The sequence below is a fragment of the Oreochromis niloticus genome, linkage group LG1, assembly GCF_001858045.2.
Source record: "Oreochromis niloticus isolate F11D_XX linkage group LG1, O_niloticus_UMD_NMBU, whole genome shotgun sequence".
Taxonomy (NCBI): domain Eukaryota; kingdom Metazoa; phylum Chordata; class Actinopteri; order Cichliformes; family Cichlidae; genus Oreochromis; species Oreochromis niloticus.
Genome location: NC_031965.2, coordinates 17,157,820 through 17,301,852, shown reverse-complemented (window position 1 = coordinate 17,301,852; position 144,033 = coordinate 17,157,820). Strand labels below are relative to the sequence as shown.

The following is a 144,033-nucleotide window of genomic DNA, read 5'->3' as shown; positions in this document are numbered from 1 at the left end:
CTGAATCCACCTTCTTTCCATTCTGCGGTTAACAAGGATGACCACCTTGGTTCAGAGGACATACGCAGACACCAGAAAGCTTGTAAATCTGTAACGTCGCAGTGTTTAGAAAATATTCTCCACTCAGCTGCTGGCTAAAATGAAAATACAAACAGCACACACACACTCAGACAGATATTAAAAAATGAAGCAACAACACACATTTCCTGCAGGAGGAACAAAGCTGTCAGAATTGCAGAAACTGTTGGCAGGTCTGTGTCTGAGTCTGAACTGCTGCTGTTATTTTCTTGGAAGTGCAGGCGTGTGTCACAAAGCGGGCTGCATGGCCAGGACAACAAGGGAGGCACGCACACACAAATACCAATTAAGAAAATGTTTATTTAGGAATTAGGAAATCATAATAGCTTAAACAATGGTGAGTGTAGTCAGCGGTGTAAGCGAGTGAATTTGTAAAGAGATGGCAGATGCAGTTTTGTGCTGGTCAAGGGGAGAACCACATAGTAACTGAGTGGCTAAGGCTTTTATAGGGCCCAGGTGGTCCTAGCCTCTCTGATTGTGGACAAACCCCATTAGTACCTGCAGAAAGAAGCTGCCACCCAGTCAAGCTGAAGGAAACCAAGATGGAGGGAGCTGATGATGTAAGAGTTGTGTTAAAAACTCCTGCACAGTTTAGTCTGTTTGAAGTGACTTTTTAAATTCCCTTTCAGTGGTAGAGAATGGGAGTTGACATTAGAAGACAAGCACCACTGTCTCCAAGCCTTATTTGCTTTTGACATAAGTCCTCACAGAATTTTTCAAGTTTCTGTCTAAACACCCATACTCAATATGAAAGTTGGATGTTGTCAAAGTAATGCAAAACCAAGTCCAAATGTTTGCAGACTCGACCAGAAACTAAAGTTTTTCTGTCTAAGAGATTTGTTTAATAACCAGGAAGAGCAGTAATGATCAAATTAACACACAGTTTCTCTGTTTATTCCTGCTATTGCTCTACGGCACTGTCCTACTCTGAATTAACACAGTTTTAGTCTCGCCAGAAGTAATCTCATATCTGCTGTCATATACCCCTTTAGTGTTATTGTTGCATTTTGCAGTGATGTATTACCTGGGAGGACTTTTCTTGTGGCACAAGTGAAAAGTAGATGCTATTTCATGAAAGATTTGTAGCTTCTCATCACCCTGTGATTGCTCAGATCAGAAGAAAAAGGTGTATTGGCAGTAAACACAGACAATAATATACAAAAAGTCATATATTCCAACCTTTCTGAACATAACGGAGTGACAAAATAAGCTCTTGCAAAGGCAGTTGTGTGTGGAAGCATCAAATATATAAGGCCGGTGCTTCCGAGCAACCCTCCGAGACACCGTCAAAGATATGATTGCTGAAATAGCGTTGCACCGGTTTCATCCGACTACACCGTGTGGCCATAGACACAAGCATTATTTGAGTGCATTTATATGGCTATTTATACTGGCCGCCCTACTTCTGCTCCACTTTTGAGTGTCTTCGAAAAATAGCTCCAGTCTGTGATATGAGTGAATCATTACGCTACCATAACATCAGCACAACTTAAAAGTGGTGAGATGTGGAGATGAAGTGGGGCTTCATTAGGGTTAACCATATTGCTGACCTTTGTGTGAACCCTGGTTTGTTGACGTTCCCCATATTGCAGTGTTTCCTCAAGGGGAGAATCTCTAAGCAGCTTTTCCTCCACTTCAAAGGGAGAGAATGTAGGCCTGCTTTGCATAATCAGGTGGGGAACAGCTTTTTGCCAGAGAGGCAGGAATTAATTTGTGGCACCGCCAGATATAATCATTAAAACCCTAGTCATTGACAATAAGGAGAGAGGAGGAGGGAAAATTAGAGGAGGAACTGTAGAACAGTAGATAGAATGAAGGAGAGAGAGATGTGGAGCATAGGATAGTCCCGAATGCCAGAGGACACTATAGCGAAGCAGACTAATCTGGTCTGAGCTCTGTAAAGCTAGAAAACCATTTTTTTTTTTCAGTCTAGCTACACTCAGTTCTGTCACTCTGTGTTTGGACATGGTGGCATGAAGTTAATCCTTACTTCCCTTAACCCTTTTATTTTATTTTTTACAATTTTTATGTATGTCATCATTTTAAAGTGATGGAAACATGATGAAAAATGGATTTGAAATTCCAGCTATAGCATGCAAATCAAACTGAAAGCTATTCAGCAGCACGCTGTATGTGTAAGCTATAAAGCTACAACCACAATCTATAAATTTACCTCATGGTTCAGTCTCATTGCTGCCATTAACCCAGTTTCTTGGTGCAGCAAGCAGTTTTCAGCAAACAACCTCTGAAACCCACTCAATCAAGCAAAGGAAGTCAGCAGCTAATTTATTTTTTTGCTTAGAACATTTTAATATGATATTCTTTATATTACAGCACCGACTTGAACAGGCCAATTCATTATTTGTGTAGCTAAAATCCAATTAGGTTGTGACCAGAAGAAACACCCTGTAAAACAAATAAATGTCTAACTTAAGGATTTGACGATGAACGTGTCGGACAGCTAACAAGTGGGTCTATAGATTCAGTGCCGTTTGGGGTATCCATCATTCATTTCAAACATCATCATCTGCCGATACTCCATCAGTGGAAGGGAGAGCAGGATTGCTGCTTTTGATTGATTGTTTCGCGACTAATCTCTGAGGAGCGACGTCTGAACAGAATGAAAAATTGAGGTCAGTCACTGATTGGTTTTTGTTAATCTGCATTAAAAACACATGTTTTCTTAATCAGGCTCTATTACAGAACACAAAAAACATGCACACACACTCCTGCCAGGAAATTAGCAAACTGCCCCCCCCCCTAAAAAGACAAACACTGGCAGACTTGAGCCTACGATGTAGTACACACACACAGTGAGAGATAAAAAAAGAAAGAAAGAAAGAAAATGTCAAAACTTCATCAACTTATTGTGTAATCCAAATGCAGTACATTTCCGAAAATGTTATGTTTTATTTGAAGACTAACTGCATATAGAGTAAAATTCGTCCCTTTGTACTTTATGGCTTGGAGAAACACAAGGTATCATCACTGTCAGCACAGACAGACAGTGCCAGAGGAAAATTAATGGGACAGAAGTGAAAGTGAAAGCAACAGAAACAACTTCCAGATAAAAGAAGGAAGCACAGATATTCCCACGCTTTTATCTACAAGCGTCTGTCATACACACAGACTCCAAAGGCAAAAGAAACTATAAGACAAACAAAAGTAAAAGTGTTTTGCTCTTAGAGGCTGACCAGTGAAGGTTGCAGCGGAGCTCACTGTTTTTTAACTTTTCTTACCATTCTTTCTACATCTTCCTTGTTGTTCCTCTGCTTCTGGTCTCTATGGCAGCCCCTAGAGCCATATCTTTAAAAGTTTTGACATTTGCACACTGCATTGGTAGAGCCGTTTTTTTACCATGTTTTGTGTCTCTCAAATACTTAAGCGCCATCAATAGATCAAAGCTGGAAAAGGTTTAAACTTAAGGCTGGTTTTTCTAAAAATGAGGTACCATTGGATACCTTGCAAAGACTCTGATGAATCCTATGATGTCCTAAAAAAAGGTTTAAACACAGCTTTCCCTGGCATCATCTAGTCCAAACCTGACATAGATGATCCTTGCATTCACAATCCCCACAGTGCCACCAAACAGGAAGTCAGGTGACACTGTGGAAAAAGCAATACTTTCTTTAACTAAGGCCAAACTTGGTACAGTACATAGTCTCGAGTGCCGATTTGGCTGGTGGATTTGACTGAGAAAATGAAGAATGCTGCATGCCGTAAAGCATATCCTGTTTTATCATCTTCATCAGGACTGTAAAAGGTATAAAGGGTCTTACTTTAGCTCAGTGGTCTAAGGAGCTTGGAAAGAAAAGCGTCTGGACTTCTTTAGGTTGCTTGAAGACGTTTCACCTCGCATCCGAGAAGCTTCTTCAGTTCTAAGGGTCAAATGGCGGAGAGTCCCAGATTTAAACCCCGTGGGAGTATCCCCCCAAAGAGGGACAAAAGGACCCCCTGATGATCCTCTACCTAATCACATGAGCCAAGGTGAGCGAGGAATGCCAGTGCACAGTGTAGCGAGGAATGCCCAGACCTTTACATTGGAGAGACCAAACAGCCACTTCACAAGTGCATGACACAACATAGAAGAACCACCTCCACGGGACAAGACTCAGTGGAGAATGAGAAGATCCAGCTTTATTTCATATTCTAAGCAATTGTAGGCGATAATAGTAATATTCAAATGGACTGTAAAAATCAGCGTCCTGGCGGAGAGCTAAATTTGTTTATAGATACAGTAGTTTAAGTAATACTTGAACAAAATGTAAAATCTTGCAAAGCAAGATGTTTATTTCATACCTGACCTAACTTTTTAAAAACTTTTCCACAGTTTTAGTTTAACTGGAAAAGAAAAAATGAATTCACAGCAGAGCACCGCAACACTGACTGACTATACCAACAAAAGGTGTGGGTTTTTTTTTTTTTTTGTTGATCCTTCCCCAGACCTCTCATGAACCTCAGCAGCCGTGAGGAAGGAGAGACATCCATAACAGCTGCGCATGAAGACAAAGCACAGGCTTAACAGGCTGAAGGCAGGACAGATTACCCTGGCCTAGACACTCATTTATCCAAAGAAAAGACAGAATTGATCTGGAGATATAAAACTAAAGCCTTCGACAGTCTTTCAGCAAAGTGGCATTTGAAAGAAAACTACCAAGTCTTTTCTGTTTTAAGTAATGAGTCATCACTTATCCACAAATTCTATGCAAATTGGAAAGCAGGTCAGAACTGGGCACAAATGTATGCCATTTTCAGATGTGAATTGATACCACTGACTACTTAAACATTACTAAGAATGGTTCACAATCACTTTTGAACCCTCTGTCAGGCTACAGAAACAGAATGGTGAGCAGTACCAAAAAATAAAAAAGCCACATTCCTCAAGTTTTCCTGTTTCAGCATATGTATTAAAAGGACTAGGTCTAACACAGGTCCAAGGGAATTATCTGTGCCAATTCATTAAGGCATTCTAGTTTTCTAATTCAGCACTTAAGAAACATGCTCCCTGCCTTGTAGAGAAATAGTACACTTAATGGATTTATTTTAATACCTGTCCATATTCTGAAATGCTGACTTTGTGGCACCTTTATTATACCCACAAAAAATGGTTAACTATTTAAGTGACATTTAAAAAAAACATGTTAGTGTGTGCTGTTTTTATATACAAATGCTGCCTAAATTTATTGTGCCCACTCAAGATGTGGTAATTAACCACACTCTTTATTCTCATGCTAATCACATCTGTTGTTTCAATCCATCTGTATTTACCTTTGAGATCACCTTTGAGTACCCCGTCTTCCGCCTTTTGCCCTGTGTCAGCTGGGATTGGCTACAGCCCCCTCACTAGCAGCCCCAAGCTGGGTAAGCAGTTAAGTAAATGGATGCATGGATGAATCCGTTTTGGAACACATACCTAAGATCTGACTGTTCATCTGGTAAAGGTGTCCTAGATTGAGATGCCTCGTCTCGTTTTTACTTCACTTCTGTTCAACTTTCCAACTTCAAACCTTGTTGGAGTGGACACGCTTTGAGTGAAGGAAAAGCATGAATAATAGATTCTTCACCCAAAGGGGAATGGAAGTCAGATGGGAGAAGTATGAAGCAGCTGATTAAAAACTGATATTCTTCATACCAATGATTTTAAAAGTTCATAAAAAAAACCATTGGGGGGTGGGGGTGAGGGTATTTAAAGGATCGAATAGGTGACACTGACATAAAGAACATATTTTTGCAGAGTAGTTTGAGGTAATTCAGGAATAATGGAGCCTTCCTGGAGCCTACCTTTAAAACGCTTAGATTGGATATTCAATAGTCTATTCATCATATTTTATGTTAGCACTTAAGCACTTACACATAATGTATTTATTATTCATATTCAGCCAGTCACACTGAAATGTGTGCTGCAGTGTGTAGTATCTCTTCCTTGTCTATTTTTCTCTTATTTCTATTTTGATAAAAGTTGGGCAGTTAGGAGTTACCACTGATTAAATTAGTACTGCATCCTAGTGCTGCAGCAATAAATTGATTGTATTATGTCGTCTACTTTGATTTGCTTCAGTGTTCTGTTTTCTTTTTCTTCTACAAAAAGATCTTTGATTAGTTTCAAACTAACTAGAGTTTCCCTGTACAGTTTTGTGAAGTTAAACATCTTCGACTTGTTGTCTATATGTTGTCAGTTTTGGTTAGTCAAATTCATGCAAATCCAGATGTCCTCAGTAGAGTCTATTAATTACTTAATGGGAACTTGGTGGAACAGCAATGTTTTCAGTTTCTAATCAGACATTATATATGTACGATTATGTGATTATAGAAAATACTAGTATTGTTTGTTTGGGGTGTTTACAGTTAGGTGCATGTACTGGTTTGAAATCAGGTGACATTTAATAATGTTTCATTTCTTTCCTTTGAAAAACTCTTGAGCTGCTTTTGAAATATGCTTTGGATCATTATCCATTTGCACTGTGAATCTCTGTGTGATCAGTTTTGCAGCATTTGTGTGAATCTGAGCAGAGACTGTGACCTCGTCACGATGTCACAATTCATCCTGCAACTTCTATCAGCAGTCAAATCACCATTAAACTTGTTTCACTTGTACATCACACCTTCCTGTTCTTGAGTTTAACCAACTGTTTTCACCTTATCATAAACCCGCAGCATTCACATTCATGAAGTGTCTCTTGACTGATATGAATGTTCCATATTTTTGATTTGGCCTCTCCTGAAATTTTTGCTATTTCTCTTATAGGTTCATATTTTTTCAGCCTAATCATGTCCTTAATTTTATCAGGAAATACCGAGGAAACAGGGCTCACCTGACAAGGAAGTGCTTGTCAGTAAATTATCCAGTTATATGTGAGCCTCGATATAATGGTCAATAGTTAATGGAATAGTTTTGTTAAAGCATTTAAGGTTGAAAGTTAAGATTGTACTTCAATTGTACTTTTTCCCCCTTTCTTCAGTTTTTATTGAAAAGAGGCAATGTACAATATTAACATAAATACTGACATTTGATCCATTGTACCAGAGCTAATTTACATCTGCAGTCCCCTGGCCTCTTATATACAGAAGATCACAAAAATGTCATGTAAAAAGTCAAGCACAAAACACACAATACATCCGCATACCTATAAGCCCCAAACAAGAAAAAACAGACATCAGTGTTTAAGTCTGGCTCTCTTTCACAAAATTTTCAGCCTGTTTTCAGAGATGGTGATAGAGACACAGTTCTTAATGATTTCAGACAGGGCGTTGGATTCAGCTGAGGCTTTCACATAGAAGGCTGATTGTTTTAAAGCGATTAAAAGATACAGTACAGTATTTGTTTGAAAATATCCTTGTACTGTAGATTCTCCTGCATGAAAGTTAATAAACTTGATTGTTTGATTTGTACACCACGGTGGTGGTACACAAAGGCAAAACTAAAATCCAAAATCTTATGGACCTAACTGTGTATGTATTCGTCATGGCTTTCTATTTGTAGATTACCCATATTAGGAAGCTTGAGTGTAATTACAGCGATCTATGGTTCTTTTGTTACTCACATCTTAACTGATGGCGTGAGATGTTAAATGGATGGTCTCATATATGTTTTTCCATCCCTGTAGAAATGTAGTCCTACATCATACTTTGAGGAAAACATGATCACTGCAGGCTTTTTTTTTTTCCAATTAGCACAACTCAGTAGTCAGTGTGCTGACCAGACAAGTTCAGTGCCCGTCTTGTTTCAAGGGTTTCACAAGACATACAGAAGGTGACATGGAGGCCAATGCGACGCATAACTGAAGTCAGCAATAAGGCAGGTGGCAGAAGGGAATGTCTTCTATTTATCCTCCCTGTCGATTTTTTCTTTACCTGCCTTCCTGTCCCTTCTGTGCTTTCAGAACTCCCTATTCTCTCTGTCTCCTTGTCACTGCATGACTTTTTCCTCTCCCTTCCTCTGTGTCTGTGTATTCTGGCTGTCTTTCTCTGCCCCCTCCTCTCTCTCTCAGAGTCAGCCTTTGATCTTGCCAGTCCTAGCACACAGGTAGACAGTGATGCTGCATGGCTTTTCTCAGCCTATTAATGTCCTAACTCTTGCTCTGTCTTTTGCAGGGGGTCTACTGAGACATCATCTCCCCACATCACACTGCCTAATAACAGGACCTGGACACCTGTAATCACAAGCATAGTTTGTGTGTTTGTGTGTGTGTGATAGAGAGGAATAAGGTAAATGTAAATGAGGCACAAAAAGGTCTGAAATTCACATCAGCTGAAATAAATGTGGTGACAGCAATAACACTTCATATCAACGTCCATATCAGCCGCAAACAAAACAAACTATAGCCTGTTGTTTGTTTCCACAGATAATACACAGCTCACACAGGCCGATTGTAATATGAAGCTAATAATGATTTTGCTGCATATTAGAGATGGATACGGATAAAAATCTGTGAAAATATAATGACGCTGAAATGGAAAAACTGTCAGGAACGTATGAAGATTGATTTTGTAATTGTCTATCTTGTAAGCAGATGTAAATCCGGATTGAAATCAGCCTAAACTTTGAATCATCGGGGCATCATTGCATCATTCTGTTGCCTTAGATTTTAAAATCGTTACTGTTGCAAGAGAAATGTGAAGATACACATTTCTCTGCGGCAGTAAACAGGTATAATTAAGATAAATATCGATGGTTGTGGGTGCTGAGATTGCTTTCCCAGTGTCACCCCCCAAAAAATAAAAAACAATGCAAAGAAGTTTGGAGAGCTGCAGGTTTGGAGAGCTGGCATTACAATGAAAGATGCCCAGCCAGGCTGACAGTTTTACCCTTGCAGTGACTGCATATAAACAAAAAAGTTAAACCTGACCAAAACAATAATACATTTAAATATGATGCTGCATACAAATGTGCTCAAAGTAGCAAGTGAATCCCTGTTAATTAAAAACCAGTACTCAATGATTCAGTGTTGGGCTATGATGGGGAGCTTTTTTTTAAAAGGATCAAATAAATTTAATATTCTGCGCACTTTTCTTTTTTGTCAAAACCTGGCACCTTCCTTACCCACTGACTGCTGGGATAAGGTATAAGTTGAGCTAAATTCACATGTATTCAGTCTGAATCTTCTTGTCCAGTGACATAAATCGCCACAGTTAATTTTGTGCACTCTTTTACTTTATGGTGTCAGAAACGGCAAGAGACACACTCACAAATTTTGCTCAAGTAAACAGACTGCTTGATGAAATGGAGAATGCACATCTGTAAAGGGTGTCCTCAGCTGATTGCAGGTGCTATTTATATAGGTTTAAGTTCTGCATGCATGTGTGCACATGCATCACATGACCTGATGTAAGCTGCATATAGTTCTTCACAGCCTTGTGTGAATCTGTACACTGTACTCTTTGATGCATTAAAAAGCAAAGCTGTTTTTGTGTGCTTCTCTTGTTTATTAAGTGGTCTCTATTTTGGTATCTTTAAGTTTGGATGGGAGAGCTGTGAGCGAAGGTTATTTATATGTTAATATTATAAGCTGAGAAACTAAGATGAAAGTTATTTTCAGTCAGGTTACATTTTTTTTTAGGAAAAACTACGGATTAAAATCTAGAGGACAAAATGATGTGACAGAAAAAAATAAATTCTGCATCTAAAATTGCTTTAAGATTACTCAAATATGCTGAACTAAATACAGCCACATGAAAAATCAAGTACACTCTATGATTCATTCATTCGATTCAATCCATTTTTATTCATACACCACCAAATCCCTACAATAGTTGCCTCAAGGCGTTTGATTATTTAGGATAAAGACCCTACGATAGGAGAGCGAAAACCTCAACAATCAGACGACCGAATATGAGCAAGCACTTGGCCAGAGTGCCTCACTTTTAACCTGATGGGATGAGTTCATTGAGGTTTGCGTCATTCATTTATTCATACTTGTTATTAATATCTGGCTCTCTTCCACAGCATGTCTTTAATCCTGTCTTCCTTCTCTCACCCCAACTGTTTGCGGCAGATAGCTGCACCTCCCTGAGACTGGTTCTGTTGGAGGTTTCTTCCTGTTAAAAGGGAGTTTTTCCTTCCCAGTATTGCTAAAGTGCTTGCTTCAGACATTTATAATATAAAGCGCCTTGAGGAGACTGTTGTTGTGATTTGGCACTGTATAAATAAAATTGAAATGAATTTATGCACAGCTCTCTGAAGGTCCTGCCACAAATTTAAGCCAGGTAGAGGTCTGGACTTTGACTGAACCAGTGCAACACTTTGATTCTTTTCTTTTTCAGTCATTCAGTTGTAGATTTGCTGCTGTACGTGGGATAATTGTCCTGTTGTGTGACTCAATTTAAATGTAAGTCAACCTGGCACCTTTGGTGCTATAGTGTAACTTGAGTGTTACACTATGGGTAAGGAAAGTGTCAGACAGACGACTTCACATGTGACTGTAGAATACTTTGATATATAGGAAAGTTCGTGGTCCACTCAGTGACTGCAGGGTGCCCAGGTCCTGTGGTATTAAAACAAGTCCAGATTATCAGCCTTTGCTGTGTTTGGTATGTGTCAAATATAGCACCGTGTATATGACCAAGCACCTCCATGCTCATCTGTCAAAAGGACATTGTTTTTGAAGTCTTGTTGTTTGTTTTAATGCATCATTGCAACCCTAATTTGTGCCGCCATGTTTGTTTTAGAGAGGAGAGGCTTTCTCCTGACAAACCTTCCAATTACAGTAACTAATTATAGTCTCTTAAAATCGAACATTTAACATGCTAACAGAGGCCTGTAGAGTCTGAGGACCTCTGTTGTCATAAAGGTGTTCACACTTGCTGATGATCTTTTATTTGAGATCATTTCAATTACCTGACTTGTAGTTCTACTATTAATTCCTATGGAAGGCTGTAAGGACATGCTTCACTTTTCACTGGATTATATAGAGTCCTGTGAAAACTTTCTTTTTCATGACTGTTATTATTCACAGCTGTATGTGAATCAGTATGAGCATATATACTGAACTCCTTGATGCATTATAATGCAAAATAGTTTTTACGTGTTTCTCTTGTTTGTAAAGCATTTTTCTTTTCTTTGTATTCTGGATTTTTATTATTGTGTCTCTTGGTTTGGAAAAGAGAGCTGTGAGTCAAGGTTATTTATATGTTAATATTATACCCTGACAAACTGTGATGAAACTTCTTTTTTATGCAGGGTTAGTCAAATTTAACAGGAAACAAACAAGGCGAAGAAGTGTGGATTAACATCAAGAGGACCAAAGTAATGTGCATGAGGTTGGGAAAAACAAACATTTTGGATCTAAGTGTGGCATCAGATGACTGAACTCTACAGAATGATAAAGATGCTGCTTTTGTTCTATTTTAAAAAACAGTCTCTAACAATTATTTTTCTCTAATGGATGAACTGTTTTAGCCTAAAAATATCCATAGAATTCCATCCATCCATCCATCCTCTCCCGCTTATCCTTTTCAGGGTCACAGGGGTACACCACCACCCACTCACATTCACACCTCTGGTTAATTTAGAATCAGTCTGTGGAAGGAAGCTGGAGAACCCGGAGAGAAGCCACGCACACAGGGAGAACATGCAGACTCCATACAGATTTTCTGAAAATCTCATGAAGGCAATAACTCAAAAAGTAAGTGACCTAGGATTCAAATTTATAACCTTTACTAAGCAAACAAACATTCATGTTTTCAAAATTTATCCTAAATATCATGTCCAACCCCTAAGCCTGAATTTAAGATTCTAAATAGATTTACTGACAGTAAGATTTTTTTTTTTATCCAAATAATACATAACCCTAAATTTGCCACTGTCTAACTGCCTAACCTTTGCACCACGCAAGCTTTCAAGAGAGTGAACACATAATGAAAAAAAAAAATTAGTTAGCAGGAAATTTGTTGCTAATTTTACAGGTTCAAATTAAGAAAATTTACAGAACATCAGTTTGATTCCTTTCATCTCTCTCCGTGAGACAGTTTTACTTCATGTCACTTTTTCTCCCTTCTCGCTCTCCCTCCCTGCTGTCTATTCATCTTTCTCTCTTTCATGGAGTGATGGCTCAATTACCATTCCTCACACTCAGGCTTCAAAAGTGAACAAAATGAATTAGGATTTCTTGACCATAAAAAAGAAAAAGAGAAAAGAGGAGAAAAAAGTCTTTTAATTTTCCCTTAATCCCCTTCTCTGGCTGTCAGAGTTCACTCAGCTCAGTAGTGAATTGTGACACCAGTAATTTAAGAGGTTTCTGGGTTGGAGCTGAGCTTTGGATCGATTCAGTGAACTCAGTGCTTAATGAAGGAGGAGGGTAAAAACGTCTGAATGAATGTATGAGGGAATCAATTAGTCATAAACTCTGCTTCCTATAAAAACTATTATGAACAATGTAATATCGTCTAATCTAGGCTTTGTATTAAAAGATCACCTGGTTTGAACAGTATGAAAGTCATGGTGGAAAGTCATTTGTCCAAAGCTTTTCATTCATCTATTTCCTAAGTGCACATCCTTCTGCTTCCCTTTATATCTTCATCTCCCTATTTCTGAAGTCCCTCCTTTACTCCAGCCTTAATCCTTTCTTTCCCTAAGTGCTAGCTCCCAGCCTCGAGCCTCGGGGATCCACACGACTTGATTGTGTTTTGATGTTCTTGTGAAACCTACAAGTGCACTCAGCACTCAAGACCTATAACATACATTTTGAAAACCGCTCACCCTGTGGAAAAGAGATGGAGGAGAAACCAAGAGTGTTTACCATTATTGTAGTGAGCACAACGTAAACACTAGCGGCTGCATAAATACTCACAAATCCCTATACATGCAAGAGGGAGAAAACATCCTGTAGTGATACCGATTCCTTTGTATCCTTCCTTTTTCATGTCATGAAATACAACCCCCACCCCTCCCCGCCTTTCTTTAATGTCAGGGAGCGATCTGCTTTAAAACCACGGAGAGGCCATGGTAACTTTAGATACACTTTTAATCATTGTAGTTAATTCAAAACCACAATCATTTCTTAACCTTTACCAAAGGGCTGCACAAAAATGAATTTTGTCAGCTTGTCCACTGTTTGAAATCCAAGCACACGGGTGGTTTGAATACTGAGGTGATTTTCACATTTATGCCATGTTCAATTCACAGTGGAATTACTTTAATTATAAGTTATTCTTCTTGAAAATAGTCACGAGGGCTTTAATAGTTATTATTAGACACTGGTTCGGGCATTGCTATGTGGAGTTTGCAAGTTCTCCCTGTTCTTGCGTGGGGTATCTTTGGGTTCTTCTGCATGTACGGTTAAGTCATGACTCTAAATTGGCCTGGTTTGAATGTGAGAGTGTGTGGTTTGTTAGTCAGACTTGTAACCTTCTGCCTGTGGCTGCACCCTGCCTCTTGGCCAACAACAACTGTTGTAGGCTCTATTTTACCTACTTTTCTATGAAAATGACTAACAATAATAAAAATAAGCAAATTAGATTACATCCTTTTAATGTCACCAAACTCTGTAGCAAGCCTGCTAACTGGTCGACCTCACAGATGCAAACAATAAGCACAGTGAGAACATCAGTGGACTACGGATGTATAGAGCCTTTAAACTTTAGCTGTATTAGTTCAACTGGTAACCATAAGCAATGACAATACTTTAAATGCAACAAACAAGTTGTAGGTTGTGATTGTATCAATGTAAAATAACTAAAAAAATTAAAATTATGAACTCATTTAATGTTGAGTCATAAAGGTTAGTGAAACTATAGGAGTTTTAGTAGATTTTTGTCTCATTACAATCAATGTAATGTAAATGGTGCACGTACCCCTGCAGATGTTTTGACTAGTCACAGCAGAAAAGCCTCCATTAAGCTGTACCTTGTGACAGCGAGCCAGCAAAAACGATACCAGAATAATTAAATGTAAGTAGGAAAATGGAATTTAGACATTGGTAATTGAATCATTCATAACTGTTCCTTTTGTGGCATATCAAATTAACCTCAGTGAAAAATCTCTTAGGTGACCATTTAGTAATCCCATTGCTGTAAAGCCTAATATGTTAAACCATAATATGAGTTTCCCAAGTTAATAGCAAGTACCAGTAACAAGTAGGTAGTGAAATATAAAGAAAAAACTCACATCCAAGTGATTGTCTTTTCTAATCCTCATCTAATATGCATATTCCCATGTGTAGCTCCGTCATTTGATTATTAGTCACAAAGACTGGTTGTTATATGAGGCACAAATATCACCATGTTCTGAATAACTAATATTTAAGTATAGCTGTTCTCCCAAATGTTATAATCACTGTAACATCCAGGAAACAGTAAGAAAGTGGATTTCTAAAGTGGAATGGACTTAACAATATCATTGTTTTTAATATATAAAGATTAATATGATCCATATTGTTCTATTGGATTGAACTCTGGTAACTATGAGCGCCATCTGATTGTCATAATCAATAAACCAGTTTAACATAATTTGAGTTTTGTGACTTGGTGCATTATTATGCCGCAAGCAGCCATCGGAAGATGGGTACACTGTGGTCATAAAGGGATGGACATGATCAACAACAATAGTCAGGTAGGCTGTGGTGTTGAAGTGATACTTATATTGTACTGAGAGGACCACAATGTGCCAAGAAAATATCCCCTCACCATGGCAGGATGGGGCCACGCTTTTATGTAGCTTAGTTAAATTCGGACTCTGCCATCTTAATGTTACAGCTGAAATCGAGACTCATCAGACCAGACAACATTTTTCCAGTCTCCTGCCTGCATGAATCATTGCTTCAGATTCCTTTTCTTAGCTAATAGGAGTCACTCCCACTTTGGTCTTCTACTGGTGTAACTTATCTGTTTCAACATGATATAAAGCAAAGACATCAGAATGTCATTTGGACTGGAGACGTGTAGTCGGATGGTAAGAAAGAAAGGGAAGGTAGTCATAACTGAGGGGATCGTGCTACCAGAAGGCAGGACTGTCTCAGGGACATGTTTACAGAGCCTGCACCAGGGGTCTTGCCTGGTGGAATAGACCCCAGCCTCTATGGATCTTGTACTTAGAGCTTGTTCCTGTGCTGTCATGATTAGTGTCTCTGTGCTGTCTTTCAGTCCAGCTTTATCCAGCCACTGGTAGGATTTCTATAACCCCCCATGCTAACCAAGCCTACATCGGGTATGAGCGAGAGACAGAAAAATGAAGCCATACCAATTCGGACGTCGCCTGGATTAACAAGGTCCACGTCAGGTGTTGAGGAACCAGGACAATATATATATATATATATATGTAGAGAGAGAGAGAGTACTTATTTGGGAGTGATGTCAGTCCAAAATCCAAAAAGCATTGGGCAAACCATTGCAGCACATTAAAACCTTGAGAGCCCCAGCCAACGCAGTAAAGGCTCGAATCCAAAAACAGCCCTGATATTTCCAAGGTAACCTGCCTGGCACCACTGTTCCTTTCATATTATGCATGGGGACTGTTTCCTTGTTAAAATAAAACACCATGAGACTCCAAGTAATTGGGCCAATAATGACAATCATAGCTGAACATTAGCTGAACTGCACTGTGCACCAGAAATTAATGTTCTTGCGTACAAAGAGGTAGAGAGAGAGCACATATCATGGACTGTGTACACCAATGTAGACGTGTTTTATTAAATTAGACATGTAACAAGCGTCTAATCAATAATCAAGAAGTTGTCACCCTTTTGAACTACTTCCTGAACTGGCACAATCAGAAATTTGATTATTTCTTAATTTATGTCAGCAGAAATGTGCCAACAAGCAACAAGAAGCGTAAGTGTGAAAGCCTTTCGGGAACTATCGGTCCAAGAGTGAAAACAGACACAGACAGCCTTTTCTGTTGTTGCTGCTTTGCCACATTCATTATGCACAGCAAGTTTAAATGAATAATGCAGGTGACTAAATGGTTCTACAGAAGTAGTTCAATTATCATCATGAATAATAAATTTATTATTAAAAGGTGCTTGGAGATTTTAGTCACACTGTGAAGCAGTGTATAATCACTTTCTTAGACTTGTGTGTCAAATTAGCTCCTCTCCAGCATGACCTACACCAATTACAAACCCTCAAAATATCTCCTTTAACGCAGAGGGCAACATTTTCAAAAGTAAGATATTTACCCCAAAAAAGAAAAATTACACTTTTAAAAAGGTGTCAGATGCATCACGATTGCTTTTACAGTCAGAAGCAGATTAGTTTAGCTCTGAAAGAAAAAAAATGTTACAAAATTGTGAAGCAACTGAGTCATCGGGATGTCTGAAGCAAAAACCAGGTTTATAGTTGTGAGAAATGGTCTTATTTCTTTTTCCTAGTTGTTCCTCCCCCAATTAAATGATAACATAAATCTTTTATCTTCTTCTACCATTTAAATTCACTTCAATCCTTTTTTCCTGGCCATGTTTTGTCCACTCCTTTGCCCATCAATAATCTGAAAATTAGAGGGATTAAATTATTAAAGAAGTTCCAGCTGTAGTTTTAATAGATACACGTTAGCGTTCCACATCACCCATCCATCATTTTTGCATACTGTACTCACTTAATGAACTCACTGTCAGAAATGCAATTCAGGTTTTCCCAGCATGCTTTTAGTAAGAGAATGGGAAATGTGAGTTAGACCTTGTCGTATCAAGCGTCTTGGTTAGAACTTCAGCACATTATCTTGGCCGTGTCTACTTGCCTAAATCCACTGAGTTGCAGGTGTACCTAATAAAGTGTCTCTTCAGTGTATATTGCTGAACCAGTATAAAGTTATTGTTTTGCTTTGCCAAAGGCAGCCTCGTCCAATTATTCAAATCCAACACATTTATTCTGATACACAAAATGTGTTGGATTTGCATTTTGCCCAATTAACACCTAATTAATGAGCATAATATAAAAATCTCAGTCTTCAACATAAAGTGAGGATGTATTGCAGTGCAGTGAAACATTTTTTTTCTCTGCTTTGTGGGATTTTTGTGCATATGTTTCACGAACATTACAAAAAAGTCCAGCTGGAGAAAGTAAATGGATATCACTGCAAATGTTATATTCTGAATCTTTACTCAGGCATGGCACACTATATGACACTTGTTAAAGACAAATTGCAGACAAGTAAGGTTAATCATGTTAACTAAAAGGTAATGAGGTGGAAGATAAAGTGGAAAAGAAATAGCTGGCAGGAAGCAAAAAGAGACAGCGGGTCAAAAGAGCTGCCAACCTTTATTGCGACCAGTGAGCCAAAAGATGAATGTAAGGAAGGTGAGAGGAGGGCAACCTCTCATATGTTAGACTATACAAGAAAAATTGAACAAGTATGATGAAAATGAAGGCATTTTTTAAACAACACTAAGAGCTGCTGATCTTTATGCACAAAGTACTCAGAACCACAATCGCAAAGCTCATGTTAATGCTGCATTACACGTTAGAAGATCAATAAACCCTGTATGAGTCATCTTCTGTGAGCCGTAATTGCCCATCCATAAAGTAGATGCTGGGATTCTTCTTAGGATAAATACGAAATTGCACCGCTTACTAGAAGAGTCAGAGGTTCATTAAATTCATTAAGGTTTATGCTATAAATTATGAATATCTGTCTAAAATTTCATAGCTATACACTCAATACTTGTTAGAGATTTGAACCAAAGTGGCAACCAAACAGCAGCAAACATCTGACATTTCTGTTAATTCAACTGCATCACTAGTAATATATCACATACAGCTGGTTGTTAACACAAATATCAACCTGCTGAAGTTCAACTCTGACTCTGAAAGTGACATGTTGTTAGTGACAGACTGGCTGGTGTGAGTATTCTAGTTCTGTTGATCTACTGATATTCTCGCACAAAACCATCTCTAGGGTTTACAGTGAATGGTCCGAAAATGAGAAAATATCCAGTGAGCAGCAGTTTTCAAGGTAAAAATCCCCTGTTGATGCCAGAGGATAATGGACAGACTGCTTCAAGTTGATTGTAAGGAACCAGTAACTCAAATTACCACTCGTTATAACCAAAGTCTGCAGACGGGTATCCAAAAAATTGAACCCTGAAGGGTATGGGTTACAGCAATGGAAGAGCACCTTTGGGATAGAATGGGAGATCCTCACAATGGATGTGCAACCCACAAATCTGCAGCAACTGTGTGATGCTGTCATGTCAATATGGACCAAAACCTCTGAGGAATGTTTCCAGCACCTTGTTGAATCTGTGCCATGAGGAAGACAGCTCCAAAGGCAAAAGGGGGTCCAACCCAGGCATTGTGTACCTACTAAAAATAACCGAGAACTCAGGAGAAGAGACAAAATCCATCCATCCATTTTCTAAACAGCTTATCCAGGCGGGTCATGGCGAGCCGAAGCCTTTGTGACAGTTCCCCAATTATGGAGTCGTAACATCACCTTCAAGTCCAAAAAATTAATTAGGGAGATTTGTCATATTAGGGAGATTTGTTTTGTTTTGATGCATTGCTATCCGTGCATAGGAAAAACAGTACTGTGTGAAATAAATTTAAAGGCCTTTGCTTGGGTACATGGAGGATCTGGCTTGCTGAGAGTTACTATGGTACTTTTCTCTCTGGTCAGCAAGAAGGCACAAGCCTGATGACACTTCTTTGCAGTATCCCCCCTGGAGGACTGATACATGGGTCCCACTGGCTCAAACAGGGCCTGAGCTTAATCCTAAAAGAGAGAGAAAGAGAGAATGAGCTGGCGAAGGAGCTTTTCATAGATGTCAAGCTATTAACAATTTATCCAATAGTGCTATTTGGGCTTGAATAAACAGACTTACAATGTTACACAGGAACATGCAAGCTGCAGGCCATCCTGGAAAATTGCTTTCAGTCTGACAAGTTTAACAGAGATGACTTCTGTTCAGAGTGCAGTTTTTGTGCTGTCTGCTATATTGAAGAATAGTGTGTGCAAACCTGTAGCTATCAAATACTTTTGAAGGGCATGAAGCCTTTCACATCCTTTAATCACTCAGAGGATTCTGCATCCCACTGGGCCTCTTAGACACAGCTTCAATCCAATTCCTAAACCACAAATCTGGGCTTCCCCTCCTGCCACCAACATCGATCGTGTAACAACAGGTGTTCGTAGGTGCTCAAATGTGGTCAAGCATCGACTAAAAGCCTTTTTGAGCTTAAGAACAAAGGAAATTAGCTCAGTAGGCAGCGAGAGGGGGAACATTGCAGTTTATGTGATGTCCTCTAGATGTTTGATATCTCACCTTCTCTTTACTCCTGAGATGCTGAGCTGAATACGTAACACGTATTTGAAAGGAAATTGAAAATTTAGTGAACTGTAAACCAAAGAAAGGCCTTATTTATTTTTTTAGTTGACAAATTTAAAAGTTTTCAGAGTATAAAATATAAAGATTGCATGCTGGATGCACTGTTCGAGATCTCAAAGTGGTCAAGTTAACATAGATGTTTTCATTAATTTAACTTAGTATTCATTTATCCTGTTTATTCAATTCAATTTTATTTATACGGTGCCAAATCACAACAGTTGCCTCAAGGTGCTTTACATTGTAAAGCAGACCCTACAATAACACATAGAGAGAAAAACCCAACAATCATATGACCCCCTATAAGCAAGCACTGATTGTTTATATAAAAAGAACCATAAATCTTTAGTTTTTACTTTATTAATATTTAGAGAGTTTAGGTAAGTGTTTAGTTTTACTCTACAATAGTATTGAGCCACCCTCAACTCTTCCAATACTGATTCATTCATCACTACATAAGACCTGTTGCCACTGATTTTCAGTCCAGTGCCTGTGTAATTTAGCATATCTCAGTCTTTTCTGCCTTTTTTCACCCTTCCATTAAGACCATTTCTGATGAGGCTTCAGTAAACAGTAGATGGATCTGATCTGGATTTGAAGGGACAGAACGATCTCTCAGGTCCTCTGTCAGGGCTTTGCTGAATTTTACCGCTCATCTGCTGTAGATAGTTTTTAGACCTGCCATGTCTCCTTTGTCCTGCATTTGTCCACGTTTTTTTAAAGGATATAATCTGTGTAGTACTGTAATTCTACCACTTCCACCCACATCTTTAATCAAAACTCTGAGCAACCCACACAAGACTAAGATGAAGCATTTCTTTCTGTTTTAACAAATTCTCTTAGATCTTTCAGGTGATTTGCTTGTTGAAGTTGATTTTCATTTAAGAGCTTTATGTTCGCTACCTGATACACAGCGCTCCATTTTCAGGGTTTTTTTCCTTGCCTATGCGGTTATATAAGATGCAATTTTGTTAAAAAATTATACAAGTGAAAACCAACAGAATTATAACCAAACCAGATATCGGTGTTACCCCAATTAATTTGTTTTATCCAGTGCTCAACCTGACAAATAATGAAGGCTTAGAAACTCTGATTTAAAAAAAACCAAAAAAAAAAAAAAAACCCAAAACAAAAATAGTAATTATATCCCCTAACCCAATAAAGATAAAGCCTCTGCTTCTACTGACTCTTAATGCTGTGACAGTGTTATTCAATATCTTAGAGAAGTTAAGGTCAGACTCAGTGTAGCCAACTTTATTAACACACGTCTGCTCAAACTTTGTGATATTTCTTCTGTGGCGATGTGGCGATGGTGACTGATGTGAAGAGTGTCCTGTTTTACATGTCTTTGAAAGGGCTGAATGTATGTTATCTGTACCGTATCTATTTATTTTCACAGTTATAATTATTTTTCCGGGATCACACAAACATGAACGAGATGTTAATTGTGACCTTTCTGCTTTTGACTAAAATGAAACTTCCCCCTTAGGGGAAGTGAGATTTATCAAACATTACAAGCCTGCAAAAGGGCAGAATGAGCCGAGAATGGAAATTAAACTTAACGTACACATGACTTTATTTTCATAACCCCCTTTCTTTCAGCACAGAGCTGTTTATTAGCAGTGGTAACTCGCTAAAATGTTGGTTAATAGTTATAGCAGTCCACTAAAGTGTAATGTTAAAAGTTGGATATGTCTGATGGTTTTATAACTTGTAAGTTCTTGTACTTGCCGGTGTAGATAATATTTTGAGTTTTGCAATACAGCCACTTCATAATAATTGCAATTTTCGAAAGGAATAAATGTTAATGGAAAATGTAACAGAAAGGGCTGTGATTCAAAATTAAGAACATTTTGTGCCGACATAATTAAATTCATGATCTAAAAAAGACTGAGATGCATTCAAAAGGGTGTAGAGAGGTGACACGGCCTTGGCGTGATCTGATGAAATAAAGAATACGTTTAAAAGAATAAATTAATAATAAAACAATCAAATCACTTTTTTGACATTTCGGTTTATGTACAGGTTACAGAAATGCAGAATTGAGTGATATTCCAGACTTTGTTTATTTTCCATCCTGGGATTAGCTGTTTCCTCCTGGTGCATGTTTTTATAATAACCTCCTGGCCACCTGCCTTCAAGCACCAACTTTAACTTTTACTAATTGAAAATAAGTGGACTCAGGGCCAATAACAATCTATTAGCAAATGGTCTGAGACACAGCTGTGCTACATTCAGCAGACCGGTGACCATGTTATTAGCACAACATGGTATCAGCTGAAGCTTAATTGTAACTGTTTGTCTGTAATGCTGTTGAATGGAAGAGTCTGGGATTAGCAAAGTTACTATACAATTCATTTTGTGGGGATCACAAATGCATGTGCAACTCAAATATCAGTCTGTTGACAGTTGTTGAAATCCGGAATAAAGTTACTGAACATCAACGTGAAGATGCATTTCCATCTATTTACTTTTTTCTTTTGGAATCGGAGGCTGAAATCTGGCCTGTAGGGAACCCATGGATTACCCATGGATGACCTAACTGTATTCATTTGGATTTAATGTGGGATTATTTCTTCAGTCTGCACACTGACTTCAGAGAAGTTTATGCATTGTAATTTCAGATCCAGTTAAGGGAAAATTCAATTTGTCTTTCTAAATCATATTTCCAGTACACAAAAATGGTTCATTTGTGTGATGAACAAGTAAGAAACTTAATCTTTAAAGCATTTACGCACACATTCACACCTGCACCACAATCAATTTCCGTGCAACTTTTTTTTCCCAATCATAGCCAATGAAAGAGTGTTGTCTCTCTGTTTCTGCGTCTGCTTCCCGTACATCAGGATATCTTGTCATTTCTCTTTGCTGAGTGCTCCTCCTCCTTCCCCTAGCTCCACTTCTTCTTCTTCCCCTGTCCTCACTCTTCTGCATGACCAGTTCCATGTCAGCCCTTAATTGTGTTTTGATGTTCTTCCAGACCTGCAATTGAGCTCCATTCTCGCCAGCCAAAACAGAACAGACATTTGTCAATGCGCAGCTAACGTGAGATTCCCCACTCTCTAACACGTTATCTGCTGCTTTTATCCATTTCATCCTCTTTTCCTCCTTTCTCCTGTCCCAGTGTTATCCAACTTCTGTCTGTCTGTCCGTCTATCTTTCTGTCTATCTTTCTATCTATCTAGCAACACTTCAGAGTTGTGCAATGAAGCAGTAAGATCAGAGAAGGATGAAACCAAAGACCTTCTTCCCCCTCTGGGGCCAATGTCACATGTAATCACTGTTACTTATAAGGCAAACACTCTCTCTCTCTCTTTCTCTCTCTCTCTCTCTCACACACACACACACACACGCCCACACACACACACACGCAGTGTTAGACTGTCCTAACACTCAACTAAGCTCGGCTTGAGGAGTAAATATTTGTGCTGTGCAAGCTCGAGACATAGGAAGGCTCCTCACCTCAGCACTGTGCCACCAAATCATAAAATATTCAGAGAGAGGAAGACGGGAGGAGGGGAGAGAGTGGGAGAGTGAGAGGAAAAGAGGGATAGAGAAAGAGCGAGAAAGAGAGAGGGAGAGAGAGAGGGAGAGAGAGGTCACACATAACAGAATGAGATGGACGGAGGGGAAGAAGTGCGGGCGTAGGTGGCTCGGTAAAACAGCACAAGATGTGAAGGGAAGGAGTGGGTTGTTTGTGGAAGGGAAGAGAAAGGGGAAAAACAGAGGAGATGGTGAGGGAGGCAGAGGGAATGAACAACAAGGCTGAAGGGAGAGAGAATAAAACACAGAGAGGAAAGGTTGAAGAGTGTGACAAGACAGAACGAAGGCTAAAGGAGGAGAGTTGGAGAGGAGGAATGGGTACTCTAAAAGTGGAAGACAAACAAAAATGTAGCCTGACAGGCAGACAACATTAGGAATAATCAGACAGCACAATGTGTGGTGTCCTACAGCAGAGGAGATGTGTAAGAGTAAATGGATTGCGGGAAATGATGCTCTAAAGCTCTTAATGGTCCCAGTCAGTCTGCAGCTGAAGAGTGATAATCCCTATCCAGGACTTAATGAGGGTTTATTCTTTCACAGGTCATTCTGTCCTGGGATCTTGAAAGACTTCTCACTGTTAAAGCTGCTCTATTCACAACCACTCTGCTCACTTTGTGACTTTGAGGAATCACTACACCACACTGCTAACCTTTTTGTGGTATTTCTTCCTGAGTAATGAGTAATGTCTACTTTGAATTAATCACAGTATTTTTACTAAAAAACAAACCAAGGACTTTTAGCCATTTTCAGCCTTTATTTCATAAAGTTTTATTTCCCCAACAAGGCTAGTCCCGAGGCAAAGGTGGTGTCAGTGCTGCTTGTTGTTATTGTGGACCCTCTAGTTGGCTGATATTCATGAAAATTAACAGACAGGTGGAGCATTGTCAAAACAAGAAGAACTAAAATTTCTGCAAAATTGCACTGGCCACACACTCGTGATTTACAGTTTTTAGCTATGCTGTCACAGCTATGGGTAATAAAGTCAGCCATTTAGATGGTAATACAGTATCTCAGCAATGATATGATGGATATGCATAACATTTTGCCAGTTATATCCCCATTAATTAAAATAGCAGGTGCTTTTTCCGCTGCTGTGACCCTCAATGGTTAAGCTACGAGGGTCCGTCGGCAGTAATCAAGAGACATGGGTTTGCTTGATTATAGTTATCATGACTTTTACTTTTAAAAATCACCTGCTGTACAGCAATAGCCAAGTAGTATTTCTTTCTATTCACACTTCTTCATTTGGCAGGTGCTTTAGTGTAAAGCCACAGCTGTGCTTTTGATTCAAGGTTGAATTGGTTGTGTGCTATTTTTAAAGTTAACACAAAAACCATGTGCGGCAGACAAAAGGTAAAGTTGAGAGGTGTTAATGATGCTGCTGTTACAAAAGGCAATAAACCAAAATAATTAAAAAAAAATAGAAAAGTGGAAAACCAAATAGTAAATCACAACAGTGACATTTGCTGAGATAATTTGCCTTTGCACACATTCATTTGGTATTTATACCATTTATGTATAATATAATAAATCTAAGAATTTTCCATATGTGTATGAATGTTGTTTGCACTTTATTCATATGATCAATGTGAACCTTGACAGGGTTGTTGCTAGATATCATCAAATGTAAAGGTATGAGGTGATGAAATAATAGTTTAAATAGTTCTGTAGGTTCTTAAAGCCCCATCCTTATATAAAGAGATTCCCTCTCTGCCCATCTCTTTTTAGCTGAAAACAAGTCACCAGTGGACACTGTCATCTGTCAGTCAACAATATCTACTCATCAACGTCGCTTCAGAAGCAGTTATTTCACCTGTCGTTGCTACATGTCTCCAAATTTCATTGACATATCAGGGTCTCTGGTGGCTACATCAGCGCTAGTCTATTCCTGTGCGTACTCCCCTTTATGCTTGATGTCTCACTCCTCCGGTGCCTGCATACCGATGTCAGACAACATAGTTTATAGATTAAACCTCCACTCACTGTGACATCTAACTTCGCAGTTGCAAACATGCCTGTAACAGTGACAACTGCACTAGTTAGGAAATATTGAATATCTGCATCAAATTTCTGGGAAATGGATGATTTTAATGAGGACTCATTCTTTGAGAAAAAAGTGTTTGTAGGAAAAATGCACTCACTCCGTTTGCTTATAGAGCAAAAATAGAATCATGAAAATATGGAAAGCAGTTACATTCAATTCCCTCTGCGGGAAGTAAATGGCTTAAAATTGACCGTTAGGATCAATAGCCACTAGTCTTTCAAACAGCAGTTCAAATGGAGGATACAAGAGAAAAACATAACGCTGAAAACAAGTGCAAATACTTTACTTTTTTTCTTTTTCTCTTTTTACTTTTTAAAAAAATATTGTAAAACATGGCCATTTTCAGGTATTTCAGGTATTTCAGGTACTGTCTGTGAGATTCAGGGGTGTTTCCAGGATTTTTATGTGTTTGTTTTCAAGAAGACTGACACGACTCCCAGAGACCTGCAGCAACATTATCAGAAGGCTTAAACTCTGTTGACTGACAGTGTCCATATTATGTACATTAGACTTTATAATGAACCGAGAAAAGCAAAAAAATAATAATTACAGAAGCAAACTGTTTTGCTGGCTGTTGTTTACACCACTGCTGCATCATTAGTGCTGAAACCAGGTGATGTTACACTAGGTAACCACGTGAGTCAGAGCCAAAGAACCAATGAGCACCAAGTCCTTCATTATAATGGACTGCAATCAGAAATACTTTATCAGAATATTTAAAATAACAGGTGGATATTCAAAATCAAGACTTTAACTTCTCTTCAATCTATATTTGTTATAAAAAAACAAAGTTGCAGTTAAAGAAAGGAAGGTTAAAAAAGTTAATTTGACAGTTAACATTTTTTTCTACTTAAAATTGGCTAAATTATCTAGAACTTTAATTAAAAGTAAATGCAGTCTCTTAAACAAGAAACCACTGACAGCAGATGTTCTCCATTCTGGTTTCATTTAGTTGCCCTTTTTCCTGATTAACAACCTGATTAAAAAAACCAAACACATAAAGCCTTGAAGTTGCTTTGGGTCATAACAGTTAGATTTACCCAAGTTAGTCTCAGTAATCATGGACAGGTTGTCGATCTATCGCAGGGCTAATATGAGAGACAGACAGACATTCACACTCACAGTCAGTTTAGAACTGCCAGTTAATCTAACAGCATGCATGTCTTTGGACTGTGATGGGAAGGTGGAGTACCCAGAAAAATGATACAGGGAGAATATGCAAACTCCACTAAAAGGTCCCAGATACAAGTACCTTTACTCTCCCTTAGCTGACCTGTAACTTTGGAGTCCATACGGTGATTATATCATCCCTCTGTCTGCAGACTCTAACAGTTGTTTCCACTATTGTGTTACAGCTTGAGGCTCACAGGCCATTAATCAGGATGGGTCTTTGGAATCGAGATTAAAGTCTTCTCAACACGTTTTATCCAACGCTTACAGTGTAACTGTAAATCATTAATTTGGTTCATTTCTAATAAGACACCCACTGCAAGATCTATGTGTGTGTCTGTTTGAGTGCACATTCAGCCCATCATACTCTGTATTAACTTAAACCATATCTGTCTGCTTTCCTTCCTCCCTGCCACCATAAATAGAAACTGCCCCCAGACACATTACTATTCCAACAACATAATCCAATGCAGGTATAACCTACATCACAGCACAGAATTGATACACTAGTCTATTAATGGCTTCATATTTCCCTCTATATCCCCCTAACGTCCCATGGAATCAATACCACAGCAGAAGCCGATGGAAATGACGCATTTTACATGATGCAAAGTGAGAAATGAGGTCACATATCACAAAGAACAAGTTATATTTGCTTGCAAGGACTTGGCAGCTGAATCTCTGGTTGTGGTACAAAAAATCAGCTCCTCAGCCTGCGCCAGAGCATCCCTCCTATCCTGAGAGGAGGGAGAGAGAGCGCGAGATACACGCAGTGATACAGAAACAAAACAGGGGATGCACCGGCTGCAAGTGAAGCGTCCGGGATTGTTCCTTTTTTCTTCTCTCGCTTGGGGATGAAAACACTGACTAACAAGCGCTGCCCACACACTTTGCCACACACACAGTCGTCGGGGAACTTCGCTTTTGGACACTTTTGTCGTTTTGTGCGCTTGCAAACGTTAACCTGTGCGTGTTTTGAGGTTCAAAGATCAATACTCATCGAATTAAGTAGTGTTATCATTTAAGTTACTGCAGCTTAAGTTGTCGGGGTTTTGCGCACAATGACTGGCGGTGTACATCGCTCGTCTGCCCGTGCTCACACGGAGATGTCCGGTATGCGTGCCTAAAAAAACAGAAAGAAAGGAAAAAGGAAAAAGAAAGAAAAAATAAGAACGAACTCCCGTGGATGCGACTGTGACCGCCTGAGTCTGGATACTGGGGCGGATTTCACTATCCTCCTTTATGATACAAACCTTACCTTTTCAGCGGGGAGATCTGTTTAGGAGTCTGTCCAACGTTTCACTTCTGAGCGCACTTGTCTGACTCAACGATGAGCTCCGGTGGGAAATACTGCGTGTTTTTGTTCTTGCTTAAAAGTATCCTGTCGGACCCGGGAACCTCAAATCAAGGTGAGTAAAGGGCGTCACAATGACCACACACTTAGAACAAGGGTGGATGCACCAAATTAGTCTCCTCAAACAAAAACACAACACGCACGCTCACACGCAAAACGCAAAGCTTCCAAGTACAGCCTTTTTCAACATTTGAGAACATGTGCATGATGAATATTTAACGAAACAAGTTAATAATTTGTTCACCCATTAAAGGCTGACGGTTTTGCTTTTTATTTGTGATTTGTCGAATTTTCTCTCTTAAGTCAGCTTCAGCATTTGTCAAACAATAACAACAACATTAGTGTTTGACAGATCTTAAAGTGCACTCTGCATTTGCAGCCTGAAAATGCATCTGAGATATTCATTTTGTCGGCTGGACCCATAGATGTCAGTCTTGGTTTCAGTACGTTTGTGTTTTGTCCTAATTAATGATCCTGTATTGCTTACAGCAAACATCATCCAAAGACAACATTAAGTCAGAAAGTTTTTCAGATCATTTGACTTAAAATGATACGATTGTTAATGTGAAATTTTATAAACACTCAAAAATACAGTCGTATCAGTGGAAAGGCACAGGTTTAAAAAAGAATCAGCACTGCACATGCATTTCAGTTTCATAATACACAACACACCAAAAGTCACAGAGTTCAGATGGAAAAAACAAAGAAACAGATTCACACCATAGAGGCTGTCTGCTGCTTGGTCTACAGGCTGAAGCTCCTTGAGCCAAAATGACATCTTATTCACCTCTAAAATCCAAGTGCACAGAAACATCACCACAGCTATAGGAACCACTCAGTGCTACTGTAAATGGCAGCCCCTTATATTGCGAAGAGGATTCCTCTAAGGCAGGTGAATCTTATTATGCTGGGCCAGTGGTTGACAGTAGCTTCATCAGAATAGCTCTCCATATTTCAGGATTCATTTTCAAGTCTTGCTGACATCAGTGTGCAGTTGCATATGTTTGAGAAAGACAGGAAATAATAGTGTTATTTCTCCTTCGTTGTGCTTGCAAGTCACATGGGTAAATGGTTGCCCTAATGCAATCTGTTCTTGACATCTTCCTCTTTGCACATTTGCAAAGAGGTCAGTTTAATATTCCTTCCTGAATGTTTAATGTGTAGGATACACGTTTTCAAAGATGACAGGAGCTTCACTAGCCAAATGTCAAAGTCTCCTTCACTACATTTTTCTGTCTTTTGTGGGAGTGTGTGTGTGTCTGTGTGTGTGTGGGCACACACTCATTTTTCCCCACAGGATGTCTGTCTGCCTGTGGTGGTGACAGGCTTAAAGAAGAGGGGATGCACACGGGGGAAACTTGAAAAAATGACATCGTGAGGTGCTTAAATGTAGTGTGAACAAGCTCATCTATGTTAGACGGTGCAATGTGTCTGAGTGAGTTTTCTGAATGTGAATCACATGTTTATGCAATCATAGAAAAAAAGAAAATGAGAGTCAGGAGATAGTGTCTGTGGGGGTTTTATTTGAGCCAAAAAATATATTTATTTTCTATAAAATATATTGAATATTGTTAAAGGGGGTGGTAAATTACCGTTTAAACTTAATTGTTCATAAATAATTTCAATCTGCTTATTTTGAAAAGAGAACCTTTTAAACGAGGCTCTTATACGGCATTTCTGTAAAGTCAGCGTTCTCACAAGAATAAGCGGTAATATAGAAGCAGCATTTTTACATTATAATATATAGGAGTGGGAATTCAGCACAGACATCCACACTGTGGTGCAAAACTACACAGCTGATGTGCTGGTCAAAACAAGGCTCTTTTGTAACATAATAGGTTAGGCTTGTTCTTAGCTAATGAGAGGCTCTCCAACTTGTGAGTAACCTTAAATAACTGTAGTTTGTAAGCAAGTGAGCCTGACATGTTTGTGTTTCCAGTAAAGTATCTAATTCATTCCTTGGAGTCTTTCTTTTGTCAGTTTCAGTTTAGAGTCTAGAGTCTTGCTTTTATTAGATTCCTGTGGACAGCAGTTCAGCCATGGAAGTGTTGAGAAGAAGTGGATCCCAGACTCGCATGTCGCCCGCTGACTTAAATTAAAATTGCTCATCTGGTACATGAAGTAGAATCAGTCTGCAGTCTTTCAGACTGCATGACACACTCACTTTACTACATGACATACTGCTAAACCTAAGCCCATATAGCCTGCTTATAGGCTCATTTCTACGACAAATGAATGCAGATGAACATGCAGAATCTCTAAAGGATAGGATTTTCACCAGAAGCTGTTTCTCTTTGTAGTCTGACTTCTACTGGCAAATTACATTTGTCAGGTAAACACTCCATGCAGAGAGTAAAAGATTTTATTGGGATTGTATTTGTCTGCTTTTATCTAACAAAAATCTAGATTTATTTATTTTTTAATATACATATCTACATTTGTAAAGAGCAACCTGTGGATGGAACAGGAACTCTTTGCCCAGGTATCCGCTGGGAAGACTGGAAGCTCCAAAAAAAGTGTCTGTTTCCCTGAGGTGGTTTGGTGAGGATTATACTAGGAGAGTTGCACATAACACAGACAAGTTGTCATTCCTGTTATACTTCATTGAGGTCCACATGAAGGGTCGATGGTGCACTGTTATGTAGTGTTATCACAGATAAGTCTTTATAGTCATGCTTGCTTTAATTAAAACATCAGAATAATTATTCTAATGACAACTAACAATAAAAAAAAGACCATCTGTGCCCTTTCCCACAAAGGGGTCCATAGAGCAGAGAAAAAATGGGTAAAGAGAATTGCAATGGTGTTGATGGTGGCTTATACAGATCCAGGTGTTCAGCTCTCTCCTGCTGTCACCCTCATATTTTAAGTTCTCTTAATCTATTGTTCATTAACAAAATAGCAGCCTTCATTACATATGACGTGTCAATTACCATCTTTCTACTATCTATCAGAGACTATGACATGGACCTTGTATTTGACGCAGTTTTTATCCTGCTGAAGATGTTGTGCACACCATTCTCCACAGGAATAACTGTCCCACTAATGAAGTGGCACGACCACGAAGAAAAGTGAGGGAAGTGGGCTAGGGTAACCGAGGGGTGGGAAATTAATTTTCCTCAAGGGGCCACATGAAAAACTGGGACTGTTTTGTAGGGCTGCACAAATAAGCTGAACTCAATTCTGCCCAATATTAATATTAATTTTATCTCTTTATAAACTGTTACTGATGAGAATAAATATTACAATTAGCCAATTAAAATATGAACTAGGCAGAGGCAAAAGACCCGCATTTGATCACTATTTAATCAACATGCACAACAAAAACAATTGTGCATGTTCTTGCTGAATTTCAAATATTTTTACCTTTATACAAAGTGTTACTCCTTTAATTAATTATGTCATCTTTCTCAGTCGTGTTTTCTTTGGTGAGACAAATTCAGTCTGTTTTGGGTATGAACAAGTGATTAAAGTCAGGTTCAATATCTGAGGTTAATATGGAAGCGCAATAACATCAAACCTGAGAATTTCAACTCTTTTTAGAAATTTGCCAAGGCTGAGCAAACTGATAGCTGTGTGGTAGCCTATGTCACCATGTGCATTCTCATACTCCTCCAAATGTGAAATAAATTATATATAATTCAGTGCGTTTGCATTGGGGAAGTTAACTAATTTAGTTAAACAACATGGTTAATTTTTAGCCCTGATGTATATTAAAATGCAAAATTATGAATTTTAGCTCTGGGATCATTTCAGACACTTTTATTTTGCACTTGCTTTAACAGTGCAGCATTGTTCCCAGTCAGACCCGGGACAAACTGGCAGGTGTTAAAACTGATGGCTGTCTATTTCATAACCAGCCTATCCAAGCATGATGTTGCATCCATTGAGAAATCAGTCCCTGCCATATACTCTTTAAAGAGGACATGAAATGCTACATGTTCAGAGGCTAATTTACACCAAGGAGCCCTGCTATCAAAAACTTACATAGATTTAAACTGTCTGTGAAGCTGAATTTAAGAAATAAATGTTGAATGTGAAAGTTTTTAGAACACATTTAGTACCATCTTGTGTCAGTACAGAAGTTGACATCACTGGGTTGGTTGTTTGGCTGCAATCAATAGACTTACATTAGTTTATGTTACCTAAATAATAACAGAAAATAATAACAGAACTAATAATTCAGGGAAAAACAAAGGGACTAAACTAGATAGCATTGTAAGAGGATCACTTTTGTACTGGATGTAACAATGAGCTTTATGTTAAGAAACTGTGGATATACTGCCCACTTTCACTGTCTCTCTTGTTGTTTGGCTAGCTGCACTGAAACACTTGTTTCCAACACCTGTTAGCTCTAATGTTTGGCTTGGTAAAGCACTTTATGAATGAGGACTGTGTGGAGGAGGGTCTGTTTGAGTCAGGTGACTCAAGTGGTTCACCGGACCGACAAGCTCAAGTCAGAAACTCTGATTTCTCCTCCTCTGGCCGGGCAATCAGCTGATGGGATCAGCACTATTTTATGAAATAAAATATTCTCTTTTTTCCCCAAACACATCCAAATGGTTTATAACATAACAGGTTACTACATGCACATCACACCACAGACATACTGTGTTTCTCACCAAAGCATTATCATGAATGGAATCAGCATATTAGCAGGAAAAATAGGTCGATGTGTGTGATGGACAAAAACATCCCCCCCAAAAAACAGAGGCTCTGAGGAAGAGATACCAAACGTTTTGGAGAAATTTTTTTTCCTCACATCATGTCACTGACTGGACGTAATATTAGAAGTGAGGAAAAGCAAAGTCCAAATTTAAGAAAAGGAGATTCCAATTTGGAGATTTTCTTTTTTGCCTGCAGACATACTGATGGATGTTTGGATTGGATCAGCTGTGATTGTGTCGCACTCCAGCTTATCAATCTAGTGACTCAAAAAGTCACTCCTCCACACCGTTCTCAATTATAAAGTGCTTTACAAACCCGAACATTACGGCTAACAGCTGGATTATCCATTCGAGTGCAGCTAGCCTTAACAACAAAGAACTACTTACTGCTAAAGAGACAGAGGGTCTACTTTAACTGTACCAGCTCCTTCATATTCTCAAACTCTTTCACTATCCCAAGTACAAAATTATGTGGGTTGTGTGTCGTAGATATTCAAGGTAAACTAAAGGCCATTACACACTCTTGCATAAAAGTGACAAGCAATTTAACATTTTTCAGATGCGAACTTGTTAGATGACGTATATACACACTGAACGTGTTGCATTTCTGTGGAAAATTCATCCTCAAACAAAACTTTATGAAAAAATTAAAGTCAACATCAGGCCATGATGAGCTGGTCCTGATGTTTCTAAACAAGAAAAGGGTGAAACAGAGATTTTGGGTTCATGCAGTTCTCAAGAGAAGGCAGCAGCAGGAAGAATTTCATGGTTTGATCCAGGAGTTTAAGCTGTACCCCGACTGCTTTCGTACATATTTCAGTATGTCTGTGGAGCAGATTTAGCTCTTGTTAACAGAGCTGGGACCACATTTGAGGAGTCAGAGAAATAGTTTTGGAGAGCCAATTGACCTGGAGCAGTGTCTAGCTATGTGTCTGAGGTAAAATAGTATTATTTTACTATTTCTATATGATTGTGTATTCAGTACTGGTGTGTCTTTGAGATACACTTTGAGCTACACTTGTCAAATGCAGTGGTTTGATTGGTAAGATCTGTTTATTCACATGCAAAAATATTTAACTTGGTTCAAAGAAATGAAAGGTGCATATTCATCCAGCAAAACTACACAGTCAGAGGGAACGGCTGAATTAAGAATAGTTGAGCCTGAAAAATATTTTTAATGAAGTATTAATGAAATATTCACACGGATATTACTTCTCCTGTGAGTAAAGGCCTTCAAACTCCCAAATTCCTGCAATGTCCTCTGTCCTTATTATTATTAGTAGTAGTATTATTATTGGTTCACCAGGGAAGAGCCATATTTTCGAATGCATCCTTTTTCAGCATAGTAATGCATCAGAATCTAACAAACACACTTTGAGAAACTCCCCAAGAGATGTTTTTTGGGGATTTTGTAGGAAATGACAAATCTGGACTTGACTGCTCCATCCCTAGATGTGTAAAGCTTAGTAAAAAGTTCTTGTTGCTTCTGCAGATTTGCTAAAAAAGATTGAGATTCCCACATTTCTCTGCGTGTTTAGTCTCTTAATGGTGATTCAAGCTGTAATCGTTAAACACAGCAATCTGGTGTTCACAAACTAACTAAGCACACAGCTTTACCTCTGTCTTCACGTGTAAGTCCATGTCTTGTTAAAATTCAACATTCTGTATCAAACTTTCTTCTTCTTGTTCTTCTTTTTTTCCCTTTTTTAATGTGAGCTGACATCTTTCAGGGACTAGCAATCTCACAACTTCTATAAACATCTGTTACAATGCATTTATACTGAAGCTGCATTTGCTTGCATAAACATATGTAAATTTCAAAAAATATCGCCTTCAGAACCAAAGCAATGAAGTGAGCAATTCTGTGAGGAGGAGTTTATCAAAGAGTGTTTGGTGGTTCAAATGGGACAAACTGTATGATTTATACTTATTTACATGTGAATCCTAATTTTCCATTGACCTCACATGGATGGTCAGGGACAACCAAAGGGCCAGATGTGCCGTGGGGGACATATAATGCCCATGATTGGGTGAACCTGTTTAAACTGGTGCTTCTGAGCCTGCTCCTTGTAGTTCCTGTTCTATTGTAAACAAGAATGAGATGCGAGTGAGAATAATGATGCACAGTGTGACAGTCATTACAGAAGTGGCGCAGCCATAGAGCTAGATGCTAGTTTTGTTTACAGAGCAGACCAGATGAGGGACTTGAGGAACAGTGAAAAACACAGCTGCCTGGACTGGGAGTTCTTATGTTCAGGTGCAGAACATTTTTTCTCTCGGATGAATTCATGACGGTGACAGCCATGGCAGTATTCCTCTGCATGCTAATGCTAAGCTAACACCGAAAAAGCTATATGATGGTACTAATGATGCTGGTCATCCACTGAAATGTCAACTTTCCAACAAAAGGGGACAAGACCCAAAGTCTATTCTACTCAAATAACATTAAAAGCGATGTCTTATTTACACCTAGACCACATTTCCCTAAGTCTGACTCCAGCTTAAAGATAATGAATCAACCCCCCCCCTTCCAAAAAAACCAGCTATCAGGACAGTACAAGTGCAGCCTGGGGAAGCCACCTCAGTGCTGCAACACGATTTTGATAACACAGAGTGGGATTTGTTTGCAGAAGAATCAGGCCTAGAGGTACATGCTGGTTAAGTCCCTAGTTACATAAACTTTTGCACAGAAAATGTGTTAACATAAAAACACCTCTTAGGTGTTTCCTATCCTGAGGCCATGGATAAACAGCAGTGTGAGGATACCACTCAGGGAGCGGGATGCAGATGTCAGATAAAGTGACAAACAAGCCTGAATCATGGGGAAAACTTCAAAGCGACATGAGCACATTGTGAACTACTTTAACAACAAACCGTCCCACAGCATATGGAAAGGTTTTAAGTATGAACTGATGGACAAAAAGACCACCCAGTGATGACTGCAAGCTGTCTGACACTTTTCAGTTCTTTCCCCATTTGACAGACCAGACCAGCAAGTCTCCTCAACTGAATACCCCACCCTATGAGGACCCAACATTGGTCTTAATGCCAGGTGAGGAACATCTCTTGAGACGCGTGCGCTGTCACAAATCAGAAGCATCTTCTACCACTAAGCTAGATACCCATAACTTTGCCTACCTCTCATCTCATCCTCAACTAAAAGATGAAACCCGTTATGTCAGTGGACTTCAGAGAGCTGCATCAAACACCATCATTCTTCAGAAACTGGTCAGCAAACTGCAAAAACCTGCATCATAAACTTTGTCTTTGACCAACCTCTTTCACTCTATTCTAAGTAAAGGGTACTTCACAGGGTTACATGGTGAGCCCAATGCTCTCCAAACTTTTGACCCATGACTGTAACCCCATTCGTGCCATTATAAAGTTAGTTGGAAACACAGTAATAGTGCTTATAGGGGAGACAGCCTACTGCCCTGAGCTGAACAATCTCACCGTCACAACCATTCTACCAGCTGTGCCACTGTGTAGTGTAACATTTGTCCAGCTGATGATCATAAGGAATTAGACAGACAGATCGTTAGGTGGTGATTCAACATGTTAAAAAAATGAAATAACTGAATCAGTTTCCAAGGCCAGCATTAAAATAACAAATAGAATAAAATGGAATAAATAGAATAACACAACAACAATAACTGCACAGTGAAGGTGAACCAGACCCCCCAGACATAAACACAGTTTGTGGCACTAAAAACATTCAACCCACTTCCTGTATGAGCCTCTGCTGTGTGGTGGATGAAGGGCAACACAAACCACCTAAAAGACTGAGGAGCCCCATGCCTCCATCACACATCTCCTTGTGAAAGCACTGATTCTACTGTATGCGATTACACACATGTACACACTGCACATTACACAGTACAAGTAGTAAAAACTTTCTAATATTGTCACTGCTGCTTCTTTTTAAGATTATATATACTTTTACATTCTATTTATTTTACTGTGAGGCATGATTTTCAGTTTAGTTCAATTCAGTTACATTTTATTTTTTTTACTGCCAAGTCACAGCAGCAGCTGCCTCGGGGCACTTTATAAAAATGTACAAAAACATTGAATTGTATAGAATTTTGTTGTCCCTAAACATAGCAGATTAAAAGCTTTCAAACAAGTGTTAAACCTAACATAACAAGAAGAGGCCAAAAGGCCAAGCTGCAACGGAGCCATGATTTCAGCTTGTGAAGAGATCCATGGTGTGACAGGCAAACATTGTGTTTACCTGTGTTGGTTAAACTATGATTAGACAATGAGTCCGGCAGTTTGAGTTCAGTTTTCTGCCCTTTTTTCCTCTGATCAATCAAAATAAAAATGCAAAATTTCTCAAAAAACAAAGCAAATGTGCTTCCTTGATAAATGGCTCGTACACAAATCATTTATTGAACTAGCATCTGGTACAATTACTGCCAATGAAATATTCACCAAATTAAAAACTCTTTTTTTATTTATCCACTCATCTGCTTTGTATTTTATGAAGGAGGTATCTGACACGTTGTCTGTTCTATGGGATCATTTCATCTGATCAGCAGTAACATTTAGGCAGACACTGGAATGACTTTTTCAGTATTAGGAACCTGCATCATCTGTGCTCAGAGTCAGATGAATTAGATGCTGCTGTCCACTTTTATTATCGTCTCATAGAAAATAATGATTCATTTTTTCCCAGTGGCTTTCTCTAACCACATCCAGGAAACTTAAAAAAAAGCCAGGGGTCCTTATAGAACTGGCTGTCACCCTGGTGGAGCTCAGCCTTGTGTGAGTATCCTTAGCCTCCTTATACCTTATATCCATATCCTTAAATATTTAGGGATCCTGACTACTCAGTGTCTAGATAGTGTTAATGAACCATCTGCGAGGACACACACACACACACACATTCACGCACACATATATGCACAGACATATTCTGCAAACTACTACTTAAAACACAGTTTGTCCCTGCATTAGGCTTTCAAAAACAAAAAACCCCAAACCCTTCTGGTCTGCGCACTTACTAGACAACAAGAATCAGAGGTCAAAGAAGGCTAAGCAACAGAGGTTCTTTAGTTCTTTACAACATAAAAGTGTAGGATGATATTCTTGTAAATGGAAATCTTCAAAGGAAGGTGCAGACAGTTAAGTGAGAAAATGGTAAATGTGTATTTCCTTACTTATCAAGCAATTGCAAAGCCTCTTTCAAAAATTCATGAGCTTGAAGTGTTCTTCTCCCCTGCCTTTGTCATCATTAGGCGTGTCTTGTTGCGTTACTGTCACCTGTAGATTAGTGAAAGACTGGGAAACCACTGAAAGGAATGTGCATCACATCACCTTTTTAAAACAAGGACCGACTCTCGGAAAAACAGCCCCATGGCACTTCTGAACTCCGCAGGAAACCTCTGAGATGAAACAGCTTGCAACATAGCACCAGCAGCCTAACTCTTGTAATGTGCAGACACCCAACATGTCTGGGGTAAAGGAAGGACACAGGAGATCATTACACAGGATATTGTTTTACAGTTAGAAGCAGAAGTCCCCGATCACACTTTTGATCCTGTTCAGACCATCTGCTATGGCATAAAAAAGCGTTACAGCATACAGAAATATTAGAGCATGTTTCTGATTTCAGAAGGAGAATATTGTTGAATTTCCTGTCTGATGATATACAGCCCTTTACCTTGGTATGAATAGCTGGTCACAGGAATGGCAGTTCCAGTTGCAAAAGTTTCATTGGCCGATGAGAGGAAATATAACCAATCAACGCAATGCTTAAAATTACAGAACATACTCAAAACAGCCTGCCTTGAAATAGGGACAGCTCTTGTAAGCCATCAAACCCTTTCATTATGTTGCAGTGAGATTTGTCCAAAAGCTTTGCAGATCCACACCGTACATCTCCCAAAGTGTGCCTCTACAATAATCCGATAGTGCAGAACCTTTTTTTAACAAAAAAAACAAAACAGCTTCAGGTTATTATGCTTCTAAAGCAATGCACAGACAAAACTAATGTGATTTGGACTCCTGATAAGTGATTACCAGTGTAATTGGGTGTGTGTGTGTGTGTGTGTGTGTGTGTGTGTGTGTGTGTGTGTGTGTGTGTGTGTGTGTGTGTGTGTGTGTGTGTGTGTGTGTGTGTGTGTGCTTGCATGAAAAACAAAAACGGTGTATCAAATTGCCTCCACTGTGGTCTTGGACCATTATTTCCTGGCTCAAAAGATAGTTGTGGAAGTTAATAGTTTCATTCCCACATTACTATGCATGTATGTTTGTGTGTGCGCTTGGCTTTATGTATATGTGTAACAGAAGGAGAGACAGACAGAGAAGGGACTGCAGTCAGCTGAGACTGAAGAAGTCACTTGGATGAGTGAGGAAACCTTTCTCCCACTGAAAACGCTACGTCCAGCTGAACAGAATCAACTTTTTGGGACAGAGAAGGAAGTTACTGGAAAATTTTGTGCTGCCAAACGTGCCGTGGAACATTGCTCACGATCATCAAAGACTGTTCTAATTTGGTCCAAATCAATATCTTTCTGTCTCCCTCGGTCTGTCTCACAGGCTCCCTCCCTACATCTCTCTATGTCCTCCTTTTGAACAGAGGCAAGGCCACCTTATTATAATTCAGACCTTAATTACCAGCTGGGAATCAAGGCTAAATGAAGTCTCTGTAAATACTAAAGTGGTTCATTAAGTCTCCCTCAAAGTGTATCTACCCTGGTTATCTAACTTGTTCTCAAAACAGTCACAACCCCATTAAATTAGTCCAGATTTGGCAAAGTCTGCCGTGCACTAGAGTGACAGGTCGTCTGAAGATGTGACTCTTTGGTCTATAATGTCGACCACTGAAGTGGGACATACTTTATTGATAGAGATTGTAATTAACTGGCTGTGTGGAGACAAAGGAAATTGCACATTCATCATATCAAATTGGCTCAGGGGGCTTAGCAAGGGCCAGATAATGGCTCTCTTCATGCCTGAGCCGTGACCAGAGTGCAGACAGCGAGGGATTGCTACATTTGTATACACAATGCAGCCGTGGATTCACACAAATAAACAGTTGTTAACATGCTCATGCAAAAACACCACCACTAACACTAATGCTGAAATCAGACTGCTCCGTGCTTTTGTCTTTTCAAATGGTGGCTGAGTCAGATTAGCTATTAGAGCATAAACTCTTGGCGTGACTCCATAATGGATGTGCAAAGGAGCAAAGGGACTGACCTGACGTCATACCACTGCTAACATTTTTGCATGTGATCACAGCTAAATGAACAAACACACTGTGTCGGAGGTGCGCTTTATCTCTTTCTTTTTCACTCACAATAGAGAGTGAGTGTGCCTGTGGGTACGCGCTGTGACTATGCACTCACAGAGGTGATGTCACAGCCATAGATGGGATTTAATTGATTAATGCTCTTGACTGGAGGGGGGGGGGACTGTTGTAAAGACTTGCAGAAATGGGATAAAATGTTGTTCCTGTTTTACCGCTCTATTTTTATAGCAAGAGCTCTCCGTGCTGCTATGGGTCACCGTCACTGAATACATTACACCTGTGAACATTGCCAAATATTGCCAAAGAAGAAGTTAATGTGCACCGCATTGGAAGTACGGAAGCACACTGTGAAGTGAATGTGAGTGCCTCTCAGCGTGAAATCATGGGGATCTCGCCACTTGCCTTATCAAGCACCAAATCTCTTCAGATTTTTAACACGTTCACAACTTCTGCACAAATTCTGCGTTTTTTAAACAAGGAGGTGCATGAAGAGGACACTAATCCATTCACTACAATTACCACATACATCATCCCAGCTTCAACACACCAGCATTACTCTTATACTGTCAGGGGTGTTGTTCCATCAAGCTCAAGTCATAAACCGGGAGCCAAAGACACGAATGCCATGTTAAGAAAAAAAGTATTTTAAATTAATTAAACAGAGAAAGGACCTGTGTAATCAGCAATCAGTAGTCCAAATGAGTCCATGGGTGAAGAAATGGTGTATGCCAGGAGGGTCAAACATAAGGCTTGAGGGTCAGAAGCGTCCCAGCAAAGACTCCAATCCAGCCCACTGGAGGGCTTTGGAACAAGGATGATAAAATTTTTTAGACTTTTAACTGTATTGTTGTAAGTTTTACAGCATTTCACAGATAAATACCTCCATCAAACCCAGTTATACTACACAAAACAACAGATGAACAAGTAAATGGCATAAAAGTTCCTGATTTTTCACTATTTACTAGAGAATTTTTTGAAATTATTTCATTTATTTATTTTTTTACACTGAATCCACAGTAAAACCAACAAATCAAAAAAGTAAAAATAAAAAAAACAGGATGTTTTTTGTTAATAAACAACAACTTATGATTACAGGACCGTCTGTCCAATGAGCTAATAGAGCTTTTCCTGTAATTTTACACAGTAATTTTTTTATTATTTCAGCCCAAAGAATCAGGCTGACAGATGTTTTTCCATTTGTTACAGGAACATTTCTTTATCATGTAGACAAACTGACATGCTGTTGAAACTGCACTTCTTTCACTCATAATAAGATATCTCAGGGAATAAATGTGTCGTTAAACATTGTTGCACTGACACAAAGGTGAGTTTCACTCGTATGGCCCACTGAACACCAAAGTATGTGGCCCACAGTGTAAAATGTTTGACATCCCTGGTGTATGCAATGTTGTTTGGTGTACAAAACCAAACTAGAAAGCACCAAAAAGGTGTTTCACAGAGGAGAGCCACTCAGCAGCTGAGCTCTGAGGGCTTTTATAGAGCGCTGGGACATTGGACCGAGGTACTGGCTGATTGCAAACAAGCCACACCACCTTCCCAATACCAGCAGATGAGGAAAGCAGGGTGGAGTAGATCATCACACTTAAAACATAACATTATCATATTTCATTACATCATATGTTACTGAACAATTCATAAATGATCCCACACTGGGTATATATCTTATGAAGTAGTTTTTTAACTATTACAGTTTTAATCTTAATTATTGTTTTGTTGAGTTAAATAAAGTTTGATATTACTTCCACCTGTCCCCTTTATTCCTCTTTGGCTCTGACCTCTGAGAAGGAGAGTACTAATTTTTCCAGACTTCAGCGAGGTAGAGAGCAGACTTGTGTTGGTGTTGCGCGGGACTTTCCTAAGAGCTGTTATTTCATAGGTGGTTGAATTTGATAAGGGCCTTACACTTCTGTCAGCTCCTCATTGACAGCTTGATAACTATTGTCTGCTCTCTTCCTGTTTTGTCACCTCCATTTCTCTTCTTTTTAAATTCACCGTCCAACCTCTCTCACACACTCGCTCTCTTTCTCTTTTGCTCTATCCTGTCATTCTTTGCTGTTGTTCTTTCACTTCTAACTTTACTCCTTCATTTTACGAGACCTTTTCTTTTTTTTTTCCCACCACTCTGCCCTATCTAGTGGTTCTGTTGGACACCACAACAGTACTGGGAGAACTGGACTGGAAGACCTATCCTGTCAATGGGGTGAGTGACCCTAGTATTTCTTGAATTAAGGCTATTAACTGTTTAAGGTTTTTATTGACCTAAAAAACTTCTGATATCCGCACCCCCCCCTTTTTTTTTTTTTTTTTTTACATGGTGGACCAATGATGTCTACAATTTGAACCTCTCTTGTCCAAAATCGAATACTTGAGCCACAGCAGACTAGATTTTCTTGCATTTGAGTCAAATGCAGACAGGAGACAAGATCTTGTGTCTTATTAAAAAAAATCCTGTGGGCATCAGGCGGCGTGTTTTATACGGCAGCTTTCCTGACAGCAGTTAGAGCAATGTGTCATCCACTGAACAATGATTTGGTGACTTGTGGGTCAAATATATATATATATTTTTTTCAGCTACATTTTAATACTAGACTTCAAAATGCTTAGCACTCAAAATATATATTCAGTCAGTGAAGACATGTAACTGAGCAAAGTTTGCTCTGACTTTGTTTCTATTCAAGGGAGCACAAAACACAGCACAGCAGGGGTTAAGGACATATACCAAGTTTGCCCCTAGAGGAAGGTTGACTCAGAGGCAACAAGTGGATGCTGGGTTTGGAGGTGGACAGCAAGTGACAGCGTAGCTCTCAGGTCAGCCGTGTGGCAGATGTCATGCTGCAAAGGAGCGTACAGTACACCACCTATATGAGAAGCGTGTATTGGACACACACACACACACACACACACACACACACACACACACACACACACACACACACACACCTACATTAAAACCAGTGACAGGTGAAGTGTACAACACTCATAATCTCATTACAGTGCGATATTGTCCTGCAAACCATGGCTCTGACATTTATGCGGATGAACCCATCACACTAAAACCACTGGACTAGAGCTTTGTTAGTGCCCCAATAACATTAGATGAGAGCAAGGGTAGGAGCAGTAAGAATGTAACTGAATACATTTACTTAAGTACTTGTTTAATGTACATGCTCTTTTTTTAAACATTCACATGTTATGTTGCCTTGTGCTTTTGTTGTTGTTGTTTTTTTAAGATTAATTGCATAGTTATAGATCAAGCTACCTACCAATAAGCAATTAAAATCATCAGCAGCTGCAACATTAAAGAGATGTTCACTCTTTAATGTATTTATTTAAAAATGATGCTCAATGGTATCATATATGATTCTGAAAAGGAGCATGTTTACTTTATACAATCTGGGCATTTTTTTAATACAATAATTATTTAAATAAAAAAAATCTAAGTACTCTTTTTTTCCTGCAATTCTGTTTTTTGAATACTAAATCTGTAACACCTCATTTAAAAAAATCCTGGCAAAGCCCCAATCCACAAGTATAGGAAAGTTATAGTTAAACAATTAAATTAACTGAGTGTGCAATTGTTGGTTTAAAAAAAAAATGAGGCCACTTTTAATCCAGACAGTATGATTTCCAGACTTCTGAAGGCTGTTTAACCATCAGTAGTAGTAATGATAATACTAATAATAAATGTTATGTATGAATTTTGCTGCTGGTACAGAAAAATCAACACACTTTAAAGAAAATCAGTAGACATGGGAGCTCTGTTTGCATCAGCAGTATGGCTGATGCAAACAAAGCAGCCGATTCTATAGGCAGCTTTTCAAAACTCGCTGTGCTCGTTTTACACGTCTGAGCTGGTTTGGGGAAAGCAGAATGTGTCTACCAGTTTTCTCAAAAAGAAACAGTGATACTGTTACGCACAGAAATCTGATCCATCCTCAGGATTTCTGATTACTGTGTGGGCATGCACATCTGCGACTTAAGTGATACAGGAATATCATTACATCGCATTCATTTGCTTCTATTCAAAGAAGCTTCCACAGGGGAAAAAGCAGTTTCACTCAAAACTGGAAGTGTAACCCTTTAATCAGATAACTCAAAGTACCTTCAGTGCATTTAAAGAAATACACTTAGTGCAGTTAGGTCTATATATTATTGAACGGCATAATTTAAAAGTTTAAAGTGCAGACTCTCAGCTTCAGTTTGAGGGGCTAAGGAATTACAGCCATTATTAAACAGCCCCCCTATTTTCAGCTTTTGTAGCTGTCTTATTGGAAAGTCTGATCTGGCTTTTCTGTTTAGGAGAGCAGTCATTAGTTTGGTGAACTTTCTGTATTTTCTTTTATGACAGACTTGAAAAATGCCGTACATACTCTGGAGGATGTTCTCCTTACCATTGAAAAGATCCTGTGATCATCCATCACTGTTGTTTTCTGTGGCTTTCTAGGCTTTTTCATGTTGCTCTGATCACCAACATATTTTTTTCCTCAAAATATGCTAAATTGCTGATTTGGCCACTCCAAATTTTTCTGCTTTCTCTCTCTAATGGATTTGTGTTGTTAAATGCAGTCTAAATAGGGACAGTTTTACTTGCACTGAGGTCTCCTCTGACCACATGTTGATTAACAGAAACACCTCCCAGATACAAATAAACACACTTTAAATCATCTGCAGACCTCTTAACGGCTTAATTTATGCTCAAATAATGAAGGAATAGTCAGCACCTGTCTGGGAAACAGCTTTCGAGTGAGCTATTCAATTACACTGCCTATAAAAAAAAAAGAGACTGCATATAAAAATAGCTTTATTTCCCCAACTGTTAATGCAGTTACCAACACAAATACATTTAACTAAGTTAGAGCTAAAATGTGAAACGTGTGTCAGTATCAAAAAAAATATAAGGACCCTATAATTTCCCTATAGCTGTTTAGATGTCTTGTATGTCATTACTTAAGAGTAGGTTCATCTTGAGCCAGTCCATCCAGAAATAAGTACAGGACTGCTGAAATGTAGACACCCCTTCTCGAATACATGGTCATTGAGCAGCTCTCCTCTCACCCACTTCGTACCGAACTCTCTGGATTTATCAAATAAATGAAAAGACAAACTTCAAAATACTAAATAAATTGGTGTCTTCATGCAGTTAACAATCACAGAAGGACAGCTGCTAAAGACTATTACACTATTAAAGCTTCATATACAACATTATTATTTATACCTCGTAACTATGAGTAAGTAAACATGTAGAAGTCCACTCTTCCTTTGATTTAATTTATTTATGTAATTAGATATTAATTAGGTACACCTGCTGCTCAAATGGTTTAAGCAAATATCTAATCAGCCAATCACATGGCAGAAATTCATTACAATTTAGCCATGTAGCGATAGTCAAGATGACGTGCTGAAGTTCAAACTGAGCATCGCAATGGGGAAGAAAGGTTTAAGTGACTTTGTACATGGCATGGTTGTTGGTGCTAGACAGGCTGTCTGAGTATTTCAGAAACCGCTAATCTACTGGGATTTCCCCACACAACCATCTTCAGGGTTTACAGAGAATGGTCAGAAAAAGAGAAAATATTCAGTGAGCAACAGTTTTCTGGCTCAGAGGTCAGAGGAGAATGGCCAGACTGCTTCAAGTTGATAGGAAGGTAACAGTAACTAGAATAACCAATTGTTATATGCAGAATACCATCTCTGTTCTCTGCACAATAAAATAAACCTTAAAGAAGATGGGCTACACCAGCAGAAGACCACACTGGGTGCAACTCCTGTCAGATAAGAACAGGGCCAGTTCACACACACTTACTAAAATTCTACAAAAGAAGATTGGAAAAATGCTTTCTGGTCTGATGAGTCTTGATTTCTGGAGCCACATTCAGGTAGTTGGGTCAGAACACCACAAAAGCATGGAGCCACTCTGCCTTGTATCATAAAATTCAGGCTGATGGCGATGTTGTAATGCTGTGGAGGATATTTACTTGGCACACTTAGGGTCCCTTAGCACCAACTGAGCATTGTTTAAATGCCACAGGCTGCCTGAGTATTGTTTATCATGTTTCTAATGGTGGCTTCCAGCAGGATAAAACACCATGTCACAAAGCTCAAATCATCTCATACTGTTTTTTTGGACATGACAATGAGTTCACTGTGTTCCACAGTCACCAGATCTCAATCCAGTAGAACAGACTGGAAAATGGTAGAATGAAAGATTTGCATCATGGATGTGTAGCTGACAAATCTGCAGCAACTGTGTGATGCTGTCATATCAATATGGACAAAAATCTCTGAGGAATGATTCGAGCACCTTGTTGAATCTGTGTCGTGAAGAATTAAAGCAGTTCTAAAGGGCAAAAGGGGATCTAACCCAATAACAGATTGGGATATCTAATGAAGTGTCCAGGGAGTGTGAGCACTGCATTGTCCACGTTTGTTATGTGTATCTAATTCTCTCACGTATGTTGATTATTAAACCACATTTATCTAATATAAAATAATACATTTGAATTTAGTAAAACAGCACTTTGAAGCTGAGACCATTTGTAAAATACTGAAGATGCGATTAACCAACCTCCTGAAGCCCAGAGATCTTAATTTAACAGAGTCTGGTTTTCTCAGCTTTTGTTGTTTATAGAACATATGCGACAACATTTATATGCAATGAATACAGATTCAAACAAGCCTTTAAAATATCTAGAGATTAAACTAATTTAATTGCAGTATATGATTCTTTTAGGTCTGAGCCTGAAGGAGAAGCGCTGCTGTAGATTTCATTCTTACAAATATTTCATCGGGGACTGAGCAACCATCAGCAGCAACAATAATTTTTTCATGACTTCGTGTCTAATTCGAGACACAAAGTGGTTGTGGGGTGGGGGCTGTTTGTGCTTTCAGGCTATTATTAAAAGTGTAATAAATCCTTTGGAGCAAAACCAATAAATAGCAGCAAAAGGCTGAGATATTTTCAGGGCCAAATACCAATATTGAAAAAGCTTCTCCTCCCTTGCACACAGCCTAAACAGCGTTTTTGCTATGGGGACCAGCAATGCCATTAATTGGTTGAACAAAAAACACAGCAAAACTCCACCACCTAGATTCATATCAAATCAATAATTCATCAAAACTACAGAGATTTAATGACATTTTCATAACACCACTCTCTCCCTTCCCTTTAGTCTGACAATGACAAATTGCCTTGTTTTAATCAAAACCTCAAATCTCTTAGCCAGGTTGAGTGCCGCCTCCGTTGTTTTTAATACAATGCTATCTGTCTGTGCAGTGTTGGTAGGTGTGCACGTGTGTGCACGCGTCATTTATCTTAATGTTTCAGCACCTATGAACATGAACTATTTATTCTCAGATATTCACCTTAAGGGGAACTCCAGATTAACTTTTGTTTCTGACTTTGTGCACTAATTACATAAATTCCTGTTGATGTGTTACTAAAACATGGGTGGTTTTCCAAAAATAAAAACATTGCACGTGATAACCAAAAACTGCTGCCCCTTCTTGATAATCATTAAATTAACCTTCCTTGTCAACAGTTAAGGAATACCAGCTAACCTGCTCCTTTATTTGGAGAGAATATGATGGCAGTCATCACAGCTGCCAATACCAAAATATTCTTGGAAGTGAGCTGAAGTGAAAATGGCCAAAAGTGACTCATTACTTGCACTGGAAAAAAAAAAGAAAGAAAAATCCTCGGGGGCATTTACATGCTTGAGTCCAAGATACAAACCCAGCCAGAAGTTTAAAGCAGTTCTGTACTTCCTTCCATGGTGAAGTCATTGCCTATGCTGGCTAAAGCTGGCATAACTGCAGGCTATGTATTATTTTTGGTTTTCATATTTGGTTAAAATCTGCTTCTTTGGATTCCTTACGATTTCGTTTTTTTGTTATACATTTTTTTTAAATAATTTACACTGTTTCTTCTAACTTTCCTTTGTCACTGCATTCTGGGGCTCCCTGTCTGTCTTTAAGTTACTTTGGTTTTTTTACACTTCCTCTCCTTGTCTTATTCCCACCTCTAATTTCCTAATAGTTCCCGCATGCAGTGTTATGTGTCTCGTATCAGGTAGTTTCACAATTTGCTTCCCACTCTTCTGCCACCAACTTTCTCAAATTGTTCCATTACTTTTATTCTTTTTTGTCTTTCTGTCCTTTTTAAAACTCTTTTAGTTGTACCCAATTGGTGTCTTCTCTGCAGTGACTCAAATAGTTCTCCTTTATTTATTCAGTATTTAGTATCCTTCTTCTGTGTTTTAACTTTGAAACAGATATACAGAAATATTGTGGAAAAAATGAAGGAATAAATACTCACCCTAGTGGAGGCATTTCAAGAAGTAGATATATAGAAAACACATTTTTTGTAAAGAAAAAAGAAAAGCCTACCCTTTAGATACATTTTCAATTTGTTTCTGTATTATTCTTAGTGTAGCTGTCATGGAGGAGGACCCAAACGTGGACTATTAAGGCAACAGGATAAACTGAAAAGATGCCTTTATTTAAACTGACAGAAAAGTCCAAAAACCCAACAAAAAATATTACAACATAAAAGACTCTAACAATTCTAGCAGCAAAAACATACAGAAGTAAAATAAGACACTGTGAGAAGGGCTGAGAGAAAAACACCTCTATATACACACAAGAGAGCAATTAGAAAAAGTGAACACAGCTGGGGGAAATGAAACACAGGTGAAGAGAATCTAGGTAATGAGACAAGGAGGAAATAAAGTTCAACAAAGCACAAGAGATAAAGGAGTACCAAAATAAAGCAGGAAGTAACAAATGGGGGTGGGGGGCAAAGACTTAACAAGGGTACTGGGGGGATACACTAGACTGAAACACAAAAAATTAGGTAGATCAATACTGAAGATGTAGACAGAACCAAGAATTCAAAAGTAACAAGAACTAAAGTAAAAAACCCCAAAGGAACCATAAACTTTATAAAACTCAAAACACAGGGACCCATGACTATGACAGAATTCTGACTAAAAGTCTGGCAAGGTGGCCAAAGATCAATAAACTTGTTCTTATCGTAAAGAAAAGGTGTTTAGAGCAGCACAGTGTTGCCCTGGGCAAAGAGATTTTAAAGACTCATGCTCAGTACATATGAACTTAAACAATGCCAACCAACCAGAGTGTTTGAAAAAGAATCAAATTTCAGTCCAGTAAGTTGTGGGAGTGACTATCGAGCATGATTTGATGGTGGGGCATCCTTTTCTGACACATGGTCACATGACCACATGGTTTGACAAGAACATAAGAATATTTTGTAATTGAACTGTAAATAAAAAATACTTTAAATAAGTGACTGTATGAAGTTGTAGAAAGGGTTTTTGTCAGGTTTTATGAAGGTTTCTAATTTTCCATTTTCGTTGCCTCACGGCAATATGGTGCGACAAGGGATATTTCCTGTGGGAGAATGTCATGTATTTGTGCACATTTCAAATGTTGCTGGAAAAATTCAGTTCAATTCTATTCTATTCTAATGTAATTATATAGCGCTGAATCACAAAAAGATCAGATGACATTCAACACAATTTTGAGGTTTACATTGGGAAGCTTCCAGGTGTAGACGCAAGTGAAAACATGGTCCCAAATCCCAAATTGCACAAAGTCTGTGAAAATCCAAAAAAGAAAACAAGAAGAGAGGGCAAACCAATGCTGCACTTTTCAGTTATTTATTTGTAAAAAATGTTTGGAATCATGTATGATTTTCGTTCCACTTCTCACGTGTACACCACTTTGTATTGGTCTTTCACGTGGAATTCCAATCAAATTGATTCATGTTTGTGGCTGTAATGTGACAAAGTTTGGAAAAGTTCAAGGGGGACGAATACTTTTACAAGCAACTGTATGTTGGCAAGGAAAGGTCCTGATCTACTTCTAATTGAGGACATTAAAGAGAAATAAATCTACAATGAATGTTTAATTTTCGAGCTTAATTAAGTGCTTAACGACTTAGTTGGCTCTAAAAAACATACTTTAGATGTGAGTGTTAATGCTGCCAAAGGTGATGTTCACTTCACCATTCGTAAAAAGAAAACTTTCTTCTCATGCATGTGAGCCTGGTCTTTGTCCAGCCATCAGCTGATTTGAAAGATGATGTTTGTATCTGCAAGGCAAAAGTTCCATCTGAACCAAGCTGTCAAATTTCTGTCAAGAGCTCAGTACATAAACTGCTGGAAGCAAAAAAAAGAAAGAAAGAAGGAAAGAAAACCCCAACATAGCAAGTTTTCCATTCTGAACATCTCTGCAAAATAAAATTGTTTTTCAGCTACTTCTCAAGCAGTTGCAGAGAGAGCTAAAGTGTGTCGTAATGCATGATTGGTGTGTCAAAGCAGGAAGTGAACTCTACTTAACCGAAAAAATAGGAATATTTTGTCAGGCATCGTCCAGACAGGCTTTGGAAAAGATATATTGGGATATACACCAACCCCCAGCCTCACCCACTGATTCATATTGTGCACAGCAGCTGTCACAAAAACAGCTCCCAGCAGTTGGAACCTCTGGGGTGGTGCTAGTAGGTGTCTGAGACTGCATCTAACGGCAGCACATCCTGTGGGCATTTTGGATGGTGGGGTGGAGACTCCATTGTTCAATCAGATATGGGGAGTTTGGAGGCTGGATAGAATTCTCCCTTGCTGGTGTTCCTTGAGCCATTCCTGAATACCATACTGCTGGGCAGGCCAAAGCCATTGGTGAGTAACATGGAAATGGGTAGTATTGCTTAGTTTGCAGCAATTTTTAGGTAGTTGTATAAGTTAAGGTAACATCAACATGAATGCTATTACCCAAGGTTTCCTGGCTCTTCACTTCGAATGCCTTTGGTTTTATTGTGGCTGATCAGTGTACATGCACAGACTGTGTAGCTAAACTGACCTGCGGGGCTGTCCTCATTGAGGTGTCCTCATTCAGATAAGGTATCATCAATAAAATGTTGTGTTCAAACACCTGTACCAACAACATCCAAGTTGAACTGCTTGTTTTCTCTTTAAAAAAATATTTCATCATTTAAAAACTGGATTTTTATGTGATGATATTATGAATTACTCAGGTAATCTTTGTCTAAATTAAAATTGAAAAGTGTAAAAAAATTAAAGTGTAAAAATACGGAAAAAATCTAAGAAGTCAGGAAGAGTGCAAAAGCTTTTTCACAGCACTGCATATTTTTATATTTGTTAATTTTAAGAGAATTGATAGCAAGAACATTTTAAAACATTATGAGCTGTTCAGCTGCACAGTGCCGATAAACATTATTAATTCCTATGGATGTAATTGAGCAGGACTATTACTAAAGGTACATCAACCACAACCCCAAAACTCTTGAATACAATGATATGGCCACCATACTAAATTCATGTAAACTGAGCAGGTGCTATGTGCCTGTCTGTCTCAAGCCTGAACAGGTACTACGATTCTTGCTATAAATAGTGATGAAGTATTACATTGTGGTTTCCATCCTCCTCTGTCCTTCTGATAACTATCTGTATGCAGATTGAAGTCACTGGAGTTGGAGAAGGTGTATCCAGAGGACCAAAAGTCAGCCACATGCGTAATAGTTGCAGGTCTTGTAGCATCAAGCTCGATGTGATGACAATAAATGTGATTTCAGTTGTATTTCATAATAAGCGAGAGCATTTTTAATGAAATCAAATGCCTTAGCCCCAAACTAAGTATCAGTATTTCATTGTATGGTCCGCCTCACTACTAAGCCAGCAGCGAGCATTTTTATGAGGCAATTGTCGTATTGCTCCCTCACACTGCAACATTACTATGGGTTCAGTACATTAATTAGATCTACACTTTGTACACAAAACCTACTTTCTGCATGCCACAGTCTGCTAAGCTTTGGACTAATAGGCAGAGCGATTAGTAGGTGCATATCTGATTGCCTCGGAGAGCGTGGGTTGCAGCTCATCTTTCAAACTCAGGGTTTGCATTTTTGTTTTCCCTGCACTGAACCATGCCACATCCCAAGGGTGCATTTTAGAACACTGAGGCACACGGAGTGACAAATCACCATTTTCTCTCGTTTGTATGCATAATGGAACTCCAATTACTTAATGCTGATCTTATGCAAACCAGAAAGTCTGCTTCTTGTAATAAGATACTCAGTTTCTGTTTTAAGCTTTGTAAGGAGGGCAATGTAATGAGGATATACGGTGCGTATATGGTGAAGAAACTTCCCTGACTTTGTCTTTACATCAGCTCATAATCTTTGAAGTGACTGATTCAATGGCATGTGGCACAAGTCCTGCAGAGGCCTTGCAATTGGATGCAGTCAAAGCATTAATAGAAATGTGCGAATTTTTGGTGCGATTTTTCCTGAGTAAATACACATTCTTTGCTTTTTAGGTCATATTCATGCAAACGTAACAAAAAGGGTATGTCTGTGAATCATTAAACATATTAATGTTACCTCAGAGTCCCCTTATAAAATCACAAGCACAACATATTTGGGAGGCCAGAGGTCCAAATGAAAGAGGGAGTGAATATGATTGAGTAATCGTTTGGCCCATGAGTGTCACATAGAGCTTATTTAGATGGCTTAATTAATAGAAGATTAATTGCTTCTGCACACTCCAGTCAAGGTTAAAGTGTTGTTTAATTATTTATATTTTAGAACACTTAATCTGTGACTTGCTTGTGTGTGTGTGGATATGTGTGAGTGTGTGTTTTAAAATGTATGCATATCACATTCTCAACACAGGAGCACTGCATATTATTTCTTTTTTCTTTTTGAACACCCCATTTTGTGGATGTCACAGATACAGTTTTACATAATGGCGAAGTGTGAAATCAATAACCAGCCACAGAGTGTTTTCAGTGTAGACACTTGGGCTTTCTCACGATCTCCACGCTCTGGTCTGTGACCTGGAAATAATGGTGTGCAATCATGGAGGAAGCTTCAGCCCCGCCACCCTTTGAAGAAGAGGGAGAGGAAGCTTCCAGAGTAAGGCTTATTGGATAGTGACTCCCTTGCAGTTGAAATCTGTGTAGAAGTGCTGTCCAAATTCAGGGATTTCTGCAAAGCCTGTATTTCCAATCCAGAACCATTGTATCTGGCCAATATGAAGTGCCCTATTTTGTAGAATTCTTCATCTCTTGCATATATATGCATTTTCTCTTATCTAGGAGATGCAGTAAAGTCCCCACTATTCCATAAGGCATGCATAAAGCCACTTGTTTTTGTCTCCCTTCTGATAGGACCCACAGTCGGGTATTGTGTTGAGAAATTTTAAAAAATCTAAACATTTCATGATATGACAGTATTTATTAACAGAAAGTCTTTAATACAGTGCTAAGATGAGGCTTGTCAAATGCTTCTCTTTTTTATTGGTTTTTGTCCGTGCCATAAATACATTTTATGAAACAGACAAGTGTAAAAGATAGAGACGGAAAGAAGGCAGAGATAATGTTCAACAGTGCAGATCTGAAACGCAGTGCAGTGCAAAAGTTTCCAGGGTTCTTAGGGTTCTGATGTTTGTGTGGAGGAGTTCGGTAGAGGGGTGCAACACTGAATGTGTACAGTTTGCCAGTGGTTTTGGGGATCTTGTCAAAATTGATGGAATTATGAATGAGGAAAAGTACCATCAGATTTTGATTCACCGTCTAGAAAAAAGTTTGTCTGCCAATGACAGACAATCAAAACACACTGTCAAAGCAGCAAAAGGAAACTGAGGACTATCCTTCCAAGAGCCCAGACCTCAAGATTATTGAAGGAAAAGAGAACAAAGGGCAACATCCAAATAAAGAGCGCTGAATGTCCTTCAAGAAGCCTGGAAAACTATTCCTGAAAACTACTTAAAGACATTAGAAGTAAAGCTTGCCTAGGAGAGTTCAGGCTTATATACTGTATTTCCTTGTGTGTTTGCACATTTCAATAAATAACTGCACCTATTTTCCATTTGCTTGCAAAATATCTAGACTATAAGAAGTGGCTGCAGTACGGTACTTCTGTTAAACAGTTACACATTACATAATTAGCTACACTTTTGAGTCAATCTCGGATAAATTTGGTTATGAAAATTTACAATTGATTGAATTGATGAAAATGCTATTAAGTTTGGTTTCTGTAACACTGCAGGCACTAGGTATTGTGAGGTAGAGACCCTACAATAATACAGAGAAAGCCCCAACAATCAAACAACCTCCTATAAGCAAGCAATTGGCCACAATGGGAAGGGAAAAAAAATTAACAGGAAGAAACCTTCAGCAGAACTAGGCTCAGGGAAAGGCCGAGCGGTTTGGGGTGAGGGGAGAGAGACGGGGAAAAAATGGAAGCATGTGCTATATACGCATGTGGAGACTGAAAAAGGTGAGTGAAGAAGAAATACTGAGTGCATCATAGGAAGTCCACAGGAGCCTAGGCCTATTGCAACATAACTAAGGGAGGATTTGGGGTACCTGATCAGTAACTATATGCTTCATCAAAAAGGAAAGTTTTAAGTCTAATCTTAACAGTAAAGAAGGTGTTTGTCTCCTGAAACCAAACTAGAAGCTGGTTCCACAGAAAAGGGGCATGAAAGCTGAAGACTCTACCTCCCATTCTACTTTTAAAACTTCTAGGAACCACAAGTAAACCAGCAGTCTGAGAGCAAACTGCGTCTTTGGGGTGATACAGTGCTATGAGGTCTTTAAGATAAGGTGGGGCTTGATTATTCAAGACGTTGTATGTGAGGAATTTAGGAAAGAGGAACAGGAACAAACACCACCCATCTCTCTAAGCAATGCAGACTCTGCACCCGGGAGAGGCTGCGGTTGATCTTTTCTAAGTTCAGTAATCCAACATTCAGAAGCAGGTCTGATCTAAAGAGCAGCTTTATTGCTGAGTTTACAGGTCATAAAGCAATTTACTGTAAAGCAGGAACTCAGGAATGCTAAATCAGGTGACAGGTAAAAGTCCAAACAGACAGCTCACACACAACAACAGGGACAAAGAATTAAGGAAACTGGGGACTTAAATACACACAAGGAAGTCAGGGAGATTAAACACACCAGGGAACACAGATGATCTAAGTCTGACTAATGAGATAAGGGAAGAACAACTGAAGACAATGCACACCGAATAAGTGACTGTCACAATAAAACAGGAAATCACTAACACTGATTCACAGTGATATGACAGAGGCAAGAGAGAGCGGGAAACAGCGAAAGAGACAGGGAGACATAGGGACAAGACCGAGACAGACTAGATATGAAAGGGAAGTGACTCAACTAAACAAGGAGCAGAGAACTAAGCAAACTCAGAAGCATAAGGAAATACTTATCTTAAACCTCAGTCCAGAAATAACTAATAGTCTCAGGAAAACTTACTGTCATGGTCACAGACCCAGGATCATGACAATTTGACCTTCTGACTTTTAGTCACAGAAGATAAATTATTTTCTTTAGCAAAGTTATTTACAGAGTGTCTTATCACCATTCAAACAATAGAAATAATGATTTACATGCTGTAAGTTTCAGACTCAAGTCAAAGCACTGCCATGCCTTCAGTGTGTCTCATGTTCTTGAGTTATAACTACATGTCCAGCTGTGCATCTGGCACAATCACAGCTGCCCATGTAATGCCACAGGAGTTGTGAGAAAGAGGATCTGTCAATAAATGTTAGGGCTTTTGAAGCTCTGATCATCACACCGTTAAAGCGGAGCAGACAAATGAGAGCCTGGCTGATGCAACAGCTTGAAAACATTGGTGAGAGAATTTGTGTCTCTCAAATGTCATGTTTCTATACAGATTAAGTTTCACTACTTGCAATGAAGGCTTATATACATTATACAAAGCAGCTCAGAAACTAGATCATTCCTGAGTGCGTTTATTATAATATCCTAATATAATCTTCATTTTAGCACATTTGATGTCAATATGTTGCTATACCAATACAGTCCATACCCATATCCATATCAGCTAATCCCCACTAATCCACAAATTAATGATGCTTTACAGTTTTTCTGATTTTCTAGAACACTAAATCCCCTTTTCACAACCAAATGCTCAGTGTCCTTAACCAATTTATTAAATCACTCAAAGGCTTAAACAATTTATAGTTAACAAGTTATTGACTCGTCCCCCCCCCCAAAAAAAAACATCTGTAAAACACATTTAACTGTGATGTATTGCACGTATGATGCCTGATGGTAACCACAAGTGGCAATGGTAAGTTAAAAGTTGATACCAGCTATGGATGGAAACAAATCTGAGAGGTGGAGTAGGTGAGGCAGTGGATGAGGAAAAAAGCAAGAACAGTAATTTCAGAGGAAATTTCAGTAGCTGTGACAGACCAGGTTGTAGTTGGTGGAATGACAATAAGGGAACCGTGACAAAGACTACAATCCAATCTCAGCAGATGTTCTGTGGCCACCATTATCAGGAAATACAGACAAGATAACAGGTCCTTTAAAACAAGGCAGCGAAATACAGAAACACAGAGGTGCTAAAGACAGTTTTGAAGGCACCAACAAGTGTCAGCCTTTTATCTTTCAAACATGTCCTCAGCACAGCAGGGTGCGCAAGAAGGAAGTGTAGGGCGCTCTCTTTGAGGAGGATGACAGCAAAGTCTGCCCTGTGGCCTGGCTTTGACCTGATGCTGACCTGATCAAATGAATTGCATGTTGACTTTGATTTTGCAGTTAAATTTAGAGTCTGTAATGTCCTGTCATGTCTCAGTGTGACTGATAAAATCCAAAGACGATCGTGTCATGAATGTGTTTGTGTTTTATTTTGACTGTGTGTGTGATATAAACAGATTGTTTTGCTTTCGGGTATCTTTTAGCTCACCGGGTTAAGCAAGCGACCCGTACGACATGAGGCTAATGCAGCAGCTCGGGTTCAAGTCTGCCCTGGGCCATTTGCTGCATGTCTTCCCTCTGCTCTCACTTTCCTGTCATCTCTCCTCTCTGTTTCTGTCATAATAAAGGTGGAAAAGTGCTAAAAATATGAAAGAAAGATATTATTTGGCTTTGAGTATGGATAAAACAGGTTTAAAGAGATTCTTTTGATTTTGCCAGAACAGACACAGGTCTTACAGAACACTGTTTTATGTATACACCAGAATATTAATTAGCTAACAAAAATACTAGTTTTATTTTGCAAATATTGAGTTAAAGTGTCGTGACATATTGCACGTAATAACTTTATCCCCTTTTTTAAACAGTGGGACGCTATCACAGAGATGGATGAACAGAACAGGCCTATACACACCTTCCAGGTTTGCCATGTAATGGAGCCAAACCAGAACAACTGGCTGCGGTCTGGGTGGATCCAGCGACAAGCTGCACAGAGGGTCAGGACTACATCACAAAACTTGTGCAAAGACACACACTTGAATAGAAATCCTGGTTTGTGGGATTGACATTGCCCCAAGGTTGAGAAAGTGTCACACTCCCTGGAGGAAGTTCAGTCTTCTGTATAACCTACCGGGAAATACAGAAAAATAGCTATAAAAACTGACACTTTGCTTGGAAGAAGGACCAATTTCCATTACAGTCAACACACAGTCTATTGTAACAAAGATATAGCAAGATGTCTTCTTTGCACATTGGCTGGTGGGAAACACAACTATGTTGCTGCACCAAGTTTCACATCTACCTCTTTTTGTAGACTGAGAATTGCCGTACAGACCGTTAAATCAATGCACTCGCTCGAGGGGACTGAGTCGTCTGGCATCGTGACTTGAAATAGTGGCTTCTTGATAGAAGAACGATCTGTCCACTGAGCTTCAGGGGAGGAGTAATGATTAGCCAATCAGTGCCATGGGCAAGATTAACGCCATTGTCAAGCTGTTTAAAGGCATCGTGTGCCACCACAGCGGCCTGCGCTCACTCGGTTTCTCCACCCTTGAGGCACGGCTACTACACAACAAATAAAGAAACATGCTGAACTGTTCTTACTTTGCTCAGCGTCGTTCATAAAAATAAGTCGGCATGGCTGTGCATCAGTATTAACTTAAATATTATGCAAGATTTTATTGGATATAAAAAAATACTTAGAGAGTAATAAAAATAGTCAAATGAAGCACAATTTGAAAGTATAAAGCAATAATCTTCTTGTTTTTTATGGGGAAGGGGATTTTTTTCGAGTCCTATTATGTTTGCATTTTTGCTTGTGTCCTCTCTTCTTCCCAAAACCATTTAAATTTCGTCTGTAGAAGAAAAACTGAGTTACGGTGATTTAAAGAGAGCTTGTGAAATGGGCTTCCCTTTGTTAAATAAAGGGTTAAACATAAACACACTTGTATGAAATTATTGATGGTTATTATACTGACTTAACTGTTTAATCTATGTTTTGCCTCAGGTATACGTGGAGCTGCGTTTTACACTGAGAGACTGCAACTCCATCCCTTGGGTTTCTGGTACTTGTAAGGAAACCTTCAACCTCTTTTACCTGCAGACAGACGGGCCGCTCCCCGACAGCACACGCTTTCGGCCTACTGACTATGCTAAGGTTGTCGTGTTTTTATTCTTGCCATGAGACAGAATTGTCATTGTGTGACTGGTGTCATTTAGTAGGTTTGAGTAAAGTGTGTGTTTGGTTTAAGGTGGACACCATAGCAGCGGATGAAAGCTTTACACAGACCGATCTTGGAGATCGTGTCCTTCGACTTAACACCGAGGTCAGGGAAGTGGGCCCCATCACACAGAAGGGATTCTACCTGGCCTTCCAAGATGTGGGAGCTTGTATTGCTCTTGTGTCTGTAAAGGTCAGTGAACAGGGTGGCATGACTCAGTCTCGCATAGACTGGGCATGAACTCAGTATTACTTCTTTAACCTGAACACTGTGTTTTCCTCTTTCACATAAGGTCTTCTACAAACGGTGCCCCTCAACTCTAAGAAACTTGGCCGCGTTTCCCGAGACAGTGCCGCAAATGGACTCGTCCTCTTTGGTGGAAGTGAGAGGTTCATGTGTGGAGAACGCAGAAGAGAGGGACACGCCCAAATTGTACTGTGGTGCTGATGGAGACTGGCTGGTACCACTGGGCCGCTGCGTCTGTAGTATCGGCCATGAGGAAATGGATGGCTACTGCCAAGGTGAGAAGCAGCTCGAGATGTATCTCTGAGTGTGTGTGTGTGTGTGTGTTCCTGTCTGCACTCATTTTAGAGAAGTACAGGACACTAACAGTGTACTAAAAAAGCAAAGAGAAGAAAAGAGAAGAGAAGAGAAGAGAAGAGAAGAGAAGAGAAGAGAAGAGAAGAGAAGAGAAGAGAAGAGAAGAGAAGAGAATGCGTCATGCTCACAGATCTCCAGGGCCTCCCAGTTTGACTTTACAGGACTGATATTCCCATCCTTGTCTGATCCTTTCCATCCCCATTTCTCTTCATCCCTTTTCAACCCCACCTCCCCCTCATCATCTTCTCGTCTCTCTTGTCCACTTTGTTTACTCTTCGCTTCACTCCCCGTTCTTTCTCTCTTCTTTTATTTTGCCATTACAATTCACACTCTCAGTTTCCTTCGTTGCCATCCTTTTCTGCTACGAGATCACAAACAATGCAAATAGGAAGGGATTGTGTGTATCACTTCAGAGTTTTCGGGATCATTACTTTGGCTCTCATGAGATCCCTCTCTGGACTCTGTCAATTATGTGGCTGAAATGTGAAAGTAATTTCTTGTAAAATGAAACCGTTTGTGGATTTCTGGTATTTAGGTCTGATTTTTTTCCCTTTGATACATAAAGATGTACAGAAGCTTCTTGTTAGGATGCCTCATTTCCAATTAGTCCAATCAAAATAACCTAAATGTGATCCAGTGAACATATTACGAAGGACTTAAAGAAACTGTTTACTTGTTTCAGATGGTCTTTGGCCTGCTTTCTCAATTAGACACTGATGGAAGGCTAGCTGGCTAATTGCCTTCATTTGTTAGTTTCACAGCTAATTTAGCTCACACCTAGTTTTTGCTAAACCTTTCTTCAACCTTCCCTTTCATTACAAGACTCAGACTTACTTGTAATTATGGCAGGAGCTAAATTGAGCCACAGCGCATGATTACAATTGAAGAGCACTCCGTGTTACTTACTACATTTTGCAGACTTACAGCTGATTGGGGTGAAATTCATGTAGTAACCCTGTGGTGATGTAGTTACTCAGGGCATTACAGAGAGAACTCCAGCAGTCATTAGTACAGCTGATATGTAGGATAGGCTCTAATATCGCCTTTATTTGCTCCTCGGGTGTAATTTTTTTTTTCTTTTTATCTTCTTCTCTTTTATCTTCCTTTTATTTATCTTTTCTCTCTCGCTCGCTCTCAATCATCTCAAGTTAAACAACACAGAAGCCTGTCAGGAGAGATTCCCGATGAGACGCCAGCTTAGGAGCAGCACTCTCATGGTGTCCCTTTTATATGTTCTCCATCTCTGCTCTCCTTTTTCATCCCCTCTGGCTGCCAGTAGTTGCTTCTCTCAAATGTACTCAACCCACTTGGCACTTGAAAAAGATGTCTGTGTTGGCGTGTTTTATCACAATGTCTGATCCTCACACTAATAAACCTAAACTGACAAATGCTGTTTACAAATTTAACAAATCAAATTAACTATCCAGAGGTATGAAAGAACTGTGAAAGAAGAATACTGATGAAACGCACTCACCAGCCACTTTAATAGGTATACCTATTCAATTACTTCTTAATGTGAATATCTAATCAGCCAATCACTTGGCTGCAAGTCAGTGCATTAAGGCATGTAGACATGGTCGAGGTGAGCTGCTGAAGTTCAAACCAGACACCAGAATGAAGAAGAAAGGTGATTTAAGGGACTTTGAACCTGGTTGCTGGTTCCAGACTGGCATTTGTGTACATCCGAAACTGCAGATCTGCTGGGATTTTTCCACAAACAGTCTCTAGGGTTGACAGGAAAGGGTTTCAAAAAGAGAAAATATCTAATGAGCAGCAGTTCTTTAGGCTGGGATGTCCAGGGATAATGGCCAGACTGCTTTGAGCTAATAGGAGGGCAACAGTAACTCAAATGACCACTTGTTAAAATCAAGGTAAGCAGAAGAGCAACTTGTTGAACCTTGAAGCAGATGGGCTCCAGCTGCAGAAGGTCTCACCAGGTGCCACTCTGATAAACTAAGAACAGGAAACTGAGGCTACAATTCATGCAGGTGCACCAAAATTAGACAGTAGAAGACTGGAGAAACAACACCTGGTCTGATGAGTTTTGATTTCTGCTGCAACACTTGGATAGCTAAATACATCAAATATCATAGATCCATGAAAGCATGCATCTATCCTGCCTTGTATCCTGCCCATCTGAGCATAATTTAAACACCACAGTCAATCGGACAGTGTCCATCCCTTTATGACCACAGTGTACCCATCTTCTGATAGCTGCCTCCAGAAGGATTATGTGCCATGTCACACAGAACAAATGCATGTTATTGAGTTGACTCAATAACATGCATTGGCCTCCACAGTTACCAGATCTAAATTTAGTAGAGCACCTTTGGGATGTGGTATAAAGAGAGATTTGCATCTGCCAAATCTGCAGCAACTGCATGATGCCATCATGTTGATATAGACACTGATCTCTGAGGACTGTTTCCAGTACCTTGTTGAATCTGTGCCGTGAAGAACTAGTTCTGAAGGCAAAAAGTTGCAACCATGGACTACCAAGCTGTAACTAATGAAGTGTTTTTCCTGTGTTTTCTTTAGCAGCAACATCAGCTTTAGCATGCACGGCTGCATGCACATAATACTTAAGCAACAACGTGGTGACATTAAGGTTAATTAATGCGAGCGCCGATGAAGGTCATGATGCAGTCTCTGAATTCTCATATGTAGTACATCCTGCAATCAAAAGCATCATAGACATAAAAAAAGCTTCAACATATAACAACAACATCTTAAAAATTAATTAAATGACTAATAAAATAACTAATTAAATTTCAGTTATTAATAACTTTTGCGGGCTGTACCTGTGGAATATTTCATATTTTAACTTGACTGAATTGCAAATCAGTTAGCAAAATATTTGATCATTTTTTTGTGATCAACTAGTCGAGTAAGTACTACATCTATAAATCAAACAAAAAGAAAGAGGCAGGCTGAGCATTTACCAAAAGCAGTACCCTCCTGTGTGTTGTCTTTGCTTCGGCTGGGCCTTTTCCCATCTCTGCAGCGGATGCATGAACATGAAACGAATATTGATCTTATTATCAGATTGTCTGAAGGAAAACAAGTGCATTTCCCAAAATGGGTGTTCCTCTTAGACTCACACATCTACTGTAGGGTCCTGAGTGAAGGAAACCAGTGTTGTTTTTTTCTTTGCTGTGGTTGTTGCTGTGGTCAGAAACGTCAGGTTATCTCTATCAGGGATGGTCTACTGTGGAAATCTGAAACAGCAAGAGCGTCAGCGAACTTACCGTTAGGCTTTAAAGTGGTGATGAGTAGAAACAACGCATAATGGCATAATAATTAATGATTTATGGCCAATCACCCCCCCCCCCCCCCAATCCCCCATCAATAATTTCCATAGGTCCGTCAGAGCATATGCAGTAATGAAGATGTGCACTTTGCTTGGAGTTGCAGGAAGTTTAGGCATGAACTTGCGATGACTTCTGCTTTCTCCTCGTTTTCATTTTGGAACACTGCTTCAAAGGGTGCTGTGATCAAAGCTGTCTGAGAGGCAGCATGGGGAAAGAGCAAAAGAGGGAGAGAGAGGGGGAGAGAGAGAGAGAGAGAGAGAGGGCGAGAGAGAGAGAGAGAGAGAGAATAGGGAAAGCCCCAGCCTCCCAAATATAAGCAGAGCTCTGCACTAACACGTCCATCTTTCCCTCCCAGCTGCCTAAACAAAGGCATCAGCGCTTATCAAAAGCTGCTTTCCACCCCAATAGCATTCTGCCAGACTGTTCTGACATCTCAATCGAGTGTTTTATTATTCTATTCCTTTCATTCGGTGTCAGCCACAAGAGGATTACTCAGAGATAGGCTGGTTATATCATGACCTAGATAAAGCAACATCATAGTGCTAATGCTATTTGTTCCACATCCTTTCGTCACAGCAGCATATTCATAAAGAGGCAGTGAATTGTGGGTGAAGCTAATAGAGATGTCTTTTCAGATTTCATTTGAATCAGAGTCGATATGCAGAGGAAACCAGAAACCCACCAGTAGGATAAGTGATTAGTCTCAGAAGCCGAGAAATGAAAATATTATGGTTTCAGCAAAATCTTCTTAATTTTCTTAAAAATGCATTGCATTTTTTAATTAAACTCCACCTAATCCAGCACAGTTTTCCTCTTTTTGAATAAAGTTAATGGTAAAAATGCAAATGAAGCAATTTAAGAGCAACACGCTAAAGTTGCTCAGTCTCTATTTTTTGTTGCTTTCTGTCTTTTGCCCCTTACCCTGACCATGCCAGAGAGCTACAGGCTTTGATAGTAGGTTGCTCACTGATGACTTCCAGCCTGAAGTTGTGACCTTTAAATCTGAGTAAAATGGAATAGGAAATGAGGAATCGATACATCTCTTAGGTGAGTCTGAGTGTTTGTGCCCCTCTTCTGTCCATTAAGGACTGTGTTTACTCTGGCCTGTAACGCAGCGCAGACGAGAGCATCACTCATTCTCTGTGAACTTCCTATCTGCATATCAAAGCTGAGAGTCCAGGGTAAACATACTCTTCAGCTCCATCTGTTTCTGACAACGTAAAGCCAAGAGAAAACTTCCAACCCTACACATCCAAACAACTCAAAATCTCTTGGCTGGTACGTCATTACATTCCTGCAAGTGTGCAGATGTTGCACTTCACCAAGCTACAGTAGGTTACCTGCTAAAAGTTAAACTGGAGCGATGTGTTTTGAATAACTGTGCATAGCTTCTCTTATCAATGTTTTATGGAACGAATCAATATGTATAATTCATTGTAGCAATGAAACCACAGAGAGCTATCACCTAATGTTGAATTTCACCTTATCTTAAATGTGTATGTCAGCAGCTTCCAGCTCAATGTTTGGTTTTTACTTACTGTCCTTATTGGCTGTAATTTCAGCAGGCCGGCAGCAAAACGAATGGCAGTTTAGGATCCTCAGCTATCATCTGATGATAGCCTGTGGGGACAGTGGCCATTATTTTGGGAATTTTTATGGAGCCAGTTGTCAAGGTTTCACCCAAAGGACTCAAACGCAGAACACAGTTTTAATGAAAAGAAGTCAGGAAGAAATAACAACAGTGAATGATCAGAGGTCAGTCTTCAAGCTGGGATTCTGATCAGGTAAGTATTTTCAGGTAAGTTGTTACTCTGGAATTTAACGTTCAGAGGCAGATTTTCCAAGTGGAATAATACTCGGGTACTGTAAGTTTCTTCAGGTAAGTGCAAACAGGAATTAGCGATCCTCTCATCTTTCTTCAGAGTTAGGGTTCCAGTACTTGGAGCTCCACTGCTAGCAAACTTTCAACAGCAGTTGGCGTAAGAGCAGGTCAAGCAGGTATTCAGGTACGTATTAGAGATCAGTCGGTGACCTCTTGGCAACCACCTGTTGCTAAAATGTATTTTCCCCAAATGGCAAAAAACTGGCAGAAAAAACAAGACTTTGTCATTGCTGTGGTCGCTAGCATATTGGTGCGGTCGTAGTTTGAATTGAAGTGACGGACATGTCTACAAACACGGCCCAGCTGCTCTCCAAACTGTGAAAAGTGCAATTCAAACAGACAACAGGGACAGTTTCCCTTCACCGTAAAATTTGTGCACTTTGAGACATGTTGGCTACAGCAGTGAGGCACAAGTTTTACTTTGAAACTTCTTTTTGCCTGTTTCCAATTTGCAAGCACCTCCCTCTCAAATTTACTCCAGTAGCAGACAAAAATGAAAACATGAAACTACAGGTAACCATGGAAATCTGCTACCAACAAAAGTAACTTTCTTTGCAACCTATTTGATCCAGTAAAGCCAGCAGCCTCCAGGAACCACTGTCAACCAGTTGGGGAATACACATCTCAAAGGGTGGTCTCACTACCAAGACGTCACATATTTAAGCTTTGTGTGTACCTCTTAATGTTACATTGTAACACACTAGGTCTCCCTAAAGTGTTAATTTTCATTGGGCAGGATAGTCCCATAGAGACTGTAGCCAAATGTTCTGTTGGGCAAACCTTTTTTCCCCCGTGGGTTCCCGCTCTTTGTTTTGGCCAGCTTTTTATTTTGGGGTTATTTTTTTTGTTCTTCTTCTGTCTCTCTAGTTTTTACACTTCTTTGTACCTCCCCTCATGTACATTACGATAGTTTCAACAATCTCCCTCTGAAATGCTAACATTTCTGAGTCCTTCTATTGATGTATTATTATTAGTCTTTATACTGAGCTGATGATTGTTATTCTCTCTGATCTGAAGAGGCCAATCACAACGCTTGTGTGCTGCGTTGATCCAACATTATTACATTTCTCTGGAGGTGCATGTCAGGCTACGGCGTTGGCTACCGTGTGGGGTTCAGAGGGGTTTGCTATTAATTTGTAGATTACGACATAGATATCCTGCTGAAGCATAAAGTGGCCATTAAATGTGAGAATGTTGTGTTAAATGAAAAAAAAAAGAAACATATTATTATATATATTATTTAATAAAAAATACATGACATGAAGGAAGATTACATGACAAAAGCTCCCAAAAAAGTAGTAGCAAACAAATAGCATTACTTAATATGTGTGTGTGTGTGTGTGTGTGTGTGGAATGGTGTTTTCAGACTTTTGGACAGAAATAGCAGTATGAGTATTGTAATTGCTTTTTGGTGGTGATCTTCCTAGCTTATACTAGAGAGCGGGGAGCAGCTGGAATTTCAAATGAATCAGTGTGTTTGTTGCCTTTGGCAGGACCTCTGCATGGAAAGAAGGTAATATCCAGATGAAGGTGTCTCAAAAATTGAAGCTGGGTGACAAATTACTCTTCTCATTAGGACCTAAGCAGCAATGTGATTTTGGCAAGGATTTCCGCCTGGGTGTCAATCTTTCATCTCATCCTCTTTACATCCATAGTTATGCTCATAACTTTCCACCTGTTTATCCAGAGAGTTTCCTTTGTTACATAGTATTTTTGCTTAACTTTGCATCACCTGTCATTCAGAGTTTAATGAAAAGCTTTCAGCATTGCTATTTAAAGAAATATGGTAACATCGATGACTTGGTTTCAAGAAAAAATATATTAGAATGAAAAATACAATCAGTTTTGTTAATCAGGAGAGGATTTGGTTTAATCGTTATCATTTTTATAAGTTTGCATCATTCGCTGTTGGTCAAATTACAGTACGTGGCAAGATAGCTGCACAGCAGTTTTCCTCTCTCAGTTCTTGGATTGATTCCAAAGTAGACCCTCAAATTAGTCAAATATATTCAAAAGCAACATAATTATTGACTTTTCTGCAGCTTTCTTCATCGGAGAATTCAGTTTTTGAGTTGCAAGGTATTTTTATTGGAATTTGCTTGAAGTCATAGAGGGAAAAAATAGCAACAAAATAGCAGGAGTCAGTAGCCCTGCAGTGTCATATATATAATATGTATGCAGAATGGGGAGAAAGTAGCAGATCCTCACTCTCGGCAGCTCTGTTCCTGTTAGAGGCAGGTTATATAGCAGCTTATGTAACTAAAGTTCAAACTATGTGATCTTACGCAAATGCACCTTGGTAGTTGTGCTTACCATCACCTCATGTTTTTTATGTCCACATAGTGATTGATCTTTTTGTTACCTTGTGATTCAAATGGGAAAATTATAAGTTGATTTAAAAACTGTCCTTCACAGAATCACAATCAGATTTATTTTCACCAAGGGTGTTACACATACAAGGACACTTCAGTTGATGGTGTTTCTCTAGTGATACAATACAGAAAATCTGAAATTGTATAGAATGCAGAAAATGACAGTGTCCACTATATACAGTCGTGTGAAAAACTAAATACGCCCCATAACTGAATAGAACCAGCAATAACTTTAATAATGTTCTGTATGTGTCAGTCTTTCACATCATTGTAGAGGAATTCTGGACCACTCTTTTTCACAAGTTTGCTTCAGTTCTTTGAGATTAGTGGACTTCTGTTTATGCACAGCTTTCTTATATTTTGCAATAAGGCCAAACATCTCCACTCCCAAAGGACATTGTACCAGAAGTCTTGCAGTTTGTAAACCTAAGCCATGTTCTTTGTAGAGAGAAGATGCTTTGTCTTGGCAGCTCTAACAAACAGCCCTTGCTTGTTTTGTCTTTTTTTTTAAATTATACTGTCATGAACTTTAACATTTAACATGCTATCTGAGGCCTTCAGAGTCTTAGATGTAGCTCTTCTTGGCAGTTTCGCTTCGTTCAGGCGAAAGCGCATCAAATCCAACTTTTTTGACCCTATGCGACCCATATCCGATCATGCTATGACAGCACAAATCCGATATTTTCAAATCCGATCTGGGTCACTTTCGCATGTGGTACTGAATCTGATACATATCTGATGTTTTAGAAAGCAACTGCTGTTTGAATGGTCATTAAATCCGTCTTTTACGTCACTGACACAGGACAGACGCCAATTATCAGCGCCGGAGAAGCCATCGTGAACGCTTCCTGGCCATCCAATGTAGATGTTATATATGAAACTGTTGGAAAGACAATGTTGGAGAAACATGAACATTTTATTTGTACTGTATAATCTGCAGATTCTTACAGAAATCTGCAACTATCCTTTGTAGCACCGCTCCTCTCTAAAACAGCGATAAGGATCATTATTAGGCCATATGTAAATAACAAAATAACTTCATAACTTAAAGCAAAATTGGGAAACGTAAAGTCAGAAACAAGTCTTATATTAAGGGCCATCAGTCAAACAATACTGTTTGGTCTGGGTCTAAACAACGTGTTGTGTGTGACGTCTTCTTTTGCGCATGCGGGCCGCTTTGAGGCTTCACACTAGAGCGCGTTTGCTGTCACATTTTTTTTGTAGTGTGAACAAGCAGACAAAAAAATCGGATTTGATCAAAAAATCGGAATTGAGCATTAAGACCTGCAGTGTGAACGTAGCCTCAGAATTGCATGGTCTGACCTTGGGGCTAAATTTTCGTCCACTCCTGGGAAGATTGTGGCATTGTGTTAAAACACACCTGAATGCTCCAGGTCAGCAAACTTTCAAAGCTTTCTAGAGTTGCTCACACATGCCGCTGATCAATTAATAGAGTTCATTTGATTACCAGCAACTGGGTGTTTAGAAAAGTCTAAACAATATATGTTATATATGGATTTAGTATACACAGAGGAGGCTTACTGCCAACCACCAACAGATAAAATATAACATAGGCCATCCTTCCTCAGCTGAAAGAACATCATCTGTTGGGACTTTTTGAATAGAGTTGGTGTTTGGCTCCCACTTCTAGACCTGAGAGATAATAGTGACCAGGAACTTGAAAGACTCCACAACTGGCACAGGGTTGTTTGAGCAGAAAATGTCAAGTTATAGTGTGTCTGGGGTGTTTTGATAAACATTTATGTGATATACTCATAAAAGTGGCTATTTTCTATGCTAGTTCTACTATTTTACATGCCAGACTTGGCAGGGGTACCAACTCTGGCATGGTATCCCTGCCAGGCTTACACTGGCAGGAATACTATGATACAATTTCAGTTCTCTTTGGAAGAAGAAATGGATTTTATCCCACACTCACAAAAAATACCACCCTGAAGATCAGAGTTTAGTTAGATCAGTTTCTCCGTTCGGTGAACAGGATGGGGGAGGTGTATTTAAAAGAGTCCAAGTTATCTCATCTTTACATTAATTTTCCAAGATTATGTGACAGACTGCAGTTTTTCCTGTCTTATGTAGTGCAATAGTATCAGTGAGAAAGTTTCTAGCACTAGGTTGACTAAAGTAGCAGCAATCTAGCTGGAGGAAGGAAGTTTCTTTCTCAGTCACGCAGTACTCTCTTGAGTATTCAAAAGCTGATGTATGTAGATCCTGGAGACACTGCATGAGCACATTTGGTGTCACTGCAAAAATGACTTTCATGAAACATTGTATCTTAGCATTACTATTAACACACACAAAATAATTGAGTATAATTGATTTCAAACAGTAATAATCCCCCATCAGGCGTCCTGTGTACAGTGCTGGGTACTGTGTCACAGCAGGACATCATTTATGACGCTTATGATAAAAAATGCTAGTGTCAACAGAGAATTTAAAGTGGTAGTGTATTTCAATGGAGGCAATAATGCATTAGACAATATATGAAAATGATGTGATTACAGAAAAATAAAGTCAGTTAACTACTATGTGTTTCTGCTTACTTACAGAAAATATATGAAGATATTAAAATTAAGCTGAAATTATATAAACCTTCTGGCTTGATTGGATTTCTCAGTGTCTATGGTATATATACAGTATTTGCTATTTCTTTAATTATTATTCCACCCACACGTATATATATTCTCAGGAAAGAAAAAAAAATCACTCAACTCAACTGCAATAAAATGGCAATAAAATCATCCACAAATTCCCAGAATATTAAATAACTGCACTATTAATGCTTTATTCTTCTGTGCCAAGATAAGTCTGGGGAAAAGGAGGCAATCTGCAATGGTTTTTCCATCTTCTGATAAGCCTCGAGGGAAAAGAGCGACGAAGAAGACGAGAGATGGGAAAAGAAAAAAATACATTGGAATAAAGATGAAAAACAAGAATAGGTGAAAATTGTTGCAGAGCATAACAGTTCGGGGAGGAGAAAAATTGAAAAGATAAGGAAAGGAGAGTTGTGTGAGTTGATGGAAAGAAATAAATGAGCAGGTAACACTGGAGGTAAAGTGAAACAGTGTAAGGATGGAAAACTGCAAATACCCGGTCAGCAGAATGGACTGTGTAAGTGGATTGAGATTTCAGCATGAAGCAGGTTGTATTAACGTTTTAATAGTGAATTATTCGTATGTTAATCGCTCCTCTTTTACCTACTTGCAAGACTACAAAGTGACCTTAAACTGGGTTAAACCTGCTGATTAAAACAAATTGCTGCCAAACTCATTATTTAGCCTTTAGCTACTACTCTTCTTTTTTTTTTTTCAATTTGAAGGACTTAAGCAAAAAATATGTGCACTGGCCACTTTGTTAGGTACACCTGCTCAACTGCTAGTTAAGGAAAAAATCATCTCAGGAAGTCAGCGCATTTAAGAATGTAAACATGGTCATGACAGTTGGGAAGAATTATTATTTAAGTGACTTTGAGTGTGACATGATTGTTGGTGCCAGATGAGTTGGTCTGAACATTTCAAAAGCTACTAATCTACTGGGATTTTCCCACTCATCTGTCTCTAGCATTTTAATAGGGAATGGTTTAAAAAAGAGAAAATATCCAGTGAGCGGTAGCTGATGAAAAAGCCTTGCTGATGTCAGAGGTCAGATAAAGGCAACAGTAACTCAAATAACCTTTAATTATAACTGAGGTGTGCAGAAGAGCATCTTTGGACACACGACACGTCATATTTGAAGCAGATGGTCTGCAGCAGCAGTGCCACTGCTGTTACCTAAGAACAGAAAACTGAGGCTACAATTCACACTGGCAAAACCGGACAACAGTAGATTGAAAAAATGTTGCCTAGTCTGATGAGTCTTAGTTTGAGTTGTAACATTCAGATGGTGGAGTCTGAATTCAGTGTAAACAGCACAGTGAGTGCATGGTGTTCTTGCTTTGTATAGTTTTGGAATATTTCTCTGATATCCAGTCATCTAACAAACGTCTACCTACAGTAACTCTCATCTTCATTTGCCAGGAGTACCGTTCACTATCAGTCGCCACTGTGTTGCATAAAAACATTCAGAATAATATCTGGATTGATATGCTAAGCTTAATCATGGATAGGACATGTGTCTGGATTTCTCTGTGTCTTCTCACAGTCTGAAGACATAATTACGACTCACCTTTGGCCCATTTTCCGCTGGGAAAATGGCCAAGAAGCTCCAGCCTCTTGTAACATTGTGATTAAGAAAATAGATGAATGGACTGTATCAGCATGTGTTTTACTTTGTGTGCTAATGTGTTTTTAAACAACATATTGTCATAAACAGTGCTTAACAAATTTATTAGACCACTGCCCAATGAAAGGTTTGCCACAGCTGCCCTAAATTAACAGTACTGGTAATTACCAAATATATAGAGATGTATAAAAATGTATTAAACATTATTATTATTATTAACATTATCATTATTACTATTGTTGTTGTTGTTATTTACTTGAAGTACTGATTCAGTTGAATCGTGACATGAATTCAGTTTATTTGCCTGATAAATAATAACATATTTATTTGGTTAGTTTCGTACAAGTTTTTGACAGATTTCTAGAATGCTTGTGTTTTCTTGTTTTTATGACAGGTGGTCTAATAAACCTTGTAAGCTCAGCATGTGGGTTGTGTGATTTTGTGATTCTTTATTCTGTAAAAAAGAAATGGCTTTACAGGTGTGTGCCATTTCTTAGAAGGGCCACTTTACGGGGCATGCGGCTTAGTGAGCTAATAAGAAGGTGACAGATAGTACCTCGGGAAATAAGGTCAGACCACAGGTGAGGAGCGAAGCAGCTGGAGTTTCGAATTAAGAGTATGTGCGCTGATGGAAATGCAGTTGCATAAGGAGCACTCACCCTTTGCATCTCTTTTTTCTCCAGCTTGCAAGCCTGGCTTCTTCAAGGCGTACGCTGGGAACACTAAATGCTCCAAGTGTCCTCTACACAGCTCTAGCCATGACCAGGCGGCCACCATCTGTCACTGTGATAAAGGCTTCTACAGGGCTCTCAAAGACCCCACTACTATGGCTTGTACAAGTTAGTAGAAAGCTACAAAACCTTTCGTCTCTTTCCTGCTTGCAGAAATCCGATTTTGTGACTGCTGTGCCAACATTCACCCCATCGTTTCTGGTTTTATTTTTTATAGTTTCGTTTTGCGGTTTAAGTTTTAACAGTGTGATTGAGTCACATTTAAATTTATGCCCACCAAGTTTGGACATTTCTGAGCGGTGTATCGATGAAACTGACAAGTAGCATGCTGGAATGAAACACTCTTACACTCTGAGAGCTATCCACTCACACGCCTACACGCAGATATTTGAAGATACATTCAAACAGCTCAGATTTTTTTTATTGTACAGGTGTGAAAACTGAAAAAAACCTGAAGTTTTAGCCGGGAAATTGACACAAGTTGCTGGAATGAAGCCGGAAATGTTGAAAGCCAACCACCCACACACTTACTGTACCTACACACTGAACACACATGCTAAGGAATAAAAATATGCTCAGCGTGCTAACTTGTCAGATTATGGTGATCATGTGCCAACCGTTGCTTCATATTCAAGGTCGCATAAGTGTCCTGGAGAATATCCATCTCAAAAAGTGGCAAGTGCAGTCGCCAAAAAAAAAAAAAATGTCTGTCTCTAAATACTTTTCTTCTCTCTTTCAGGGCCTCCATCAGCTCCCAGGAACCTGGTCTCACTCATCAATGACACAGCTCTCTTCTTGCAGTGGATGCCTCCCAGTGATACAGGAGGCAGAAAGGACATCACTTACAACATACTGTGCCAGCGCTGTGGTGGGAGTGACAGCAGCAGTGCTGTGACACAGTGTGAGCCGTGCGAGCCTGACCTGCACTTTATCCCACGGCCACTTGGCATTACTGGCACCTCTGTAGCAATACTGGACTTTGCGATGCACGCTAACTACACCTTCCACGTTGAGGCCGTCAACGGGGTCTCTGGGCTGGGCACGACTGCACGCTCGCTGGCGAATGTGACCGTCACTACACACCAAGCTGGTAAGTCCTGTTCACTCAGGCGGTCTTTCACTTTTGTTTCCCAGTTCTGGTTGTTTTGCTTTTTTCAAATGGTGGTGGTCTTAAAGACCTCATACTACCGTATCACCCCAATAGAGCACTTCACTCCCAGACTGCGGGCTTACTTGTGATTCTTGAGTGTATTTAAAAGTGGAATGGGAGGCAGAGCCTTCAGCTTTCACGCCCTTCTCCGGGGTAAAAGGCAGGGTATGCCTTGGACTGGTCACCAGTCTGTTGCGGGGCTAACACAGAGAGACAGACACCCATTCACGCTCAGATTCACATCTATCGTCAATTTAGAATCACCAGTTAACCTAACAATGTCTCTGTACAGTGAGAGAAAGCTGGAGTACCTGAAAAAACCCACTCAGGCATAGGAAGAAGATTTAAACCAGGCCTCAGGCTGACCAGTGTATTCAAACCCAGGACCTTCTTGCTGTGAAGCAGCAGAGCTAACCCCTGCTGCTCACTGTAATTTTGTTCTCATTTTTTGAGTTATATATAAATAAATGTCAATCCCGATTACATTTACATAATTGTAATTATTCTTGACCTATACATACACTGTGGTTAGGACAGGAACTAATTCATACTTCATGAATATTGTTTTTTGCATCGCAGTTTAGGTTATTCATTACCGTAATGATGAGGGGGATTTACTCTCCTCTTTCCTGGGGACCCTGAGACCTCTTAAGTCTCCATCTCTCCCTCCAGCTTAATGCGTCAATAAATGGAACGCACTCCTGACCTTTGAATTGCTGACAGAGTCAGTGTGACCTGAACCTATTCCTAATTAGTGAAACCCAGCAGACCTGAGGTCAACTAGATCTACAAGTTCACAAAGGAACATCGTCTCAGGCTTGAATTAGCAAAAAATAAGAGACCTGAAATTCAGCTTTAACCTTAAACTTCAAGGTCGGGAATAGTGATGAAATAATTGATGGAGAAGGTTGAAATGAAGGAAGGGAAGGAGGTGGATTAATAAATTATGCTGGGATGTATGTGCACGTTTCCTCCCCTTTCAGCATGCGTATGAAGTTTGTATTGAGATGAAATCCTGATGAGAACTAGTCGTACTCAGTTATCTCAGTTATCAGCAGCTCAAACGAGACAGTGAGGAGCTGTGAGTGTCTGTGCTAAATAATAGTTGTCATTATTGTAATACTGCTTTGACATTTATTTAAGTATTTAAAACGAAAAGAGTGAATGATGAAGATATTTGAAGCTTGGGAAATGTAAACAACGTATAACGGATGCAAGAATCTTTTAAAGGCTGATCCCTTTCCCATGGTCGCTCACATTGAAACTTCAGCACAATATTTGCCCGAATGTTGATTAAATGTATTTAATGTTTACCCAAATGTTGATTAAATATGTATCTAATAAACTCAAGTAAACGCTAAAGCCCTCTAAATATTTCACAACTCATTATTCATGAGCTGCTTGATCAAAATACTGATGACTTTGCACCAAAACTATCAAACTGATGAGCTTAAATAAATGATAAGTTATGAAAAGTGTGGAAGAGTGTGACTCCTAAAACTAAAGCGAGGCAATCAAGAGTCGATGACACCGTTGCTTCTGAGACAGAAGAAACGCTCTTGGTTGCAGCGGCGGTGCAAAGAGAAGCTTTTATTTCATAAACTCTTGTCTGCAAAGAACAGACTGCAAAAACCAAGAGTAGGCCCATCTTGTTTAGTCTCTCATTACTCTTTGAACTGATAATTAGTGACAGCTGGTTTGACCTGCCGCGACCTCTGCCGGTTTAAACATCACCATCACTGCTGGCCAAAATGAGGAACCACGTCCTGAACGTTCTGAACTCTGATCTTTTTTTAATGACAAAGAGTCCGAACAGACGTAATCACTGGTGTGGGCATGTAACTTTTCAGATTCACACGCTGTAATTTTTACTCTAGTGAAATGCTTGCAGTGTAGTGCAGCTCAGGGTCACCTCTAAGAACACTTATTCATATTTGGCTGTGAAAAATAAGCTAGAACTGCAATGGATGGAAATCTGAAAGACAAAAAGGATAAAATTTTAAAATAAAATAAAAAATAGGGTTTTCGTGCACACAGTGCTTAATCGTTACATTCAGATGTTTTTAGTCCCATCATCACATATAAAGCGAAGCATCCAGCCATGCAGAGTCTGTCTTTGCAAACATTTGCCCTAACTCAGTGTCCTATAATAGGTTACCATTTGTTCGGTCCCTTCTAGATATTCCACCATCAGCTGTAATTGGTATTATTTTAAAGTGGAAGCCTTTGGGAGCCACAGCAGCTCAGCCACTAAGCAGCAGATCACGTAAAGTTACTGAGCAGGGTCATCGAGTGCTGAGTCTCATAGAGCGTAAAAGTCACCAACGCTCTGCTGAGTCAATAACTGCAGAGCTCCAAACCTCCTCTGGTGCTGGGCGCTTCATGGCATGGGTTCTCATGGCCAAGCAGCTCCTGTATGCGTAATGCATAGGCATGAATGAAAGTAGAATAAAAAAAAATCAAAAAATTATAGAGTGCCTTTTTGTTTTTTTCAGCGATTGTGTAAAATAGTACATTTAAACATTCATTGATAAGAACACTAATTAAATTTTAGCATTAAAAAATGTTTTGATTAAAGAGCTTGCACATAGTGGTGGATTAACCATTACACAACATAAATAAATTGGTAATTACCAATACTGTTAATTTAGGGCAGCTGAATGAAAATGAGTGAATATGATTCAGACTACTTGAATATGCTGAAAGGTTATTATGAATTTTTTTGGCCTATGGCCCAAAAATCACTCCTTAACCATTTAAATGATTCATGAATTTTCAAAATCTTGACCAATAATTTTCTTTTAATTGATAAATTGGCTAATCTTTGTATTATATAATAGTGATCATGCTCATCATGACTTCAATTTAATAAAACAGAAAGTAAAGTTGTAATATAATTAATTCTTATCATTTTTCGTTATTTAAAAGTAGGCATAGGAAAAAATCTAAACCTGTTAAAAAAACATGTATCATTATTTTAACATCTCAAGTTCAATTATCACCAAAGTCAGGAGGATTCATTTCCTGGGAAATGCCTGTACCAAATTCCACATTTCACAGTAGTCTGTTCAATACTTGTTGAGCCTGTTCAGTCTGGACCAAAGTGGTGAGCCAGCCAATCAACCAGCTCATTAGGGTGACTCTTCAAACTGTGATCCAGATTAAAATTTTAAAACCTGTGCCCATGTGTAGAATTCGCTGGCTTCCTGTGTCAAAAGCAGTGAGACGCAGTGAGAATGAAGCAGCATTAATGATGAAGTGACAACAAGGAGTCCAGACAGTTATAAGATCATATTTATGCTCCTGATCATTAAGAAAATACTTCACAGTCATTCCTCATAATTCTCTTTAGTATACAGGGAGAAATAATGTGTCGAGGTTTTTATTTTTACAAACTGAAATGTGTGCTGATGGGCTGTCATCATACCATGCAAACCAGATGTCAGGTGTGTATGTGTCATGCCTGGCACCCATCTCTCTGGCAAAGGCAGCAAGCCCAGTGGGAGGAAGTTGGAATGCAAAAATAATCTCCATAGCAGAAGAGAAGCAGCCTGTGGGGATGTTCCCATTAGGATGTTTAGAGTGGATTAACTTGTCAAACTGCCTTTCCTCAGTAGACATACTGTACACACACACATACAGAGCGAGCCAGGAACACACACACAAACAAGCAGGCAAGCAAATTCATACAAATGTGACATTTGCACACATGTATCAGCCTCGCTTTTACATGGTGTGTTGGTCATTTCCTCAGCTCTTTCCTGTTATTTCATCTGCATTTTCTTATCTTACTCCTCTGAAAAGAAACCAGAAATACTCACTTTTCTTTGATTGTTGATTGATACAACACATATACCGTAGCTCTGTTACAGAGATTACAGCAGTTTCTTTGTTGTGGTTTGGATAAATAAGAGTGATCATGTTCGGCATATTTTACATGACAAACGGGCAAAATTTTAAAAAAAGGAAATATATTCATTAAAAGGTTGAATTATTGAATCTGTGCTTCACTGCAATGACACGTTTGCTTGAGTCAGCAGCTGATTCACAGCATCACATGGGCTGAGTTTTTTAGGCAAATTTAAATGAACAAGCAATATACATGTGACATTTAATATAAGCCACTTTAGTAGGGACCCCTTTCTCATAGTGTGTTGGAAGTGCTTTTGCCTTCAGAAGTGTGTTAATTCTTCATTGTTTAGATTCAGTAAGGTGCTGGAAGGTGATCCTCTGGGATTTTTGGTCTATTTTTAGCTTGAGATTTGTCAGCTGTGTATTCATGATGAGGACACGGTCAGCAACAATACTCGGTACGCCAAGAAAATATCCCCCACACCATTACACCACCAACAGCCTAAGCTTCTGATACAAGGCAGGATGTATTTATGTTTTGTCGAAGTTTACACCAAATCATTACTGTACCATCTAATTGTTACAGCAGAAATGGATACACCAGGCCAGGCAACAGTTTTCCTGTCTTCTAATTTTTGGTGAGCCGGTGTGAATTGAAGCCTCGGTTTCATGTTTATAATTGACAGGAGTGGCACGCTGTGTGGTCTTCTGCTGCTGTAACCTATCTGGCTCAAGATTCAGTGTCTTTTCCATTCAGACATGGCCGTATGCTTATAACAGCTGGTTATTTGGTTTCTATTGCATGTTACTGTTACTGTTTCCTATCAGTTCAAAGCAGTCCGATGAGTGTCCTCTGACCTCTGGCATCAGCAAGTCATTTTGGCCCAGATAACTGCTGCTCACTGGATGTTTTCTCTTTAGATGGTTCTTCTCTCTAAACAGTTGTGTGGGAAAATCCCATCATATCAGCAGTTTCTGAAACACTCATGCAGCCCATCTGGCACCAACAACCATGCCAAAGATGAAAGATACTTTACCCCCTTTCTTCATTCTGATGCTCAGTTTGAACTTCAAAAGGTCGTCGTGACCATGTCTCCACACCTAAATGTGCTGAGTTGCTGCCATGTTGGTTACTTTGTAACTAACAAAGGGGCCTGTCGGTGTATGTATGAGTTAGCTGTACATTAAGGAAAAATATTCCAGGAAGCTTTTTTATGGTGCTGTTTAAAAAAGAAAACTTGAAAATCTTTTTAAACTCTTCAAACCGCTGTATAGGTTTAAAATAAATTCAACTAAAGTGGGATGTTCATGGAATGAAAAATGCTGTCTGCTTGAGCTTTTTTTTTTCTCGGGACTGTGGATGGACAGCCTCATTACCAGTTAAAACAGATGCTGCAAGGTGATTCGTATAATTGATTGTGATATTATGGCAATTATGGAATAATAGACAATTAAAAGCAGAATGAAAAAATTAACTGGATTATTTAGTGAGAGGAAAGTAGCAATATATTTTCTGTTACCCTTCCATCATTGGTAAATTGTTTATTAATGACTCATTATGCTCCTAATATGTTAAAGCTATTAATCAGAATTAGTAATCGTTTCTCTTCTCAGTTCCCAGGGTGCTTATTTAACCTTGAAAAGTTAAATGCCTGGTTAAGGTACCACTTTATCTTTAAATAGAATAGTTGAGATATTGTGGAGATATTCGGTTAATTAATTGTCAAGCTGTTGTTTGGGGGGGGTTTCAATGTCACGGTGTCTCAATTGCTCACCTCAGTGACTATTTTTTGCATTCTCTGCTCCATAGTTTCTTTCACTGAGCAGGTGAAGGTCATCAGCTGTTGTCCTCTCACCTCTAAAGGCAGCAATGCGTTGCAGAGCGAGCACGATGATCTCTGTATTAATGTAGAGTGAACTGCACTCTGCTCCGAGTTCGCTGTAGTTGATGCTCAGCAGAGGATTTCTCACTGAAGATGCCTCCCACAAAGTTCACTGCAGTATTCTGTGAGGTGGCACACAGAAAATCACTGCATATTTGTGTAAGGTGTTTGCTGCACAGATTAAAAATGTCCATCCACAATATTTGTGGACAGCCACAAATATAGACCCACTCTGGGTTAATAGTAAACCGTACATAAAAAAAAAGAAAGCCCAGCAGAGTCAGAACATGTTATCTGTTAAGCCTGTCAAAATTTAGACTGCAGAATCACAGCACAGAAGAATCACTTGTATTGAATTATATATTAAATTGAATCAAACCGTTATCAGAATGTGAGATTGAATGATGCACTGAACCTTTGCTGAAATAACTGAAATCAAATAACTTCTGGTTTAAATTATGAGGTCACCTAAGGTTTATGCACATTGTCGTTTAGTTCATCCCAGTCTGATTGACTTGTCTTCATCATAGTAGTTTTTAAATCCAGAAGATTACTTATTAATAAGAAATCACTAACAGCTTTCAGTGGTGGTTAAAAAAAAATTCTATCTGACTATAGCTGACGAATTTTCCAAAGGGCACAATGTCAATAAAAATGTTATAAATTTATTCAAAATTTGATTTCAGTGTAGCTTTTCACCAAGAATGAGACTGTTTCACCAAATTTTACAGCACCCATATCAGACATGTTAAAAAGCTAATATCAATCAATAGTTTAATTTACCTTTTTTTAAGGAACTTGGAAAGAATGTGGAAGACATGAAAAATGAATTTTTCATAGGATTTTATGCAGTCCTGTGAAAAACTAATCACACCCCATCATTCAGTACCTTTTTAGCACCAATAACTAAAAGTAATCATTTTCTGTGTGAGTCTGTCAGTCTTTCACATCAATGTGGAGGAATGTAGGGCCACCTTTCACTTCAACATTTATGCACAGCTCTCTTGGTTTTCAGCACTTCAGTCAGGTTAAAGTTTGACTGGGCCATTGCACCGCCTTGATTCACTATTCAATTCTCTTCTATTTCAGTCATTCTGTTGTAGTTTTGCTGCTGTGCTTGGGATCATTGTCCTGTTACGTCACCCAGTTTGGGCTGAACTTTAGCTGTCAGACAGATGGCTTCACATTTGACTCTAGAGTTCTTGGGTATACAAAGGAGTTCATGGTCAACTAAATGACTGTAAGGTGCCCAGGTTCTGTTGCTGCAAAACAAGCCCAAATCATTACTTCTCCACCCCCGTGCTTGACAATTGGCATTAGTAGTTTGTGCTGATATGTCGTGATTGGCTTTAACCAAATGCACCAGTGTGCATTATTGCCAAACATCGCCACTTTGGTCTAATCTGCAAAAAGGACATTGTTCCAGAAGTCTTGTGGTTTTATCAGATGCAACTTTGCAAACCTTGCAGCCCTTCCAAACATAGCAAGCTTATTCTTTTGGGGGTTTTTTTTGTTTGTTTGTTTTTATTTAGTCTCATGAAATTTAACAATTAACACGCTAACAAAGGTCTGTGGAGTCTAAGATGTAGCTCTTGGGTTTCTTTGCAGTTTCTCTGAGCATTGCACAGTCTGAACTTGGCATGAATTTGCTGGGACATTCCCTCCTGGGATTGTGTTAACACAATGAAATGCTCCAAACCAGAGAAACTGCTAAAACTTCTGCTGCTATAGAGGTGCTCACAATAGCTACTTACCCTGTTAATTCAGTAAAGCAGTAAGGGTGCACTTAGTTTTGCACAGGACTGCATAGAGACCTGTGCAAAGCTTTGAAAAGCTTCAAATTACTGTACATTAGAGATCCTGTCTGTTCCATGCTCTTTTCTCTGGCAGTCGATTTTTGATTTTACTCCATACTGCAGATTTCTTACTGTTGATCCGCCTGAAACAAGAAACAGACAAACAAACAAAGATTTAGCTCTGTTAGTGCCTTCATCATAATGATTTCTTTTTGTAAGAGAATAACAACAGGTCACACAAAGTTCTCACATGCTGAATCCATGCATGTTGTGTCCTGATTCAGAAGATTTTCTCTCTCTTACTTTGCTGTTTCCCCTTTTTCCTCCGGTGGATTCTCTTCAGTTTTCATCCTCCTTTGCTCTGGGAATAAGGCTGACTTCTATTTATATGCTCAGATGCTGGGGAGATGCAACCCCATGGGATTTCTTTACAGCTTTTCCTGCTCACTCGCTCTCTCTCTCCCTCTTTCCCCCCCACGTCCTTTCTTTATTTTTTTTGAGCATTTGAAGTTGAGGGTTAACCTATTTTTACATGTTGCCAATAAACCAACTAGAGCTTATAGAGTAAGCTCAATCGTCAATTATCGTTTGCCTTGTGACTTGTGATTAAACTGTAATGACCATAATTGTTCTCTTTGAGTCACTCATCCATAGCAGAAGGTGTCTGAGCAGCAGACTGATTTGTCCTGAACCTAAAATAGCTTCTTCCATAAGTGCACAGAAGGTTTTTAGAGATTTAGAGAAAAAAAAAATCAAGCTCAAGTTCTCTCACACAGTAAAGACATAAATTTATACAGTACACTATGCTGCAAACAGAAATCCCTTCTAGTAACACGATGCTCACAAAGTTTTATCCCCTAAGTGGGTTATGCATATAGTAAAGATCTGCTCAATTACACTAAAGCCAACTGAAAAACATCTTTCTAAATTACAAACTCGACATTTATGCAGACAACTTTCGTTTAAATGCATTATTTACAGTCACACATTTACCTGATTAAAATGTTAGGATGTGGATGACATTGAGGCTTTCATACAAGGAATTCTTTTAATATTTTAAATACATATACAAATAATAGTAAGACATTGTGAAATTACTCGTAACCTTAAGAAACAAAAAGTTTTGACAATAAACTCCTGTGTGACAAAATATAATTCATATTTGTGTGTGCCTTTGTCTGCATACCTTTCCATTTTTAAGTATATAACATAGATAACTACCTTTATCCTGTCTGTGTGCTAAAGCTGAAACAAAAAAGTGTTTTAGAGGCACAAAATTTATATTTTTTCTTTAGTTTTATGATCGTTTTAGTCTTTATAACAACATTATATTATAACATCAGTACATTTAAAAAATTTCTGACATGGATATATTTTTGAGTATCTGTATCACAGAAGCATACAGTCAACTGAAGTTACAGTCTCACACAGAAATGCATTTTTAAACCACTTTGAGTCTGAAGGTGTGTGCATATTGCATATTTGTCACCCGGAGTGTGCATTTTTGCAGGAGTCAGCATCGAATACCATGTTTCCTGTGTGCACCATTTTTCTTTTTGCAAAAAAAAAAAAAAAAAAAAAAAATACAAGTGGTTGAGCCGCTGGACTGTGAAGCGTTGTGTCTGGGCTGAGCTCCTGCTAGAAAGTTTTGGCTTCTTAACAAGATGTAAGCGTTGCCTCTGCACCCCAATGCATCCGACTCGCTATAGGGACATGTCACCTTTTTGTGAAGTGCCGCATCCAGTCTGTGGACTTCAGTATAGAGTAGGTTATCTGCTTCTCTGAGCATGAGGACAATTTATGACATCAATCTGCTCCTGAATTTGTATTCCAACAATGATCTCTCAAACAGCACGCACAGCAACAGGGGGGACTGGATCTGTTAGTTTGCCAAATCATATTGTGTTGAAGCAGAGGCTTTATGAATAATTGATGGTAAATATTTGACTCTCTGCTAGGTGATTTTATGATGTCCTCAGCAGCCTTGTGTAAAATATTTCCCCAAAACTCAGCAATAATGACAAACATGATAAACAGTTGGTGTAGGTCTAGTGGTTTTTGTGACAAAAATGTCTCTCGCAGACTGAACATTACACAGTAGCTGGACAATAAAAATGTTTCCTTTTTTTTCCCTGTCTTACTTTTATCTTGGGTATTCCTGTTCATGCATTTCTCTGCCCTACTCGTGATATTTCACAACAGCTATTTTACCTGAAATTGTCTACTACAAACTGCAGAGCGAGGATGTACATAAGTTCAGCTTCAGATGTTTATTTAGCTTTTCTTTGGCAATTGCAGCCGTATAACTGTTTCTTTGATGCTTACATCTTTTCTCTGATGACTGAAGACACTTTTGAAATCCCTTTTGCAGTACCGACTCTAAATTCAGTGAATATACTTCAGAGTTCACCTCAGAGGCTAGAGCAGGAAATGGCCTGGATCACTTGTTTCCTCACTCTACTGGGCTTCTTGGCCAGGCGACTCTTGGGCCCCCAGATGTGCTAGAAACATATTGTTTATTGTGTTTTTTTGCTTGCTTATGTTTCCCAAAGTGTTAATGTGTTTACAGGTTCACCATTTTGACAAAGGCACTTTTCAGTAAGCCAACCAATTGGAAGAAAGTCAGTCAAATAAGTCAAGTATTTTTTGTTGATTGTAGAAACACGGTGATGGATACAGACACTTCTTATCAAGAAATGCCAGTCATGTAAAAAGACATCACTTTCAAACTTTAAAGCGCTGTCGTTCTCACAGCTTTCTTATCACCGCTGACTCAAAACCCTGCACTCTTTCACTTTACCCTCAGGTCCTGCTCTGGTGGGTGTAGTCAGGAAGGACTGGGCCTCTCAAAACAGCATCGCCCTCTCCTGGTCAGAAGTGGAAAAGCCACCCTCAGACATAGTGGATTATGAAGTGAAATATTATGAGAAGGTAAAACCTTTTTGTCAAATTGAATGACGTTCTTCTTCTTCTCTCAGACTATGTTTATGTACAATGTGTAATTCTCTTTGTGGCGAAAGCGTTTTTTATTGCCGTTGCTCTAGAATGCACCACAGTGAATAATTGAGAAAGCCAAACATAAGTGTAGAGCATCCATAATGTGTCATTATCCCTGCTTTGTTCACCATCTGCTCTGATAGTTAATAGGACAGAAATGATGTCTTCTGTTAAGACATTGCTGTGATAATGGGTTTATGCAAAAACACGTTTATCTCTTGTGCCATAATGTGGCTTTGTTTATCATGTTTGGCAATCTGTTTCTGCTTTTCTAGGAGCAAGAGCAGCTGAGCTACTCATCAACACGGACCAAAGCCCCCAGTGTTGTGGTAACGGGCCTCAGACCCTCGACTGTTTATGTTTTCCATGTGCGCGCTCGCACTGCTGCTGGTTACACAGCGTACAGCCCCAACTTTGAGTTTGCAACAGCAGCCGAGGGTATGATTGCAGGGGATGGGGCACTGGGGAGTTGTGGTTTGTGTGAGTTAGGGAGGAACGGCACTGATAATCAGGCAGATTTGTTGTTCCAGATGGATTTGGAGTATGTTTTAAAACAATGCACAGGAGAGAAAGGGAGTTGGAAAGCCACAGATGTGGAGCCATCACTGTCGATTACCAGCTCTATATAATCCTTGGAGACGTTTTATGATCATTCTTTGCTACGAGTCACTGAAACTCATCAGGGCTTATTGAGGCATGAGCCATTTATTTAAATGCTTATAAGCTTCCATAAGTTCCCAGTTCTGATGGTCTGCTTGAGCATGTATGGCACCCTTTAGATGATGAATGTGTATATATTCACTTGAATATTCTCACACTTCCCTATAAGAGTGAATTTGATATAAGCCCGTTGACATTATATAGTGCAGCTCATAAGTGGCACAGTTCAAGTTTACTTTAATTTTACAATAACTGTTGGAGAAATGTAAGAAAAGTTATCCTCAAGTAAATGTTTAATATATGTGAAATGAAACATTTACATGTCAGTGAAGGAAATGTTCCTGTCTCCTGCTACTTCTTATTATTTACCAAATATATATCACCAAGTTGATACTGACAATGGATGCAAGACGAGCACCGGGCAAAAAATAAAGGATGTTAATTTGCAGTGCAAGAGAAATTTTGTTTAAAGGCAGATGTGATTAAACAGTTTTTCATTTCCTGGGCAGTCCTGTGACAAAATAAGTACTCATGATTCAGTAGCTTGTAGAACCACCTTTAGCACCAGTAACTTGAACTAATCGTTTTCTGTGTGATTTTATCAGTCTCTCAGATTGTTGTGGAGGAATTTTCTGCTCACTCTTCTTTGCATCGTTGTTTTATTTCATTGAGGTTTGCAAACATTCAATTTTGCACTTAAGGCCCCACCACAGTATTTCAGTCAGTTTGAGGTCTAGGCCATTGCACCAACTTAATTCTTTGGGGGTTTTTAGCCATTCTGGTGTAGATTTGCTGATGTGCTTGAGATCATTGCCCTGTTGCAAGAACATGTTGTTATACACATGACTGCTAGGTTATGTGGCTGTACAACAAGCCCAAATCATCACCCGTCCACCACCATGCTGTGTTCTGTTGGATTGTCTTCAAACATGATGCTGTGCATTATGGCCAAACATCTCCACCCTGGTCTTGTCTGTCAAAAGGACTTTGTTCCAGAACTCTTGTAGTATGTTTGGATGCAACTTTGCAAACCTATTAGGGAGAAGAAACTTTTTCTTGTCATCCCTTTCAAACACAATACACTTGTTCTGATTGTAATGTCCTAAACTTTAACATCTAACATGATAACTGAGGCCTGTAGCTCTGACCTTGGGCTGACTGTCTGGGACGTTCACTCTTTGGAAGATTGTGACATTATGTTAACACACCTGAATGCTCCAAACCTGCAAAATGCCAAGACCTCTCCTTTTATGGAGGTGACTACTCCTCCTGGTGACCCCTAGTTAAAGTGCATTTTCTTAGCAGCATCTGACAGCTACTTAATTACTAAGGAAAAAGTGTACTTAGTTTTTTCACAGGACGGCACTGAGTCCTGGAAAGTGCATTTAAGACATTCATGGAGCAATAAATATCCATGACCGCCACTCACATGCAATTGATGAAAAAAATAATTATTTCAATGTACAGCTGAATTTTCCATCCAATATGATGAATTCCTTGCAATCCAGCCGCATCATGCACATCTCACTCTTTTAGATTAAGATTATGGCAACCTAGTCAGAATTAAGCCCAAATGTCAAAACAGAAGCCAATCAATTACAACAATAATATTAAATAGGCTTTTTCATTTCAGGAGAGACAACTAATCTTCTAAAGAGGAAACTTATAAAATGCCTGGATTGTTTCTTTTCATTGGGTATAAACATGGATATTGTTTTAAATTAGTAACAGAGAAACCACAGTCGGTCTGTTCAGTACATTTTGTGTCACAAAGCAGTTTGTCCTTCCTCTGGTATCAAGTCTGGGAGGGAGAGTTGTTAATATTCAGATGAATGATCTTTCCGCCGTTTTCACCGTCACTTTGTTCTCACTTTCCTCAGATCCTGATATTGCTGATCAGGGTCAAGTTCTGGTGGTTGTCACAGCATCTGTAGGAGGTTTTTCCCTTTTGGTCATCCTTACCCTCTTCCTTTTAATCACTGGACGGTAAGACATCCCCTGTTTTTTTGTGTGCACACGCACACAGACACACACACACACACACCTTTTCCTCTCATAATCTCCAGAGTGAGGCCACAACCAGAAGTCTGTTAATGGACTCCTTTTTTGCCACCAAGCAGACACCCTTATTTTACAAATGGCTGAACCAATTTTCTGCCTAATTACTCAGCATGTAATGCATGTACCAGCAGTTTTCTTCATTCCATTAACCTCCCCAGGTTGGCTCAGAAAGTTGTCTTCAGTCTGCCTGTGGTTCACAGCGTTTTTACCATTAGTGGCACTTATTAATAAACAATGAAAAATGGCCAGAAAGTGTGGATACTCTGTCTAGATTCTGACTTAATTGTGATACAAACCGAAATGATAATCTTTGATTACACAATTTGCAAACATTACATTAAGCTGAACATATCTAAACTGCAGTCTACAAAAAAGCTGAAAAAAAAGGATGACAACACTATCTATGTTAAAATGACTCTATATGGGAAATGAGCCACCAACATTGTTACTTTGGCCTATCTTTGTTTTCACCTGAAATACAGTTAAGGTATATACAGTAAATACAGTATTTCTTTTTTGCCAAGATACCAGACCGTCTTGTAATTTTTTAAAGTGCTGGTGAGCAATAGTTCTCCAGACATCCTGAAAGTCTCTTATCTCTTTGGACACTGGCTGCTTTTTTACTCATTTTCAATTCATCCCTTGTACCTGAGCATTTCCAGAGTGTTTGGAAATTATTGTTGTTTCAAATTGACACTATAGGTGCATCTAATAATAGAGTAGGTTTAATGGTCAGAGGGTCAGAGGTCAAGTTCTCTGAAGATCTTGTGAATGCGATAACTCAAGAACAAGATGATGTAATATTTTCAAATTGATGCTATAGGTCAGGGGTGGGGGGAACGCCAGGCCTCGAGGGCCGGTGTTCTGCAGGTTTTAGATGTGTCTGTGATCCAACACAGCTGATTTAAATGGCTAAATTACCTCCTCATCATGTCTTGAAGTTCTCCAGAGGCCTGGTAATGAACTGATCATTTGAGTCAGGTGTGTTGACCCAGGATGTTACCTACAGAACACCGGCCCTTGAGGCCTGGAGTTCCCCACCTCTGCTATAGGTGTATGTATTAGGAGCTTGAGGGATAGCATTGGTGAACACTAGTTTGTTAAGCCACTTAACACTGACCTATGAGTCATTCAAACAAAAAAGTCACCAAACTCAAGAATTGAACCATGGTTGTCTCTACATATAACAGACAACTTAGCAAAGAACCATTCTTAGATTTTTTCTTCAACTACTTTTGTTATTCTGTCACAAACACTCTTTATTTGTTCTCATTTTTACCCTTCAGCTGTAAAAGACTCACGCATCATTGTCATCACCCCACCAGCCAGGCTGGTGGGTGAGAACAAGGACACAGGGTTTTTAAATTCATACCATGGGTCCATCTACTAAAAGTTTCAGACGAGTTTGAATTTCAGTGACCCCAAGGCCACAGGTCAAGTTTTCTGAAAATTTTCTGAATGCAATAACTCAAGAGGAAGGTAAACAGGTAGCAGTGGCAGCTGCCAGTATCTTTTTATTTTATTGAATCTTTGAAGAATGTCAACGTTAGCACAGTTTGAAATGCATAACAATGTATTTTTGCAAAGACTGTTAGTTGAAAACTTGGCATTTCTTGGCACATCCTCAAAACCCTTTAATAGAAAACTACAGCAGGTCAATAATATCTGAAAGTCCTTAAGAAATATGAAAAATAAAATCCGGCACAGACCTGGCACGGGACCATAGAGATGCATCTGGCCCTTCAGTTGATCCATCTACTCTTAACTGAAGCCTCAGCAGAAATGGTCTCAATCCAGTAAAAGCATACCTGGATTTAAAAAAAAAAAAACACACAGAATGAAACATTATCAATCATGAATTTACCTTTCCAGAGTGCAGACCTCAACATTACTGAACATTTTGAACAGAACAAAAGACAGCCAGCATCCAAAGTAGAGCTTTGAATGTCCTTCAAGATGCCCGAAGAGCTACTCCTGAAGACTACTTAAAGAAATTACAAGAAAGTTCCAGCTGTTTTGAAGAATAAATATGGTCATACCAAATATTCCCTTTCAGCTTTTTAGAATCATACAATCTAAGATTTCTTATTATACACTGTATTCCTATATATTTGTCAGTAAACTGGTCCACCTATTCCCCATTTTTCTGGACAATTTGCAGAACTGTAACTGGCAATGAAAATGTTGCAGAGGTAACCAGGTGTCTGCTTTAAACCTGTTATAATGTTGTGCAGAAATGATTTTCATATATAGTTGCAGCTTTTTTATGTGTGAAGTGGGGACAATACCAATCCAGAAGAGTCTCCGTGTGAATTCATTATCTCATTGTCTTTGAACCAGGTTGAGCTGAATCCAAATATCAATAAAGTATTATCTTGTGTAAGTGACTTGTAAAGTGTGTAAATGAAGTGCAACATTTCAGAAAAATGCAATCCCATGATGACATTTTCAAAGAGCAGCCTTCTTCTTGGATAGTTTTTGCAAAGAGGATCTAAATTGTTCTTTTTGCTGAATACAAGTGCTTGATTGTCAATTGAGTCCCAATCTGTGGAGCCCTGAAAGTTTGAACATGTGGGGCTCTGAATACTAAAATGGAAGAAAAGAAGAAAAAAAAAGATCTAAATCAAGGAAAGAGCAAAAATTGCTCTTAAAACAAGTGATAGAAAAGAACATAATGGCATAATGTCGGTTTTCACACAGACATTTTTTGTGGGATCACAGAGAGAAGCCAAATGGCAAAAAAAAATTCCTCATGCTTCATGTTGATAATGTAAACTAATCTACCTTCGTTTAGCATTTTCATTCAGATTTTTAACTGTTGTGTTAATCTGGCTTACACGTGCAGGTGTCAGGGGTACATTAAAGCCAGGATGAAATCAGAGGAGAAGAGGAGGACACGCTTTCACAGTGGACACGGTGGGTGTGTGTGTGTGTGTGTCTGTATTTAATATGGGATTTCACACAGGTAAGATGAGTGCGGCAACATTTGTTGTAATTCCCAGGACTTTAGTTTTGCAAGAAGTTATACAAAGCGTGGTCACTGTTTGCCTTGGAGCAACAATTCTTATGCATTATGCATTTTTTATATTGTCATGAGCAGAATTTATGGACTCTCTTATTTTCTGTTGAATGAAACTCGGTTATTACAGTTCAGTTTTTTTTCATTCCTGTTATGGCTCAAAAACAAAATAAGCCCAAAAGGATGCATTTAAAGACACTGGTTTATTACAGTCCATCCACGTGCTGGTAGATAGGGCGGATTGATTTGGATTTGGAGCTTGTTCAAACTAGCATTAGACGAATGTTAGTGTGTATTGAAAAAAGATCAAAGCCAAATAGCCTTTTAAAAGAACTGATTAAGGCAAAAAATGAAACTGCAAGTGATCTTAAAAAGCAATATTCAGGTAAGAGTCAGATATGGATCAATCCAGCCAATATAGGGCAAATATTAGGTTAAATGTACTTATTAAAAGAAGTTTTTTACAGTTAAATCCCGCCCCAATAATTACAAATCCAGGTATAGACATATATGGATTCTAAAATATATTTTTAAAACTCTAATGTCAGTCAGTAATCCAGAAAGCAGAAGATTAACCCGCAGTGCCAATGTTCCCTGTTTTTGTCGTTTTAATACTTTGAGTAAACACACACATTGCATCGTCTTACAAAACACAAAAAGAAATGCCTCGGTCTGGCTCACCATTGAGCATGCTATTGGTGAGATTCTGACTCTTAAAAATCCATTTCAAGTCCCTTCTCACTATGTTTGGGCTTTTGTCACACAGATTGGGCCTATTTTCTGTGCTAAATCACTCCCAGTTTGCCAGAAACCCACTATTGGTTTTTTGACAAAACTTGCTGTTCCAGTTAATAATTACAGTGGTGCTACAATTACAGATAAAAACAGGGTTATAGATTGCCCCATAGGGAGGATGTATTATTGTGCCCTGTGTTTTACTTAGGCAATTCAGTGAGAGCTCTTGTAGGATCCGATTTGAGGCCTGCAGGGAAACAAGTTTGGCTCTCGACACAAATCTAACAATTTTACCTGTGTGTGTTTGATTTGGGGAGTTTTTTTTATTGATCGAGAAGAGCATTAAAGACTGTGAGGAAAATATTGTAACATGCTGACATACCATTTCCTTGTCCTTTGGACACAAGGCCCATCTCTAAGTGTGCACTGCTACTGTTTGTGTGCAGGTAACTCATCTGGTTCTTCATATAGTGCAGCAGGTAAATGACATTAAAGGGAAATTGTTCACATTTGGTACATACACTCTTTTATGATCACATACTTACTGTGATTAATGCTGCGTGTTTGTTCTGAATCCTCTGAAGCATCCATCTAGGTTTGCATGTTAATGTTAAAAATGCATTTATGGATGGAGCTCATGCCGCACTTTGAGTGTTAGGCAAGAGTAATAAAGCACTCTAATAATTGCAGTCAGTTTACCAAGGACTAAACTGGGAAAGGATAAAACACTAATGAACTTACGACAGTCAGCTTAGTTACAGGACTTACTCAGTACAACACCGCAGTGGTGCCACCAGTCACCTCACAGCATAAAGGTTCCAGGTCTGAACCAGTCCAAGGACATGCTTGTCAGGTTATCGGGTGATTCTAAAGTGTCTGCTGGTGTGGCGGTACATGATTATCTCTCTGTGTTAGCCTGTGAAAAAATAAGCAGTTAAAAACGTTGATGACAGAGTGCGCCAGTATGAGAGAGCTGAGCCAAGGGTAAAAAAGCTTCATGCACTGAATTCATAAAATTCACTCAATCGCACCGGGAATAAATTGGCACCAGATGAATGTTAAATATCTGAATCTAGTTGTATGTATGAGTAAAAGGGTAATCCCTCAAGCTGGACAGCACTGTTCCTGGACCACTGGAGCAGCATGTAACATATTATGTGTAAACGCAGTTATCTTGTTTTACTTCGAACAAACCAGCTCTGAGGAAGTTTTCAAGTAATACATCTGACTTGTTAAAAGAATTCAAAATTAAGTGTAAAATTTCCAAAATTTGTCAGGTGTATGACACTCTGTAGTGAAAAATGTTGTTTCATAAAATGCAAAGGATGGCCAAATTGAAACTTTTTGAAAATTTAAGTGGCTAATGGGATTTTGCAGAGGAACAAACACTCATATTTTGGTGCTTGCATCCATATTTGATAATTATTTCAGTTATCTGCTGTGCTAATACTGCTCTCTGAGTCTTTTCCTCTATGGTGCCGGAAGTTGGACAGAGATTTTTTTCAGCAGCTTATTTAAGAATGAGTCTAATTTTACTTTATGCCAAACAGTAACAATGGCCTTGCTGATACAAATGTACTTTTATGAGTCATTTCTTTCTATCCAGTAGAATGAAATTTATATGAATCGCACCAGTTTTTTCTGTGCTATTTGTTCTTTGCTCGTTTGTGCTTGGGAGCCATCATCCAGGTGGGGGGATGCCACCAGGCTCAACAAACTGGTAGAAAAGGCTTGTTCTATTATAGAGCTGAGCTTAGACACCCTGGAGACAGAGGTGGGCAGACGAAGCCTTCAACCTTCCACAACACAAGCTGACACAGCTATAAAGTACATTTAGTCCCAAGCTCATCTGCTTGAGGTGTAACGCGGACAACTTCCAGTTATCATTCGTGCCAGTCATAATGCACACCACTGCAGCAGCATCCCCAGCCTCAGCCAGAGAGGAAGATGCAGAATTCTAACTGTCTGCAATGTCTTTTTATACTGCTCTGGGGATTTTTTTTCAGCTCTTTCTTTCTCTTTTTCTGCCCCCTTTTCCATCCCTTGACAAAATAACAGAAAAACCTCACAATATAAAAGAAGCAAATAGTCGACCAATTATAGACTAACACAGTTGAATAAAGAATCACCTTCTCTTGCACAGTCTGGCTTCAGTATAACAGAATATCCTACAGGCTTAGAGAAGCCAGATAATGACTTTATGCTTGCAAATGCTTCAGGTTTTGAATAGATTAAGAAAATATGCACTGTGGTTGATAAAACTAATATCTGTTTGGGAAGAAAGTTTTCTCATGCAAGTCATGCAGGACGAGAATTTCATAATCGAATAACCCATCATTCAATGTCTCAGTCTGAGACAAAGTTAAGAGATCTTTCATACCCTCCTGGACCTGATTAGATAATGTTAGATATGAGAATTTCCATACCTTATGTGTAAAAATCAATCATTCACTCAATCAATAAAAATTAGCATTTTTTCCCTGGGCAGAATTCATCTTTAGTTCAGTATGTGTTTAAAAACCCTTTAACAATCTCTTCTGAGCACATGTGTTTAACACTGTTCTCTCTGTCTGGGTTTGTGTCCTTGTTGTGGAGAAATGTGTAAGAACTTTATCCTACTTGTACTCATGTATCAAAGCAGTTCAACCTCATTTCTAACTTTTATGTGCTACCTCACAATATACATAACACAGTGCATTATATTGTCTGTTTCTCTTTTAGTCCCATTTTCTGGAATAAAGACCTATGTGGATCCAGATACATATGAAGACCCCACTCAGGCTGTGGAGGAATTTGCCAAAGAGATAAACCCCTCTTACATATGCATTGAGAGGGTGATAGGCGCAGGTAAAACAACTAATACAAATCAGTAAGTCGTGATAATTCATCGGATGAGATAGACATGAGAGGCAATCCGGTGTTTGCCACTACTTCAGCCTGGGTGTCTTTTCCAAGAAAGTGATACGCAGGCATTTGCAAAACTTCCCAGCAGTGTTTGTCTGCTATATAAAAAGAAATGCTGAAGCATATTAGGATTGGACCTTAGAGATGCTAACACTGCAGGCTTTGAATAATGGAGTTTGATGGTTCATTAATTTGAACAGATTGTGTCGGCTTATAAACCCCTGAGTAATTATAAAGGTGCCCCCTTTCAGGGGTTTCTGTAATATGAGCTCCATCTGGTGGAGCCCATGTGCAGTTGCATGGTTTTAAATATGGCAGACAACTGACTGTACAGTAGGCCTAGCGGTAATGAATTTCATATATCCCCTCCAGTGATTGGGCTGCATGTCTATCAGAGTCATGTTTGTTTTTATTTCGTCTGTCGTTTTCAGTTTAGACTAAAAATTCAGGAACAATACCCAGCATTTAATCTATTTTCTAGTTTTTATTTTGAATATGTTTTATTATGTAAGTGAAAGAAAGTCTACTGTGTTTTGTAGGTGAATTTGGAGAAGTCTGCAGTGGCCGTTTGCGTGTACCAGGCAGGATGGACATCTCTGTGGCAATAAAGACCCTTAAGGGTGGTTATATGGACCAACAGAGACGAGACTTTTTGCGTGAGGCCTCGATCATGGGGCAGTTTAACAACCCCAACATCATCAGGCTGGAGGGAGTGGTCACTAATAGTAAGCTCTTTACACAGCTTGACTTCCGTTTCGTGTTTTTGGGGGGGGGGTTTGCATTTTTGCAGTTTGGTCTCTTTGCTTTCCGTTGAGCTGTCAAATCAAGTCCTTCTCTTTTCCTCAGGCAGACCAATAATGATAGTGGTGGAGTACATGGAAAATGGAGCACTGGACTCTTTCCTCCGGGTAAGGGGAATGCATGTTCACACTAGTACGGTGCATTCCTGAAGATTGTCTTCTTCACACGCTGTTTGTCCCCTCTCGGTCTTAATACCACCTTAGGCACGTGATGGTCAGTTCACAGTGCTCCAGCTGGTTGGCATGCTCCGGGGCATCGCAGTTGGTATGACCTACCTTTCAGACATGGGTTATGTTCACCGAGACCTAGCTGCTCGCAACATCTTGGTAGATGAAAACTTGGTGTGTAAGGTCTCCGATTTTGGCATGTCCAGAGTTCTTGAAGATGACACTGAAGCAGCCTACACAGCTACAGTGAGTGCAGCTCCTGGAAGATTTTACAGCATCAATAATGATGATGAAGTCTGAATATCACCCTAACAAGAGGATCCTGTGTTTCTATTTTGCATTAGGGAGGAAAGATACCAATACGCTGGACAGCACCAGAGGCTATTGCTTATGGAAAGTTTTCCTCAGCTAGTGATGTATGGAGCTATGGCATTGTCATGTGGGAAGTGATGTCATATGGAGAGAGGCCCTACTGGGAGATGTCCAATCAAGACGTAAGTTGCTTTTCGCTCTAAACTCCTCAGCATGGTCAACACTTCATTCAATTTCTTGCAATTCAATCTCTTGTATGAGGAGTGTAACTCTTTAAAAAAATGAATCAATCATTGTTTTATTTGAGATTCAACAGTATGTTTACTGACATTCATCTCAGGTCATTTTATCTATTGAAGAAGGCTATCGTCTGCCAGCACCAATGGGCTGTCCTGTGACGCTGCATCAGCTGATGCTACACTGCTGGCAGAAGGAATACGGCCAGCGCCCACACTTCAGTGATGTGCTGTCGTTCCTCGACAAACTCATAATTAATCCCAGTGGGCTGCTGAATCTAGCCAATGATGTTCAGAGGTAAGTATCAGATAATGCAGAGACTGTTTCTATTATTTATATACAGACATTGAGACAGTGTGGACATCTGGAAAATATGGAGCTGTTCTGCACTGAAAATAAGGCAAATTCATTTTTCCTGGTTTTGAGTACAGTTACGACTATAGCATGTTGCTTTGCATAAAAAACATTGAAAAAAATACATGCAGTCATGATGGCATATATGACTATGCATGCATTTAAAAAAACATACACAAAAATATGAGGACACATAGAACCACGGTTAAAAGCATTTAAGCATAAACATTCAAGATGCAGCATGGGGGCATTTAACTATACAGAAAGGAATGTCTAAGAATTATAGCTACATAATTACAGTACTAAAATTATTAGGTTTGACATGTATGTGTCGCATATTACTGTAGCACCCCAGTGCATCACATCATAAACCAATAAAAATGTTGAACCTGAAGAAAACTATCAGAAAAGAATAGGTAGGTATAGGTATAATTTTGATTGACTGGTAATTCTTATGCATCTAAACTGTTTATTCAAAGAATATTTCCTGTGTTTTTCTCTTTGCCATGTCAGTTTCGCTGACTCCCCAGACGACATGCCAGATTACCCTCTTTTCATCTCTATCGGCGACTGGCTCGACTCCATCAAAATGAGCCAGTATAAGAACAACTTTCTTGCAGCAGGATACACAACGCTGGATTCTATTTCAATCATGAGCATAGAGTGAGCAGAGCCAAATTATACAGAGAGCAGCTACAGTATCAAAACGTACACTAAAAGGAAACTAAGTTGCATAAAACGAGCAGGAAATTGTGACACTGTAAAACACATGATTCAACTATTGAGTTTTGTCCAGTGCTGTGCAGTTGTCTTTTAAATATCCTATTTTTCATGCTGTGTGTGCCTGCTGGTTTAACCACAGCACGATCAAGGAACTTGAACTACAATAATGTGCTAAAAGCCTAAAATTTGCTAGGAAAACAGGAAATCAGTATAGGGAATTATTGGAATATGTCCAAACATAAATGGAAATCCTGTGTATAAGGAGGAAAACAGAGCTTGTAAAGTTTTAAAAAGCTTCAAAGTCATATTTGGTATGGCTACCTTACCTACTCTTCAACACAACCTGAACTCTCTTAGGTAAGCTTACTTGTAAGTTCTTTGAGTAGTCTTCTGGAACAGTTCTCCAGGTTTCTTTAAGGACTTTCAAAGCTCCTCTTTAGATGTTGGCTGCCTTTTGTTCTGCTCTCTGTAAAGACGATCCCACACTGCTTCAATAATGTTGAGATCTGGTCTCTGGGGAGGCCACTCCATGACTGATAGTGCTCCATTATGTTTTTCTTTCCAGGAGTGCTTTTACTTCATTGGCAGTGTGATTGAGATCATTGCCATGCAGAAAATGAAACTGTTGTCAATCAGATATTTTCCGGATGGCATTTTCTGTTTTCATGATTCAATTTGAAAACATCCCCAACACCACTGGATGAAATGCACCCAGAAACCATGACACAGGCGCCACCATGTTTTACACAGGGTTGTACACACTTACCATTGTGCCTCTCTGACCTCCTCCATAGATACCGATGCTGGTTTGACCAAAAACGTCAAATGTGGATTAATTACTCAATCAGGCCTACTGACACTGATACCTCAGCCTTTTCTCCCCCTTTCCCTTTGTTAAGAATGCTTCTTGACAGGCACCCTCAATTGAGACCACTTGTCTTTGCTGAATTTCTTTTCCTGGTTCTTAAGAAATTTACTTTCAGATAGTGTTCATCTAAAGCCTTTTACTTCTTCTTTTGTACTCCACTTATCCAGTTTCCTCTAATTTGTTAAGAACACACTGCATATTATGCAAAGATATGCCAGGTTTTCAGCTAATAGCACTTTGGGAATCATGTTGTTGGTACAAAAAAAAGCTCATGTTTGACAAACCTTGTTGTCATTGACATTTTGTAGACTCAACTAAAGAAACTGTAACAAATTATTTGTTTTTGCGACATACAGGTAGTAACAACATGCCTAAAAATATATGTGGACACAACACTAATTCAGGTGCTTTTTTATGTTTGTATAATTTGTCAGTGTTAATCACCTTAAAAAATAAATGACTTCACTAAAAATGAGTGATAAAGCAGCCAGTCCAAAGACGAGCTTTGGAGAACTATTGCTCAAGACCACTTTAAAAATTACAATAAAGTTTGCCTCCTTGGACGTAAATTATTGAGAAATGTTGGATCAAGACTTTTACACAGTACTGTATGTCAAGTTTAATTCACATACGCTGACTGTGTAACATAAATGACAACACTGCCACTATTGTGCTTTCATGTTAAATGTGGTCATTGTTAACACCGTCAAGTTTTTGCTTGTTACAGTTTTGTGTTTTCCTTGTTGTAGAAAGTAGGTCTGCTGTTCTTATCTCTTCTCTCCTCTTTCTTCAGTGACATCAGACGTATTGGAGTCTGTTTGATTGGCCATCAGAGGAGAATCATAAGCAGCATACAGTCCCTTCGCCTCCAGCTTCACCACATCCAGCAGAGTGGCTTTCAAGTGTGAGCCCATTGCACAGAGTCAGACTGTGTGTACAAACTGAGCTGGAAACAAGTTCCTTGGCATCGTCATTCAACTAATTGCACAAAACACCAGACTCTTAGGTGTAGCAGGTACCACATGCTGCTCGTATGAGCGCGGTCTGCTGCTAGACCACATGTGGTCTAGTAAGCACACACTCATCATCTTCTGGATCATTATCAATACAGCCTCCACAACAACCAACCTCTGGCGTTGGCCAAATGCGGTCTCTTTATTATCTCAGCAAATACTAGCATTCACTTGAATTTAGGACTTCTTTTCTCTAGTGTCTATTCAAGTGTTCACCAATACCTCTTCTCTTTCCAAGTGACAATCCAATGGTTTGTATTGACTTTGAATGGTCTAAAGTTTGTTACCTCATGACCAGAGAAGATGAGGACAGGAGAAATCATTTGGTGATGTGTGGTACAGTGCGTGACTTTAATAACTACCTTTCCAGCTGGTTTATGAAACACTTCACTTAAAAGAATAAAGATTGACCGGATGGTAAAATACAATCATGTTTTTTGAACTGAAGACCGCTGAATGTCAAAAGATTTTATAGAAATGTATGTTCTCTCTTCATGATGATGCAGTATGTCTTGTACAAAAAGTCTTGTGAAAATTGTATGTTTTATCCAGTATGTTGGTTCCTGAATAAACAACCCTATTTTAATACTTAGTTTTCTCTCAGACTTAGAGAAACATGTAGCCTCAATGTCTACATGCGCCACACATTTCATTAGGTACACTTTGCCAGTACAGGATTACACCTTGAGACAACAAGGTGTTGGAAACATTTTGATATATGGAATAGAGGTTTTCTGAATAGCTGATGGAAAACAGGATGTTATTTACATCAACTTGGACTCTATCATGTTGCAACAGAAATCAAGACTAATCAATCCAGGTAACATCTATAAAAACCTTCTGTTTTTGGTGAGTTCGTCTGAACTGTAGCCTCAGTTTCCTGCTCTCAGCTGACAGGAGTAACAAAACATCTGCTTCAAAGTTTTAAGGTGATGTGTGTTCAGAAATGCTCATCTACATACCTTGGTTGTAATGAGTGGTTATCTGAGTTGCCTTCCTAGCAACAGTGTCTCCATTCTCTTCTGGCATCAGCAAGGCATTTCAGCCCGAAGAACTGGCTGGAACACTGAGTGTTTTCTGTTTTATTGACCGTTTTCTGTAAACTCTAGAGATGGCTGGGCAGTTTCTGAAATATTCAGACCAGCATGTCTAGCACCAAAAACCATGCCAAATTATGCTTCACTTAAATCACCTTTTTTCCTGATGCTCAGTGTGAACCTCAGCAGGTCTTATTGACCTGCACTGAGTTCCTGCTCTGTGACTAGTTGAGAAGATATTTGTGTTAACAAGCAGGTGAACAGGTATACCTAATGAAGTGGCAAGGGAGCCAATTTCAGACACTCACACACACGCACACACACAAACACAGATGTCCGTGGATGCCATCTCTCTCTCAAAAACAAGTTATCTTAATTGTCACTTGAGAGACTGACACATTTTCTGTGTCACTGTCAGGTGAGTTTGTCACATGGGTGCTTGTCCAAGGTGCTAGGTGAAAGCCATATCTGGCCAAAGTAGGTGTTCAGTATGTATGAATTTTTAGATTCTGCGAGAAATGCTGCTTTTTTATGGCTTAGAGTCATTATTTTATATCAGAACTGTCTATAGGGATTTGCACTTAACAGTGAAAATATGTAGTTACACAATATTTTGGACAGTAAAAGGTAACATAAAAGTAGTTTGGTTCTCAGTATGTTAGCGATGTCTTACCTATAAGACATCAGTAGATTAATTAAGACAACAGACTATTACTTTACTTTTAAAAATTGTTTGTTCTTTATGATAATTTCAGATTAATTATGATAATTTCAGATTAATTGTTTCATGGTTGTATTTTCTTTGATTGTGTTTTTGGTGTGTTTCCTTGCGTTCCCTTATTTTAGATAATAATATTGTTTTAGAAAGTGGATACTGTCAGTAAAGATTAATATGAACATGCCATTGCTTGTGCCATAATGTCACCTAGAGCAGGGGTGTCAAACTCTTTTTCATCGTGGGTCACATACAGCCCACTTTGATCTTTAAGTGGGGTGGACCAATGAAACTCCCCTTTCTGACCATGTAAAGACAGTCAACTAAACATTTAATCCCTGAAATATTTAAACATAAGAAAAAGAAGTGCATTTCCAACAGTATTAGTTTTTTTACATGATAAATGTGTAAAAATACAGAAAATGTTCTGGCAGCTCATTCCCCCCATTCTGTATTTACAATAGCTAAATGTATAATATAGTTATAAATAAAGGTATTTTTAAAGCATTTGATATTTATTTTTTTGTCATGAACCCACTGTAACCCCCCCCCCCCCCCCCCCCAAAAACAGAAATTTCTTTAGTAGATAAGTGAAAACAGGAACTTTTCTGTGATTTAATTGTTTATCTATTACTTTACTACTTTAGTGTAGTGTGAATGGCAGTGGGGGAGGTCCATATCAATAGAGAAAGCTGTAAAACATAAATACAGTAAAATACAGTTCAAAAATCTTCACATTTTCCAAAGCCATCCAGTGGGCCTGATTTCAGTCTTTGCCGGAGTGAATCTGCCCTCTAGGCCTTATGTTTGACACCCCTTGCATGCCTAGAGCCTGGCTGCTAAATCACATCCCGGTATCAGATTGGAAGTAAGTTTTCTTCTGCCCTGTAGGGGGCAGACTAGAGTCAATTCAGTGGTCTCCCAGCAACACAGTGTAAATAACTCAGTGGGTTTTTCAGCAGGTCATGGAGCTTAAGAGGCAAGCAGAGAAATGAATGCAAAAACGATTTAATATTAAGTGAAGTGAAGTGAAGTAAAGGGAAGGGAAGTGCGACTCGAACGTAGGCTCTCAAGCTAAAATTACAGGTAAAGTACATCTCCAATATACACTTTAGCACAGGATAATACAAGCTAACCATAGCTAAAGCATCACTAGCTATCGTGGTAACGCTACCATGAACTGTGTTGCCTTGATGGCTGAGACTATTTATTTAAATTGCCGATATCGAGTACCGCACAGGGCTTTAAAAGCCTACCGCGTTAAGAGGGCTCGCTGATGTAAAGCTTGTGGAAAGAGGTTGGCTAAGGCTAACTAGCGTCAGTAACAACAAGAGATTAACGAAGTAGCTGTTAGCGACTGTTAATTATATTCTAGAGCCCACTAAGCACGTTAGCTGAGGCTAACAGTAACAAGGTTAAATGTTGTTGGGTTTGGCGAGGCATAAACACCAACGCTATTTCTTGACGTTACACTGTCCATCTGTTAGTGCAGCTACTTGAGTGTGAATGCTAAATATGCAGCAGAAATGTGAACTTGTTCAGTTTTCGCTGTCCCTTTGGTGATCTCAGAGCTAAAGATGAGTACTGTAACTATGCTAGCAATGAAATATGAAACATGTTTCCCACACAGGACACGTTCCCATTCCCATAAAATCTAGATTACCGAATTATTTTTGTAGAAGTGGCCTAATGTTATCGAACAACAACAGATAACATTATGTCGCACAGCCCAGTCACTGTGTGATTACATTCGGGGTCACCAGGCTAAAGTATAACATCTAAAAATGTAGTTCTTAGGACTGACTTGTTTGTTTCTGATATCCATTGCATGTGATTAGCAACAGGTGGGTGATCAGTGGGTGACTACAGCTTCTTTAGGGTTACAGGTCCTCAGGACACGTGAAATACCCTGTATAATCTCCAGCACTTGCTGTAAAGTATTGCTGTATTCTAAATGTTTCTGTGTTTATGTTATGTTACTTGAAGGTCATAAAGACAGCTGATGGTTGCTGAGTAGCCAATGGGGTTGTTTGACAAGTTGGCGGCATGGCTGGGCTTAAAGAAAGAGGTGAACGTGCTGTGTCTCGGTCTGGACAACAGTGGAAAAACCACCATCATCAACAGACTGAAGCCCTCGAATGTAAGTCTTTCTAATACAAGAGATGTTGCATCACTCATCTTTATGCTGATAACGATGAGAAAGGTGAAGGTGGGGTGTAAGGGGTGGAGATGGGTGTCAGGGTTGATTTATGACAGAAGGATACCAACAATAGTAAAAGGAAAGGTTTAGAAGATGGTAGTCAGACTTGCTATGATGTATGGTTTGGAGACAGGGGCACTGACAAAAAGACAGGGGGCACAGCTAAAGATGGCAGAGTTGAAAATGCTCAGATTTTGTTTGCACTGACCAGAATGGACAAGAATAGAAATGACTACATCAGAAGGACAGTTCAGGTCAAGCGGTTCGGAGACAAAAGCAAGTCTGAGATGCTTTGGACTTGTGCAGAAGAGGGATAGTGGATATACTGGAAAGAGGATGTTGAACATGGAGTTGCCAGGCAGGAGGAAAAGTGAAAAACCACAGAGAAGATTTGTAGATGTAGTGAAGGGGGGCATGTAGGGGGTTGGTATGACAGAGGAGGATGTCGGGGATAGGGTGAGATGTAGCCAGTAGAATGAGAAAAAGACAGTAGAGAGAATGTTGCTACTACTAAATACTGTGTTTCCCGCACCTGAAGCTGCTAATGAAAACATGGTGCCCTTCTTTTTCAGGCCCAGGTACAAGATATTGTCCCAACAATTGGCTTCAGCATAGAGAAGTTCAAGACATCCAGGTAGCTGCTGTGGTTTAATATTGAATTGAAACCCAGTAATAAACTATTGTCATCCTTTACATTTTTGAATATCTGTTACAGATTTATATATTTTGTTGCTTGTCCCGTTATTTACATAAACTTCATACACATGTGATTTTCTTCTCTTCTTCTAGTCTTTCTTTCACAGTGTTTGACATGTCAGGTCAAGGCAGGTACAGAAACCTTTGGGAACATTACTACAAGTGAGTGTGATCCCAAAACAGCCTTTGCAAGATTTTTGTTGTTGATATACGTTAATTAATCTCTCTTCTCTTCCCAGGGAAGGCCAGGCTATCATATTTGTCATTGATAGCGCAGACAAACTGAGGATGGTAGTGGCCAAAGAAGAACTGGACACATTACTAAATCATCCTGGTAAGGGGGTTTTTTAGCCACTTGTTCACATATTATTTTTTTGTAAAATTAAATAAAGTTTAAAGGTTTCTTTTTTAATTACCTTGTTAAATTTAGTTTCAAAATATTGTTCATTTATTTGAAGCTAATAACATTTCTAATTAACAGCGCAACGCTGAAACTTTAATCTCTGTCTCCTTGCAGATATTAAACACCGGAGGATCCCCATTCTGTTCTTTGCTAATAAGATGGATATGAGGGATGCTCTGACTTCAGTTAAGGTCTCACAGCTGCTGTGTTTGGAGAACATCAAAGACAAACCCTGGCACATCTGGTACGAGCTTTTACTTTTATGTCATTGCCACTGAAGCAGTGTAGTTATTATAGACACAACAGCTACACTGCAGTCTGATGTGAGCATACCAGCACCATTCACGGTTTTCCTGATGCATCACATTATAAGAAAGTCCATTTCGAGGGCAGAACAAGTTTTATTACACAGCTTACAAGTTTGGTTTTTTGTTATTGTCTGGTGTACGATCATATAGGACTAAGATGCCCAAACTGCACTGATCACTTCCTCTCGGCAGGAGTCCAGGATATTAATACTGGGACATTTATATTGTATGACTGGAAATAGTTCTGATGAACATCTATGTTTCAGTTCACTTTTATTTATACAGCACTAAATCACAACAACAGTCGCCTCAAGGCGCTTTGTATTGTAAGGTAAAACCTACAATAATACAAACAGAAAAACCCAACAATCAGATGACCCCCTATCAGCAAGCACTTTGGCGACAGTGGGAAGGAAAAACTCCCCTTTAACAGGAAGAAACCAGTTGGGATGATGGGAGGAAGACTCTTCACTGCTACACTAGAACATTTACTTCAGTGACCTGAGACTAAATTACCCTATTGATTGACACAAGCTCATTAACACTTGACAGTGAAAATAAATATTTTTTTATCTTTCACCAGAACAAAAAATACACAGAACCTTCTGCGATTGTATTTCTTTTTTTATCCTGGTTGCAGATAAGATATATTATGTATCTTATTATATGTCTTATCTTCATATATTATGAATTATACACTGGCACTTGGTGCACATTGTTAAATCTAAACATGGAAGAAAGAAATTAATTCCCTGTTCTGTGCATGATTTCTGTGGAAAGGTCTTTATATCTTTATTTGGGCCAGTGACACCACACACAACTAAGCGTAATAAGAGTATCCCATGTTAAATCACAAGACTGACAAAAAACCCTAAATAGAGATTTGTTATACGGTGGTTAATGGATTTCTTTCGATTTGCCTTTGCCAAAGCGGTTACTTGAAGGTTTTTTGCTTTGTGCTTTTATCAGTGTGTATTTTGATATTTTTCAGTGCCACCAATGCTCTGACAGGAGACGGTTTACAGGAGGGAGTCGACTGGTTACAAGGTATAGTAGGAATGCATATACATGAAAATGCACTAGTGAGTTCATCTCACAGTGTAGTTCACTGTTAACCATTAGAATACATATTACATATATTTTAAATAACTCTCAAGATTTTATACAGTTTGGTTTCTTTTGGGTGGGGGAGCTTTTCATATGACTGTATGCTGTACTGTGAAACTAACAACTGTATTTTTCGGACTATAAGGCGCACTTAAAATCCTTTAATTTTCTCAAAAATCAACAGTACAGTACTGTAGTCGGGAGTCTCGCGGAGTAACCTAGGTCCAAACTCCGCTTCAGGTCCCCAAAGTCAAACAAACACTGCAGCATCACTGAGCATTAAAAACTGTCTAAATTCTTTCATCTTTAATAAAATGATCAATGTTACTACTTTACCAGGTGTAACAATTAAGTTTAACATCTAGGCATCCATGAAAACAGAATCTATTTCGTTTTAACGGAGTTGGAAGTTAACAGGAAGTTAGCTTGCTAGTTTCCACCTACATGGTAAATGGCCTGTATTTGTATAGCGCTTTACTTAGTCCCTAAGGATCCCATAGCGCTTTACACTACATTCAGTTATTCACCCATTCACACACACATTCACATACTGGTGATGGCAAGCTACATTGTAGCCACAGCTGCCCTGGGGCGCACTGACAGAGGCGAGGCTGCCGGACACTGGCGCCACCGGGCCCTCTGACCACCACCAGTAGGCAACAGGTGAAGTGTCTTGCCCAAGGACACAACAACTGAGACTGTCCGCCAAGCTTTAGTTTTTGTACAGATGGTTTCCTCTGTAAACTTTGATATAGAGAGGAGTTCATGGTCAACTCAGTGACTGCCAGGTGCCAAGCTATCGTGGCTGCAAAACAAGCCTAAATCATCATCACCCCACTGCTGTGGTTGAAAGTTGGTATGAGGTTTTTGTGCTAATATGCTGTGTTTTGGTTTTCAGCAAACATTGCGCTGTGCATTATTGCCAAACACCTCCACTCTGGACTGATCTGTCCAAAGGACATTGTTTCAGAAGTCTGCAATTTTCTATTTAGACAGAATAGGCTTTTTCCTGGGAACCCTTCCAAGGAATACACACTTGTTCAGTCTTTTTCAAATTTTACTGTTGAACTTTAACATTTAATATACTAACTAAGACCTGTAGCATCTGAGATGTAACTTTGACCTTTGTGTGAATTTACTGGGAGATCCACTGCTGTTAACACACAACTGCCAAAACTTCTGTGTTTCTAGTGGTGCTCGCATTTGCTGATCATCAATTAATCAAGTGTATTTGATTAGCAGCACCAGGCTGCCTCATATCCTCTTAATTACAACGGAAGCAGTAAGGGTGCACTTAGGCTACGTTCACACTGCAGGGGAAAGCGCATCAAATCCGACTTTTATGTAGTGTTTTATGTATGACTTTTTTGTCATACCATCATCATATCCGATCATGGTATGACAGTGTGAACAGCACAAATCCGATATTTTCAAATCCGACCTGGGTCACTTTCGTATGTGGTACTGAATCCGATACATATCTGATGTTTTAGAAAGCGACTGCTGTTTGAACGGTCGTGTCGCATTAAATCCGTCTTTTACGTCACTGACACAAGACAGATGCCAGTTATCAGCGCCAGAGAAGACATCGTGAACGCTTCCTGGCCATCCAGTGTAGATGTTAGTGAAACTGTTTGGAAGACAACGTTGGAGAAACGTGAACATTTTATTTGTACTGTATAATCTGCAGATTCTGACAGAAATCTGCAACTATCCTTTGAAGCACCGCTCCTCTCTAAAACAGCAGTAAGGATAATTATTAGGCCATATGTAAATAACAAAATAACTTAAAGCAAAATTGAGAAACGTGAAGTCCGAAACAGTCAAACAATACTTTTGCACATGTGGGCCGCTTTGAGGGTTCACACTAGAGCGCGTTTGCTGTCACATTTTATTTGTAGTGTGAACAAGCAGACAAAAAAATCGGATTTGCTCAAAAAATCGGAATTGAGCATTAAGACCTGCAGTGTGAACGTAGCCTTAGTTCTTCACATGATTGCATACAGTCCTACGAAAACTGTCTTGTTCGCACGACTAGTTGATAATCTATCTTATTTTTTTCATGCCTTTTTTGGAAAATTTTCAAATATCTTTTTGTTCAGCATATCAGAGTGGGTCACGTGTTTTATGTCATTAAGCAAAGCACAGTGTGTCCTGCATCGTCATATTATTTTTCTTTTTATAACATGTAATGCTCTCACTAAAATCCTGCCATAGATCAAATTATGCAGTGAGTACTAAATGCTGTGTTGTCTTATTGTTTTGCTGTCTAGTAGATTGTATTCAAAGTTAGTTGGTTAGTGGAGAATAAGATTATTCGGGTGTAACAGTGAACCATGCCTAGATTTGTACCCTTTCCTATATCCTTAATAATGATGTCAGATTCATAAAGGAATGCTCTGCTCTGACGGTTATCGCTTAATTATTGAATCGTCAGTTTAACGTGGAGTTAGAACATTCATAGAATCAATGTGTTATTGCAGCATATGCCATTTTCTCCACAGACGACTTGGTCAGTATTCTGGTTTCCTGCATCATAAGTGATAGCAGTGCATAAATGAAACCTGTGCTGTATATTCCTTCTTAACCAAACTTCTCACTTTTTTCCAGATCAAATCAAAACAATGCGAACATGAGGGCGTGAAGGGGCATCGGCATGAAGTCGCAGCATTTGTTAGTCTTTTATTACGACCAAAATTCAATGTTCATAATGGGGTTTTTTTCAAATTTTGCATTAATCTATTTTTTTGTCATTCGGAAAAACTTGGTATCAGTAAGAAAAAGTAAAGAATGAATTGACTGTGAGGAAAAGGTCAGTGAGAAATCTGTGTATAAATTGGTGACTGAAGACACGACAAAGTGCTCATGTTTAAAATTTGTAATGGACGTTTTGAAAGGAAAAATAATATTTAAAACATTCTCTCACCGAAGAAGTCTGTTTCCATTTATATCATCCCTTATTGTGTCCTTTTCCCCACTGACTCACAATTCATTTCCTCTGCACCATTACAGCAGGAGATAAATGCTGTACTCTGAAATTTTATGGATGCTTTTTGAGAGCCTCCATATATCACACAAGTTTCTAAAAGACAAATAATTTGGGGAAATTAGTGAAATATTTTTTTTACCACCTCTGACATATGCCAAATGCTCTCTTATTTTCTTTTTTTTGTGTTTCTCAGGGCCACTGCGGATACATTTCAATCTATTGCTGTCATATATATCTTCAGCGTTGGCAAATCTTCTGCTGTTTGTGTCGTTAATACCAAATATTTTCATGTATTCCACTGTGTCGCCTTTTTCAAGTTTGCATAGAGGGCCATTTCACTGCCGCGTTAAAAGAAAACAGCAACAGCTGTTACGTTATTGCAGCTAACATCACATGCAGCTCAGCTTTGTGTTTGATAGCCATTGTTCCAGTTGTAGTCGAAGTTACAAAGTTGTTAAGTAAGTCTAAGTGTATTTTTGTTCATGGGTAACAGTAACTGTAGGGTCTAGAGATCAGTTACCTAGCTGTAAAATGATTTTCATACACGATTGTAATGCTAGCCTGTAATGTTTGTTTAAAAGTATTTTAACGTTTTCCTTTTTTTGCCTTATTTCATTGCTGAAAGGAAAATGTATCAAACATTGTGCTTCTTAGAGCTGACTGATGGTACTTGTGATCAGAAGGCAGACCTGCTAAACAATACATCTGCTCAGTCTGCACCAAGTCAAGAACGCAAGCCTTTTGTCCTGTGCTTTAGCTGACTGAAAGCTTGCATTAAAAACAAGTACAGATCTGACTGTGTGCTTGCATTTTTGGGTGTGTGTGGGTGTGTTTGTCAGGTCCCATCCCCTTAATTGAGCTTTAAATTAAAAATGAATCCTTTTCAGTGTTTTGGGTGCTTTCAGGGTACAAATCTCAAATATTGTTTCGTTCACTGCACTGTCTGGAGTTCTGCTTCATACATTTTCCTATATAAATTGTAATTATACAGGTGTTACATACTGCAGAAAATAGTCTTTGTATTATCCAATGAAAGGAATTGTAAGCTTGCCGTGGTTGGCAATATCGAACAACTGTGAATGTGGATGCAAATTTAACCCTGTGAGTGTAAATAAATAACAGAAAACATCACAGACAGATTTGATATGAAGCAAACAGAACAGACCTCGTTTGATCACTTTAGCTTACAGAGAAGGACAACAAGCTGAAACAAGCTTGTTGACATCAGGAGCTTAATAATCTATGACCGGTAATGTTTTTTACTGCACAGAGTTGGTGTATGTGTAACTTTCAACCCACTTAGTCTCCACAGACACCGAGTACTGGTTCAAATTAGCTGTAAGGACATTACATTGAATTGCTACTTTATAGTGATGGTTAAAAAAAAAAAAAAGTGCACCACCTTCAATTTTAAGGTTTTATGTATCGGCACATAAAATTAAAAATAATCACAATGTAATTGTTTAAATACAACTGCAGATGACTTATAAAACATGACTTTTTACACCATCTAATTTTAATTTGGCAAAAATGAAGCAAGAGGTGCACACACTTAATAAATAATAATATGTAATATGTCATGTTCAGGTTGTATTAATCTTGTTTCAAGACCTGGTTAAGGACAGGATTTTGTTAAGTTCTGATAAACCTTAGAAATGGAAGAAAGAATACTTACTTTTTACCTTGACTGTTTATTTTTATAAGTTTAGTCAACTCTTCAAATTCTCCAAAGGCCTGCATATTTTCTAAACAAGCAGATGTTCCCTGAGAGATCAAGTTTCTTATTCACCAGACCTTGATTCAAACTCAGACTTTTTAGATCCTCCCAACAAGCTGTGTATCTCACAGAAGCTCTGTTTATTTTTTTAAATTAAATTCTATGTGCTAACTTTCAAAGAATGCATTTTGTGGGGAAAAACATTGTTTCATGTTTTGGAAATTGATGGATGTTTCATATGGAAAGTCCTCTCTACACGTCTCTGTGAATCTCTGACTTCCTTAGCATTCGATTTCCCTCTCAGACATCTTGAGCTCTGCCAGCAACAGCTGCTCATTAAAGCTCCACTCCTTGGGCCCTGACCAATTTACTTTCTTTAAACATAAACATTCATTCATGACAATTATTAGGCTTGCTCTTATTATGCTGTATATCACACCTGATCTGTTTTAGGTAACAATATTATTAGGAATGTGTATGTAATGAGACTTCAACCATTAAACAAAATGTAGAGGCTTAGCTTCAGTATTTAGCTTGAAAATGAATCGGGGTTGTGTCCCAGCCATCTGTGAAACATGTCGTTAGAAAGCTTTCCATCTGTCTGCTGGATGTTTTAGCTTTTGGCATCAATATTGATTAGAATCAAGTTAGATGTCAACAAAAAACCATACTTTTAATTCACTCATCATACAAGTACTCAACTTTTCACATGCTCCTGTGATATATTGTCACCGTAATTTGGCCTTTAAACAATCAGTGTTTGATTGTGTTTTGCAGAATTAACGTATATTGAAAAGACATGTTAGACTCCCTTGTTACTCTTAGACTGGGTAAGTTCCAAAGTCATATTACTAATGTCTAACTCTGTTTTGTTGACCGTATGATATAATCCAATGAAATAAAAGAGCTCAAAGAGAAATCATGGCATAACAGCAGATATAAATATTAACTTTATGATAATTAAAAGGAAGTAGCAATCATACATATCAGATTCTCACGCAGCCTGAGCAGTTAGAACATTGTCCACTGTCCTTGGTGCTGAAACGAGAATGTTGTCTTTCCAAAAGAGGGCGCTGTACATGTGTAGCAGTTAAAACAAGCTTTTGTCTTGCGTAAAAACCACAGCCCTCTATCAGATATCAGTTGTACTTTTACCCCAGTCAGAGTGTATCGTTAAATCTCTCCGCTGCTCTCCAGGATCCATCCTAATTGGATGCCTCAGTTTTGGCAAGAGGTCCAGATTAAACGAGTTCGTGCGGAGGAAGCCATTAAGTGGTCACAGCTCAAGTATATCCTGAAGGGGAAGTGGCAGACACACTTAAACGAGTTCTAATAGGTCCAAGATGGGAGCATCTTCAAGAAGGTTTTAGGAATTAAAAGTTTGAGTGATATATATATGTAGTCATTTTTTAGTCGCAGATATTTATCTCTTTGTATTTTTTCGACTGCAATGACATTCGGACAAGCTTTCTACGTCCTCGACGCTCAAAATTTGCTCGGAGCAAAGCTGTTTGCGATTGTGAGACGAGGAGATGACGTCGGACAAAAGGCCGTGAAGTGTGGCTTCGCAGTCAAGTGACTATCAATCACTTGAGTTTGGAAGTGCAGGAGCCGCTGGAAGCTTGAAACTCCCCCACAAGATATTGATTATTTGGTGCGTAAACACCACATTCAAATTCATGTCAGGCTTTTCAGCTTCTTTAAAAAGTGACCGATGTCCATCCATCCTCCTTATGGCGTAAAGGAATCTCTTCCGCCCTCCCACCACTCACATCAGCCATTACACTGTGACGCGTTTCAATACAAGGTGCTCATTAAGAGGGACGTTTGGTTTCTCTGACGCAGGTTTCAGTTCTCTAACGGCACCTGCCCCCTTTTATAAGCCTCAGTAAGTCACCCGGGAGACCTCCACCAACAGTTCAATTTGACTGTTCCTCACTGTGCGGCGGAAGGTCGAGGGTCTTCAGAAAAAGCCTGTTATGCGCTCCGTTACCCTTAAGTGCCCCAGCACATGACTCTAAAAATACTTCAGGTAAGTTCTGCATGTTTTTCAAGTTTTCCTACATTTTTAGAAGCATTTAGCAAATAGCATTTTATACAGGATGCTTTCTTGTTTTTTTTAACGTGTCAAAAATAGGTAATGATTTTTTTTTCATGCGCTCTCTGCGTAATTTGAATTTTACGCACATGATTCATTACAGGAGACAGACAAAGAAAAGGACAGACCAAAGTGCATTACCATAGGACCGCTGACCATTTTTTTATGTTGAAAATGAATTCTGAACAATTTGTTTGGTTTATTTTTTATTTAAAAAATCGTTTCTTTGTTTTTTTCCTCAGCAAGGCAACATGCATCTAGCGCTGTATCGTGTTATTTTTGGTAAACAGTACCAAGAAAACATGGTATTTATTTTCAGTGCATTTTCATCTTACGCGATAACGTGGAGATGATTTTACCCCAAAATAGCCAAAACCATATTTTTATAAAGAGCTTTTTGTGGTTAATCTTTACCTCGATTTTTTTGTTTGTTTGTTTGTTTGTTTGTAAAGGTAGAAAAGCACATGAAATTTGCTTCTGTATCGGCAACAGGGAATAAAAAGTAATTTACCATTTTAAAAGTTAAAGTAGCTTTGGTCATTACATCAAATCGAGCAGCAAACAAGAAAGATGTTTATTTTTTATACATTTATTTCAAACCAGCCTAACAATTCAACATGTTGCTTCTGCCACTTACTTGTCCAAAGTCGGAGTGAAAGCCAAATAATTACCTTTTTTTTTTTTTTTTTTTTTTTTTTACTTTGACTCCACACAGGTCTTGATGCCTTCCCGTTCCTAGCGGAAGACCGCTGCGACGATGACCATCCATGTAGAGGGGCTTGTGGCTATCGCGGTCTTCTATCTGCTGATCCTGTTCGTCGGCATCTGGGCGGCATGGAAGAACAAGCACTCCGGAGAGGCGGAGGGCACCGACCGCAGCGAAACCATCATGGTCGGAGGGAGAGATATTGGATTATTTGTGGGTGGATTCACCATGACAGGTGAGGGTTTAACTTGTTATAACTAAGTGACAAAAAGGAGATTGGTGTCTTTTTTAAAGACCATTCTTTTAATGAGTGGAATGAGCTTAAATTAACATTTTCTAATTGTTTCAATTAGTTCTGTAAATGTATCTCACTTTGGCCAAGTTTGTGTTGAGACGTTTGCTCGTTATAATTCATATTGAAAGCTTTAATCTGATGCGTGTATGTCCAAAATTTTCAGCGACCTGGGTTGGAGGAGGGTACATCAATGGCACTGCTGAGTATGTGTATCTTCCAGATTATGGCTTGGCTTGGGCTCAAGCCCCATTTGGATACGCACTCAGTCTAGTTCTGGGTGAGTGTTTCTTTGTGTTTAAAATAATGCAAAATGCTGAATTTATATTGTTTCTGAGATATTATATTGCTTGAGAAAAGGTTTGGGGTAATTTGGACACAGATCTGATATATTTCTACCCATTTACATTTAAACAAAGCAGCACTTTAATGCTCTTATTACTGGGTGGTAATCAGACTTCTACAAGTATTATTCTGCTAAATAGTCTGAAGGGGACTCTTAAGTTTTGTTTTTTGATTTGTTTGTTGTTTTTTTCTGCCAAGGGCTATAGACATAATGTGTAATGTGTGCACCCTTTGTACCAGGTGGTCTCTTTTTTGCTAAGCCCATGCGCTCACGGGGTTACGTCACTATGTTGGACCCGTTCCAGCAGCTGTACGGGAAACGAATGGGAGGCCTTCTCTTCATACCTGCTCTCATGGGCGAGATTTTCTGGTCTGCCGCCATCTTATCAGCCCTCGGTAAATTTTACTGTTCTAATAAGTATAAAATAAGAGATCGGTGTGGTCAGTGAACTCAAGCTTCATCATTTGACTTCATGATGCTGCAGTGATCATAACATCCTTTCAATCTGTTCATCTCTTCACGATCTCAGGTGCCACTCTGAGTGTCATCGTGGACATCAACATTAAGATGTCCGTGGTCATCTCTGCGCTTATTGCAATCTTTTACACCCTGGTTGGAGGACTTTACTCTGTGGCCTACACAGATGTTGTGCAGCTGTTTTGTATCTTTGTCGGCCTGGTAGGTTCATGCCGATCTAAAATTAAATCACCCTCATTAATATAAGGTAGTGTAACAAAAAACATGCAAATATATACTGCATTACCTCTATATTTTTTTAAGAACCCTCTTTTATTTGGATTTTCTTGTATGCAGCATCTCTCTTCTCATCATCTTTTCCATTGATACTTGCTTTTCTTGTTTGCAGTGGATCAGTGTCCCTTTTGCTTTGATGAACCCTGCGGTGTCAGACATCACTGTTACTGCTGTGAAGCGCTTGTACCAGTCACCCTGGATAGGCAGCGTTCAGAAGGGGGACACTTGGGTCTGGATCGACAACTTCTGCCTTCTGGTACTGTAACCACGAGCTGTTGATCTCATGTTTTATCTCACTGTTTTATTACCCTGGAAAAATACTGACACTAATTAGATGGATAAACTAAATTGTGAGACGATTTGTTGATCAAATATTCCAAAATGACTGAAATTAGCTGAAAATAGTGAATGCTGCCAATCAGAGGCTTTTAAAATCTGTGAACTATAGTAACCACTGATTTACATTTGTATTAGTTTCTTCTTTTATTTTGGAGACAAATTCTGCCAGCTGATTACTAATAATCTAAAAGTGAATTTGCCATAGTAATAACTGCTTGTTGCAGCGGTAAAATGTATTAGACTCTCATAATGAATCTTCCGCTTACCGGCAGCTGCTGTGAAGCTGTAATAGTTGACTGTAATGTGGTTTTACTTTATAGCACAGTTTGGTTTTTTTAATGTTTTTATGCAAACACAAATTAAATGCAAATGATTAAAAGTATTTTTCTCCTTCAATCATGACCTCATCTTGTGCTTTTAATAACTTTCTTATGCCCCCCAGTTAAAAATCTTTTTGATTAGAGGTTTTTGCTTGTTGTACAGATTTGTGATTTGGGGGTTGTAATAAATGAGATTTTCTTGACCGTGAGTGCTATTCACTTGATTTGAACTGTGCTGCAGATGTTAGGAGGAATACCCTGGCAAGTGTATTTCCAGAGAGTCCTGTCAGCCTCTTCGGCTACGTACGCCCAGGTCCTTTCCTTTCTGGCTGCTTTCGGGTGCCTCGTCATGGCTGTGCCCTCCGTTCTCATCGGGGCCATCGGGGCCTCCACAGGTTAGAGACACTTATGTATGGTGTATTTATATATGTAGGTATGTTGAGGGTCAGCATCTCTGTCTTGTGTCATCATGGTAAAGTGGAAGTGGAAGTCCAAAGAGTGCCATGGGTTTGCCTCCCAGTACTTAGCCATAGATGCCAAGTACCTGATGCTGCTATCTTATATTCTTTTCATGTCTTTTGTGAAGTATTTCTATGTTGTGTATAAAGCCAGAAGAAGGTGTCATTCTATGTCTGTTTGTGTGTTTGTTTGGGACTGCTCTGGATGGATCTATGTTGCCCTTAGATCTGAGAGAACCTGGTAAATAGCAGCTGGTTCACCTCATCCATAATGAAACAGCAATCAGTTTAATACCCATGCTGGCTGTGTAAATATTACATTAGAGGGAGGCAAGGGACCAAATTAGTAGTTTGATCTTCAGATTTTTTCTAGCTTCAGATTCCTTAGTGAACAAGTGACGTTGCTCTGTTTTGTCCTGTACTAAAATATCTATTATTTATATCTATTATTTGCAGAAGCAAGAAATTTAAAAGAACAAATGTGATTCTCCAGTGCAAATATATTTAAAATTTAACACATGTTGTGCATGTCCAGCTATGGCTTAAATGTTTCTCTGTTTATTTGGTTGAATTTTATTGGTGCAGAATTATGAATTTCTCTGCATGAATGTGCTTGTATAGATTTATAGATATTAGTGGGTGTATTTTGTACTTCTGTTCATCACGGATGTCTTTTAAAATGTTTAATTTGCCGTCCTCAGACTGGAACCAGACATCCTACGGTGCCATTCCCCCTTAAAACAAAACTGAAGCAGACATGATATTACCCATTGTCCTCCAACACCTTTGCCCTCCATTCGTCTCCTTTTTTGGCTTGGGAGCAGTTTCTGCAGCCGTCATGTCATCTGCAGACTCCTCCATCCTTTCAGCAAGCTCCATGTTTGCAAGGAACATCTACCAGCTTGCCTTCAGACAGTCAGTAAGTGCATGTCTGGTTCTTGGACACATGTAATTATGCACTAACAGTTTTCTCTTTAAGTTTAAATAAAATTCATCTTGACGTGTATTTTTCGCTTCTATCTTTCTGCTTAGGCATCTGACCGTGAAATTGTGTGGGTGATGCGTATCACTATCTTTGTATTCGGCGGTCTTGCCACCTTGATGGCTCTGGTAACCGGCACAGTTTACGGCCTCTGGTACCTGAGCTCAGATCTGGTTTACGTCATCATCTTCCCCCAGCTGCTCAGCGTGCTCTTTGTCAAAGGAACCAACACTTACGGCTCAGTAGCCGCATATCTGTTCGGTATGGTGCTGCGTATAGGCGGAGGTGAGCCCTACCTGCAGCTCCCTCCCTTCATTTATTACCCCGGCTGGATGACTGAGCAGCGGAAGCACCATATAACCGGAGAACTGGAAGAAATCGTGGTCCAAAAGTTCCCCTTCAAGACCGTATCGATGCTGGCTTCCTTTCTGGGTAACGTTGTCTTCTCATACCTGGCAAAGTACCTGTTTGAGAGTGGCAAGATTTCACACAAATACGACTTTCTTGATGCCGTGGTGTCCAAGCACAGCGGAGAGATCATGGATAAAACTACGCTTGTGACTCGCGGCAACGCCATCGGGCTGTCGGAGATGGCACCCATGAAACCGCGGCTGAGCGTGACCTTGGCGGCTGCCTTTACACGCCGTGATACGTTGCCAACAGAAACAGTAGAGGAGGAGGAGGAGGAGTCCAGCCCTGACTCCTCCCACCACGAGGAAGAATGACGCAATTAAATTAAGAAAATTAAATAAACAAAGAGTGAGCAATTGACTGAACTGACAGAGAATCAAAAGACAGCAAGGAAACAGCCTCCTACAGGACTACAAAGTACACCACCCCGCCTGATTGGATAACAGCTACGTGCCAGGATATATAGTGTAGCAGCTTGCTGATTGTCCAGACATGAAGCGGTCTTTCTGTGAAGTAAAGCAAACACGCATACATACATACATACACTCAGAGTATTTATCAATAGCTGTTTCTACTATATATTCATTCTTTTTTTTTTAACTGGTTTGGAGACTTTTTAATTGATTATGAATTTTCCATCTATAATGAGAAAGGTGCTCACGAGTTAGGCTGAAAGATGCTGCTGTTCACACAGAGCAAAAGAGGGTGAAATATTCAGAAGTACAACACAGACTGACAGCACAACCATTGTTTAGACTCGATGTACAAATCAGATGAAAGCAATAACACACACACACACACACCTTAACAGCTGTACAGAAATGATTACAGAGCTCCGCCTGCAAGAGTGTAACTGAAACAGATCAGCAAAAGGAGATGATGGATATGATTTTCTCTTTTATTAAACTGGGTTTTCATGTATAAATTAGTTCTCACACAATTCCACATAAAGACAGACAGTAAGTCACGTCTCTCATGTTCGTTATAGATTAATGAACCTATATTCATAATTACTGTGAATCAAGAAAGGCACGAATCATGTGCCACGCCGTGTAGAAAATATACAAGCATTAGTGATGGTAGCCGACTTGAAGCATTAGCTAATATTCTCTTTAATGTCAGGTGTAGACACTGTTTTAAAGTATGTAAACTAGTGTTTAAAATGATCTTGTAATCAGCTGCCTTAATGAAGCTCGGTAAAACAGATGCTCTCGTTTCCAAAACTCTGATGCCGGTCAGACTGCAGTGAACTAAGACTTGAATATGAATGTAACCTCTACCAAAAAAGAAAAAAACAGAAAAAAAATCAGATTATATCCGATAGTGTACTTCTAGCTTTTGTTTATGATTTGCAAAGTGTTGCAGAACAATGTGGCGGCAGGTTCAGACGTACTGATCTGTTGTTTGTTTGTTGTCAGCAGCAGTGTACAGATTATTTTCTCTGTGATGTGTATCTTTATGTACATACAAGAGTGGAGAAAAAATCAAGGATGACAAATAATGCTGGTTAAAATTATTCATATAAGATAGGAAGGATGTTTATTTATTTTTGATGTCATAAAAAATTGAAACAATAAAAAAAGCAAATTATAAAAATAATTTTTGTAAGAAGAGAAAATTGTCACTTCACTTCATTCTTGTCTGTTTTTTAATGATCTTTAATACTGAAAATTTGAAGTTGTCATATTTCCATCAAGCACGTCCATTTCTATATTTCTTTATATATTTATTTTAGCTGCTTTCTCTGTTTTATTCAGTTATGAACGAAACGCACAGAGAACCGTGAGCTTTCAGGGATGAGGTCTTGTTGTGGGGGTTTTATGGTAGTGGTTTCCGACCTTAATGGCATGTGATTGCTGTGACTCATTGCAGGGGTTCAACCAAAAGGGTTATTCTTCACTCTCACTGAAATAAAAAAAAATAACCTATAATTTACAAAATGAAGGAACAAAGACTAGAAAAAGCCTCAGATATCTATTTCTTCTGTTATTTTAGAATATTACAGCTAATTTTAATCATTTCCTTATATTCTGGCGGGATGTCGAGCTAACTACTTGCGACCTCCTGCTGTCAGTTATTTTGATATGTAGGCTTTCTTTCATGCAGGGACAGACTGAACATGAATTTGCTTCTCCGGGCTTGTTCTTGTTTGTTAGGCCCTTCAGCTAGCTGGATGGCAGACTGAGGAAAAAGAAAACGTCCAAAAACGTGACTGAAATTACAATCGCTTGGCTTGCATCTTTGTTCCCCTCATTGTCCACAGTGAAAGATGGCATCTTAAAATAGCTCTCCTCTCTGGTTATTTACATTACTTTAAGTGCTGGACTCTCTCATCTGGACTCAGGGAGGAGCCACCCGAGGGTGGGCAGACTTGCTCGTGATCAGGCGGGGCAGATAAGACTTGGGTGGTGTACCTTAATGGTGTCCGATGCCATAAAATTCACCAGCCCCGGAATTGCGCAGGAATGACGCAGGTGCCCCACCCATCCGCCGCACCGCCTCCCTACATCACCAGTGTCCTTTCTTGATGTCCTTGAGGACTTGGAGCAATCCCATAAAGAGAACAGAGGGTGGAGAAAGAGATCGAGTTCCATCTCCATTCATAGAAAGTACCTCAGAGAGCACTCATGATAATTAACAATTATGGGGGGGGGGGGTCGCTTGGCCAAAAGTCAATCCATTTATCCAGGCCTTTACGGGACGAGGAGATTGTTGGGGGAGGGTTTTCTGCAGAGGACTGTGGTCTGGAGAGAATTTGGACACAAACCAAAACAGATTTGTTCATTCATAAGCACTAGATATATTTAGAGTGTCCTGGGATGTCTTTGCAGGCGTCATTGATAGTTTGGTCTTTGTTTCCATCATGAAATTCTAATGTTTTTTTAATTGATTCGGTTCATCTGTTCTTCTACGAAGGGATGTTGTTAAAATATGCACTTAGATCTCAAAAGGAGACCAGCAAACAAAGAATTCCCTAAATGGGATCAATAATTTTTGGGGGAGTAAAAATGTATTTTCCTTTTTTTTTTAATTAGAGGTTTTCAAATCTCACTCTAGTCTAGTGATGTGACTTGTTATTAAATTTCTCCCAAGTAACACTTACTGTACTGAGACCCCAACATTCTTCATGTCGGTCTTACCAACAGCAGGCGTTTTCTTTTTCTTCGTCTTTTCAGGTGGAAATTTCTTTCATTTAAAAAAGTCTTAAGACACTTTTCCTTCATTGCACTTTATCTGCTTCAGCTGTCTTCTCTGATTTCTTTGTGAGCTCATTTTCCCAGACCAACCTGAAGAGATAAGCAGGAATTCTTGAAATCAAGGTCCCGCTTTCCCTGAATGCAGACACAAGGAGATGAGATTACAGACGGCGCATTCAGATACACATCTAACGTGCTGCAGTCGGGCATAACTTTAAAGAGCAGACTCGAGGTAAGGTAACTGTTCAGGTATCAAACTGCTTGCTGGAAAAGGTCATTTGCTGTGAGGATTGGTTATTATTTATTTTTTTAAAGCTCTGAAAGAGACTGAACTTCCAGCAACCAACAACAATACTGTGACACCAAAACAGCTCACAACAAAGCGCACCAACACATGTAAAGCCACGGCGTCACAAGGATAAAGTACAGTAAAAATATAAACATTACAACATTAACATTAACTTAAAACAAACACTATCTGGCAGAGCATTTCTAACAGTAATGCAGCAAATAATCAAGCCACAGGAATTTTCACGTTAAGACTTTTATATTTTTAAAACTATGTTATGGCAAAGAAGGAAGTGAATTGCATTTTAGGATAGCCACTTTTGAAGACAAATTCAAATAATCCTGAAGTGATTAAATCACATTTTAAACTATTTTTACAAGTTAATAAAAACTGAAGTCTCATCATCTGGAGCCGTGGCACTGTGAAGGCAATCTCAAAAGCCCTTTGCTCATTTATTAAGACTCTAATAAGGAGAAATTTTATTTTAATAAAGCTCCAAGCCCCAATCACTTAGCCCTGTCTTGGTGGTGAAACACAGACTAGAAAGCAGCTAAAATGCTTGATACCTCTATGAAATGTGTTTTTTATTATCTGGTATTAAAAAATTTCGGGGGGCTGTTTTTCCCTGTGCATCATCCTGCTCAGTGATGGTCAAATACACCAATATACAAAGTGAAGTAATAATATAAAAAGCACACTGTGGAGGAAACCTTTGATGACTTTTAACAGAAATCTGGACGTGCATTCTGTATCTCCTCTGCACACAATGTGACACAAGAAAGCTCATATCTCATCTAAGGCTCATGCACCATTATCATGTCTGCTATTTATGTCCTTCTTAAGTAATGTCCCCTAATTTAATCACAAAGGAGCTAATTGAAACATGGGAGGAGGGGATAAGACAAACAAGCGATGTACATTTGAGGACAAATGTGGTGCTGTGTGTGTGATGTAGTAATGCAAATGAAAATAAAGGAATAAAAATAATGCTTTTTCTGCTTGTAGGCACAAACATAACGCTTTTTTTCAATGCATGAACAGACATGTACTCACATACACACCGTACAATGATGCCACATCTAATTGTTTCCCATATATCTCTCCATCTCCTCCATTAGTCTCTCCAAGCAGCTGAGGAACATCTGTAGCAAAATGAATGCAACGGCTGCTCTAATCGAATCAGCCAGGAGAACTTAATTATACAAGCAGCTTTGTTCCATTCGCGCAGGCCGCAGGTAGACTGTCTGGAGCTCACCGCAGGAATGAGACAACTGCTCTGCAATCAGCAAACCTACTAATTCTTAATAAGTCAGAGCCATGAATCAGCTTCAGCAACATGGAATTAGAGCTGTGGCTGACAGACTTGCTCAAATCCAAATTTTACAAGTGGGGGAGAGCCATCAGCTCCACTTGATCAATGAGAGTCAAATTGTTCCGATGCACCATGGTCAGTGTGTAGAGACAAAAAAAAACAAAAAAAAAGAAAGAAAAAAAAACAGGTGCAACATTATGATTATTTTTTAATTTTTGCTTGTTTTGGTTGAATATACTGCTAAGTTTACACATGGTTTGACTACATTTGACAACATTTTGCTGGTGAGTAACCCAAAACTGGCTGAAATATTCCATTTTTCTTCTCTTAATCAAAGACATCTTTGTCGATCCTGGTGAACAGGTGCCTTCAAAATGAACATTTGTGTCAAATTCTTGGCAGTACTTTCAAATTTGCAGTCATATTTTAGTTGTTCAAATGTATTGATAACCATGGTACTCATTAACCCAATCACACACATTCAGTTTATTATTATGTTTTTTAATGTCTATACTTAATCGCCTTGTCATGGTTCAGTATCTTCCCCAGGGATACATCAATATGCAGACTGAAGAAGTTGGGGATCAACAGCCACCCCCATATGAAGCATACAATGTATGTCGTGATATTTTAATATTGTTTCCTGAGAAAAATGTGAGTTTGACCATTTGCTTTGAGAAAGTCAGTTTGGAAAATTGAGCAAGCTGTCCAATGCTGATGCATTTGTAGTATATTTATTTCTCTACGTGTCTTGTTGTTCTCCTGAGGGCTGCTCTGCTTCGCAGCACGTTCGCCTTCAGCCCATCTCTTTTCTAAAGACAGGAAGGAAGGGGTGTGCTGGCCTGACCGTCATTTTTTCATCCCATAGAAAGTCAGTGATGAGAATAATGTCGTGGCCATACACTCCACACACACACACACACACACACATTAAAAAAACACATAAGCCCCAAGGGACATGTGCACTCTTTGAATGAAGACGCAGAGGGTTGAAAGGACTGATGTGAACCTTTCATATACACACTTAAACACACAAGGGCCTGAGTGGGGATGGGGGTGGGTGACCCAGGAGTAAAGACGCCACATTTTTAATAAAAATTCAGTTCAACTGTCATGTAATTTTAACTACAGCTATGATTTAGCTACATTTTAAGTAGCTGAATGAGATGCACTATTGTTTTATTAGATAATTATTGGCATTGTATTTGATTAAATTCAATACAAAACGGTAGCACTGAGGTTCAGAAATGGTGCAGCATAGGAGACGAAACAAAGGACAAAGAAAGAAGGAAAATGTATGAAGGGTTGTCCTACCTCTGAGCTCATCGTGACGTATATCTGCCCGCAGCCCCGCCCTGGCCTACGTGTGCTTTATGTGTGCGTATTTGAGTGTCTTTAGTATCACTATCAGTGCTCGAGCTGAATCTGAGCCAGAAGATCCATTAGAGCTGATTGAGGAGCATCAGGGTGCAGAAGTAAGCCTGAGAGAAGGTGAGAAGGAGAAAAGACACAACCAACACAAGCACAAGGACAACTGGAGCCACACGTAACTCTACACAAGTAAAGACATGTACAGTAGTGCAAAGAATATTATGTAAAGCCGCTCGACAATAGTTGAAAGAATACCAATAAAGTGTATCAATATGAGCCAAAGTACGCGTCTGCAGTTAAGCATCAACAAATGAAATTAACCAGTTCATGTGACTAGTTCACATGACATAGAAATCAGCTTTTAAACAGAGTGCAGTTATGGGTTTCTTCAAATATTAACTAGGTGACAATAAATGTCCTAAAACCAAAATGATTTTGCAGGTGACAAACTAAGAATTTAAAGACTGAGCAGGCACGTTGAAGCTCCAAAGACACACCCACAGATCCACCAATTAAACTGTAAACAAGACATGATCAGCGTTATTTATTCACTGTTTCAAAAGAAAAGAAAGTCCCTGTAACAATGTGTCAGTGACACAGATGTTTTTGAAGCTGTTGTTAAAGTTGTTTACACCAACGTTTAAATCTAATACAACAGGAAGGAAGAACAAAAATGGTCACAACTATTACTAGCATGTGACTCACAGTAGTAAATGCTTCATTCAATCTGCCACATCAGAGATCCCTACCTGAAAAAAGTATGGGAGGTGTGTTTTTGTAACATTTGTGTTTTAAGAAAAAAAACTTAAATGAATTGTTTTTGAAGTTTTTCAAAAAATCCATGTTATGCAAAAACATACAGGCAGAAAATGCATTAGTTCAAAAATCAATGAGGAGAGAAGCAGAGGCCTAGACTTCTGAATCAAAGCGACAACACAGGCAGATGTTTGGCATCAACGCCAACTACAGAAGTGACTTAACAGCAGTGAATTTTTGCCCTCTGATGTAGTAAATAACCGGATGCTTGGATGTGATTACATTATTGATTAATAACTGACTAAAAAGCAGTATCAGATAATTAAAGGTAATAGCAGGTTTATCTGACTTTTATACATCACATATACAGCTTCAGCCAAAGTGCCCACTAGAGGGCCCACTTGTTCAAAAGTCTACAAATATTCTAAATCACAAAACTAATGAGTCATAATTGTGGTTTGTTTTTGTCAGATGTCAAACAAATCCAGATGCAGCCAGAGAAGGGAACATCAAAGCGCACGTGCATCAATCAAGATATGAAGCAATGTCCGAGCATGGCGCAGTTTAAAAAGCGGTTTAAGGATATGGTTTTTGCAGGGTACAGGGAGGAGGTAGAGATTTGATAGGGTGTTCTTGTCCAATATTTTCATGTGTGTGCGTGTGCATGGGTATGTTGGTATGGGTACATATATATCTGTAGGTTGTGTATCCTTTGAGGTGTTACAGGGGTTATTGAAAATGTGTATATGTGTGGATGTGCTATATGTATGTATGTATGGATATATATATATATATATATGTATATATATATATATATATATATATATATACATATATATGTATACATATATATAATAAATAAATAAATAAATAAAATACACCTAACATATAATGTAATTGCAAGGAGGTATTTCTGTAGTCTATTGATTACTAGATAGTGGAAAAGAGGTGGGATTAAATAAGCTTATGCTTCTTCCTGCTCCTTTTTGAACATGAAAGCTATTTATAGTTGTGGTTGCTCATTTTCCTTTTGTTTTGCTTTGTTTATTTGTCTCTTTTTAATTCTATGTTGTTGTACTTTTTCAACATGTTCGAAATAAAGATTTAATCAATCAATCAATCAATCAATCAATCAATCAATCATCCAGGTAGGGAAATCTCAGATGGTTGATTCTGTTCATCGTTACATTTATCACTGAGACATAACTTTCAGCATAGTGGGGTCTTAACAGCCTTTTGGAAATTATTTTCAAACTTTCATGTAACAGTAAAAAAGAAATAATCCCCCTTTTTGGTAGATACGTGGTATTAGATGGTGGGCTCAAGCTTGAAGCCATCAAATTGAAGAGGTGGAGGTGGAAGGGTGTCTGGTTGGTGTACTACAACCCTCCTTGCTGGCTGTGGATGCTGGGAGGAGACAGGACTGCCTTATGAAGCCAAGTCAACCAGTGATACATGCACACTTGTATCCTGGTGATAATTGGAGAGATGTCTGCCAATAAGTCTTTTGTGCAATATGAGGACATCTGAATAAGCAGCTCCCCCTACAGCCTCCTGTAAGGTATACGCCTTTAAAGAATATACTCTCACATTTCAGAGTTTAAGAACAATTTCAACCAAACAATAATCGCAAAAATAGAGAGGAAGAAACAAAAAAACACAGGAAACCCTAACCACCATGTTTGGAGGATCAGACTCTTTTTGTGGGTTTTTTTCAGTAATCAGACATATCATACTGCAATGTGTGCATACATATACTCAGAATAGCTTGAAACCATAACAGTAGTATTTAACTAAAACCTCTAAAGTACCCTATATGAAATAAAATTAACGCTGTGTTTTTCATGTACTTTAAAATGAAAATACTATTTAATGTCAGTTTTAGGACACATTCATACATGAACGTGCTCGTTGTCGTCTTCTTCCTCTCTCATTCTCTCTCTGTCTTCCTTCCTTCCTCCTCTTTTTCCTTATTTCAGCACCTCCCGACAGTACCACAGTCCCACTCGTGGATGAGAGTTGAAACAACAATGAAGTAAAACAAAGGAAGCTTTTATCAGAAAAAAGTACATTTGGGATGTGTCCACTTATAAAAGGCACTTTTTTCTTGTTTAAAAACAAAAGTGAGAAATAAACTAATGCAGGTAAAACAGAAATATTTCCTGGATTTTTGCTTCTATGGTAGTGAGGTGCAGCAGGGTGTGTACTGATGAGGGCAGCCTGGCTCCTTCATTTAAATCTGGTCAAACTTTGAGGTCATATTGTGAGTTGCTAACCTCTGGATTAGCTCGCATGTCATCGCACTGAAGATCTCAACAACCTTAACCTTAGTCTCAGTGTTTTCATCCTGAATTGATTGAATAAAAATGGCAGTTTTATAAAAGTTACACATCCCTATTTTTGCCGTTTCCCGTCTTGGCTGCTTCAGTCATGTTGGAAATATCACATCCACTAGCAAGCTGACTCTGAGGGAGACCATCAGCCTCAGCAGTGTAGGGGAAAAAGGTGCACGTGGAATACACATTACGGTATTCTACCAATTATGTAAGTGTTAAGAAAAAAATGATATCTCTATGTTTTGATAATAGTTTTCAACATCTAATATTTGAGATAATTCTGATCTTTTTGTCATTAATCTCTTGGATCAGCCCCCAACTGTGCATGGCCCCATGGGCAAGTGTCCAGCATGCCCTTTAGGTGATCCAGCCCAGCCTGGATAGCAAAATGACTCTGGAAAGTGATTGTGTGTTCATATTTAATCTACTGTAAATGACTTGTTGGCATAGAATATTTGAAACATATGTCAAATGTTTCCTCATGAATGATATCAGTAAACATAATTCCTGTCACAAGGCAGAAGCTGCAATCACTTTTTGGCAACCTGACTGTTACATATCGTTTATTTATTCATTAAAAAGTGTCACTGACATTAAAAAAGTGTTTTTTAAGAGTGATCTGGCCAAGAGGATAGCAGAAATGGCAACAAATATAACAATACAGGCTTTGTAACAGATCCGCGAACCGGGTCCGGATCGGAGTCCACTTGCACAGCGAGTCTGGAACTCGATTTGGATCCGGTCGTTTCCCAGCTCATCCGACCCGGATCCGCTTTGGATCAGCTGTTGATTATAAGCTAGAATGATGCCCGCTAATGTTTGGCTCGAGTGTCCTAAAATCACACTTTCCCTCTGAGAAACAGTTTCATTACATTTTAATACCGTATTTAAATGACCGTGGTCTTCCCTCATTCTCATATACGTCACAATTTTCTCACAGCAAATCAAACAAATTAGTGACAGTGAATATGGAAAAGTTTTCTTCATTCACTGCAACACACCTTTGCACATGGGCCCGTGAGCGCATGTGTTGTGCTATATGAAATTTGACAATATGATGCGGCGTTTATGAAGGGACTGAGAAGGAAAAGGTATTTAATTAAGAGCAAATTTCATTTAAAAAAAAACAGATCTACACTCACACCTTTGCGCGTGCGCACACGAAATGCTGCTGCTCTTATGGAACGCGCGTGCGTCATATTCGATTTGTGCATTAATATTTTGTAACGTCACTGAAAAAGCTGCGGTTTCTTCTGCACCTACATTTTCTGGTTCAGATGAGTTCAGTGAGAAGCGCTAACGGTCCAAATTCACGGAAAAGCACACTTAGTGATTCAGTTTCTTCAACTTTCGTTTTAAGTGAAGGTAAGTGCAATCTTTAGACTAAAAAAAGTACAAGTACAAAAACAGAGTATGTTTTAGCTTCACATCTTACATTTAATATATGTATTTCAAATCTGAACATTAAAAAAATGATATCCAGTTGATTATGTCAGAAAAGCACTTTTTAGTGCATTCTACTGTAAAGGTGATTTTACTGCTTACCTGTTAGACGCAACTTGTCTGATAAATATTGATTTCCTTTTGTATATCAACTATAAAAACAAAGAGTTTTTAATTCTCAAAGACCTTTTTACATGATTTGGGCCAAATTCATTTAGTTGCTTTGAGTCTTTCTGTACCGCTGTGGTGATTTCCTCTTTTTCTGAATTTTAAAAACTAAATTGTGAACAAACAAACTGACATTTGAAAGAGATTTTTTCCAAGAACAGCAAGAAAATGTTGTGATCTGTTGCTATAATATGAATCATAACAATATGATGCTTTGTTTTTGAAGACACTAAGAAAATAAAATTCTTTAATTAAGAGATGATTTCATATATGGGTGTGATTCAAATATTATTCTGTTCATTAAAAAAAACAAGCTGGCACCGTAAAGTTTATATATAAGAGAATCTGCACTGATATGTACAGAGTTGCTTCTGATGGAAACATGCTCAAATCATAGTTATGAAGTCTGATAAGCTTTGTGTTAGAGACTCACTTAACCCCATGTTTCCCTTTCATTTTACAGCCATGTTGAGAAGAAGCCAAAGACTTCAGTCTAACGGCTATTACGGCAGCCAAGGAGAGCCGTTAATCTCCTACAAGGAGACTTTATGCAGGTTAGTGCTGGTCTACATGTTCTTTGTTGTCATCCACTGACATAGATGCATGTTTCTTAATCATTATCCATTTGTTCTTCCATGTACCTTCTTTCTTACATGATTTTGTTTTTTCTGTGCAGAATTTTCAAAAGGCGACGTCCCCATCCAGGCCTTGACAATATTGACCAAGACACAGTTGAATACAACACTGATGACTGTGACACTGTGGACTACAACAACGATGATTTTGTTGACTACAGTAGTGACAGCAGCAGAGGTCTCTTTAGAGCCATCAAGGCACTGGGACTTTTGGTCCTCATGCTGGCCTTCTGTTTTGGTAAATGATCTCCTTCCACAAACAATTACAGTCTTTCTAGTAGTACTATGTGCTTTTCTTCTAGATTAAGCTTCTCTTCTTATTCTGTGTTTCTCTTCATCCACCAGGATTGATTTTCAGTATTGGAGGGCTCAAAATGGACTTTTCCACCCCGTTCATGAGTGAGGTATGAAAAACATATGAAGCTCTAATATATTCCCTAAAAATGAATCACATAATGCCAGTTTATTATTATCATAAAGCTGTTACGTATAACATAAATGGGTCTTCTCAATTGCAGTACTTAATGAACGGACATGAACAGGTGGAAAGGCAGGTACAAGAGCTGCAAAGGGAGTTAATGGACTTGAGAAAAAGAATTGACTTCCTTCTTCCAGTTGGGGACAGGATGCCCAACTTTGCTCTGGAGGAACTGGGTAAGACATGAAATCAGATCAGAATTCACATAAGAATTTCTTTGTTGTTGTTTTGCGATTCTTTTCTCACTCTGTGTTTTTGTCTGCAGGAGCAGAGATTGTTAAAGAACAGTCTTCAGCATCCTACCTTTCAGAACAGGCTGGATTGAAGCTGTTGGGGCTTACACTGATACCCGCAAAACCACCCTGTGTAAGCCCAAGAGTCGTTATTCAGGTATAATCTACTTTCACAAAAAAACAAGATACTATCTCACACATCTGCATGATTTAATAGTCAAACACTAGCGGTCCATACTGAACTCTGTTTTTGTTCCTTTTTCTCTGTAGGGTCGAGCACCCATGGTCCCAGGAGCATGTTGGAGTTTTGCGGGCTCCCAGGGACATTTAACAATTAAGCTGCCATACAGCATCGCCATCAGTCATGTGACACTGGGTCAAATTTCTAAGATGGTGTCACCATCTGGAAAGGTCTCCAGTGCTCCCAGGATGTTTTCAGTGTTTGTAAGTCACAGATTTCCACTGCACCACTGTTCAACTGTTGCATTTTACATATGTGTATATTGAGAACAGCTTTATATGTATTTATTTCTGTCTTTTCAGGGGAAGAGAGCATTAGACGACAGTGGTGTCCACCTGGGAACATTCGTCTATGATGAAAATGGAGATCCACTCCAAACATTCAGGATACCCGTGAGTACACTGTGCCATTAGACACATGCACATAGACTTTAGACTTTTCTATCCAGAGTATTTAGAGATTAGCCCCCCTTGCTATCTGTATATCCTCCCTCATAATAATCACAGTATTCCTAAATTTACCATCCTTTCAAGAGTCAAGAAAACTATTATCCGACTAACCCGTCTTGTTTTTGTTTTGTCTCTCAGGACGACAAAGTAGATGTCATCCGCTACATTACGCTGCATGTGTTGAACAACTGGGGCAATCGCGAGTATTCCTGTCTGTACAACTTCCGAGTTCATGGAAAGCTGGCATAACCAGCTTCCCATGAACTCCATCTATATAAGAAAAGAGAGGAAAAATGTGAAAGTGAATCAGACTGCAACACATATTGAAATAATTGTATTTGAAAAAAAATGTCCATTTAACCCATTTTTTTCCTGCAGCGAACGTCCATCCTACCAGGTAAGACATGTCTGATTAAGATGTTTGCAGTCTGATTCACCTCACCCCCAACCAGCCGTGGCAGAGGGCTTGCCCCTCCCTGAGCCTGGCTCTGCCAGAGGTTTCTTCCTGTTAAAAGGGAGTTTTTCCTCTCCACTGTTGCCAAGTGCTTGCTCAGAGGGGATCATCTGATTGTTGGGGTTTTCCTTCTCTTATATTGTAGGGTTTTTACTCTACATAGACAGTGCTTAACAAATTTATTACATCACCTGTCATAAAAATAAGAACACCCCAAATTTTTTAAACCTGTAATTCTTACATTAGGTGATGTTCGACTAACTTTGTTAAGCACTGTGTTATTGTGAATTGGCCCTCAATTGGAACTCAGCTGGACTGAATTAAATTTCTTGTAAAACATAAACATTCTCTAAATTGCCTCCACTGGAAATTTAGAGATATTTTTAAAACAACAAGAATAAAATTTTAAGAAGATATTTTTCATGTCTTTTGTTATTCTTAATTGTCAGTGTATATTAAATAAGCGTGATAACACTATGGCCGCAGGATTTAAAATTTGAAAATTAACTTTAAAACCCATAAAAGTTAAAAAGTAAAGTCCATGTTGCATGTACCGTAAATCCCGGACTACAGAGCGCACCTGATTAAAAGACGCATGCTCTGATTTTAGAAAGAAAATCAATTTTGTACTTGTACAGGCCGCACCGGATTTTAAGCCGTATGCGTTTCACTTGTAATATGAGATATTTACACAGAAATATTACACGTGAGGATTTTTAATGTTTAATTTAATCCGTAACGTAACATAAACATGGTAACATAAACGTTATGGTAACATACAAAAATACTGCAAATGCTTTTTTTCCTCGAGCAGCGCCTGTAACACGGCTACCTTTAAGTATACATATGTATCAGTAACACACAAATTACATTGCTTATGGTTTTTTTACGGAACAGTGCACAAACAACATTACAACGTCTCTTAACAACCGGTAAAAATATATCCCGTATATATACTACTTATCAATTTTATTGGTCTACTGTTACCAGGCAAAATGTTTTTGGCCGCATGAAAAAAAATATGCATTAGCCGCACGTCAGTATAAGCCGCAGTGTTCACAGTGTGGGAAAAAAGTAGCAGCTTATGACCCGAAAACTACGGTACTGTGATATCAGAAGTTATATTCTTAGAAATTTGAGTTTGTAATTTGAAATTTTTATATAATAACCCCAAATTTGGATGTCTTTATAGTAGAAACAAGCTTCCACACTCATTTTATTTGTTAATTTCAAAACAAAGCTTCTTTTCCTTGACTAATGGTGTTCATATACGTTCATGCATTCAAGTGGCTTCAAAGTGTTTTCCTTAAACAAGACACCTGACAAACAAAAAGTGCAACAATATTTGCAGATTTAACAATATCCAGAGTACCTTTAAGCTAGAATCACTGCTGTGTTTTTGTTTGTTTTTTTGGCTCAGCCAAACAGTTAAGGTGTATATCTCATGATATATTATACACATGTAGTCAGTTATTGCCAACAACTCACCTTTGATTACTGACTTGCATTCGCTTCATCAATGAATCAGAGTGAACATTTGTCCTAGATTAATGCTGTAGGGTCTTTACCTTACAATATAAAGTGACTTGAGACAAGATTTGTTGATGGTTAACTGGTGCTATATGAATAAAACTGAACAGATCTAAAGAAGGTGTTCCTGAAATTTGGGTTTATTAGAACAGGATGGATGGATAACCTCTCAGCACAGGGCTGACAGGACTTTTCCCCATATAAAAAAGAAAACACAAAATATATTAATACAGATTACACTACCAAACTTGTATTTACTGGATTTGTTTGATCAGCTGTTGCTTTTTAAAAACAGTGAGGAGCAAAGTACAATTAGAAGTGTTTGTTCTGATAAAGACTTTTAAACTGTAAACAGCAGCTAAGTGAATAAGGATCTATGTCCATGAATCCTGGGCAGTGACAACACTTAAACACCATAGTTCAAAATCCTCAGTACAAACCTTTTCTCCACTGTGCTCAAAATGCTCTTAGCTGTTAAAGTAGAGGAGAAAAGTTTGACATATTTCACAACCATTAGAAAAGCCTCTGAAAAAGAGGTCAAGGTTGCTTCCAAAGCAAAAACCCCTGCTTGCGCTCACAGACCCTGTGAGCAATCATAGTTGCAGAGCTAAGTTGAAATCACAAGTTATATTCTTAGAAATTTGAGTTTGTAAATTGAATTTTTATATAATAACCCAAAATTTGGACTTATTAATAACAGAAACAAGCTTCTACACTCATTTTATTTAGTTCTGTTAATTTCACAACAAACCTTCTTTTCCTTTTTCTTGACTAATGGTGTCACCTCCTGTAATTTGTCATGACTTTTGAGTCATGATATGTATAAAGTCTAAATGAGTGAAAGTCAGGGACTGGGCCAGAGTGGACGTCTTGGGGCAGCTTTGTTCTGGTCCCCACCTCTGTGTGGAGTTGCTTCCTTGAGCTCATCCACTCACATCTACAGGTAGTTTGAAATCAAGAGGCAGTGTATTTAGGAGCTGTGGTGATAGATCTCCACCAGTTTGTATTTCTGCCATGGTAGTAAATGGACTCTGTCTCTTGTCTTCATTTCTCTGCGTTTACTCTTTAGTAGCTTGTGTATATCATCTTCTCTGTAGAACTACAGACCTGCTACTATATAACTCATCTGGAAATCTTACCTCTCCCGTCTCGAAGAATTTCCAGTTATCAGCAGGTTCTTGCCATTCTGCTTGCAGCTACGCCAGGGGTGTCCAACTCCAGGCCTCGAGGGCCTGCAGGTTTTAGATCTCATCATAAACATTTATGATTGTTGCTGCTTTGATATTGTGATGATACCATTTGATAAAGTGTTCATTGCTCGGTGTAGCAAATAATTGCTTATGATATCTACTGTGTTATCTAATAGCACCAAAGTATTAGAGCTCTGTGTCTGTGAAGGTTCTCAGTCATCCAGGTCATTGTAGTCTAAGGAGCTTGGAAAAGAAAGTGTCTAGACTTCTTTAAGTTGCTTGAAGACGTTTCACTTCTTCACATCCAAGAAGCTTTTTCAGTGAAGATGTCCAGACGCTTTTCCTTACAAGCTCCTTGGACTATTACAGCTTAACAGGACTAAGAAACTTGTGTGGCTTGTTGCAAATGGATGAAACCACATACTACCTTTAATGAACATGGCTGTAGGAGCCTACATGCAGTTTAGTTTGAAAACTATCAAGGACTGTTGTTTTTTTTGTTTTTTTTGGGATATGGAAAGAGGGACTAAGCGGAGCGTCAAGCTAAGGCTCCATTCGCAGGAAACCTACAATGGCAATCTTTAATAAGGTGTAGAAAACAAAAACAGGAGAGTTGTTGTTTGTGTTCCAGCTGTGGTAAACAAAGAAGTTTCCTGAATCTTTTTGACTACAGAGAGTGATGCAGTATTGACTCTGATGCTGATTTGAGTTGTCTCATTCTGTATCTTTGTTTGTTAGATGGAGTGAAATAGAAGCTTGGTTTGCTGTTTGCGGTAAGTAAACAGTGATTGTAACTGATGCAGTATGAACCTGGCATTGTGTTACATGTTTAGCAATTTACATACAATAATTTGGCTTTTTGTGACATCTTGCCATTTACTGATGGGCAAAAACACATAGTCAGGATTTATAATCTGTAGCAGCAAAGCCCCCACACAGGACCTATGACTGTACCTGAAAGTGTCACAGAAGTTTAATAGACCATTTATGTCTGATTTTAATTTTGATGGCTTATCAAATCATGCATGTTTTAGGCGAGTCAGTATAAGTGTGAGCTTAAACACTTAAGAGCACCACAGCTATTGATTTATATTGTCTCTGATATTCTGCTTATGTATTACATTAAAGTCAGATCACTATAGAAGTATTTTGCCTGAGTGAATATAAGTGGTAGCTTAAACACTTAAGCAATAATAAAAAACTAAGAGAACCAGAGGTTTGAGTGGACATTGTTAGGTATATTAAAGCCAGTGTATACTTTATTGTGGCAACTTCAAAGGAGCCATTTTACCGCCTCTGACCCAACAGGGGAGAAAAAGAGTCACGTGCTTGTGTGTGTGTGTGTGTGTGTGTGTGTGTGTGTGTGTGTGTGTGTTGCTGGTTAATTAATGGAAGGGAGAGAGAGCGAGAGAGGATAAAACACATAGTTAATACAAGAATAATAACATCTCTTAATATGAAGGAGACTTCTTAATTTTTAAAAACGGTTTAACAAAAGCTTGTTTGTGCAGGCCCACTTTTAAATAAAACCTAAATCTGCAGCTCTGTTTGACTCACTTTGTGGAAAATTAATGAAATAAATAAAGGCCACCTTCAAATAAATCAAATGCAGCAGCGGGTCATTAATATTACTAATAAGGTATATAGATATTTATTTTAAAACATCAGCATATTAACTGATACTAAATGATACTGTGTGCAGGTGATAATATTTTTAGGAAGCAGAATTTGAATGCAGGCCACCTCAAATGTTGAAGCCTATGACAGTGTTTGGTATATTAAAGCCAGTGTGTTATTTATATATACTATAAGTTTAAATTAGTTTCTTAATAATTTGCTTAATACAATGTGTTTGAAAATTAAATATAAATGTGCCAAAAAGGGAAATATTGCAAAATACATAAATATTCCTGCCAACAGGTACAATGGAAGGACTTTTTATATTTTAAGAAATTTTAATTACAAAAATGGTGTGCCACTGTTGTTGTTGTAACATGTCAATATTTACATGTATTTTAGGATTTACATATTCAGACCAGACTAACTAAAACCTGATGAGGTTTTCTGCTGCTTCTGATTTAAAAAATTAATTTGTATTCAACATTTTTAATCTGAAATGAGATTAAAAGTTTTTCACATTTTATTAGAACTGACTTGTGATAGAAAATGTTGGAGCCACAAAGCTTCTGTGTACGAAATATTTGGTATTTCCTGCATTTGTGCCAACAAATATTGGTGCCTAGTCTTTGCACTTCTGTAGTATGAATGCTTTTATTACACATGTTACAGCCATGTGAGACTCTGCAACTAATGTTTGTCCTCTTCAGAGTGCAGTAAGTTCATAAAGGCTTGAAGAAATTGAAGATTTTACTAGTTATTTTATGTCACAGTAAATTTAATTGTGTGTGAAGGTGCTCAACAGTCTGAGTGATTAAACAGTGATCTGATGTTTTGTTTCCTTTCTCTAGACTACTGATCGTCTCAAGTCTGGTAAGTAAAGGTTATTCTGAGGTACAGTGCTGGGAAAAATCTTTCTTCCTTGCAGATTTATTTTGTTTATGCTTTTTTTGTCACGTTTCAAAGCATTTAACAAGCATAACCTGGATAAATACATAAAGCAGTTTTAAAGGGAGGATTTCATTTACAAAGTGGAGAAAAGCAAACCAGAACAACCTGGTCTAATGACAAAACCAGTTGTTCTCTAATACCCAGCTGTGGAAGCCCTGATAGCAACAAGTACCATCAAGCATTTACAGTAACTAGTAATGACTGATTTACATCACTGGGGGGATTTTGGTCGACTCTACTTTCAGAATTGTCTTAATTAAGGTCCAGTATAGGGTTTTCAAGCCATACCAAGTATCTCAATTTCATTAAAGTCCAGACTCTGATTAGTCTACACCAAGAGTTTTGTTTCATTCAGAGTTGGACTTGCTTGTGTGCTTTAGATCACTTTCCTGCTGTGAATCTCAAGTGTGATTAAACTTAAGCTCAGGACCTGATGAGTTGATGTAGGTCCTGAAGTAGTAAAGGAACTCTGGACCATCCCACTAACAGCACCATCTTTGACTTTAATGCTTGTCTTTTTTTGTTTGTTTTTTTTGTAATGTTTCTCTCACTATAGAAGATTCAGTTTAGTGCAGTGAGTCAGCACAGCTCTTGGTGATCATCAAGATATTTTTAGGCAAATGTGAGAAAGGATTTGTGTTCTTTTTGGCCAGTCATTGTTTTTGCCTGTTCACCCACAACGTCTAGGAGGGTTTTTGTTTTCTGGGGCCTCCAAATCCTTAGAAATGTTTTGTAAGCTTTTACAGAATTATAGCGCTCTCTGAGTTTGCTTCACATCAGAGCGGCTCAGGACTAGCAGTTTAGGGACAACTAAATATTCACATGGGACTGGGATCTCAAACTCCAGTCTTCGAGAGTCGGTGTCCTGAAGCTTTTCCATGTGTCCCTGTTACAACACAACTAAATAAAATTACTAGGTCATTAACAAGAATATAGAATTTGACTGCATGCTGAAGTGGCAACCTCTAACCCTCACTCAAATAAATTTAAGTAATTTAAGTGTTTGGAAAAATGCACTTGTACAAAAGGCCAGCCAGTCGGCAGAACTCACGAACAGAGCCACATCTGCTGAGTAAAGATATCAGCATACAGCTGCCGGTTAGCCAATGAGCGGTGAGGCAACCCATCCTCTTCACCAATCAGAAGACACAATTCTACCTCATCATTACGCACACGCTTCGACCAGAGAGTTCGGTCGGAGCTGCAGGTGGTGAGAGTAAGCAGAGTTTTACTCACTGTGTGGATTTTCGTTCCTTCTAATGCTGTTAGCGGTGTGCGTCCATGAGACTGTAAGTTTCTGCGTTTTATCCTGTTTGCTCTTTGCTGCGGCCATTATCCACCCTTGTTTAAATCCTTGGCGCACACTTTGTTTACCAACTGTTACTGCCGTTTACTGCAAAGCAGCCTCTGCCATGCGGTCATTAAGGAACCGTCACTAATTTCTCATGTTGGCTCTAGTGTAAAGTGTCTAGTTAGGATTTATGTAAATAGTATCTTCTGCCCTCAGCTGAATGTCTCTATCCAGCTTATGCAGCGAGCTAAACATTAAATGGCTTCAGTAAACACTGAGGAGACCGCGTGGCATTCTTCAAAGCTTTACTGTTCCTTACTTTCTTTTTTGTAAAACTGTAATAACAGAAACAGAATACAGTGTATTCACTCTCCATACAAATACACAAAGATTACATTAAATATTGTTGACTTATGTAAACAGTCACTACACAATCTCAGTATCAACACTGCACCCGCATAGCATTTCAAGAGATACAGCTAACACCACATGCTGGTATGTTTCATGCTGGCAGGCTAAACAAAGGGCTAACAGCTAGCTTATGCTAGTAATGTAACAAACTCGCTAAACACACAAGAAACTCATTACTTTGCTGAACAAGGTACTAATAAGTGAGAACACTCAATCGTTTTGCCACACTTACAGATTATGCCTTTTCAAGAGCGCCAGATGCAGGAATTTACAGAGACACAGAGAAATGGACCTTCCCTGTCGAGCGCTGGGAGAAAATCACTGCTTGCGCTCAAACATGGCGCTACCCTGTCAACCCATTAGATGGCAGGCTTTGCCCAGACAAGATCAGGAATAAACATATTTTCTGACATGTTGCTACAATTAATTACAGAACGGATGATTATGACCCGCTATATAACAAACTTATAAAAAGCATACCTTAGAAATAACAGGAGGGACAGAATATAGTAAAATTAGCATTTGTTGATACTCCCTTATTTTGGTTAACCGTTGCACTACCCTTTGACTACGATGACCTGGATGACTGAGAACCTTCACAGACGTGATTAGAGGATCACCAGGGGGTCCTTTGTCCCTCCTTGGGGGGATACTCCCACTGGGTTTAAATCTGGGACTCTCGGCCATTTGACCTTAGAACTGAAGAAGCTTCTCGGATGAGAGGTGAAACGTCTTCAAGCAACTCAAAGAAGTCCAGACGCTTTTCTTTGCAAACTCCTTTGACTACCCAGTATTGTTTGTATTATTGTATTACACATTTAATTCACTCTGTTCACATAATTATGGAAGACTTTTATGTTCTTTCCAACAGAAACCACACCATCACTTCACCACACGGCAAATAGCATTTTACAGCCTGTTAAATCCCCTCACTCACATTATGGATGTGTACCTCGGATTCTTGTTAAATAAATGAATGACAGATACCTGAGTGGGAGTGGATTTTGTGGATAAGCCATCTGTTCTTATCGGACAACCCTGTTGAGATTGTGGATTCATAGAGTCAGCACTTTATCACCTTCATCATTCATAGTCAGGAGGTCAAGTCCGTCCCTCCTAAAGTGACATCCTCCATTACAGTACTCCTAAAAGTACTTTTATTCACCAAGTTCATTCACTTATGAGTTTCTGTAACATGAATCAAATGGCTGAATTTCCACCAGAAACGTGTGTGTGTGTGTGTGTGTGTGTGTTTGAGAGAGAGAAATAGACTCTTTTTCTGGGCAGCATCTCATTGGAACATTCAAATTGAATATTTAGACTGCTTGACTGACATAGATCCTGTGTGTGTGTGTCTCTCTGTGCATTTGTGTTTCCATATGTGCCCATATTTCTAATTGTATGTATCTGCTGGCTGTTCTTTCGAGCTTTTTGTTTTTTTGTTTGTTTTTTTTAAATATCTGCCATTTTTTTCACAGTTGAACAACAAGTAGTTCTGAGGAAACTTGACCTTGTTCAGCTTTTTCTCAGCTGGCCATTTTGCTTTTCCAATATTTCTGCTTAAGTTATTACTATTCTGCTAAATCATAGTATTTCTGCTAAATACAGTATTTCTGCTAAGTTCTGCCATGTTATAGTATTTCTACCAAGTATTATGTTTCTTCTAAGTTATTGCAGTTCTGCTAAGTAATTATATTTTTGCTAAGTTTTCAGCTATTTTCAGCAGACAGCTTTAGTTTTACAGCATCCACGTAGCATTTTCGCAGGAAATGCAAATTTTTCTAGTGTTTTATCGGTTTTTACTGTGTGTTCTCCCTGGCCAGGCCTGGTTTAATTTCTTTTTAACCTTTTTTGTATAATAAATCATATTTTAGTAATTCACAGATATATATTGTTCTATTCCCTTGGCTGCTCCACTGCTCCATTCGTTTTTTGGAGTGTTTCCCTCCTTAGAGTAACACCTGGTGACCACTTACATATACTTGATGCTTCCATTGCTTCCACATTAAATGTGTGGTTATGCTGTTTTCAAAGCAAGCTTTATGTTGAAAATGTTTCCTTTCTGTAACTCTAATTACTTTTTCACTTGCAGTGTTTGCCTATGGTGTTACCGGAGCAGGCAAGACACATACCATGTTGGGTTCACAAAATGACCCTGGGGTCATGTACTGCACAATGAAAGAGCTCTTCAAACGCATGGAGGACGGCTAAGAGGAGAAGGAGTTTGCAGTTGCATTTTCATATCTTGAAGTCAGGGAGGACTGTTCTAAAGGAGTGGTTGTGCAAGGCCTGCATAAGGTCAGCACTACCATCTATTAAAAAAAGAAGAGAAAAGAAAACCCCTCTAAAATTAAAATCCCTTCCATGCATGCATATATAGGGAAATTGTCATGGTGCTGGGTCGTTGACCCAGCGTTTTGTGTTTTATGGTTATTTTCCTCTGTTCTAGTTATTCTGATTTTGGTATTCTGTGTCCTCCCTTGTGCCCTGTTCGTGTTCTGGATTTCCTGTTTTATTCTGAAGGTCTGTGTCTGTTGTCATTGTGTTCAGCTTGTATCCTCAGGTCGTCTGGTGTATTAGAATCAGCTGTGCTCCCACCTGTATGTCATCACCTGGTCTCCTTGTTTGTGTGTGTATATATAGTGGGTGTCGGTCTGTGCTTGTTGTCGGCTCGTCTGTGTCCCATGGTGTTTCATTCCTCTCTCTGCGTCTCTCTACCCCGCACCCCGTTTCGTATGTTCTCAGGTTTGTTATTTAGTTTTCCCAGTTTAGGTTTCTTTAGTTACTTGTCATCCCTCACTGCCTGTTTGCCACTACACCACCTTGTAAATAAACATCACTCGAATCATCAGTCATCGCCTGCATTTTGGGTCCTCCTTTCCTCCAACACCACACGGCTCGCCTCGGCAACCGTGACAGAAATATATTTAATAGCCCTTGGATCCTCGGATCACAACACTGTGCATCTCCTGCCAGTTGACAAGACTGTGCTGAGAAGAGAGAAGGTGAGGAAACCCTGCATAAAGGTTTGGAGTGATGACGCCTCTTTAGCCCTGCAGGGCTGCTTTGACTGTACAGACTCGTCGGTGTTTATAGAATCATGTAGAGACATTAATGAACTCACTGACGTTGTCTGCAGCTATATCTCCTTCTGCAGAGATATGATTATCCCTTCAAAGGTTGTGCATTTTTTCCCTAATAACGAACCATGGTCTTCAAAAGCTCTTATGAGGCTGATTCATGAAAGGAAAAAAAGCTTTCATTGAAGGGAATATCTTGAAAGTTAGAGAAATTAGGAAGGAGATCAGATCAGAAATTTAAAAAGCCAAAATAAAATACAAGGATAAGGTAGAGCCGGAGATGGGTAGCAATAACTTAAGGGTTGCCTGGGCAGGCATGAAACACATGACTGGTCACTGTTACAGTGACTGTAATAAGATAAGTCTCCCTGGTTTTGGTTCAGACTCTCAGCCAGTGAGCTGAATAGATTTTATTTGAGATTTAATGATAATTATAATTTAAGGAATACACTTGATTTCTTAATAGAGTGCACCAGAGCCCCCCCAGCTTTGTTCTTTGATGAAAGAAGGGTGGAAAATCTTTTTAAAATGAGTAAGACTAATAAAAGTCCAGGTCCTGATAATATATGTGGCCAGGTGCTTAGAACATGCGCTGAGCAATTATGCAGTATTTTTTATTACATCTTTCTTTTATCACTTCAGCAACAGAAGGTTCCAGAGGTATGGAAAAAATCAATTATTCCTCCAGTTGCTAAGACCACAAAACCTACATCATTAAATGATTTCAGGCCTGTCGCTTTAACATCTTTAGTGATGAAGTCCTTTGAAAAACCTGTCAGGAAGGAGATCCTGCAGCAAGTAGAAAAGCTTATAGACCCACTACAATTTGCATACAGGCCTCGTAGAGGTGTTGATGATGCAGTGGTCACTCTGTTGAACTTCCTTTATCGCCATCTTGATGGCGCCAAAGCTCATGCTCGGCTCTTATTTATTGATTTTTCTTCAGCTTTTAATACTATCCAGCCACATCTTTTAGTTGATAAACTTCTTAACCAGTTTAAACTTGATTCTAATCTCGTTGGTTGGATTTTAGACTTCTTAAGTGACAGATCTCAGTGTGTGAGAGTAAACGGCTGTTTTTCCAAACAGCTGAACTCTTCTGCTGGCTCACCACAAGGTTGTTCTCTCTCTCCTCTACTGTATATTTTGTACACTAATGACTGTCGCAGTACACAGGCCAACAGGCATTTCATTAAATATGCAGATGACACAGTCATTGTAAGCCTCCTTCATGGTGAAGAGGATTCCCATGGGCCTGTTGTGGAGGAGTTTGTTTCGTGGTGTGATCAGTCCTTAATGATCAACACCTTGAAAACCAAGGACATGGTTATTGACTTCAGGAAGACATCCCCACATCCTGCGCTAACAGTGGTTAATGGTGCAGCCATTGAACTGGTGGACAGTTATAAGTATTTGGGGGTTGTACTTGATAAGGCTCTGTCCTTTGAGTCACATCTTGCTGCTACAGTGAAAAAGGTTCAACAAAGACTGTATTTGTTAAGGAGGTTGAGAGGTTTTAATGTTTCATCTGAAATGATGACTCTTTTTTTATAAAAGTTTTATTGAATCTGTTTTAACCTTCTGTATCATTGCCTGGTATGGTAATATGCCCATGAATAATAAGACCAGACTTAGCAACCTGGTTAAAGTGGCTGGTCAGATTTCAGGGAGGTCTCAGGTCCAGCTTGTGGACTTTTATAACAGGCAGGTGCTGAGTAAGGCAACCTCTGTCTTGTGTTCAGATCATCCTCTCTTTAATGATTTTCAACTACTTCCATCAGGTCGTTGTTATAAAGTGCCTGCAGTGAAGACAAAGAGACATAGATTGTCTTTTGTACCTACTGCTATTATCATAGTTAATAACACTAAACCATAAGTGTTGTTGCCATTGCACGTTGCACTTTTTTGATGATAAAATCTAGGTTGTTTTCTCAGGCTTATATTATTTTTGTGTGTGTATGTGATGTTTGTTTGTCTGTTTGTTTGTTTTTTTATATTTCTGTATGGACATACTGCAAATCAATTTCCCGTTAGGGACAATAAAGTTACCATTGACATTGACCATTGTATCATGGCTCTCTTGAGTTTCCCGTTATTTGTACAACTCTGATTTTCCCCTGATAGAGTGATTGGAACAGATGCTTCTTTGTCACAAAAAACATTCATGAAGTTTGGTTCTTTTATGACTTTATTATGGGTTAACAGAAAAGAGTGATCACATCTGCTGGGTCAAAAATATACATACAGCCACATGAATTAGCAATTTTGGTGACTTAGAAAATTGTCAGTGAAATGAGCTTCATAGCATGACCTCTTAACTTCTTGTGAGTGATTATGAGTGACTACAGCTGGTGACTTCTCTGAGGCCAGTTAAATCATGCTCATTGGATGAAAACGCCCACAAACGCCACAATGGGAAAGTCAAAGGAGCTCAGCATGGATCTGAAAAAGCGAATTATTGACTTGAACAAGTCAGGAAAGTCACTTGGGGCCATTTCAAAGCAGCTGCAGGTCCCAAGAGCAACAGTGCAAACAATTGTCTGCAAGTATAAAGTGCATGGCGCTGTTTTGTGACTGCCACGATCAGGAAGAAAACGCAAGCTATCACCTGCTACTAAAAGAAAATTGGTCAGGAGGGTGACGAGTCAACCGAGAATCACCAAAAAGCAGATCTGCCAAGAATTAGAAGTAGTGATGGGAATTCCGGCTCCCAATTGGCTCTTCAGGTTGTTTCGTTGCTTTAATTAATGTATTATCAACAGCGATATAAAATTATGCACAAAAAGAATTACTAATGTAAAAAAAAAAACCAAACCTGGTTTTATTTATATGTTTATATGTAAATATATACGGTGGCCCCTAGAGACAAAGCACGTAGAAACTCCAAAAAGCACGCGCAAACTCCAAAGCACGTACAAACTAAAACACATTGCTAGCGTTAACTGACCTTCCAAAACAGAGCTACCTAGATCACCTAAATTGCACAATTGAAAGCATATGTATATTGTTTGTGTATTTATACACAAGCACTCATATATATTCAAATAATTTAAAAAAAGTTTTAAAAAAGAGTTTTTATGTGTTTTGGAATTTGTACGTACTTCTGAGTGTTTACGTGTTTTGGAGTTTGTACATTTGTACACTCAAGAGAGCCATGATATGTTCTTTACAAGTGCATGTAAACTTTTGACCACAATTGTATGTTTATTTGAGCAGGCTGGTGCGTTAAATAGATTCCTCTGCCAATGTGACTGACCAGAATCACTACTTCATGACTCTTTGTGATAGTGCTTATCAATGAGTGTTTTCTTCGGTGAACCAAAAATTACTATTCATCTGTGGGGATTTCAATATTGATTTGCTAAACCCAACAAGGATAAAAGCCATTGATGACTTTTCTGACACGATGTATAGCTTATCACTATATCCAACAATAACAAAGCCAAGCAGAATAACATCACATAGCGCCACTATTATTGACAACATTTTTACTAATGTCATGGATTTCCAAATTAATAGTGGCCTGTTTGTCTGTGACATAACTGACCACTTACCAGTTTTTACTTTGTATGACTGTGATTTAAAAAAAATAATAGATACCAAGATTACGATAGCAAAGCGAACAATAAATGAAGAAGCAATTCATGCCTTCAATTTCGATTTAGCGCAACAAGATTGGAGTTCGGTGTATGAAGAGTCAGAGGTGGACAAGGCTTATGAAAATTTCCTAGATATTTACACTATGTTGTACAATAAACATTGTCCTGTAAACGAATACAGGACAAAGAAAAAAAAGATAAAAAGTCCTTGGCTTACAAAAGGAATTATCAATGCTTGCAAAAAGAAAAACAATCTGTATAAACAGTTCATCAAAGTAAAAACAAAAGAAGTGGAACAAAGATATAAAGCATATAGAAATAAATTGACTGATATTATAAGAACGAGTAAACAACTTTATTATAGAAGAAGATTATATGATAATAAAAACAATATAAAAGGAACTTGGGATGTGTTAAATAACTTAAATAAACAAGGATCTTCTGGAACATCATATCCTGAATATTTCATTGATGCAAATGGTGTAAATTACAACATGAGTAACATTGTTGATGGGTTCAATAAATTTTTTATAAATGTTGGCCCTGAACTAGCAGCGGACATCCCGTGTCAAAAAAATGAAAATATCAGTAATATAAAACCAAATCCCTTTTCACTGTTCCTTTCAGCTACAAATGAGCAAGAAGTAATAAATATCACATTAAAATGTAAAAGTAAGTCTTCAATGGATTATCATGACATAAATATGTCTGTAGTTAAACAGGTTATTCTGAACATTGCTAGTCCCTTAACATATATCTGTAATTTATCATTTCAGTCTGGTTGTTTTCCGAAAAAAATGAAAATTGCAAAAGTAATACCACTATACAAAAGTAATGACAAACACAGTTTTACCAATTATAGGCCTATTTCACTACTGCCTCAATTCTCAAAAATTTTAGAAAAACTTTTTAATTCAAGATTAGAAAAATTCCTTGAAAAACATAAAATAATAAATGTTGGTCAGTATGGTTTCAGAACGCAAAGAACCACTTCTATGGCGATAAATGAGGCAGTAGAAGAAATTACCAATGCACTGGATAAAAATAAATATGCAGTCGGTATTTTTGTTGATCTCAAGAAGGCCTTCGACACAATCAATCACTCAATTTTATTGGATAAATTGGAAAGATATGGTGTTCGAGGGAAAGCTGGAAACTGGTTAAAAAGTTACCTAACGGGTCGGGAACAATATGTTAGTATAGGGCATTACCATTCAGAGAAACTTGGTATTACATGTGGTGTTCCCCAAGGGTCAGTGTTGGGACCAAAACTTTTCAATGTTTACATAAATGATATTTTTGATGTTTCTCAAGTACTTAAACTCATACTGTTCGCAGATGATACTAACATATTTTTCAGTAGCGATGATTATACCGATCTTGTAATTACCGTAAACAGGGAGCTAAAATTAATTAAAAAATGGATGGATATAAATAAATTATCATTAAATATAAATAAAACTAAGGCAATGTTTTTTGGTAATTTAAAATATAATATAGAATTACCAATTACTATAGAAGGTGTACCCATTGATAATGTGAGTGAAAACAAATTTTTGGGAGTCATAATTGATAACAAAATTTCATGGAAACCCCACGTCAGACACATAAAAACCAAAATTTCCAGAAGCCTCGCAGTTTTGAATAAAGTGAAACCATACCTTGATAAAGATGCACTTCGTACTCTGTACTGTACTCTGGTTCTTCCATATTTTACATATTGTGTGGAAGTGTGGGGAAACACATATAAAAACACAACTAATCCATTAGTCACAGTACAGAAACGAGCACTGCGTATTATTCACAAGGCTGGTTATCTAGATCATACTCACAAACTCTTTCTTCAGGCAAAGTTACTTAAATTCCAGGATCTGGTTAATTACAATACATCCATAATCTTATACAAAGCCTTTAATAAACTTCTACCTGCAAATTTACAATCTATATTTGAAATTCGAGAAAGGGCTTATAATGTGAGAGGCTTTGGACAATTCAAATTACCCAGAACTCGAACAACCCGTAAAGGTTTTTGTGTGTCTGTATGTGGTGTGAAAATCTGGAACAGTCTGAGTTTACAACTGAAACAATGCAAAAATATTCATAGATTTAAATTTCTCTACAAACAGTTGGTCTGGTCACAGTATAATCAATGATGGTGTTAGTGTGCTCTGAAATGTCTGTTCTCTTACCATTGCTGGTATGGATTCCAAGGGGGAAAAAGAAAAAAAAAAAAAAAAAAAAAAAGTTTGTGTGTATGTATGTATGTATATATATGTACATGTGTGTGTAGATATATATGTATGTATGTATATGTATGTGTGTTTGTTACTTGTAATTATTATTGCCTGTTACCTGTGGTAACGCAATTTATAATTAATATATTCTGTATTCAGTTATGAAGGTTCTATTTGTTTTGCTTGGGCGTAGCTGCGGGAAGTTTATTGTTTCTGTTGATAAGTGAATATAGGGGTGGGATTTAATAAGTTTTCTTCATCCCACTCCTTTTCAGGTACATTTTGTTGTTTGTTTTTGTTTTTTGTGCACTTTATGTTCAACTTTATTGTTGT

General features: G+C 38.8%; 5 protein-coding genes and 1 long non-coding RNA gene across 13 annotated transcripts in view; 5 read left to right on the top strand and 1 right to left on the bottom strand.

Moving 5' to 3' along the window:
• The first annotated feature begins 27,201 nt into the window (after nucleotides 1–27,201).
• LOC100709700 (ephrin type-A receptor 6) lies at nucleotides 27,202–97,144 on the top strand. 4 transcript variants are annotated; one of them, XM_019357620.2, is made up of 21 exons: nucleotides 27,202–27,494; nucleotides 35,090–35,158; nucleotides 41,521–41,585; nucleotides 56,539–56,667; nucleotides 57,678–57,827; nucleotides 57,922–58,083; nucleotides 58,184–58,412; nucleotides 70,979–71,134; nucleotides 71,766–72,116; nucleotides 82,514–82,638; nucleotides 82,980–83,142; nucleotides 85,245–85,350; nucleotides 88,271–88,341; nucleotides 91,901–92,026; nucleotides 92,623–92,808; nucleotides 92,930–92,991; nucleotides 93,088–93,297; nucleotides 93,396–93,545; nucleotides 93,704–93,897; nucleotides 94,468–94,617; nucleotides 96,339–97,144. In XM_019357620.2, exons 1-21 carry the CDS (start codon nucleotides 27,416–27,418, stop codon nucleotides 96,451–96,453), a joined length of 3,048 nt encoding a protein of 1,015 aa, XP_019213165.1. In that variant the 5' UTR covers nucleotides 27,202–27,415; the 3' UTR covers nucleotides 96,454–97,144. The 4 variants fall into 4 exon arrangements, with proteins under 4 accessions (XP_019213165.1, XP_005466959.1, XP_019213178.1 ...); XM_025905717.1 differs by lacking the exon at nucleotides 35,090–35,158 and adding an exon at nucleotides 42,064–42,193 and having other exon boundaries at nucleotides 27,447–27,494; XM_005466902.3 differs by lacking the exon at nucleotides 35,090–35,158.
• LOC102082172 (uncharacterized) lies at nucleotides 42,115–47,994 on the bottom strand. Of its 2 annotated transcripts, none has more exons than XR_003219175.1 (3): nucleotides 47,700–47,994; nucleotides 44,333–44,459; nucleotides 42,115–42,243 (listed from the first exon to the last, which is right to left on the bottom strand). It is a non-coding gene; the product is annotated as an uncharacterized LOC102082172 (long non-coding RNA). The 2 variants fall into 2 exon arrangements; XR_268966.4 differs by having other exon boundaries at nucleotides 47,771–47,992.
• Nucleotides 97,145–99,212: 2,068 nt separating the features above from the next.
• Nucleotides 99,213–106,809, top strand: arl6 (ARF like GTPase 6). Of its 3 annotated transcripts, XM_013271671.3 has the most exons (9): nucleotides 99,215–99,396; nucleotides 100,297–100,450; nucleotides 101,083–101,144; nucleotides 101,300–101,368; nucleotides 101,446–101,540; nucleotides 101,724–101,853; nucleotides 102,909–102,964; nucleotides 105,635–105,697; nucleotides 106,207–106,346. In XM_013271671.3, exons 2-8 carry the CDS (start codon nucleotides 100,331–100,333, stop codon nucleotides 105,658–105,660), a joined length of 558 nt encoding a protein of 185 aa, XP_013127125.1. In that variant the 5' UTR covers nucleotides 99,215–99,396; nucleotides 100,297–100,330; the 3' UTR covers nucleotides 105,661–105,697; nucleotides 106,207–106,346. The 3 variants fall into 3 exon arrangements, with proteins under 3 accessions (XP_005466958.1, XP_013127125.1, XP_003445759.1); XM_005466901.4 differs by lacking the exon at nucleotides 105,635–105,697 and having other exon boundaries at nucleotides 99,213–99,396; nucleotides 106,207–106,809; XM_003445711.5 differs by having other exon boundaries at nucleotides 105,635–106,806.
• A 141-nt stretch (nucleotides 106,810–106,950) lies between these two features.
• Nucleotides 106,951–117,006, top strand: slc5a7a (solute carrier family 5 member 7a). Its single transcript, XM_003445763.5, is given in 9 exon segments — nucleotides 106,951–109,762; nucleotides 110,544–110,769; nucleotides 110,993–111,106; nucleotides 111,412–111,567; nucleotides 111,702–111,850; nucleotides 112,038–112,181; nucleotides 112,826–112,979; nucleotides 113,744–113,961; nucleotides 114,075–117,006. Coding segments are annotated over 8 exon segments (1,794 nt in total). The 5' UTR covers nucleotides 106,951–109,762; nucleotides 110,544–110,585; the 3' UTR covers nucleotides 114,750–117,006.
• Nucleotides 117,007–124,810: 7,804 nt separating this feature from the next.
• LOC102081837 (SUN domain-containing protein 2) lies at nucleotides 124,811–128,205 on the top strand. The gene is made up of 9 exons (XM_005466900.4): nucleotides 124,811–125,061; nucleotides 125,771–125,861; nucleotides 125,984–126,180; nucleotides 126,288–126,346; nucleotides 126,461–126,596; nucleotides 126,686–126,810; nucleotides 126,924–127,097; nucleotides 127,197–127,286; nucleotides 127,482–128,205. Exons 1-9 carry the CDS (start codon nucleotides 124,974–124,976, stop codon nucleotides 127,590–127,592), a joined length of 1,071 nt encoding a protein of 356 aa, XP_005466957.2. The 5' UTR covers nucleotides 124,811–124,973; the 3' UTR covers nucleotides 127,593–128,205.
• Nucleotides 128,206–134,252: 6,047 nt separating this feature from the next.
• Nucleotides 134,253–144,033, top strand: part of LOC106098275 (uncharacterized) — an 11,283-nt gene continuing 1,502 nt past the window's right edge. For both annotated transcript variants that reach the window (XR_002061800.2, XM_025905707.1), the window contains exons 1-2: nucleotides 134,253–134,374; nucleotides 136,880–137,792. Coding sequence is in view for 1 of the 2 variants with exons in the window: in XM_025905707.1 (XP_025761492.1) it covers nucleotides 137,214–137,792 (579 nt within the window). In the remaining variant the exon portion in view is untranslated. The remainder of the gene's footprint in view (nucleotides 134,375–136,879; nucleotides 137,793–144,033) is intronic.

Coding starts and splice junctions, on each gene's coding strand:
- LOC102081837 (XM_005466900.4), top strand. CDS start 124,974: ATGAGTTCAGTGAGAAGCGCTAACGGTCCAAATTCACGGAAAAGCACA. Junction 126,181..126,287: donor CATGCTGGCCTTCTGTTTTG/GTAAATGATCTC, acceptor TTCATCCACCAG/GATTGATTTTCAGTATTGGA. Junction 126,811..126,923: donor GCCCAAGAGTCGTTATTCAG/GTATAATCTACT, acceptor TTTTCTCTGTAG/GGTCGAGCACCCATGGTCCC.
- arl6 (XM_005466901.4), top strand. CDS start 100,331: ATGGGGTTGTTTGACAAGTTGGCGGCATGGCTGGGCTTAAAGAAAGAG. Junction 101,854..102,908: donor GACAAACCCTGGCACATCTG/GTACGAGCTTTT, acceptor GATATTTTTCAG/TGCCACCAATGCTCTGACAG. Junction 102,965..106,206: donor GGGAGTCGACTGGTTACAAG/GTATAGTAGGAA, acceptor TGTGTTTCTCAG/GGCCACTGCGGATACATTTC.
- LOC100709700 (XM_019357620.2), top strand. CDS start 27,416: ATGAGCTCCGGTGGGAAATACTGCGTGTTTTTGTTCTTGCTTAAAAGT. Junction 58,413..70,978: donor AATGGATGGCTACTGCCAAG/GTGAGAAGCAGC, acceptor TTTTTTCTCCAG/CTTGCAAGCCTGGCTTCTTC. Junction 88,342..91,900: donor ACGCTTTCACAGTGGACACG/GTGGGTGTGTGT, acceptor TTTCTCTTTTAG/TCCCATTTTCTGGAATAAAG.